Raw genomic sequence first — 121,896 nt, 5'->3', positions numbered from 1 at the left:
GTTTACTGGAAAAGAAAAAATTCCCTAGAAATGCTTATTTAACCTTGCCAGTTCTGATGAAGATATAGTATAGCGAATCATGGGAATTTCTTTTATGATTTCATGTTCTACATAAAAACGGCTCTGCCTTAGTACTGATCCAGTTCCTATGGGGCCTCAGCCTAAACCCGTCTGCTTTCAAAAAAGTAGAAGCCCGACCTACCAAATGATTTCCTCTGGATTGAAATATATTAAGATAGAATAAACCTTCGCATCCAAACTCATCATGTTTTCCCTCAGATACCAAAGTACAAAAAGGCCAGGCTGAATTTCTTTTAAATTATTTTATTTTTGTGTAAGCTAAAAGGAAATTTACACACTGAAATCTCAAAAGACCTTGGGCATGCACATTAACCCTGTCAGAGGTTCTTCTACATGTCTTTCTTTTTTCCATAGGAATTTCCCCAAACATTTAAAACCCATAGTTTTTACTGTATATACAGCCTAAACCATAGCAATCTATGATTATGTCATTTTACACTGTGCAAAATCCTCAAAAAATAGTGGTACGATAAAACAAAAAATCATTAACAAGTAAATTTCATTGTAAGACATGTAATTTGGTCCTTCTCCAAATCAGACTGATTGAAAACAGACACAACCTCTTTAAACCCCTCCAATCAAGTTCTGACAATGATCCACACCCTGTGACAAAACAGCAATCGATAAAGTACCTTGCAAAAGGTCAAGCAGCAATATGCCAGATTGGAAAGATTAAAAAAAGAGCGCAAAAATGTTAACAAAAGCCGGATCTGAAACAAACCCACCACACATGAAATTGAAAAAAAAACAAACAAAAAAATGGGGACTTTGGAGCTTATTTATGATTGCAAAAGTAATTCAACATATGATATGAAAAATTAATATAACATTCAATGCAATCTGGAAAGACTGAAGGGGATTTCAGACAGTGGAGATTTGAATTTTTAATTTTCTTTTTTTTATTTCAAAAGTTTTGTAAGAAGGACACCACCAGTGTATTTCACAAAGACATAAATGTATACACCCCAGCAACACAAAAAGAATAAATCTTCAAAAATGTTCACCCCCAATTATTTACATTTTTTTCTAATATAAATTTAGGACTTCAGTATGTAAATAAATATACATTACTATGTATACCTTTCTAGTGCGGCTTACCAACAAATCAGCTGAACTTTTTTTTTTTTTTTTAATTAGAGCAGGTATGCTTTTGATGGGAGGGAGGGATGGGCGGGAGGGAAGGAAAAGCAATTGAAATTGTCCAATTCACATCAGTTATCAGTCTGCTTTCTCTTGGGACCTTGTGGAAGGTGTTAACGTGGCTGGGAACATCAACACCTTGGCATGCATGAATGTTAAGTCCGGAAGGCTCGCGATCACCTTGATGGCTTCTTCACTCAGGTGCTCTTCTCTTTTTGGTTTCCTATTGACAAATGAAAAAAACGTGTTAATGTGGCTTTGCTGTAGGACAAATGGGAGAAAATCCTTTCTCAGGGTAGACAGCGATCTGTGGGGCTTCTCTCTCAGGTCCTGAACCTTATAACGTGTGTGTGTGCATGCGCACGTGCATGTGCTTCCAGTGCCAGAGGCCGAATCCCTTACAGAGCTGCATGCCCATTTTATGTGTGCTTGTTATAGCTGGGCACGGACATACAGACATTCCCATGTACCCGGGCCCACTTTTAAAATGTTCTAAGCAGAAATAGAGTGCTTGAGGCCTAATAAAACTTCACCCGACCAGATTTCCCTCTGGCCCCTGTGAAATTACTTCAACATAAAGTATATAAACATATATATATATATGTTTATATATATATATAATATACATAATTATATATTATATATAATATATATTATGTTTATATATAAACATAAACATAAACAAGACCCTGTAAGTCATTTTAACCTCAGGCTCTCTCAATCTCCTATGGGGAATTCCAGGAGAAAGCCCTTGGCTCAGAAACACCCAGGCTTGACCCTGCTGGGACACAGACAGCAGGTCCAACAGGAGCAGCGCGGGAGCTGGTTGCAGATGCTAAGAATGGACATGGGCAGGAAGTGCTTGGGGAGAGGGGAAATCTTGAAATCCTAGAGGTTCTAGAGACAAAGTACATTTCACTCACTGTCCCTGGTATTAAAAGTGAGCATGTTAGTGCCTACCACAGATAGGAAGAACTCCTTTTCATCCAGGGCTTCCCAGATGGTGAGCTGCAGAAATGTCAAGAGAGCCTCAAATGTGGCTCAAATTGAGCATATGACTGTAAGCCAACCTTGATTTTTTCCAGAATGTTAAAAATATTCAAAGAATAGTTGCGGTCATACAGATACTAATTTTAGACTAAAGTTCATTTAAAACTGTTCATTCTAAAAAGCTCAATTCTCTTCTATGGTAAAATAGCTGGTAATGTATTAGGTGTGGTACAAGTTATTTCTTCCACCTAATTATTTTCTTTGTTGTTGGGATGGGGAACGGGACATCATGAGATGAGGCAAGAAGGGAAAGATAGATACGGGTCTTTACTTCATACCTAGACTTTGCTGTTAATCACTTTCTAATTCAGGCTGAAATGAAATGATTTATTAGAATGAAGGAAAAATCAGACATCAGAATTTTAGGACCAGAGTTCTTCAAAAAGGGGTGGGCTTTAAGCACACCAAAACCATCAGATCAACCAATACTCTGGTCTGCGGTTTCTCAGAAAAATGGAATAGCAATCCAGTATTTTCTACTTAAAATCTACAATTTTCATTGCATTTAAATGGTGGCAAAATTACTAGGTGGATGTTTGATCTAGAAAAACCAGAGAGTAAAGTGAAAGACTGGAAGTGTCTGCATAATGAAAAAGGCCAGTCTCTCACCAGTGGTCCATCTTAGCATCACTAACAATGGAGTCAATCAGGTTATTATGCAACTTCTGACACAGTACAACACCTGTGCTGTCGTCCAGCCACAATGTTTCACCCAAGCTCATTAAACTTGTGGATATAATTTCTAGCTTACAGGAAGTAAGGGGAAATGAGAAACATTAACTACTACTTGAGGAAGCCAACAGATAAATCCTGAGGTTGGGACATTCTGCAGGACATCTGGGCTGATCTTTTTAATATGCTACTGCTAAAACTGAAAACAAACACAAGGGTTAGGGGTGGATAAGCTAGGTTAAAGGAGGTTGAAGAGCCGTAACAGCCAGGTACAACAGTTCTCTGTTGAAACCAATATTGAGTTGAGGGGACATCTGAATATAGCTTTGGTATTTAGATGGACTAAAAATGCACTGAAGGTGATAGATGGGAGATCACAGGCTGCAGAGGTTGAATTTCGTATGAACTATAAAATCTCATTTTTGGTTAAAACAACACACATACGTATGTATTTGCATGGAAAATGATCTGAAAGGAGTTATACTGATCTGAGAGGTAAGAATGTGAAACTAAGTTTTAATTTTTGTATTTTCTAACTTTCTCTATATATATCTTACTCCTTCTGTAACAACAGAAAGTTAATTAAAAACAGTAACAAGGAGACAGACTCCTGACTCCAGGAAACACACTGAGGGCTGTGGAAGGGGCGGCGGGTAGGGGGATGGGGTAACTGGGTGATGGGCATTAAGGAGGGAATGTGATGTGATAAGCACTGGATATTATACGCAACTAATGAATCATCGAACATTGTATCAAAAACTAATGTACTGTACGTTGGTTATTGAATTAAAAGAAACAAAAACACAGTAACAAATAGGGGCACCTGTGTGGCTCAGTTAAGCATCTGTCTTTGGCTCAGGTCATGATCCTGGGGTCTTGGGATGGAGCCCTGTGTCAGGCTCCCTGCTCGGCGGAGAGTCTGTTTGTCCCTCCCCACCGATTTGTACTCTCTCTAATAAATCTTTAAAAAAAAAACAAAAAACAGTAAAAAATAAAAACTGCACCTAAAGGAACTTTCTCATTTGTGAAATGCAGTTGGAATATGGGGAAGGAGAGCAAGGTAGAAACTTTTAGCCAAGAAATGGTTGGTAAAGAGAACTCTAGACTTTCTACTTAATGGTCTTGTTTCAGAGGCACTACTTAGAGGCAATAGTAAATTGAAATAATAGTTTACAGAGCCGATAGTCTGTGTATTTATCTATAGTCACTGTGCATTCTAGAGGAGGATTTGAAAATAAAAAGTTGTATCATGAACTTTTCTCAAATCCAGAAGCAGTGATCTAATGCTGATTTATATTCTCATTAGCCAAGATTTATCCTTTTTGTCAGTGGAATACAACTGACAGTCCAGAAACAAACCCATATATTAATGGAAAGTTGATTTTCAGTAAGGGTGCCATGACCACTGATGGGGAAAAAAGTCTTTTCAAATAGTGTGGGATATCGACATGTAAAAGAATGAAGCTGGACCCCTATCTCAAAACACATTCAAATATTAAATCAATGGATCAAAGACCTAAATGTAAGAGTTGAGGCTATAGAACTATCGAGAAAAAAACCTAGGTGCAAATCTTCCTAACCATGAAGTAGGCAATGGTTTCTGGGATGGCTGTAACCAAAAAGTCAGACAAAAACAAGCCTCAGTGAGAATATGGAGAAACAAGAATCCTTGACATATGTAAGAATATATAATGAGTATGTATGAATGTAAAATGGTGTAATGTAAATAATGTAAAGAATGTAAAATGGTGGCACTACTTTAAAAAATAGTTCAGCAGTTGTTCAAAAAGTTCAACATTGTTACCATATGACCTGGTAGTGTCACTACCAAGAAAATGGAAAGCATTTGTCCACACAAGAACCTGTACATGATGCTCATAGCAGCATTAGTCATAATAGTCAAAAAGTGAATACAACCCAAGTATCCATCAACTGATTAATGGATAAGTAAAACGTGGTATAATCACACAAAGGAATACTATATAGTTGTAAAAAGGAATGAAGAATACGGATACACACAATAACATGGCCAAACTTGAAAACACACTAAGAGAAAGAGGCCAGAGACAAAAGGTCACATATATGATTCCATTTACAGGAAATAGCCAGAACAGACAAATTCCTAGAGACAGAAGGCAGATTAGTAGATGTCAGGATGCCTGGGAAAACTGACAGAAAAGGGAGTAACTGCTAATTAATGGAGTTTCCACTGAGGGTGATAAAAATGTTCTGGAATTAGTGGTAATGGTTGTGCAATGCTATGAATGTACTAAAAATCACTGAAATGTACACTTGAGAAGGGTGGATTTTACGTTATGTGGACTATATATGTTAGCCAATTAAAAGGTCAAAGGTCAAAATTAAAAGGTTAAAAAAAAGACAAAAAAACATATGTATCTCTTTTGGCAACTAGTCCTTAGGCTTGTATAAACCTGAGTTCGAGAGCTACCACTACTAACTAGGTGGTCACCCACTGATTAAGGAAGTTATTTTTCTCTATACTAGAAAAGGTAAAGCAAGAAGAAGGAACGATTTTAAAACTAAGAACGTGCATTTCTTTAAAAAGTGAGAAGTTACTTTTAACAGGCTGTGTATGGAAAGAGATGAGCTCATGCATGTCTTCCTACATATGCAGCAAAGGCACTTGGAAAAGAGTATGCTATTACCCATCAACTTCCTCTACTTACACCTTGGTTTCTTAACCTTGCAGTACCCTACATCACTCTACCTTCTGTGTGTTGTCAGTAGTCAAGAAGATTTTGATGAGCTTTACTTTCTGTAGTTTATTCCATTCAAAACCAAAAACAGAACGATGTAAAAAAAAAAACAAAAACAAAGACACTGACATTTTCTGAAACGATGCCTGCCATCTGCCTTTCTCTTACCTGTGCAACTGAGAATCATTCATGGGTACATTTTACAGTAATTGTAAAGGCTTGTGAAAATTTGCATTTCTTACCATTTTCAAATAATTGAAATGAGTTGGCAACTCATTTCCGCCCCCCCCATTTGTTATGTTTTAAACACGAAGCTGGACAGATACTAGAGAGCAATTTGGTGCAGTTATAACACTCACCTTAGGATACACACAATGGTTCTAGTTCATTCTGTAGTAGTATAGAATAAGGGAAACAATGAAAATAATTTCTTAAAGTGACAGGAGTTGTTCAAGTTCCCTGGTGTACATGGGATGTTTCAAGGATGAGTTACAGCTGGGAGAGCAAGCAAGCTAACAGTGCGGTATAGAGCTCCTCCTAATGGCACAAAGACTGAATTCTCATCATGGGACTTTGGAAACTCTAGCATAGTTCATTCAGTGACCCTGCAGAAGGACAAGGGTAATGAAACAGTAGTACTGTCCTTAGAGAAGGCTGCCTTAAAAATGACAGGGGAAAAAAGCCCAAACAATAAAAGCATCAGTATTTTTTTTTTTAAGTCAAATGTGCAGTAGCTTTTGGCTAACATATATAGAAAAATATATGGACGAGAACTTTGACAACTTCAATCTGAGAAAAAATTTGAGAGAAAAAATTATAAAGTGAGCAAAAAGAATCCACAGAGGATTCATTTACAAATAGGTTCACTTAAGAGGAGGCTTTACCCCAAAGACATGGGAACAATGAGAATAAGAGAATCTGTGGTGTGTGCACTCTGTAAATTATTCTAGGGAGAAGTTAAGAGTATCCACAATTGTAAAATACATAATTATAAATCTTTTATAATTATAAATATTACTAATAATACATATATGTTGAATGAATGGATATTTAAGCACACAAGCACACAACACAGTTTGAAAGGCAATGGATAATTCAAACTACAGTTTGAAGCCTGGTAAGCATTTATTATTTATAAGGAAAAAAGTTTTTTTTTTTTTTTAAATGGTTGTTTTTCTACAGAAGAACTGCTTCAAAAGATAATTATGAATCTGACATGGAAACAGTTTATTTGTTGAGGAGTAAGGGCTATAATACTTCTGCCAAAGTGGGCCACTAGCAGGTAAATATTTCCACTTGAAAATGCTGATGAACAGTGCATTTGGAACAGCGAAGCTGGTGCTCCTATCAACCAGTATTTTCTCCAACAATAGTGGTCTCCGGGTTCCCAATGACTTCTTCTGAGGAACTGGCCTATTCTTATAGCTAACATGTCTAAGCAATGGCTTACTGCTCGGTGCTAAATTACGTAAAACTAAAGGCTTCCTGAATCCTGAGCACAGGGCCCAAGTGACATTCCTTCTGTTTGGTTCCAATACTGCTTTTCTAAAGGCCATGCCCCTGAGGGGCCTCCCAGAAAGCTTGGCTAAGCAAAGGCTTCACATCCCAGAGGTGCTGCACATCAGCAAAAATGCAGAAAATAAGAGTGGCCATTGCCTCACCTACTCCAGCTTAGCTCAGGGGTATAAAGTCTAGCCTAAGTGACTGGGAGTGTGAAAGTGATCATCATCTCAGTGGTTAGGAAGGGAAAGAGGGACAGTTTCTAAAATGGCTTATGATCTCAATACTTCATCAGAATTCTTCTCAACAAAGTTTGGCCAAGGGAGGGGAGGGTAAAAAGAAAAAACCACATCTGCAGCCCTTTCCAGCTTCTTACGAAATAGCTCTGCTCTAATAAAGTCCATAATTAAACATAATTTGGTAACTGTTTTTTGGAATTAGGGATCATCTACTGATAAATAGAAAGTGAGTGCATTTTAATACAATATATTAAAATACCGTCAACTTAACTTGCTTTCCTAAATTCAAAATTTAGGGTATAATGAATACTAGCTATTTACCTGGTAGATGTGCTTGTCTTCTCTACTGTGGACATGAGTCTTGCAAATGCATCAGTCACTTTGAGGCTTGAGGTGGAGATTTCCAGCTTAGAAGTTGTTAACTCATACAACTCTGGATCCACACCTTATAGTATAAAACGACAGTCAGTGAGGGCAAGCTGCACTGCATTACTCATCAGCCACCATCCAAGATGCAAAAGGCACTCATTCTGTAAACATCTGAGTCTTTTATGAGCACGACATGTCTTTAGACTAATGTTGCATTTATTTTTTAAATTATAGATTCCAACTTTCAGAATTTTTAAAAAGTAGGAAAATACTTTAAAAATCTCACTTAGGTATTAAATACAGCCTTAATTCATCTAACATTTATGTAGTAGATATGCAAATACTTCTACAATTTCTACCTGCTGTAGAAAACTCAATTTTGGATTGTTAGTGATATGAAAGTTATCAATGTTTTATAGAAAGCGCACATGATTTGTTACAGGTACCTCAAGGTTTAAATGGACCGATTAACTTCATTTTTGGAATTTTCTCCCCTTCTATACCTCTTTAACAATTTTATCTCCATTATACTTTTTTCCATACTGAAAGATTTAGGAGCTAGTCTGAAGTCTCAAATACAGTAAATGACTTGGTTAAATATATTCTGACCACCGGAGGACATAAACTATTACTCAAAGTGTCAAAATTATTACTAAAGATAAATTATGTACCACATTGTTCTTTCTTCAGGTCAGAAATAGGGAGGGTAACATATTCCCAGAAAAACTAATAAAAAGCACTACTTTTAGACAAAATGGAAACTGTCTCAAGGGTTTATTTCTTTGGTTTCATATTTGACCTGGTTTTAAGGAATTCAAAATGAAGCTGAGTCTCTTAGATCTGACTTCACTAAAATATACATTTTTATATTTCCAAAGAATATAGATTTATATTAAATAACTGACTACAAAAACAGTCAAAAGAACAATAAATATTTTCAACTCAAGCTCAACTTTGGAATAGAGACTCAGATAAAAAAAAAAATCCCTTACTCTCTATGGTACCAGCAAATTACCTGAGGTAAAAAGTTTAGTAGTTTCAGATTATAGCAGAAATGCAGATTTTAAGAGGAGAATGTCTTATTAGTTTAATCAATTTTTACTTATTATTTCTAAAAAAGTTCTGAAAATAGGCAGAGAAAATTATAAATGTAAATACTAGTGTTATTAATTTTCATCCTTTTAAGATATTTTAAGGTTAAGAAAAAAAATCACGAACTGCCTTCTATTAACCAGCTTTGCAGATGAGTGGCAGATGTAAACACAGATCTCAGATGTTTACAGAAATCAAACAAGCAAAAGCAGCTTCCACAGTTATCATGTCCAACAAGGGGAGGAAGGCTATAGAAAATGTTTGTTGACTCTCCCAAGTTCTTAATATTTCATTAAGGTACAGTTTCAAAAAATACTTAATGAGGCCCTTTCTTTGTATCTCTGTAAGGATGTAAGTTTCAATTAAAACCTAAAAAAATTGTAGATACCTGTAGGGGACCAAATGAACCCAAAGTACCTCCTTCCTCCACTGCGAAAGGTTAGATTCCAAGTAACCACAAAATTGAAGCTGATGTCTAATACATAGTGCAGAATAAACAACTGTATTCTGACTGCCAACAGAAAAGTGGTAGTAAAAATTTGTTCGGGTTTGTAAAATACTGGCCACTTGGCTGTCAAAGAATAAAGTGGGAGATTTAAAAAAAAAAAAAGGAGAAAAAAGACAACAAAAAACCCAATCCCCCCTTGCCCAAAACAAAACCACCACCATCACAAAAAAACCAAGTCAAACCAAACCAAAACAAAAAACCCAGGAAAGTGCCATGACTATATTTTTCAAAAAGGGATAACTACTTAGTCTACACTAATAATTGGAGAGTAATTTTTTTTTTAATGGAAGAGTCTGCTTGTTTTTGTTTTTTACAGAACCTTAATGAGGTATAGTTTAGTTACATAACTAAAGCTAGCCAACCAAGTTCTATGCCAACCTCCTAAGTCTCACACACAAAATAATTAAATAACCGCAAGCTAAGACAAAATGACTTTCCCAGAAACAAGTCGGAAAAAGTGCAAGCAAGTGGTAAAATGGAATACTGAGAAAGGTGTTGATACCTGTAGGTTGATGGTAAGTTTTAACAAAACCCAATAGCAATAAAAAGAAGCCAAAGCAAATTTATAGTAATCAAGTTTATACAGCAGCTAGAGCGTATTAATGAAAATATGGAACAAAAATACTTAAAGGTTTCAAAGTAATGAGGACTGCATTTCAGCATGCTAATTTCACTTCCATTACAGCTCTAAGTTTCTGAAACCACTTGCTCTTCTTGAAGCTGTGTATACTAAGCCTAGTTATCATGTAATTTCTGTATTTCTTTATGTTCTTAACTGAGTTTGAAATGTAATCAAGAATTAAATTTAAACCAGGTTTTAGGTGTCCAAAAGCAGTGAACTCATGTAAATTATAATACAGTTCATGACAAAACAAATCTGAGAGCAAATTAAAAATGGAGTTTGGTAATTCATTCTTGGGAATAAGGTAATAAAGAAACTGATACATTAACTTTTGTTGTCTTTTCCCCCCACTTTAGAATTAAAAGCAGCTAATTAGTCTCACCCTGGTCATTCCATAGCTCAAATGTATTTAAAGGTAATTTGAATAAATAGTAAAATATCATTTTGAAGTCAAAACCAGACATAAGATTGTTCTTTTTTTTCATATGCTTGCAAAATCCTGGAAGTAATGAAAATTATTCAGAGGCTTAGATTTGAGAAAGCCAGTCATTCTACCTAAAGGCCTTGGAACTTCCTTAGAGTTGGAACAGATTTCCATGACCAGATTTTAGAGAAGGATGTTCTGGGTTCCAGGCTCACCCTTATCTGACTCTCTTGGTCTCCCCCATTTCCCACCATGGCTCCTGAACTGCTGGAAGTGAGTGGGAGGATATCAAACGGAATAGACAAAACCAGCAAATTCTCAGGAACAAGGCTGGCTGTGTAATTGGCTGCTAGTGGGGCTAAACAGATCCTTGCTACGCATTCTGGGTATGAGTATCTATACAGCACCCCAATAGCTGTCTGGTGATCAATGGGCATGATTACCAGATCACAAGGAGGGATGACAGGGATTCATTAAAATCATATCAAATAAAATGTAAACATAAAAATGCCATTATATTTTAATCTTTTATTCAGTTAAAAAAATGACAAAGTACATTAGTCCTTTGGTCAATAAACTGAATTTCGCAGGGCTGAACATTAACAGGCACGCCAGTAAGTTTTAATTTCTAGCTTTTAATGTCTCATAGCAATTATTTTTTATTAACTTCTGTAACATTTCTTTTTTCTCCATGGAAAACTAACAGTACTTTCTACTTAAAAGCTACATAAAAACTACAGAAGTTCTATGTGGGATCTATATAGAACTAAGTGCTAGACTCTTAACATTTTGGAACCTAATTATACACTTAGCATTAATAAACAACTAACTGAATGCTAGAATTTTAGAGGTTCTGTTACCACAGGCACTACAATGTAAAGTCATCTTTATATACTAAAATATTCTTGTATCTCTAAACCTGTATTTTTTTCAAATGGCTTTATATAATATGCTTTCAAAAATAAGCATATAAAATACACATTTTCCATTTACAGGAACCCCGTGCCCCCAAAGAAAACCCTGCCTTTAACTGTCTAAGGACATTAGGGCTACTTTATTCCTAGAAACTCCTTTCAGCTCTGACTGGTACACTGAGAAAGCTTTCCTTAAAACACATTTCACAGAAGTCATTTGTTATAGTCAGATACTAGAAAATAACAATAGATAGATAAAGGAAAAGTATTAGAAAGATACAGAGAATACAACTACTTGTTTCCTTGTTTATAGGAAAGTCAAGTGATGTGGTCATGCTTTTAGTAATTAAACCAGAATTGTGGTTTTAACACTCTGCTGACCTGGGATTGTGGTGCTGCTGCTAGAGCTACTGTCATCCACGGGCCCAAAGAAATCAAGGTTCAGAAGAGTGGAACCTCCACTAGCTTGAAATTCAGTGACCGTGTTGGTAGGCAGCCACACAGAAGGTAAGCCAAGGGAGGAGGGGTTATGTGTAAAAAGGGGTAAGACACACACTTGAACATGCAGGTTATAATTAGTAGTCATTACATATTTTAAAATCAACATTAAAACAATGTGTACAGTATTAGTTTTTCATTACTAAGGACATTTCTAAAGTAACAATTTAATAATTCAATGTACATTTTCTCATGTACAAAGTAAAAAATTTAACACTTAGTAAGGTTTTAGTTAGGAGTTCAGTTCTTTCAATCAAAACTCAAAGCCATACCAGAAAGACCAAGGGGAAAGTGTACCCGTTAAAGGGAAACAATACTTGAATCTCAGCCCAACAGTAAATTACTGTACATGCCCAAATCAGTCTTCCATGTTAGTAATGTTGGTTTTGAATTAATGATTTTTAAAAAGTGACAAAGTTGTCAGTTTCAGGACACACACCAATACATTAACTTCGTTTAAAGTAACATTCGTAAGGACTGTCATAACTGCCCTACCCTGATGTGCAACCTCAAGCTGTACTGTTCCCCTTTAACTCTGAAACAGTAATCAGAAATAGTATACAGTTTTAAAGAAGTTGTTTGTTAATAAAAAGCATGATGATTTGACTGAATATTCAAGACACCAGACAACAGCAAAAGGTGCATCCAGGCTTTCCTTCAGCACTGTTATTCAATTGGATGCTTTTCAGAAGTCCTAGGACCCCTCATCTAAGGCAAAGCTGATAGAATGACAGGTGTTTTAGACAATGGCTCAAATAACTTATGAAGTATAAGGAGTAAGAATAATTGTATTTTAGGGTCCAATTAAAATTTGTGGTGTCAACGCACTGGAAAAGTACTATTTTGTGTCATTTATTTTAAAGACCCACATTACTAGGATGTTATTCCTTTTTCAGGATTTTCTCTTAAAGCCATGAGAGAAACCAATTATTTCTGGAACTACCTACTAGTATTTTGAGATAAGTTTTAGAAAAGAATCATGAAAATCATTCATTTTCCATTTGCATAATAAGTGCACTATAAAATATTATTAAATCTGAAAACTACTTTTAGTCAGTAAATATGGATCTATTTGCACATTGTTTTTGGTTATATAATTGTGCTTTGTGCTTTTTTTAAAGCAGCCTCTAGACAGAAGACTTTGCATCCAAGAAAATTCCATAAATTAAAACTACAGAAACAAATTTCAAGTAAACTGGTCCTACCTAAAATATCATTTCACCTACTTAGATACTTGTAAAAAATAAAGATGCTTTTTTTTGACTTAAGATAAATTAAAATTTTACCTAGCTACTGCTACCTACTTATGGACATTACTGTTAATAATAGTAACAGCTGTTTTTTTGAGCAATTACTATTCAGAAAGAAAGCCTGAATTTCCAAAGATAAGAATAAGAAGTTATGTTCAAACAAAAAAGGAAATCAGCAGAGAGAAGTTTGTCTGAACTTTGTAGCTTTCTTAACTCTAGCTCTGGTGCTAGAGGCTCTACGGAGAGACGTACCATCTAAAGGGTTAGTAAGGCCACTGCTACTCCAGTCAAACTGGACGGGTGGTAGAGACTCCTAGAGTTGGAAACCAAAAAATCAAAATTAATCAGTACAGGCTGTAGCAACATAAAGAATTCTTAAAAAAACAAAAAAAACAAAAAACCCCCCAAAACTATTATAGCAAGATCATTAGGCAATAAAGTACCTAAAGACAAAAGAGGGATAATTTACAATTTCAGAAGGTTACCTAAAAATATGAACACAAACTGAAACTGAAAAACTGACAAACAATATCGCTTATTTTTTTTAAAAAATATTTATTTATTTATTTATTTGACAGACAGAGATCACAGGCAGGCAGAGAGAGAGAGAGAGAGGAGGAAGCAGGCTCCCTGCTGAGCAGAGAGCCCGACATGGGACTCGATCCCGGGACTCCGAGATCATGACCTGAGCCGAAGGCAGAGGCTTAAGCCACTGAGCCACCCAGGCGCCCCACAATATAGCTTATTGATATCAAAAAACTATCTTTGAGAAATGGAATTCACTTTACATTTTCAGATTTTTATGGACTGATTCTATATCAAGATTTCAAACTATTCTCAAGTTATGATTTAAACTATTGGCTAGATTATAATTCAAATATTTTTTAAAAATCAGACTTTTATCACTAAAGAGTGATCTACTCTATATTAAATGACTAGCCACTTAAAATTTCTCCGTGGACAGTCTAATGGAATAGATAAGGTACCACACTGAAAATAAGATTTGAGTTATTCAAGGCCAAGTAATAAGATTTGAGTTATTCAAGGCCAAGTAATTGCTAAATAACTAGTTGCATGACCATGTGTAGCTTAACTTAGTTGGTCTCTTTGTAAATAAAACAAGAAGGTTTAAAAGACCAAGGTCTCTGGTTCTTCACAACTTCCCAAATTACAAAGAAAATTATGGGCCAGTAAATAGGAACTAAATTTAAAATTAAAAAAAAAATTTAAATCAACTTCTTTAGCAATTACAATGTACTTAAAAAGTATACTCAGAGCTCATTTGAATATTCTAGGTTTTTAAATTTTGTTGACTGCCGGACACATAAGGATAAATTGAGCAAACGATACATGTAAGATGGAAAATACAAAACATTTGAAAAATGACCATTGCTTTAAGAACAATCTTAATAAGAAAAATTTGGAATTCCTGATTTTCTTTCTTCTTTCATTTTAGGGTGGTGCTGACAACACCGAACTAGCCTGTGTTCTGACAGACTCTCAATACCAACATGTTGCTGCTGTCTTTTTTTTCTGGTATCGCTTACCACTATGCTTTATTTTAAGGTAGGTACTATTAAAACTTTACATTCATTTTTTTGGTGTGTAGATAAAGACTTGTTCCCTGTAGGAAAGGAGCATGAATTGGTTATTTTTTGAAGTCTATCGATCCCATGACATTATAATACAGTTGTCTTGATAACTGGGATACCATGACAGGCATGTTACTATTATGCATTCGGTCTTTCCTAAATCAGGTCAGGCCTGGAGGTTGAAGAGGGAGGTATAAACAAAGCAAAATCATCACATTAGTGGTTGCCAGGGCATTAGGGATAGTTGGGGATGGAGACAGCTGTTAAGACAGTTCTTTATGGTGGTGAAGAGTCATGTATCTTGCTTGTGGTGGTGGTTACACAAATCTATCCACATGATAAAATGACACAGAGCTATACACACATTGTAATCAAGTCATATCCCTTGTTTTGATATTATGCTATAATTAATTAAAGATGTAATTAAGGGGAGAAACTAGTGAAGACTACAAAGCATCTCCTCTGTACTATCTTTGCAAGTTCCTGTGACTCTATAATTATTTCAAATAAAATCAGAAATAATGCTGGTGAAAATCTAGTTTATAACCTACCTACAAGACTAATAAACATTTAGAAAAGATCTTCTTTAGCTGATCTCAAAAACAAAAACCTCTTAAGTATTCCCACAGATTCAACTCCTATTATTCTCCTTAGAGATTAGTGAAACCTTCAGTCCTACTGACTGGATGGATAACACCCAGGTTTATGCAATAGCAAAATTTCTGGCTAAATGGAGCAAATCTCTTTCATTAACATGTTTTATCTAAAAGATGTCAAGTAGCTGGTTGCTTAGAAACATTTCATGATTTGCTGAAATTTTAGATTCTTATACAGGTGTATGGCATTTTGAAGACATAGCCAATATTATAATAATGAGGTGCTAAAACACGAATCAACATTTAATGGAAATAAGACAGAAGTAAAACAGAAGACCTGACCAATTATAAGCTAACAAATGGCATTGGTGAGGAAGGCTACTTAAAGAGAAAGCACTGAATGAAGCATTTTAAAACAACTTCAGGGCGCCTGGGTGGCTCAGTTAGTTAAGTGACTGCCTTCGGGCTCAAGTCATGATCCCGGAGTCCTGGGATCGGACCCAGGCCCACATCAGGCTCCCAGCTCCATGGGGAGTCTGCTTCTCCCTCTGACCTCCCCTCTCATGCTCTCTCTCTCTGTCTCTCTCTCTCAAATAAATAAATAAAATCTTTAAAACAACTTCAAACAGTGTGGTATGAATGATTACTGCAGCAACTGAAAGCACTAAAGGAAGAAAAGGTCTTAATAAAAAAGAACAAAAACACTTTATGTTAACTAACTGGAGTTTAAATAAACTTGAAATAAAAAAGAATGAAATGAGAAAAATTAAGTACATTTAGATTTATTCCTAAGTATTTCATGGTTTTGTTGCTTTGGTAAATAATGTGCTTTTTATTTCAATTTTCAATCCTGGTTTTTAATATATATAGAAATAGAGATTCATTTTTTAATATTGATCTGAGACCCTGAAATTTCGCTAAATTCACTAACTGGCATTACTGTTGTTTTTTCTTGTAAATTCATTGGAATTTTCTGTGTAGATGATCATATCATTTGTGAATAAAGACAAAGAATGGTTATTAAAAAAAAAAAAAAGGCGAGCCCCACCCCCTCCCATGGGGACTAGAGATCACAGACTTGGATTCTAGTCCTAGTCCTAGTTGTACTACTGATTAATGATTTTAGGTGTACTATTTAGCCTTTCCAAATATGTTCTCTTGATGTAAAAAAGAGCACAATGCCACATAATCATTTTTTTCTTTCTTCTAACTTTAAAATTCTGATTCACAAATGAAAGAGTCACATCAAGAGGAAATTTGCCAAGCAGTGACTAGCTGGGTAACTGCTAGCCAGAGAGCTGACTACTCAGCAGTGGCTGGAGTGTGGCTAGCACACTGATCTTACCAGGGAGGTCAGTAATGGCACTATGAGTGATGTGACCCTGAAATTCAGCAAATAAAGCTTTCTGAAACACAAAACAATAGAAGTATCACTACTGCTTTTTGCCCAAAAGCTCTCTTTTCAGGTGAAAGTATCCTGGAAAAAATACCAGGAGCAGTGGTTAGTAAGTCATCCAGCTCCTAAACACGAGATGTACTGGTTATTAGAGTAATGAGTATAAACTAATTTGGAAGAAATAATAAAAATCCAGTGGGTACCAAAACTGAGATAGAACAGACAGATTAGAAAACAGGCAGTCATAATGAGAATTAAACAATGATGTTAAGTTTGAAAGTCACTGTTAGTGGTGCCAATATAAAAAACATAAAAGCAAGGTTTGGTGTATGGTTGACAAAACAACAAAAGAAACTAGATCTTATCCTGATACATTTTGCTGAACTTCAGCACTAAAGTCTATGGCCGTTTCCTCGAGATATTATGACTAGTGGAAAGACTTAAGAGTATTACTGCATGGCCAAAATGTAAAGTAAAAATAATATACACACTGACTGCCAAAGAATAGTGGTGAAATACTGCTTTATATAAAGAGAATCTTACAATTCATTTGAGATGTTTTAAAAATAATTTAACTTGACTCAGGGGTAAGGAGCCAAGCAAAGATCATATAATTTAGTGAAGAAGGTGAGGCATCTCAGCACAAAATTCTGACATAAATACTGAAATGTTCAGTTTAACTGTATGTTAGAATGAAGACTGAGAGAAGCTCAAGGTGATTCAGAACTAAGTTTGAACAACAACTTCCACGGGGAAATATTATTTTCATTGGCTCCCAAAAAAGCCTAAAAGTGAAAGCTAATGAGGATCATGAACTACCACAAAAAAGTACAGAATAAACTTTTTAAAAATTACACCTAGGGGCGCCTGGGTGGCTCAGTGGGTTAAGCCGCTGCCTTCGGCTCAGGTCATGATCTCAGGGTCCTGGGATTGAGTCCTGCATCGGGCTCTCTGCTCAGCAGGGGGCCTGCTTCCCTCTCTCTCTGCCTGCCTCTCTGGCTACTTGTGATCTCTGTCAAATAAATAAATAAATAAAATCTTTAAAAAAAAAAAATTACACCTAAGTGTATTAACAAGAGAGATGTGTTCACTAAACGGAATAAAAGGATGTGATTAAGAGGGTTTTTTTTTTTATATAATTAGCAAGAGACCAAAGTTCCATGTTCCAGCAAAAAAGTAAGATATACTTAAATGCTGCTGAAAACTTCTATACTTGCCTATGACTAGGGGGACAGTAGTCCTTTGACTACAAATGTAGAGGTGGGTGTGTACATGTAAAAAGATAGCAGCAGCTAAACACCTACCATGGAGCTATGTCTGACCTCCATTAAATTAATACACATTAATTTCCATTAAATGTTCCATTAAATTAACACACTTTTTAAATCATCTAGACTTCTAGTCATTTATAATTAAATTCTGTAAGAAAGGTAATAAATATGAGGTGTGACTAGAATGAAATATGAGATTGAATAAGCCAGCTAGGGACAAAAATGACAGGTGAGAGCTAACTCTGATAAAAAGCAAGTTTATAGGGCTGTAACAGAGAAGTGCTTGGATGGGGGAGAAAAGGAAGAGTAGGTGGCGTCAGCAAGCAAAACTACCAACAAGTGGCTTCATTTTCAGTAAACAGAGCAGGCAGTTTGAACCAGGTAGTTAAAATTATTATCCTAACAACCCAGCACTGCTGGAAAAAACCTTGCTTAAGGCCGAAGTGAGAAGGTGCTGTGGGAGAAGTAATTTTGGAATCTGCTTATGCAGGGCACGCCTGGGAGGGAAGCTGATAGCCAGAGAACAATATACGGGCAATTAAAGAAAGATAACTAAGGGCAGAGTCTACCTGCTGAGACATATGTGCCCAAACCTCCTTGCCTGTTGCCCAACCATCAACAAGGCCAGGCATTTTATGCCTCAGGCCTCCTTGCCCACTGTTTCAGGGCTAGTAATAAATCGACTTCAAAGGGATGTTTAAGCTATGCTCAAGTATAAACCACAGTGGCACACAGTAATATTAGATGTTCCCTGAAACACATGTGAAAGGGTAGGACTTTGCTTTGTATTATTATTTTCTAAAGCATATTCTTTAAAATACTAGTTCTATGGGTGTCATGACTCTTTTCCTCTGGTCCCTGCAGAGACGGGTCCTGTGGCCAAGTAAATTTAAGAAATAATTAAAATTAAATAAGGTTATTCACTGCAGGATTCTCCAGAGTCCTTAACTGTGTGCTGAGAATCTCCAAGGGTGGTTAAAGAATATGATATGAAAAATTTTCCAAACTTACTTCCCCTTGGAACCCTCCTTTAGTGGAGCATCTCTGGGGATTAATGTTCAATGGAACACACATTTTGGGAAAGGCTGTCCAAATACACATTTTTGTGTTAGGTAAAACTGAAGATGATATTGAAGGTAAGGAGTGACAAACATGGCAATGTTCACGTATTAATATTTTAACTTTTATTATTAATCAATAAATATTAATACAAATATTAGTGGTTAATATTAATATAAGTATTAATATAAAATATTAATCTTCTAAAAAACTGAGTCTTCTTATTTGATGTGGGAAGAGTAAGCAAATTTTTTCCCAGATAAAAAAGTGAGGGGGGGTGGCTTTGATAATAAACATATTAGACTGGAAAAAAAAATTGTGCTTAATGGTGCCAAGGTGATAAAAGATAAGAAAGGTAAGACAGATTTTTTTCTTAATTCAAATAATGTTTTGTAAAGGCCACATCATTTTTACCTTAAGTAATATTTTTATTCAAACTCTCAAAACAACAGTTTTTGATGTAATAAACACATCTAATTTTATTACTTAACAAAATTTCCAGGCTTCCAGAAAAACACACATTAGCAGATTTGAAGAGCTGGTGTAAATGCAGTGTTTCCCAATTATTTTGAAAATCAGTACTTAACCAGATTGGTGTGTCAGTAATTATGATCATACAGTGTTCAGGCTGTAAGGGATTTTTATAGACGCCTGCTTCAAACTCTTCATTTTACAGGTAAGGAAATTAGGGCCTAGAAAGGTTTAAAGAACTTACCCAAAACCAGCTAGTTCTCAAATTGTGCCTATTTTGAAAATTAAAGATAGCTTGTTTATTGTATTGCAAGGAATGTTAATAAGTAATCAAAATCATGTCCATCTCTAAATCAATTTTTAAAATATTTTAAACTAAAAGTTATATATTATGGGAAACACTGTGTCTTTCTGGACGTATGTGTGTGTATACATGCATAAATGTTCAATACACGTACAGATATTTTTACCTGGAATTGGTCAGATGTACATGTGTTCATTTCTGGTGACACGGTGTTTGTCTGACCAATGGAAGCAATTTTTTCTGCAGCAGAGAGTGGTTTCAGTGGTTCCTTGGTGGGCTCTAACATACCCTGAAAAAGGCATATTAGCCATTAGAGGAAGACGGAGAGAAATCAACTCAAACTTTATGAGAAAGTCAGTCTAGCAGAAAGTAAAAAACCAAGTCATTTGGAAAGTACTAAAGACAAAGAGGAACTATACTTAAATTTTGTTTAGAGATGATCTTCTAGTACTGTAATGGAAAATGTTTTACAATAGAACTTTTGGAATCCAAACTGTATTTGTTTGGATTTGTATAGTTATCTCTGCTACACAAAAGCATAAGCAATTTGGGATGGCGGGGGAAGGGGGAGGGCAAGCACCAGAGATTATATCAAGGCTCTAAGACTCCAACAATATTATGATGTTTCAGTCACTGAAACTGCATAAGAGGACACCCTTTGTACCCTTTATACCATGATGGTGCTTGGAGAAGCGAGAATTCTAAAACATGCCATCTAATGTGATGATGTCTACGTGCTTCAAAGTAAATTTAGTATTTGATCCTATCTACACTAAAGGATGGGAGTCTTAATACTTAGTTTCTGGGATTAGCAAAGCAGAGACACAACCATTTCAGAGGGGAAAACATGTTACATGTTCCTCTAGATGTGTTATAAATCTAACACAAGGCATTGTGTTAGGGAAGGCATTCAGGAAGGTGGAGGTAGAAATAAAGAAGGAAAAAAAACCCACCCCAACATTCTGTATCAATACTTTGCCAAACTAATAATACTAATAATAATGCGTAATCATCAGTTTAATGGCCTGAAAAAAAGCTAAGCTTTAATACATTTGAAAATAATACTCAAGGAGCGTTTGGGTGGCGCAGTTGGTTAAGCATCTGCCTTTGGCTCAGGTCATGATCCCAGGGTCCTGAGATCAAGCCCCACATCAGGCGCTCTGCTCAGCAGGGAGCCTGCTTCTCCCTCTGCCTGCCACTCTGCCTACTTGTAGTCTCTCTCTGTCAAATAAATAAAATCTTAAAAAAATAATACTCGATAAACTCTTGAATATTTATCAGCCAAACTAAACAAAAGTCTTCCTTTACTGGGGGAAAAATATCAAAGGAGTTACGACAGTAAGGTCAGAATCTGTAAATTTCTAAGGACAAGTTTTCAGAACAATCCCCCTTCTTCTCAAAAAATAGGGCAAATGCTAACTAAAGCAAATTACAGATTCAATTCTTAACAATGGCATTTGTGAAAGGCTTTACTCCAGCAGCTTGAACAAAAATAAATTACTAACTTAAAAGCTTATACATCATACAGGCTTTCTATCAAGTGCATCCCTATATAAAGACGATGCAATTCCCAGCCTTAGCCGACTTTTCTAACATGAACTACCCCTTCTATCAGTGGTTCTCAAAGTGGTCCCCAATCAGTAGTTTTTGTATCACCTGGGAACTTGTCAGTTGTGCAGCCTCACCCCTACTGAATAAGAAACTTGGGCGGGGTGGTGCCCAGCATTCAGTTTTAACATGTCTTCCAAGCAGTTATGATGCATATTAAGGTCTGAGAATGAGTGACTTAAGCCATCATTTCAGGTCTTAGTCCTCCAGATGAGAACAAAAGACACTGAACACTTCATCTGTGTGAAGCATCATGGAAAAAATTCTGTTACAATTAAAATTTGAAACCAGATATGAAAAAGAATGAGTTTCTAAGTGTAAGTTTTCATAAAGATGGAGTAGGAGAGGTGTATTTACTAAAACTTTGGTATTAAAAGCTTATAAAAATGGTAAAATTATTACTAATAAAGATTGTGATTAAAGTAGGAAAATAAAGCAAAAATATTAGTCTCTAACTCCTCACAAAATTCAAAGGACTGGCTAATGTGCTGAGCCTACACATAAGGATTAAGTAGGTTACTGCTCCCAATGTGCTGAATGAAAACTCATACAAACTGAATTCATAGTTTCTACTCAGAAGTGACAGTAACACCAACAATCTCTAGAATGCTGCTACTTGAGGAAAAAAGAGATACAAATAACCAAAAAGTTGAAGAATGTTCTCCATTATATTTACCACAACAGAAGTAAGTGTAAGGATAATTATGGTGTTTTGAAAATATCAGATAAGTTACATTTATATTTTATAAAGGAGTGGAAACTGATTAAAAGGCTGAAGCACAGAAAAGTTTTTGTCTTGGGCACCGGGGCAGCTCTTTGGCTCAGGTCATGATCCCGGAGTCCTGAGATGAAGCCCCATATCAGGCTCTCTGCTCGGTGGAGAGCCTGTTTTCCCTCTCCCTCTGCCTACCGTTGCCTACTTGTGGTCTCTATCTCTCTGTCAAATAAATAAGATCTTAAAAAAAAAAAAAAAAAAAGTTTTTGTCTAATTCTTTAAAAGAAAACTACAAAAATAGATACGAAGTAAAACATTCCAATTCATTATCAATAATCGGAACTTATTCAGGGGAAAAGTCTATACATTAAAGAAGGTCAAGTTTCACAGCAAATTCATTTTTACATGCACATAAAGGGTTGTATAATTTAAATCCCATACCAAATTAGTTATTTTTTCTTAAACACTGTATTTTTACCTTATTTTCAAGTTATTGGTAAAAAAATATAAAAATATCTTGTCTTAATAGACAGAACATTTTTTTCACCAATAACTCAAAGACATGCCAAAAACATGAACACATCTAAAGTGTGAGTCTTGATAAGGTACGGAAAGAAAATTCCTCAGTTATCCTGGACTACCTGGCCTCCCTGAAAAAACAAAACTGAACACATTTAAAAAATTAAGGGCAAAACTAAGAACCAATTATGGGTCCTGGCTCATTTTCAATTACTATCATATGGTATTCCCAAACTTTCATATACATCCATAGCTTCACTAATGCATCATTTAAAATTTATCACAACTGGACTCAAACACATGATATCTAAGCCCTCAGGTATTTCAGCTTCCACTTTTTAAAAGCAAATTTAGAAAGAAAAAAAAAAAAAAAGGAAGAAAGAGCAAGACCTCCAAAGGTACATTTATAGTTATGAGCACCATTACTACTAGGATAAAAATAATCTTCAAACTAAAACAAAACAGAATCTTTAATTAATAAATATGGAAAAATGTCCTTAAACCAAGACTTGAAGGGATTTATGACATCAAAAAGGCAATTAATAGTTAATCATTTAATGTTCTCACACCAAGTGCCCCATAAAATACACTTCCCATGTTATGCCAGGTAAGATAATTTTACAGAATGTAGCAATGATAAATTTGCAGAGACATTTTTTGTACTTACCAATCCTGCTGCATACATGGGCACTATAACAGGCTGCTTCTTATTACCCGTGAAGAGCTACATACAGGTGGTAGAGAAAAAGAACACATAGTTAGAGAATGCTATGGCATACAATGAGACAGTTAAAATATGCTTGGAATGCTTTATTATATATACTGTGAAAAATAAATACAATAAATTATTAAATTCCCATATGGGATTATATTTTTGATCTCTTAGTCCAATCCCTTCATTTTATAAATAACAGAAAAACACTAAAGCTACCTTTTCTGAAAATATAAAATACTGACTGGAGAAAAATTTAGACTTATGTTTAGAGGTTGGCATAGTCAAAATACCTGAGCATTTAAGACAACTAATAATTAATTTTTCTGAACAACTAGCTTATCGCAACTTGATCAGAAGTTGTAACAATTCAAAAACACTCACAGGCCCACTAAAGGATTTCCCAAGGTATTAACAAAACTCACAATGTTTCGAGTATCTATTCCTAAGGAGCACAAAAGCTTCTTGTTGCTATGGGAGCCGCCCCACTGATATCTCAAGCCATGTGCATCATGGATATCCTGGAGCTCGGTCCACACATCCAGCAGTTCCCTGCAAAGGTCATGACAAAACCACCATGAATTCATCATGGATTCTAGTTTTAATGTGATGGTGAAATGTTACACATTCCAATTAATCTTGGATTTAACATGAGTATACAACTACTATTTGAATAAAATCAACAACTACCACTTAGTCATTAGAGTAGCTAAGTTAAACTCATTTGTAACAATATGCCAGTAAACAACCAAGATTTAGCCTTTTTTTTTTAAACTGTAAAACAAAAACATTTAAAAGAAGAAATCACTCAACCTTCCACCAAATTACTAGAGCCATTTAATATTGGTGCTTTTTTTCTCTTTGAATCCTGACCCACAAACACAGCTGCAATTATAATATATAGAGAATTTTATAATCTTTCTCAGATTTTAAGCATTTCTTCATCTACATGTATAGCTTTTTCAATAGTGGTGTAGTGTTCTACTAGACAGAATGTATCATTATTTATTTGGCCACAACCATATAGTTTAAGTAAGTTGTTTTTACTGTTCAGCTCCTATTGTTAGTTTAGGCAAATATCTTCCTGTATTTTATGGTGTGTTTTATTGTAGAGTTGTGTTATATCCCAAAAATCAATCTCCTGGAGAGATTCCTGTTGTTTTTACTGTTCAGCTCCTATTGTTAGTTTAGGCAAATATCTTCCTGTATTTTATGGTGTGTTTTATTGTAGAGTTGTGTTATATCCCAAAAATGAATCTCCTGGAGAGATTCCTGGGTCTATTTGGACAACTAGTGTATTTTAAACGGTTTTAAGATGGTAAAGCATAAACCTTTTTGTCTCCTTTTCTTCTCAGAAATCACCCTCCAAAACACCAAGAAGCAAATCATAATCTTCATCTTTAAAGAAATTAAGAGGTACTTAAAACCCTGAACCACAAGCACTGAGGTTACAAAAAGAGATGAAGGAGAGACTTGCACAGAGGGAGAGAATGCGTCCAGAGGTGGAGAGTAATGAAATGCAAGAGAAGAGTACAGGAATAAGAATAATTCTGAAATTAAAATTAGAAAATCAATCTAGACCCTCTAACATCTAATAATTAATAGGAGTTCCAGAAAGAAAACAATGGAGGGAAGGTTACTGTCAATACAAGAGAATTGCCCAATACTAAAGAACAGCAGTCTCCACACTGAAAGATTATACACCTGTGCTCAGTCCAATGAATGAAGTCTCATCAAGGAATTTTCAGAACACCAATAACAAAAAATCCTAAATTATAAATTTAATGTGAGGGCAGAATAAAGTAAGTATTTACCACCCCTGTACTTCATTTCTCAGGAGGCTACTAGAGGATGGGCTGTAAGTGAAGGGAAGTCCCAAGACAACATGTGTTTAAGAAGCCTAGATTGAATCCATTCCAGATTGGAATAGGAGGATGGAGGACTCAGGAAAAAAATGGAATGGCTAGCCTGACAGGTTTGATCACAAGTATTAACAGGCTGCTGGAGGGTAGGAAAAGACTTAGTAAATGAGAAAGAGAGGTGATTATATATCCAGGAAGAAGCTCTAATAGTGGACAATGAACACTATTTACATGATTATAATAATGAAAATACCAAACACCAGCTGAATGAAAAACTATGATATAAATATAATGACATACTATGTGTTGGTAACTGAATTAAAAAAAAATATATAGGGACCATGAAGGGAGCAGATGTAAAGTCTAAATTCTCATCTATCATACCAGAAGTCAAAAGAGAATATATAAAATTGATGAGAATATTGATCTAGAAATATTTTAAAAAGCATTCAAAAATGGAGCAGGGAGTTTTTTGAATTTTAATAGCACAATCTGACTTTTAAAAATTCACAATGTTACAAGAATATTTCAGAACCTTGATGCTTTAAGATAAGCTTCTAAGTTAAAAAAACAGTTGAAACTAACAAATAGACATACTGTCTAAAAACTGTCTACTACTTACCCACTTTCAGCTAAGGCCTCTCTTGATTTTATTGGGAAGGTGCTTGTTTCCAGCAAGTGCTTCAGGGAAGTAACTTCCTCTTCAGTACCAGGGATAAATATTGAAGGAAAACATGCTTCAAAAATTCGCTCCAGGCGGTTTAGTAAAGCTGTCTGCATCAAAACACCCCAAAAAGTTTATTTTCATTTCTCTAATTTCAATGATGTCAGTTTTATCATCAACACACACATATACCTCTAACCCCACACCCTCTCCACTACTATGAGAGGTTAACTACCATTCAGGTACAGGAAACACTAAGTGAAAGGAGCAAAACTTACTCACAGAACAACTGTTCTAAATGATTACATTAAGTAACCATGATGATATAGTGGTGACTAACGTAGTTAAATGCCAAGCAACATATCTGGTACTTTATAAACATTACCTTATTTAATCTATTACAGAATTCACAAAGAAGAAATTATTACTCAATTGTACAGTGAGAAAGCAACCTCAAAGTGTGCATAATCTACCCAACGCAAAAATAAAAACAAAGAGACACATTCAGAAAAACACACAAGCAGCATTCATATTCCTTCTATCACTAGATGTTCCAACTACCACTCATGTACATTAGATTTAAGAATGATTAACATGAATGTTTATGAAAAGCATTATGCTATTATAGTTGAACAGAACTTTTTTCTTGAATATAAACATCTGAATTCTAAAAGCCTTTTAGAAATATCTCTGCTGCTAATAGAAACCAAAGTAGGAAAGAATGCCTCAATCTTTACTAAGAAATTCAATAGCTCATTTAGCATTTTGATGATCTATGTTATCTTTTAAAAATTCTCTACTCTTCTATGGTGTGTTTTAATGTATTTTTGAATAGAATGCTGCCTTTCCTCCAAGCAAAGATGGAATATTCCTTAAAGTATTTTCACTAAAAACACTGGCATTTTGGAGTATGTTCATTAATTAAAACTTAATAAATTGAGATTAACTTACATTTTTGAGGGTACTACTAGGTTGTTCTACACGTGTAGCCTATGAAAACATTTATTCCCACTTTCCCAACTGTATGTCAGATACATGTAAAATATTTCCAACTTAGCTCAATTTACTGCTTAAATATCAAACAGGAATACAAACTATTAAGTTAAAGATTGTTGTTAGTGTACTCCTGAAATGATACTGAGTGTACAAGAAAACGCCACATCATGGTGGTATTTCCTGCCAAGTAACAAAAATAAGTTAACGCTTGATTTCCATTGTTTAGCACAGTCAGCAAACAGGAAAAAGAAAAACAAAAGGAAAAATCTTCACAAACATGTTTTCCAAACCAAAATCTCTCTTCTGGAAGCAGTATCAGAGCAAAAAACTTAACACTGAATAATTAGTCTCAGGGTACTCTTCTGCTATCTCTACAAAAGTTACTCGAACACCTTCATTATATTCCTGTGTGTGATATGGGAAAAGCTTCTCAGTATCAATTATGAAACCTACAGTAAAGAGTAGACTCAAGATCCCCAGGCTTGTGAAACCTGAGTGTGTCAAGGGGACCTGCACTTACTTGCTTCAACAGAGGGAATGGACAGACACTACTTTTAAAGGGATCAGATAACCATCTAATTGGAAACATGATGAGCCCTGGCTCCTTCTGGGCAGGGAAGGTAAACAAAAACTCACATTTGACTAAATTTTACTTCTCTGTAAATTAGAACTGAATCTCTCTCATATCCTCTTTGTTATCCATTTAATGGGAAAGAAAAAATATTTATCAAAGGAAGGAAGAAATAACCCCAAAACACCTCAGTTAATTGGGCAATATTATACCTAACTATCAGTCTTATGTACACCAGTGAGCAAATTGTCAAATCAGTGGAATGTACATGAACAAACATCATCACATTCACCTCACCTTTTCTCATACAGAATGTAAATTACATGAAAAACTTAAAAGAAAGTTCCATTTATCTTTGCGGTTAGATATTACACCCAATTGCTTCAAATATTTTGTTGAATGAAGTAGAGCAGGGGTCAGCAATTCTTTCTTTTCTTTTAGCTATTCTTTTTAATATAGGGCCAGATAGTAAGTATTTTCAGCTTTGTGCCATCTATAAACAAGTAAGTGAGGTGTGTTCCGATGAAACTTTATTTACTAAAACAGGGAGCAGGATAGATTTGTCTCATAGGCCACAGTTTGCTGACCCCTGAGGTAGAGCAATAAATAACAAAGATTCAAATATCAGAATCCACCACCCACACCACAAGGAGGAACTCTGAACAATTCAAGAAGAAAGCAGCTAACAGAATTAACAAAGATTGTGATGAAAATTAAATTTCCTGACATTTTCCTTTAAAAATAAAATTCCCAGCTATGCACAAGACTAGTCTGATGGTAAAAAGGAATCCTCTAAAAAGAGTTTCTTACTAATATGTTGTTCATGATAATACATGCCAAATTTCATTTGCTACTAGTTAATTCCAGGAAGTTAAATGGCTGATTAACTATAATACTTCAATCGAGGGCTGTGGACCTAGAGATGAGACTCAGCTTCTGGACTTACCAACTGGAAATAGCAGGAGCACTCTCACAGGGTAGGTGATGAATTACAGGATTAAATGTCTGGCACCAGTGTGTGCCTAAGAAGTAACTTTTATCACTACTATTGTTGTTATACAGATGGTACACAAAACACAGTACCCTACCAAGGAATAAAATAAATGTCAAAACTAGGTTCAAATCTCACTAGGGATGTTTCTCTACCACTATTTAGCATTCTAAATCATTATGAAAATACCTGTTTCGATCTATCAATTTCTACCATAAGAAGAAATTAAATAATCCAAATTTCTGCACCCTCCTTAAGATCCTCTTACTGAATTGGAAAATAAGTCACAATTTAAAAATGTCTATCATTAAGAGTCACTTATATAAATAAAACCTCTTACTGTTACTCCTTGTAGATTTTATTTTTTATGAAAAAAAAATTTGGGGTGGGGGAACGCCTGGGTGGCTCAGTGGGTTAAGCCTCTGCCTTTGGCTCAGATCATGATCTGGGATCGAGCCCCGCATCAGTCTCTCTGCTCGGCAGGGAACCTGCTTCCCTCTCTCTCTCTGCCTGCCTCTTTGCCTACTGGTGATCTCTCTCTCTCTCTGTCAAATAAAGAAATAAAATCGTAAAAAAATTATTATTTTTTTTTTGAGAGAGAGAAAAGAGGGGGGTGCAGAGCAGAGAGATGGAGAATCTTAAGCAGTGCCCAGTTTAATATCTACAATAGCCTTAAACCAAATGAGTAATAAAATTAATATTATATCAACACTAGGGTCAACAAAGTGAAGTATTATTTAAACTTGGACTTACTCTACTGTGTATAAGTGAAAAGGAACTTAATATTACCCTGCTTATAAGAATTCTTATTTCTGTATAGAGTATATCTAGCCATAAGAGGCAATCAACTCCTGGTTTTGATTAAATGGGGACACTACATACTTTTAAACTCCTTGTAGCTGATTAACTCAGAAAAAGATGTGAATTAAATAGTAATATTTATTAATATGTTACAATACATGTGGGCTTGTATTAGATATAAAATTCTAAAGGACTGTATTTTATTATTTGGAATTAGAGGTAAAGTCAGACTGTGTAAATGAGTTTCCCTAGGCAGACAATGCAGTATGCATAAATCAAACAATATCAGTATAACCCTAAACAGTTCAAGAAAGTGAGCACCTAAATTCAGTAAAATATCAAAAGATGTTCTCTGAAACATAGTTAGAAACTGCAACAGTCTGATATAGCTCATTGTGTTTTTTATTTAATGCTTACACAGTGCTCACCACATGCCAGGCATTATTCTAAATGCTTTACAAATATTAACTCACAGAAGAACACAGAGGAACCACAGGAGGAAGGTGACAGTCATATTATTATCCCCATTTTCTAGAGGAGAAAAATGGAGCACTAAGAGGTTAACTCGCCCACAGTCAGATGAGTATTACACTCTGAATCCTAATCTAGGGAGTATAGTTTCAGAATCTGTTCTTACATGCTGTATTAAAGCTGTCATCAAAGCAGTTTTTTTTTTTAAGATTTTTTTAAAGATTTTACTTATTTATTTGACAGACAGAGATCATAAATAGGCAGAGAAGCAGGCAGAGAGAGAGGAGGAAACAGGGTCCCTGCTGAGCCAAGAGCCCGATGTGGGGCTCAATCCCAGGACCCTGGGATCATGACCTGAGCTGAAGGCAGAGGCTTTAACCCACTGAGCCATCCAGGCGCCCCCATCAAAGCAGTTTTAAACTCAATCTCTAAGAATTATAGGAGCTTTGAGGGCAGGGAATGTGTCTCATTTTGAATGTCCAGTACTTAGGTTTCTGTACCAGCCGATACAGAAATGTTAGCGAGATCAGTGTGCACTAGATTTAAAATACAAAACAAAATACACTTCATTTTTATTTAAGACTGCAGGGGGCATATTTGTTCTACTTATGAAAGTATATCTTTTTATAAGCCACCTAAACCATTTTTGTACATAGGTTGGATATATTTATATAATTTAACAAGTGTAAATAATAACTGAATCCCTTACATACTAGGTACTACTGCTTGATACTTACATATATTACTTTATGTATCTTTTTAAAAAAAAACCCCAAAAGCTAAGTATCATTGTTTCCAATATTAGAGATGAAATGAAAGCTCAGGGAGTAAATTTTTGGTTTGTTACCAGAAGTCAGCATTCAGGATTTGGGGGAGACTTGTAACCTGTTTGTGACTGGGGCCTACCAACTGGGAAACTCTTCATTCAGTATTATGACTTGTTTGCATCAGTGGGTGAAATGAAATGGCTGCTTATATACCTCCTACCCTAAACATGGAGATATGACAGAACTCAGAATGAGTATAAATGAAAGCTATACAGGGACAAACGTGCTCCCTCTTCTGATGGTTAATTTTTTTTTTTTTTAAAGATTTTATTTATTTGACAGAGATCACAAGTAGGCAGAGAGAGGGGAAGGAAGCAGGCTCCCTGCTGAGCAGAGAGCCCGATGGGGGGAGCTCGATCCCAGGACCCTGGGATCATGACCTGAGCCAAAGGCAGAGGCTTAACCCACTGAGCCACCCAGGTGCCCCAATAAATAAAATCAACAAACAACAACAAAAAAGAAAATCTCATTCAGTTTTCCAAAGGGGTGTATAAGACCAGCACCTAGGATCCTAGACTCTGGTTCTTATGCTGCTCAAATGCGTGTCTTCTTTAAAGTATCTTGTATTTTTAAGGTAGTTCCCAAGGTTCCTTCAACTATTTCTAGTTTTCCTTCTTTCTTCTGAACAAAAGTTGATTAACATTAATAGTTTTAACATTGATAGCAATAGATCTTACTCTTAAGTGGAAATTTAGAAGAAATATAAAATCCACTGGGTAATTTTATCTTCCATTTAAGAGGTTACCTTATGCCTTGCCACCATTAAATATTAAGTAAGATATCAAGTACGATCTACAGTCGTACACTTTACCGATTCCCAATTTCAAGCTATAACGTAAGAAAAGTGACCAACTGTAATATTCACCATGCTCTAAAAAGATGGTTTGGCCCTTCTGCACGGTTTGTGGATAAATCTTGTAAGATATTTCTACCTATTTTTGGAATTAAGGACGAGAATTTTCCGAGGGAAAAATAACAAAAGAAATTGCTATCCAGATACTTCAAGTAAGCAAAGAGCTATAAGGCCAAAATCTCAATTTCTTAAAAAAAAAAAAAAAAAAACGGAACTGAGATATAATTGACATACATTATATTAGTTTCAGGAGTACAGCATAATGATTTGTATGTATATATTGCAGAATGATCACAGAAAGTCAGTCTAGTTAACAGCAATCACCACACATAGTTACAAATTTTTTATTTCTTGTGATGAGAGCTTTTAAGATCTATTTTCTTAAGAGATTTTCAAATATACAACAGTATTATTAACTAAAGTCACTGTGCTATACATCTCCAGGACTTATTTATTTTATAACTGGAAGTCTGTATCTTTTGACCACTTAATTTATTTGGTTGCTTATGTTTTCAGTAATAAGTTCAGGTGTTCATCCACAGAAAGGAAAACATGCACAAATCTTATGCAGATGATTAAATAAACAAACTAACCCCACATTTTTGTGGTGTGGGTTAGAGTCAGTTTGAGAATGCTGACTTTCTGGTAAAAAACGCAAAATTTACTTTCAAAGTAAAACAGGCCAAATTATTCATAATTTTCTTCCTTTTTCTTTTTGTGATACTCTTAATTTTTAAGACTCTCTAAACAAATCTTCATCTAGTAACACTTTCCCAGGAACATTATCAAGTAGATGGCTAATAAGAAAAAATTGCTCATAGCTTCCTTTTCTATAGTCAATTAATATAAAGAGATTATTTACCAATTACCTAAATTTTCAAGTAACATCCACAGCAATATTTTAAAAATTTTATAAAAGTTCAGAGTTAAATGCAGTACTTACAATGTTAACCTCCTTTACCATAAATCTAAGAAAAAGTAATCTTGGTTATGTCAATCAAATTTCCTTTCTGGAATATTAATAGGTTAAAGAAAGAAAGAAAGGGAGGCAGAAAGTAAGGGAGAAAGGAAGAAAGAAAGAAAGAAATCTGGAAAAAAGGACTGCTTTGAAAGTAAGGAGGATTTTTTTTTGGTTATCATCATTTTGCTTTGAATCTTAGCCCAAAAACCAAAGAACAGTTTAAACCTCTTTTCCAATTTGTACAACAGAGATACCACTACTTGTTTTCTACAATTTATAAGAATGTTAACAAGAAAATGAAATATATTGAGCTCTGGGTTCTCAGAAAAAAAATATTCAGTGAGAGGGAAGAATATTTCTCAATAAATGGTCATGTATGGCTTTTACATCAAGGCTTGAACCTCTAAGGCTCACCAGACCCACATTTATGAATTAATTTGACTAAAACCATTTTATAAGTTTCAAAGATGTCTTCTTGGTTGACTTTTCCCTAAGTAATAAATTATTACAATAAAGCTGCAATAACTGACAGTCTCTTGACCCAAGGAAGATATATTAAAATATTAAGATATCTATGGGTAGCCTGAAAAAAGGAAATTACTAAAAAATAGGGACCCAGAAGATGTCACAGTGAAAAGTAAAAATTTGAAAGGACAACTACACAATTTGTCTCATTTCTTTTTTTTTTTTTTTAAAAGATTTTATTTATTTATTTGACAGAGAGAGATCACAAGTAGGCCGAGAGGCAGGCAGAGAGATAAAGAGGAGGAAGCAGGCTCCCTCCTGAGCCGAGAGCCCGATGCGGAACTCGATCCCAGGACCCTGAGATCATGACCTGAGCCAAAGGCAGCAGCTTAACCCACTGAGCAACCCAGGCGCCCAATTTGTCTCATTTCTTAAAACAAAGACTTGTTACCCATATTTGTTTAACTGAATTAACTGAGCTATGAATTCTAAAAGACAACATTCTGTCAAAGCAGAATTTGGACAAAATTACTTGAAGGCATTCTACTCTGTCCAGGACAGAATTACTGCATCCAGGTAAGATTCAAGAGGAATAAGTCATTCTAAATTTTACCATTAAAATCCTAATGTTTACTGTCATTTGAGGCTCCTGGGTAGCTCAGTCAGTTAAGTGCCCAACTCTTGATTTCAGCCCAGGTCACGATCTTAAAGTCCTGAGATCAAGTGCCACGTCAGGCTCTACATTCAGTGGGGAGTCTGCTTTTCTCTCTCTGTCTCTCTGCCCCTTTCCCTCTGCTCCTCCCCACACTTGTGCATGCTCTCTAAAATAAATCTTTAAAAAAAAAAAAAAAAGGAAAAAAAAAAGACCTGACATTCACTGTCATTAATAAGTGAGGATTCCTGTGCTGTCCCCAACACTGTAGCAGGTAGGAGAAACATTTTAGGAAAAATACCAGTAAATCTAATCCTCTCCTAAGGGACTTACTCACATTAATGTACTTTTCCAGCATATTCTGGGAGAGGAAGAAACTGCAGACCACAAGCTGCCTTCACAAAAGCAGGGTAAGAATGAAAATCACTTCCAATTCAGTCATTTACTCAGCAGGGCTTACCCAATTCCCTACCTCAACTTCCTTCTAAACTTATCTTCCAGTCCCTTCCACCAAATTTCTCCTTTCCAAAATCCATCTCTAAATTCTATTCATTTTCCAAACCTATCAGCAAAAATAAAAGTCTGATGAGTGAGCCAAACAAATCTCAGGAAGTTTTTTTTTTTTTAAAGATTTATTTATTTATTTATTTGACAGAGAGAGATCACAAGTAGGCAGCCAGGCAGGCAGAGAGAGAGAGAGGAGGAAGCAGGCTCCCTGCTGAGCAGAGAGCCTGATGTGGGACTCGATCCCAGGACCCTGAGATCATGACCTGAGCCGAAGGCAGCGGCTTAACCCACTGAGCCACCCAGGCGCCCCCAAATCTCAGGAAGTCTTAAAGGTATCTTGCCACATCTACACAGTTTTTGCTGTATCTTTACAAAACAGAATCATACTACAAAATTTTTAATTTTTCAGTGGATTTTTTTTTTATTCACTTCAAAATTTACTGTCATTTTATCTTCACAAAAATCCTCTGAAGTGGATTATCTGTCTCTCTTTTTTTTAACAAGCAACTGATCTCAGAAGTAACTTGTCCAAAATCAGAAAGCTTGTAAGAGGCTGAGTCAAGACTCAAACTCAGATTTGTAAATTATATAAAGCTTATATACTTTATTATCTCTTATATCTAGTTATCAAGTTATAAACAACTTTAATCAACTAGTGTAATGCAAAAAATTCCTTCTGAAGTGGTCATAGTTTAAAAAATTCATTATCTCATGATGTTGTAAGTTCTAGGGCTATAAAGATCATTTAATACCAGTGTCACCTTATACTAAGATGAAACTAAATAGGAAAGGATTAGGTCAAAGTCAACAGTCTTGGCTTTGTATAATTAGTTTACTCGTTGTTTAAAATGGAAACTTTCTACTTCAATAATAAATTCATCAACAGGAATAATACACACGAGCCAAATCATATAATAACTGAATTAGGGAATTAAGCTCTTCAGACTCTCAAAGTCAAATGAAAAGTGATTAGCTATTTCCACCACCTGGTAATACCATAATAATATCTTCATGTATCAAAGCAATGATGTATAACCATTTCAATTAACACTCAGACTTAGGAAATACTTCTAACTGAAAATGGTTTGCTTAGCGTAAGATAAATGGAAGAATTGGCAGATTCTGATCTTGTTCTTTGTGTCTTTAAAAGAAGCTCGTTGAGATGAGTGTTATTTTTATCAATTGCCACTACAAAGCAGTGATTTTCTAGGGAGTGCTCTTTTTGATACCTCTGGGGTTGAGGAAAGTTAGGCTTAGCACAGGGTATAACTCAGGATTGGGGAACAGCCTGGATATTAAACTGTGTCTTTAGGAGATAACTTTTAAGTCAAAATAAATCGTAGTGCTCTTCTCTGAAAGAGTCTGGAACAGAGAAGGATAAAGTACAGGTGCTGGGGGGCTAAAAATATTCTCCCTGACACACCTACTCCCCAGAAAGTGTAAACATAAATGGACATTTGCAGGAAATTATAAGTAAATAAATACAGCCACAGTAAATCAACCTATGACTGTTCCTTGTTCTAGGTCTACCCTTAATTCTTCTCATCCCTCATCCCAGGTCTTTAGTCGCTGTCAAATTATGAAGTCCAAATCCGCTTTGTTCAAATTCTTTCTAGCCTTCAATTCCCCACAGCCTTCAGCAGAGGCTGAGGTTTCAAATTCTGTTTGCTCTCTCCTGAACTCAAAACAACTTCGGGGGCACCTGGATAGTTCAACTGGTTAAGTGGCTGGCTCTTGATTTCAGGCCAGTTGTGATCTCAGGGACCTGGGATCAAGCCCCTCCTCCATCGGGCTCTGCGGGGAGTGTGCTTGAGGGTTCTTTCTCGCTCCCTCTTCCTCTGCCCCTACCCCAGCTCATGCACATGCTCTGGTTCTCTCTCAAATCAATCAATCAATCAATCAATCTTAAAACAAACTGTACTCCAACTTCCTAGGTCTTTTGGTGGGCAAAATTAAGAGACATTATTTCTGAAACTTAAAAAAAAAAACTGTATTTCAGTTTAACCTTCTTCTGAATAATCACCATAAAGGTAAAAGTGAAAGGATTCACTGGATAGTTAATTAGCTAAACAATGAATTTTTATTTAGGTGCTATTTATGTTAATCAAAAAGCCAAGCTGATGAATTTCTGTAAATATTAAACTCACTGAGATAAAGAAAAAGCTTTCCAAGCACTACTTACTATAGGACTGTCTATTTAAAGTTTACCAAAGGATTGTGAAAAATGTAACTGACATACAAAACAAGCAAGCATTATGTATCATGAGAGATTCCTTCAGCAGGTACCCAATCTAGAAATACTTTCTGAAAAGCCTCCACAGCAATTAATTTATCATACAAAATAGAGAAAATCAGTAGATACCTGAACTGAAGTGGCTGTTTCCTGCAAATGGCCACCAGCAACTGCTCCTTTGGAAGTTGCTGAAGGGACACTGTGCATTTTGGGGGTTCCTGGAGTAGAAATCTTTTCATCTGTCCTATGTGACTGCCAGGTTTCCTTTCGATGGTGAGATTCAGTAGCCTGCTGGTCTCCAAAAGCAGCCCAAGAGCAACTATCTTTCTGTCCACCTTCAAAAGCATTCCAATCTACAACTTGGCTAGGCCCAGCTGAACTGAAGTCCGCAAAATCATCAGAGTCTTGAAAAGCACTGCAGTCATCTTGTATATTTGGCACAGAATCGAAATCTCCAAATTCACCTTCTTGCCCAATTTCCAGTTTTGAAACAGGATCAGTGCCTGTCTCAGTAGACTTTCCTCCCAACTTACATTCCTCTGATAAGCTATCAGAAGTCTGTTTTGGGTCGGACTCTGTAAATATAATTTCATCTTGGCAAGAAACAGCATTCGTATCCCCAAACTCTCCGAAGTCATCACCTGGTTCACTAAAATGTGGAAAGTGCTCTGAGGACTCTTCAAAAGTGATATCGCTCATTGAATCTTGAGTACCAGTAACAAAGGGTGGAGTTGTGCCACTGGCTGTGCCGAAGTCACCAAACTCATCCTCATTAGTATCATTGCAAGTCACAAAGTCATTACTACTATCACCATTTTTTACACTTATAGAATCATCCAGAACATTTTCTTCTGTAGGATCAATGCTGGGGCTTTGGGAATAAGTAAACTTTCTATTTTCTTCTTTGGAAGAACCAACTTCATTATTAGCATCAGAAGCTTTAATAGAATCCATACATAGGTCAGCACACTCAGGAGTAAACAAATCAAGTTTTTCCTCAGTTTTATACTCTTCTCTCATACTGGATTTTGAATTATCAGCTGAGTCTGCCAAATTCCAAGGCTTTGACTGAACACTTGATTTTAAAAATTTGTCCTGTTGCAATGCTGGAAGGCCTTGTTTTTCAGTACTGAAAACTCTGGTACTCATTATGCTTATTTCTGAAACACAAACCTGATCCTCTCCATCCATGTCTCCTTTATCATCAAAACTTCTACCCAAAGACACTGCTTTTACAGAATTCAGTTCACTGACTCTGTTAATTTTATTGTTTTCCTGAATGGTTAATGCTTCTCTATCATTTAAAACTTCATATCCTATTTCTTCTAGTTGTATCCTTTCCTTTTTGGAAAATGTGGCAAAATCTGCAAATTCCTCAGCAGGACTAGGTGCACAGTCTAAGTTATACTCAGTACTATGAGTGCTAAGAGGCTTTCTTCCTTTTGAATTGGCTACAGTGTCCAGATCTTCTGTTCCCTGAGGATTTACAGTTTCCAGTACTGCAAACCCATTTGTCAGAATCTCCAGACAAGGAGGCTTTTCACCATTGCAGCTCTCTAACTGCTTGTTTTGATGAACAACATTCATATCAGTTCTAAAATCTCCTGGAGAGAAACCTTCAGGTGTTCTAACATTCTGTCTCTGCTTCACTACAGTATTTAAATCTTCCAGACTTTCTACACCATCAATGGAAGTATCTAACGTTTTAGATGAAATTATTTCTTTGCTGGTGGTAGAAAGTAAAACATCAGACTGTCCTTTTACAGAAGAAGAAAGTTCAGCTGTGATGTCTTTATCGTTACCATTTTTAATGGACTTAAAGCTAGTAAGGCTATCTACATTTTCTGAGAAATCATGAATTGGCATAAAATGGTTTGAAGGTACAAACTCTTCCTTGGGACGAGTATAATCTGGTGCATCAAAATCAACAAACCCTACACCAGAAGGGCTAACTTCTGAAAACCCACCAAATTCCCCAAATTCATCATCATCATCATCCTCGGCTCCATTGTCTAGTGGTGGTGGGGATGAAGAGTACATTCGAATGATGTCTGGCTCCATGCTCAACTGCTTTCAAATAATTAATTTACACCTGAAAAAAAAAGAACAGGGTTGGTTTTTTTTTTTTTTTTGGAGGGGACAGGTTACATATATTAAGGTCTTTCAAAATTCTCTCAAAGCTATTTCAAAACAATGCAAATTTATAGTGCTCTGTTTTGTTTTTTCTCTTAGTTGCGATTACTTTACACAGCTATAATAGAAAAAAAAAAATCTCTCTTCTAGTGTATGTTTCCAAGAACACTGGTATTACATTACTGAACTTGAGGTCTCCAAAAAAGTTGGAATAAACGCAAAAGAATATTTACAAAATACTCTCTCAGGGAACTTGCTTGTTTGCTTAAGTTCTCTTTCCAGTCTGTTGGGGATTCAGAGCCTGCCTTACGGATTTGTATGACTTCTTTATAAATAAGACATGAAAATTTTATCTCTACTAATTGCTACAATATATTCCTCACTTTGCTTTTCAATGTTTATTTCTGACCCAAGTTAATTTTCTTTTTAAATAGACTAAAAGAGCAGTTTTTAAAAGAGCAGTTTTAGGTTCACTGCAACACTGAGCAGAAGGTACAGTAAATTTCTATATATTCCACACCCCTACTCATGCATAGCCTCCTCTACTATGAACATCCTATACCAGAGTGGTGTATTTGTTACAACTGATGAACCTACACTGACATATACCACAACACTATCTCCCAAGGTCCATAGTTTATATTAGGGTTTGCTCTTGGTGCTGTACACTCTTGGTTAGGACAAATGCATAAATATGAATCCACCATTAAAGTATCACACAGAGTAATTTCGATGCCCTAAAAATCCTCTGTTCCACCCATTCATCCTTCCTTTTCCCCTGCCCCTGGCAACCACTGATCTTTTTACTGTCTCCATAGTCTTGTATTTTCTGGGATATCATATAGTTGGAATCATACAGTATGTCACATCATATGTAGCCTGTACATACTACATGACTGGTTCTTTCACTTACTAAGATGCATCTAAGCCTCCTCCATGTCTTTTCATGGTTGATAGCTCATTTCTTTTTAGTGTTGAATAACATTCCATTGCCTAGATGTAGCCCAGTTTATTTAAGTCATTTAAAAAGAAAAACTTTCAATACTGAAATTGTTTCTGACTTAAAGGAAGTTGCAAAAACAATCAAGTTCTCACATATATCCCACCCAATTTCCCACAGAGATAGCAGGGTAAATGATGATAGTACATGACCAAACCAGAAAACTGACATCAGTACAACACTATCAACTCAGCTACAGACCTTATTTAGATTTCACCAGTTTTGTATATGTGAGTCTGTGAAATTTTATCACATGTGCAGATTACATTCAAATAACCATCACAGTAACTAGATTAAGAACTGCTGTGGGGCGCCTGGGTGGCTCAGTGGGTTAAGCCGCTGCCTTCGGCTTGGGTCATGATCTCAGGGTCCTGGGATTGAGTCCCGCATCGGGCTCGGCAGGGAGCCTGCTTCCTCCTCTCTCTCTCTGCCTGCCTCTCTGCCTACTTGTAATCTCTCTCTGTCAAATAAATAAATAAAATCTTTAAAAAAAAAAAAAAGAACTGCTGCAAAATAGTGCAATAATATTCATCAATATAAAGTAACTCCCCTTGAGTTACCTCTCAATACTCACACCCTTCCCGAAGCCCTAACTCGTGCCAGCTGCTGATCTATCCTCCATCATTATAATTTTGCTACTTCACAAGTATTACGTACATGGAATTAAAGAAGATGTAATTCTTTGAAGTTTTTCTTTTTTTTCATTTGGCTTAATGCCCCTGAGATCCATGTTGTTGCATGTCAAGAGTTCATTCTTTTTTATGCCAAGTAGTCCTCCATTGTATAGCTGCACCACAGTCTGTTTCTCCATTCACTCAGTGTAGGACATTTGGATTATTTCTAATCACAAATAATTACAAATACAGCTGCTATGAATATTTATGTACAGACTGTTATGTGAGCACAAGTTTTTAATTTTCTAAGATAAATTCTCAAGAGTGCAAATGCTTGGTTACAGTAAGTATAAGTTTAACTTTATGAGAAACTGCCAAACTGTTTTCCAAAGTTTAATTTTTCAGGGGACAAACTGATCAACTTTTCATTAGTAATTTTCATTATTTTGCTTTCATATAAGCTTGAGATTTAATATTCCTTTTTTTTTTTACTTTTAGTTGGTTTTCTTAAAATTTAAACTCAATTAGCCAACATATAGGTGCATCATTAGTTTCTGATGTAGCGTTCAGTGATTCATCTGTTGCCGCAGTTAGTTTTTTTTTTTTTAAAGATTTTATTTATTTATTTGACACAGAGAGAGGGATCACAAGTAGACAGAGAGGCAGGCAGATAGACAGGGGAAAGCAGGCTCCCTGCTGAGCAGAGAGCCTGATGAAGGGCTCGATCCCAGGACCCTGAGATCATGACCTGGGCCATGACCTGGGCTGAAAGCAGAGGCTTAACCCACTGAGGCACCCAGGTGTCCCTGCAGTTAGTTTTTAATACATCTAGAATTTATTTTGGTATGTGATCTAAGGCAAAGGTCTAAGTAACTTTTTTTCTAAATAGCCAAGCAATTATCATAATCCCATTTACTGAATAATCCTTCCTATACTCATTAGTTCATACCTTTTTTCTATAGACATTTAACTCCCAAATGGAATCTCTATCTGGATTATCTTGTTCCTTTGTAATAAAAAGTCAATAGGGCCACAAGACAGATTTACATTAAAAGCAAAGGCAGAATTAACAACAAAAGTCCTAGAATAAAACCAGCCCATAAATTGATACTTCCAATGAACTGAAGCCCAAGGAATATTCCTGCAATTCACAGTTGCAAAATTAGATACATGAAGAAAGTATTTTACTCTAACAGTCAACCAGTTTTGTAAACTCAAAAAACAAAACCACCACTTTCTTCCAACTCTCAGAATAAAATTTCATAAGATTTTCTAGCTATAGGAAGAAGGTACCTTAGAAGCCATTTAATTTAATTAGATATGAAGAAAATGAGGCCTACTGGTAAGCAACTTTCCCAAAGTCACACAATTGGTTAGTAGAGAATGGCTTCAGAATTTTGAGAAGGATCTTTGAGGTCAATGACTGGTCTGTCACTGAGAGTTATTTGAAAGAAATTGAACAAATCATAAGAAAAAGATTTCATGGTAATATATCTATTTTAAACTGCCCTCCTTATAAAATCAGCATCATAAAGAAGAAAATGATGGCTTTACTTCTGAAATACCTTCTTTTCTGCTGATTTAAAGAGAAAAGGAAAATAACAGTAAAAGATACATGTAAGCCCTACTTTCCTCCTTTGTCCAGAGTCCTGATAACCCCTTCCAATATTTAGGTATACAGGGTAATTTGACCTCTAACAGTTTCCTTATGATTATGAAGTTCCTATTTTTAAAAATTCTCTGATTGTTAATGAATGTGTGGAGAAAAGGCCATTTGCACACACATATTGCTGGTGGGTGTGTAAATTGTTAGAAGGCTTCCAGAAGGCAATCTGGCTATACTATACAAACTGCTTTTTTTTTTCCCCCTTAAAAGTAAAACAAAATGCTCCAAGGGATTGTTTAAGCAATCATGCTTTGTCCTTCCAGTAGGATACTATGTAGCCATTAATATCATGATTCTTCTTCTTCTTCTTCTTCTTTTTTTTTAGTTTAAAAGCATCCATAATGATGGCAACATGTCAAAAGGATACAAAAGCCAGCTTAAAGGAATTCTCAGTGGTAAAATCAGTGACAACTTGAGCATCAAAATAAAGATAATATTGGATTATAATCTACTGAATAAAAGAAACTACTCTCAGTTCCCAGATATAAATATAAGATAACTGAAGCTTCAAAATACCTTCCCAAAACATACTCAATTACAAAGGAAAAAAGTGTAACTTTACAGTGGTGGAGGGTGACACTTCATCAAATGATCAAAGTGAATATCATTAGTAATGGAAATACTGAAATCATGTATTTATCATCTGACAAGATGCAACAAGAACACCAGACCACTCCTGGAATAATTGCTGCCCCAAACACACACCCTCAATCTATTCATGAGGAAACTTCAGACAAATTCATATTGAAAGACAGTCTACAAACAACTGGCCTGTGATCTTCAAAAGTATCAATGTCATGAAAATTAAGGAAAATCTTAAGAACTCTTCCAAATTGAAGATGACTAAAGAGACATGACAAGTAAATTCAACACCTGATTTTCAACTGGCTTCCCTTTCTATACAGGTCATTATTGGGACAACTGTGAAACCTGAACAGAAGCCAAGAGCAAGGTGTTGATGCTAATTTCTTGATTTTAAGGGTAGTATTGTGGTTATGCAGGAAAATGTCTTTGGTTGTCAGAAATGCACACTAACATACTTGGGAGAGGTGAAAATAGTAGGCACACCCTTTGTCTAGCTCCCCTAATGGTGAATCGTATATAGTTCTGGTACAATAGCAAACCTGGAAATTGACCATGTTGGCACAGTACTATTAACTAGACTACAGACCTTATTCAGTCTTCACCTTTATAAAACAAAACAAAAACTTGCATCCACTTGTGTCTGTGTGTAGTTCTGTTCAATTTTATCCTATGTACCGATTGGTGTAACTATCACAACTACCAAGATACAGAACTGCTCCCTCTCCTGCACCCCATCCCTGCGCAACCACTGATTTGTCTTCCACCTCCATAGTTTTGTCATTTCAAAAGTGTTATGTAAATGAAATTATATAGTATGTAACCTCTTGAAGGTGACTTTTTTCACTAAGTATAATGCCCTTAAGGTCCATCCTGGTTATTGCATGTATCAGTAGGTCAATTATTTTTATTGCTAAGTAGTATTCTATGGTACAGATATACCAGTTTGTTCAACTACTCATCAACTAAATGACGTATGGGTTATTTCCGATATTATAAATAGTACATAAACTACATTAATAATATATGTATCAGTAGCATATTTAAACAGTACACATATTAAAGACGATGACAACATTTATGTACAGGTTTTTGTGTTAACCTAAGTTCTTATTTTCTGGACAAGTACCAAAAAGTGTGATTACTGGGCTCTATGGTAAGTGCATGTTTAGTTTTGTAAATGCCTATTTTTCAGAGTGCTGTACCATTTTACCTTCCATAATACTCATAATACTTTACCTTTTTTTTTAAGACTTTATGTATTTGTCAGAGAGCGTGAGCACACAAGCAGGGAGAGCAGCGGGCTCCCCACTGAGCAAGGAGCCTGATGGGGGATGTGGGACTTGATTCCAGGACATGAGCTGAAGGCAGACCCTTAACTGAGCCACCCAGGTGCCCCCATAATATTTTACTTTTTAAAGAACCACCTTAACCAACTGAGCCACCCAGGCATCCCATGTGATGTTTCTTATCAGTACAATCTGTTCATGGTTAACCTACTACTTTTCTTAAAACTTTTCATTATTTGAAAAATTAAATATTTTACTTAGCTTAAGCTTTTTTCAAATTCAGATGTTAAGGAAATACCAAGATCTGAATCAGAAACTTTGTAATCAAACCAACAACACAGAAAATACTACTTCTTGTCACATCTTGAAAAAGTACTCTCTTTCTCTTTCTAGATGCAACAGACTCTGTCAGCCTCCCATGGGAAGAACTTGGGCTACACATTCCCCTTCAGCAGGTCTTGGCTTTGGTCCAATTTACCCTTCAAAAATCTAAGAGAATGCTATTCTCAAGTTTCAGTTAAGAATGCCAACCAGCCAGGGGACGCCTGGGTGGCTCAGTTGGTTAAACAGCTGCCTTCGGCTCAGGTCATGGTCCCAGCGTCCTGGGATCGAGTCCCGCATCGGGCTCCTTGCTCAGCAGGGAGCCTGCTTCTCCCTCTGCCTGCCATTCTGTGTGCCTGTGCTCGCTCTCTCCCCTCTCTCTCTCTGATAAATAAATAAAATCTTAAAACAACAACAACAAAAAAGAATGCCAACCAGCCAGAGGGGAGGAGGCTTGAAACTTTCCAACGCAGTAAAATTTGTTAGTTGAAGCATTATGTGTTAATTGAAGTAGCTGTATGATTAATTAGCATATTAAGTCTGACTTAAGACAAATTCTTCTTTTTTAAACACAGAAAATATGGACTTTAAATGGCTATTCCTTAACAGGAAAAAGAGCTAGATGAGCTACTTTAATACTGTGCCTGGCACACAACAACCTTAATAAATATTTCTTCATCCCTCTTAATGGACTACTTACTTCACACCACAAGAAATTCTCTAATTTTATAATCTTAACAAACACATGCACGTGAGTATGTGTGTGTAGGAAGCTGTGTTCAACTTCCCATTTTTATGCCTGCTTATTCCAAGACCTCTTAAACAAGTAATTGTTTAAACAAGTAATGGGGGTATCTAGGAAAGATTCAAGCTATAGGATACACAAAAAGTAGACACGGGGCTTTCATGCTTGGGTAATAAATGGGGTATCCTCAAGTTAGAGCATGCAGATAGAGAATCTGGCAGACCTTCTACACTTTGGAGATCTGTCCATCAGAAATCACATCCTTAATACAGACCTAGGGGACAACATAAGTGAAAAACAGTAAATAAAAATGCAAATCAAAGATGATCTTCAGGGTTACAAACCATGAAAACCAAAGGATCTTTGGTTTGGTAATTCTTATAGGAGTCCAATACAGAGGGGCCAGGGGAATAATCCACAATCCTATTAGCAATCAGCAGTGGAACCCTGAGTCCTGTGCCAGATTAACAGCCTGGGTAACAAGGCATACAATGGGTGAAAGTGATTCAATATTAATCTCTCATAAGAAAAAAAGTTGCACCTGCTCAAGGAGTTCTAGCCTCAGGTCTGAAATGGTCATGGAAAAGAAGAGGTGGTAGGTCTGTAGGTTGAAAACCCTGGGGTCAAGTGGAAAGCTTGGTAACACAGAGGAATGAAAGGAGGAATGGGGCTAACTATCTTCTAAAACTACCAGGCAATTTAAAAATAGTTTCCCAAAAGGAACAAAGTTGGAGCACTTAAGTTACCAGATATCAAGACCTGGTTTAAAGCTACGTGTCATGTGATAACAAAAATGCCACTGCAGTGTGGAGGCGGAAAGGACAAGCCTTTTTTTTTTTAACAAATTGTGCTGGATCAAGTGAAAACCTACACAGGGGAAACAAATCTTTGATTCTACATAGTAACTCACAGAAAAATCAGCTCCAGACAAGACTGTAGGCCTAAATGTGAAAGATGTGAAAACAATCAATGTTCTAGAAGAGAAGTTGAGATTATTTTCATGACCTTAGAGAAGGCAGGCTATTTTAAATAGGGCATAGAAAGCAATAATCACAAAAGATAAAAATGATACACTGGACTTCATTAAGATTTAAAACTTCTGTTCACCTAAAAACAACATTAAGAGGGGCACCTGGGTAGCTCAGTGGATTAAGCCTCTGCCTTCAGCTCAGGTCATGATCTCAGGGTCCTGGGATTGCCCCCAGCATTGGGCTCTCTGCTCAGCAGGGAGCTGGCTTCCCCATCTCTCTCTGCCTACTTGTGATCTCCCTCTCTGTCAAAAAAATAAAATTTAAAAAAAAAAAAAAAAGAACATTAAGAGAGTGAAAAGGCAAGCCACTGCCTGGGAGAAGGTATCTATGGTATACATAACTGTCAAAGAACTCATAGTCAGAATATATACAGAATTCCTACAAATCAATGTGAGACAACCCAACAGAAAAATTGCCAAATACTAAAACAGGTAAGTCACAAAAGAGATTATCCAAACAGCCAGTAAGCATATGAAAAGTCATCAGGGAAATGTACTCTAAAATCACAGTAAGACACTACTATACACCCACAAGAACAGCTAAAATTAAAACAATTTTAATCATAGCTACCAATGGCAATAATATGAACTGGTATTCTCATATTTTAATGGCTGGAGTGTAAACTGGTATACCCATTTGGAAAACTGGCAGTATTTACTAACACTGTATCAGGTATGTACTTTACAAAAGTGAGTACATATAGGCACTGAAGGCATATACAAGACTGTTCATGACTTTATTCTTAGCTAAAAATAACTCAAGTGTCCATCAGCAGAATGGTTAAAATGAATCATGGCACATATATATGTGCCACATATATATTATACATATATTATATGTATACACACATATATTATATATATAATATATATTATATATATAATACACACATATATTATATATATTATATACACACACACACACACACACACACAATGGCTTACATTATGGATTATTATTACATTTAAAAACATGGATGGGGACGACTGGGTGGCTCAGCTGGTTGGGCCGCTGCCTTCAGCTCAGGTCATGAGCCCAGAGGTCCTTGGATCAAGTTCCGCATCGGGCTCCTTGTTCAGCGGGGAGCCTGCTTCTTCTCTCTCTGCCTCTGCCTGCCGCTATGCCTGCTTGTGTTCTCCCTCCCTCCCTCTCTCTCTCTCTCTCTCTCTCTCTGACAAATAAATAAATAAATTCTTTAAAAAAAAAAAAAATAAAGACATGGATGACTGCGGCGCCTGGGTGGCGCTGTGGGTTAAGACTTTGCCTTCGGCTCAGTTCATGGTCTCAGGGTCCTGGGATTGAGCCCCACATTGGGCTTTTTGTTCAGCAGGGAGCCTGCTTCTCTCTCTCTCTCTCTCTCTCTCTCTCTCTGCCTACTTGTGATCGCTGTCAAGTGAATAAATAATCTTTTTAAAAAAATCGATGACTATTACAGACATGATGTATCAAAGAAACCAGATATATACACACACAAAATATATATTGTGTGATTCCATTTCTGGGCATGGCAAAACTAAACTATGGTGATAATTCAGAATAGGGGTACCTATAGCAAGTACAATATTGACTGGAAGGGGGTATAAAAGAACCTGGTGGGAGCTAATAATGTTATCTCTTGATCCTAGTACTAGTTACAGGCACATATATTTGTAAAAATTCATCCCATTATACATTTAAGACTCATACACTTTGCTGTATGTATGCTACAATAAAAAACAAAAAGTGTTTCTCAGAAAATCAATATACTTAGATTAACAACAATTATATTACAAGTGAATGCACATGGGACCATAATAATAAGCATACTATGCTACTAAAAAAAAGTTTTGCTTATTTATACTTTGCCTACCTCTGAGATTTAAGGTGATATATGTATGTCTCAAAAGGTAGCATGGTGGGGTGCCTGGGTGGCTCAGTGGGTTAAAGCCTCTGCCTTCGGCTCAGGTCATGATCCCAGGGTCCCGGGATTGAGCCCCACATTGGGCTCTCTGCTCAGCGGGGAGCCTGCTCCCCCCCCCCCCGCCTGCCTGTGGCCTCTGCCTGTCAAATAAATAAATAAAATCTTAAAAAAAAAAAAAGGTAGCATGGTATAGGAGAAAGATCTTGGACTTGGAGACAGATAGATACTAGGTTCAGATTCTAGTTTCCTCATTTACTAATTGTGTGAGTTTGTCTTCCTTGAGCTTTAGTTTCCTATCTATGAAGAAGGGCTAGCAGCTTCTCCCTTCAAATGCTGTTGTGAGGATTACAGATAACAGACCTTCAGTACCTGGCACATTCTGTACCTCAGCAAATTATCAACTATCATTACATTTTAACTTACACCAAGTTTGTGGTTCAAACCATAATCTACCCTTAACAAAAATCTAAGCCAATGTTTGCTTAGTTGCCAAAAACATTCACATGACTCTGCATATACTTTAAAAGGTCAATGAAAGAATAAGTCACTTAAGAAAAATATTACTAACCACACTAAAGATACAGGACATTGCCTATATTGCCAATTTCTAGAACCCATCCCTGGAAAATATGAAACAATGCTCAAGGTTGAAGGACTGAAACCATAGCCTCTGAACCACTGGTAGTTCAGAGGCTAGTAGCAGTCTATTAAAGGAATCAAGGTTTTGTGAGGAACAAGAGAATACGACCCCGAAGTCCTCACTAGTAACTGAAGTAAACTGGCTGTAGCTACTACTATCCATTTAGAGAAAAGACCACAAGAATAAAGGCTTCTAAGAAGGTACCTCGTTGGGATATATATGCCTCTGAGATAGAGTTCATCCTTGGCCACCCCTTTATCATCCATCATTCACATAGAGTATTAACGATCTTAAGGGTCTTTGGACTCACATTTGGTGGCAGAGGTAAGGTCTGAGAGCCCCTTTAGGAATTTCCCAGATTCAAACACTGGGAGAACCTTCCAGACAAGCTAAAAACTCACCAGGAAAGAAATTCCCATGTTTTACAGGGCACCAGCCAAGCTGCATCAATATGTACATCAACTTTCAAGGCCAGATAAGCATACCCAGATTATACCATCCCCAGCTTTATTGAGGACCTTACATTCCAAACTTAGTTTTACTGGACTGGAATGCGGGTGGGGGTAATGGAGAACACATATAAGCAGAAGGATGGTGGTAAGAAAAAAGAAAAGACAGACAACCATGTCTGAAGTTGTGCTACAAGCTTTAAGTAGTACAAACTACACCACCAAGGTTCAGTTAACAGATCACACACACAAAAAAACTGTTAGCTTCTTACCATGATGTCTCAAGTTTTCAATGAGTCACTTGTCAATTCATTTGGGTGAGTGATGGGGAAAAAAAATGTGTATTTTCTTTAGAAAAATGAATGAAAATGTTACATAAGCAATTAACAACATTGATTTGCATTACAATTGTTGCCTGCTATTCCAGTAGTCCAAATTATTCAAATCGTTACTATAATATCCTCACAGGAGTTTTAAGATAACTATCAAAATATACTGTCAATGAACCTGCCCAGCCTACATTCTGCTTAAGAGTCATCTCATTACCTTGTCTCAGAAACAGCCCTTCTTTTAGTATATGTGCTGCCGAAGCGAGCACAGAAACAGCCCTTCTTTTGAGTGATACAAAGATATGAATTTTAGTTACCTTTCTGGCTTTTGATATATCTAGAGATGACTGGACCATGCGTGATATCACAGAAGTTTTCATGCTTCTAAAACTGAAAATCTACAAGAATAATCATTTTCATTCTTCCTTTTTGAGTGATTTGTCCTCAGCATATTATATTAGCTCTATGGTCGTTAACAAAACAAGGAAAGCCCCTAAAAAGAGATGCTTTTTAGCTAAGAACTGAGAAAAGTTTTGTTGTTGTTGTTTTGTAGGACTCCATTTAACATAAGCTGCAAACTTAAGGCTATTTAATCAAATTTCCACTAATTCTGAAGCTGAGTATTTTTAAGAGATCTTGTAATTCCTAATAAACTTGCCAATTTAAAAACAAAAATCCAAGACATCATAGACATCAACTGCCAACATGCAGTGTTGTTTAAAATATTTGTTGAGGGGCGTCTGGGTGACTCAGTTGGTTAAGCGTTGCCTTCAGCTCAAGTCAGGATCCCAGGGTCCTGGGATTGAGACGCTTGTGGGGCGGACTACCTGCTTAGCCAGGAGTCTGATTCTCCCTCACCCTCTGCTTCTCCACCTTGCTTGTGCTTTCTCTCTCTCTCTCTCTCCCTCAAAAAAATAAATAAAATCTAAATAAATAAATAAAGCATTCATTCAACAAACAGTATATTCCAAGTGCTTTCATTTTCTGCTTACACCAGTATCAAGTTAACATTTATTCAACGCTATGTGTTGAAACTATGTGAAAAGCATTTATCAATTATTTCACTTAGTCCTCATACTATGCGATGAGATAGGGATTATTATCTTCATTTTACAAATAAAAGCTTAAAACGCTAAATAATCCCTCATGGTAGTGTAATTACTAAGCGGTGAATCAGTCACAAGCTAATAAATAATTGAAAAATGTTAAAATAATTGAGAAATAATTGAGAGCAAATACTGGAATTACAAGAATCATCCCTTAAAGGTTTCTGAGTTGTTCAGAAAAATGTTTCTGAAACTTCCACAATAATTTGGAAGGAGAAAAAAGATGCTTACAATCCAATAACCAACAAAAATGCCAGGAGGTGAGTGTTTTCTTTTAGTATTAATGTACACAGTAGTAAAAATGTGGTGAAGAATGAAACAAGCAGCAAAATATCTTTATAACTAAGCTGATTACCCTCAAAAGGCCAGACTGCCAAAAATGACAACCAAATTTTGTCTTCCTGATTTTGATGTCAATAAGGATGATTCACGAAAGTACAAATATCATATGTACAATGTAAATGAGGACATAAGCAGCAACTCACACTCACTCTTCAATGAATGTTGCTAAAAAGCAGTAAGAGTTACTATTTTACAAAAGGCAGTTCTCAAAAATTCCTAAGAAAGAGCTTTCCTTTTACTGTATATTTAACTTTTTACATAAATCCATAAGGCTTTTTATTTGTGTTTGTATGGTCCCAGAGTAAAAATTAAACAAGATAAATAAAAACATCTGAAACTGTTTCACCTTTAATTCATTATATCAACTGACCATATTTGAGAGATTACTATTATTCCCCAAAAGGTACTTCAACTTGAAAATGAATAAATGATATTGGATAACTGCTGGCAACAAAGATAACGAAACAGAAGCAGCAGTGATAGATGCATTAGCCCTGGTAAACACTTTTTTCCCCAGTACTCTCTGCTCTTACTACAGTTACAGAATAAACTAGCCACTCTAATTTTCCCTCTAATAACCCCGAATCTTTTCAACAATGAAAACAGAATCTAAAAGCAGGAACTACTTCAGTTTCATGTCCTTTCACTAAAATCTTGCTTACATCTACAATATTGTCTACAGATAACCCCTGGACCTTCTGTTCTCTGAACTGCTTGCTCAAAGGACCCTTTGAATTTCTCCATTACTACTGATGCTTTCTCATCAAGCTTGTGAAGGTTCAAGAGTCTTCCAATCTCAAAACAAATCAGAGCAAAACAAAACAAACTCCTCCCTTCTGCGTCCTTCTACCTCCCCTCCTCCTCACCATATCAAGCTTCTTTTTGCTATCTCTACTTCCTAACCTCCCACTCACTCCCTCAATCCAGCACAATCTGGCTTCTGTCCTACCACTCCACTGAAAACTGCTCTTGCAAGAGGTACTTTACTTGAGCTCAAAAGACTGGAAATGTTGTGCAGGAATAGGCAGGCCTCTGTTGTCAGCCACTGCATCCTCAGGGCCTGGTGCACGGGAGGAACTGAAAACATGATTATTGTTCTTGCTGGGACATTTACTCCAATGACCACTTGTGAACTGTCTCCTCCTCCACCTCGCACTAGGTTTCTAAACCCTAGCTCTGGTGCTCCACCAAGTTAGGAAACACCAAAGTTCAGTTAAGGTAGTAAGTGTGATCTGAGAGAGACTGGTCTGAAATGTAACACATGTAAAAGAGAGCAAACCCAATCATTTGTGCTGCACCTGTTTGAAAAAAGAGAAATGTTGAGAGGGGTAGTACTTATATGCAAGCTAGGAGAAAAAAAAATCAGCTGAAGGACAAATTTTTGTTCATGAGTTTTGAATAGACCAACTAGTATGACTCTCTGATTTGAGGCAGTTTCACACCCTAAGTGGAGGTGTCAGCTGGTGTCTCCAGAGCGTGATGAGACTCTGGATGGCCCAACTAATTTCCCCTGCTCTTGTTCTCTGCTCCCAGCAACTTTAATGCTCCATGTAAAATTTCCCACAGATTTGCAATCAGCTGGCATGAATAGCTGACATGTTTTGAAAGAAATTTCTTGCTGTAAAGCTTTAGATTTAAATTCTGGCCAAGACTGATGAGTTTAAACCTCAAGATCCCATGGTATTCTGAAAAAAATAAAACCCCAAAACACAAAACCTACTTTGTGGACTTTCAATACAGAAAACCCCCCCTCTAGTCTGGAACTAAAATACATACATGTTGGCAGGTCTCTGGCAGCTGCCCTTCCTGATAGTGCTACTCTCTACTAAATGCCTATTATGAGAGCAGCTCACCTTTTAGAAAAAAAACCACCTAGTATAGTTCTAAGATTGCAACCAAATGCAGTTAAAATTCAATTATCTGAGCTAATGAGAAAGGGTGCTATGTCCTACATAACCTATAACTCACAAATTTGGCTTTAAAATATGACCTATGTAATAGCAGATTTACCTCACAAATTGTCTTTGCTAAGTGCTACTTGTTACTTTAATTTGTTCCCTGACCACCCATCAATTGAGAAAAAGATAACCTAGAAACATGTGAGAAGGAAACCAGATGATGAACCAGACTTAAAAAGAGCCATAAGTCATTCACAAATAGCAACAAATAATGACATTCTTGGGGTGAGTTATTATAAAACAGAAGTTTCGTATATGTGAAAAATCAAATATAAACACACTCCAAAACAGTGCTCAGGAGTGTATGTGTGTGTGATATACACAGGCAATGCCACAAGTAGGGTCCCCTATACTGATAACCTTCATGGAAACTATGGAAGGAATTCTCTTAGCAAACAAATTCTAGGTGGTTGACCTTTCAATAGTGTTGTTTCTTGGTTTAAAGTTTTACTTTCTCCTGAGAGGTAGAAAGGCTAAAGGGTAAAAAGAATTTCACCAAACAGTACTTACCCTTATTCTCTGGGTACTCTTGATAGTTCTATACCATTTTTTCTTAAAAGCTGGTCAGGATCACCTAAACTGATTTTATAAACTTAAATTTATAAACCAGGAATAGGTCATAACGCAAAGTAAAAAAAAAAAAAAAGACAAAAAGGACACTGAAGAATTAAAAAAAAAAAAACTCACAATTTCCTCTAACTACTACTAGTACCACTAAGGTTAGGGTCCCTCTATATAGATGTTATGAACAATGTCAAGTAATCAATTAAAAAAAAAACAACCTGGAAATTTGTCCATATTTTTTACCTTTAAATTATTTAAGCAGCAGGATTTAAGCTGACTTAAAACTTCTGCAGTATTTCTATTATATTTTCTAAAACATCTATTCTCTTACGATCAGTTTTATAGGAAGCTCATTTTATAGTCTTGCAGGCATTGCTTAAAGTTTGCTACAAGAAAAAAACCCTCAAAATTATCTCTGTGCAAAATCTTAGCACAGAATTTGTGTTAATAATGTATGTCTATCATAACAAGAACTGTTTGCACGCACCAATTTTGTTCAAGATTTAATCCCCCTCACGATAATACCATCATTCTCTTTCCTTCTGATCCACTTCCTCTAAATCCAATTACTGCTTCCAGCATGTAAGAGGAGGGAACAGAGCTTCTTTCAAAACAAAGAACTCCTCCTTCATCTGGTGCTTACAATGACAAAAGGCATTCTTAATTACATTATTTGAACGAACTAAGTAATTTGATAAAATGAAAGTATTCATTTTCTCTTCACAGAATTTTACCCATAGTAATAAAAAATACTATTTGTTTTTAAAATTCATACTACCCCCAAACTAGGAAGCAAGCCACTTTAAGAATAAAATTAAAGACACTATTGGTGGGAGTAAATGTTGGTTCATACTCCAGGCAATTCTGCAATATACCAAAAATTTCAATGCATATTTTTTGGACTAAACAATTTCATCCACAAAAATGTATCCTATAGAAGCATTCGCAGAAGTATATAAAGATCATTCCTCCAAAATGTTAACTCCTACATATTTTAAAAAGCAACTGAAAATAACAAATATTTACCAATAAGGAAAAGGGTAAATAAAAAAATAGACTATATTACTAATTGGGAAATGTTTCTATAACATATTTTTAAGTGAGCAAAATATTTCTGAAAGGCATTCTCTCTTGATTCTCCTCTTACTTACCACAGCCTTCTCCTCCTTCAATGGATCTGCTTCTTTTGCTTGCCTCTCAAATTTCAGTGTCTCCCAGGCCTCGGCCTCCCCATATTCTCATCCTGGACAGATCTCATCCACCTTTTGTTTTTATAGGTTCATAATACCGAAAGCCCTCTCTCTCTACAGGCCTTCCAACCTCCAGATGTGTCTACCCAAATGCCTTTCTGAGTATCTCTACCTGGATGTCCCAAAGATAGTTCAGATTCTCCAACTCCAAAACTGAAGTCAACCTCTACTCAAAGAACAGAAACCACTTCTTCCTACACAACATTCTGAATTCTAAGTCCAGAAATCTGACTGTTATTCCTGACCACTCCCTCTTTGCCATCCCCATCCCATGAATTTAATCGACCACAAATTAAATCTTCTATATTGCTTACTATATTTGTTTTAATATCCCCTGACCAATAGCTCCTTTAAGGGCCTTATTATTTTTGGCCAGGATTATTACAGTCTACTTGAAACTCTTATCTTATCCAACATGGCTAAGATACTCTCTCTTTGCTTCAGTCAGACAAAAATACCCCCTGGTTCCTCCACTGGTACTGTTACCTCTAGGTTGTTACATGTCATTTTTTCTAACTTCCTGTCCTTACCTGTTTGGAGAACCCATTTACTATACCTTCAAACCTTATTCAGTCATGAAGTTTTCTGTGAAATGAGATCACCAATACTTATCAAGGTGTTATGTCATAGGTACTATGCTTGGTGCTAATCATACACTATCCAATTTAATCTCAACCACCCATTGTTATAGAGGAATAAAACAGACTCAGAGAGGTCAAATAATCTGCTCAAGGTCCCATAAAGACTAAGTATGGAAAGTAGGGCTCTAACATTACAGCCGGTATTCTTTTCACTATGTCAGGTTGCCTTTCTGAATTAATTAATCCTTCTTTATATCTACATCTTTTATTACATCTGACAAAGTAAATCAAATTTGTTTCTTTGTTTTTCTCTTCCAATAGCCTATAAACCCACACTACTCAATCTTAGCTCTGTATTGTTTTCCTTTTTTAATAGAACAGGTGGACCTAAAGATCGGTATTTTTCAAAAAGTTTGAAAGATGGTGCTGATTGTCAGCAAAAATTGAGAGCCACTGAGTTATATTTCCAGACAATAAGACTATCACCAGGGGTACCTGGCTGGCTCAGTGGGTTAAAGCCTCTACCTTCAGCTCAGGTCATGATCTCAGGGTCCTGGGATCGAGCCCCACATTGGGCTCCCTGCTCACTGGGGAGCCTGCTTTCCTTCCTCTCTCTTTGCCTGCTTTTCTGCCTACTTGTGATCTCGGTCAAATAAATAAATAAAATCTTAAAAAAAAAAAAAAAGAGACTATCACCAGACTTTTTACCTTGGGGATGACATAAATGTCTATAAACTTCACTGCTGAACTGATACAGGTAAATCAATGATTTAATCAATGACTGTAATTTTTCTTATAAAAAGTTTTCCTCTACTTAAAATGATTTAAATGTATAAATGTTTCTTAAAGTTCTGTCATACACATTTATCTGAGACCATTACAAAGAAATTTCACACTCAAGAATTAAGAGTTCACAAAATTTTTGATATTTTTCTTAAATGAAACTTGGGAAATTTCCTTAAAGGATCAAATTTAAATTACTGTAATAATCCTTGAAACAGATGCAATTATGTATATAATTTAAATGTTATAGAACCCTTGGAAAAAATAATGTTTAAAAAAATTAATCTGTTTCACTTGCAGCTGAATATTAAGAAATGAATGTGAAGAGCAACAAAAGAAACTTTTCTCTACTTCCAGAAACCAAGATCACTGGTAATCTGATTAAAATCTATACTTTTTATTTAGGTGCAACACCTGCACAGTTTCAGGAAAACTTCTGAAACCTAATGTGATAGAAAGCTGTCATCTGCTGGCTCATTATGATATAGTGGAATGCATCTGCAATATGAAAGGAGTAAGAAAAAATAATGACTTGACTATAGGTAAAAAGTAATGAATATTCCTTTTTTTTAAAAAGTAATGAATATTCAAACATTCCAGTTTGGGCTTCAGGAAAGAGAAAATTTGGATGTGATACCTGAAACTCTTGATATTTCTTCTTTTTTTAAGGAACAAAGATGCTATTAAAACTATCCAGTACAAAGAGTTAATTTATCTCTTAATGTAAGGTCATCACTTTTTATAAATTGCTACTAAAAACAAAAGCCATAAGAAAAGAAATTAATGCCTCAGATTTTGAGTGTCACTGTAGCAGAAATATTTTAACTGAAAATACTCCAGGTCAACATTTCTACATCCAAATAATAAACAATTAAGATGAGAGATGATTAACCACAGCAAAATAGAAAATACTACAAAACATAAGCAATGACTAAAAAGAAAACAAAAACACCCACCTTGGAGGGTATGTGAAGCAGAAACATTATTCACTTTATCTCTTTAAGTAATGGTGGTCTCATTAAGATATATGCAAATATCAAAGATCCTATTCCGAGAAGTCTCGCTTTGGAAAGTATCATTTAAAGTTAACATTTAGGGGCATGTGAGTGGCTCAGTAAGTTGAGCATCTACCTCTGACTCAGGTTGTAATTGGGATAAGTCCCATGTTGGGCTCTCTGCTCCGCGGGGAGCCTGCATCACCCAATCCCTCTGCCTATTGCTCTGCCTACTTGTGCTCTCTCTGTCAAAAAAAAAAGGAAAAGAAAAAGAAAAGCCAAAACAAAACAGCCCAAAAACTTAAAGTTAACATTTAAAGACTACTAAGATGTGAATTAAGAATCATATCCTCTAAATAAATAAATTGGAAAAAAAAAATCATATCCTCTATTACCTAAACAAAGAATTGTTAAATTTAACATAAAAATTCAATGTTAGCAATGCAGAATTTTTACATTTGTTGTTAAATGTTAGTTTTTTTTTTAAATTTTATTTATTTATTTGACAGAGATCACAAGTAGGCAGAGGCAGGTGGGGGGGGAGAGGGGGGAAGCAGGCTCCCTGCTGAGCAGAGAGCCTGATGGGGCTTGTTCCCAGAACCCTGAGATCATGACCTGAGCCGAAGGCACAGGCCTTAACCCACTGAGCCACCCAGCCGCCCCTCTGTTAGGTATTTTATCTTTTTTTTTTTTTTTGCTGCTCATGTAAAATGGGGTCTCCACTTCCATCTTATTTTCTAACTGCTGAGTACTATTTATAAAATTGAAAAGAAATTAATGCCTCAGATTTTGAGTGTCACTGTAGCAGAAATATTTTAACTGAAAATACTCCAGGTCAACATTACTTGTAAATGTTACTTGTAACATTTACCAGCACAACGTAAGCAAACTGGAATAGTCTGACCATTTCCTTTCCAATTCTTATGCTTCTCTTTTTCTTTATTGTGTTGGCTAATGCCTCCAATACCCAATCTAATGGTAGTGGTGATAGCAGGCATTAGTATTCCCCCTAAATTAAGATACTGATTTTTTGATTTGAGGCATATACATTTAAAAAAATTAAAAATGAGTTTCAAAATTTATGGAGTTAATAGTATTTATGGAATTACATAATTTTTCCTTAGGTCTATCTGTTAAAGTAACCAAAAACCCAATACTTCTTAATTGTTTTCAATGTGTTCATAAGGGAAGTCCAGTTTGTTTTCCACTGCAGGAAAAAGGTATGTTTCCAAATAATCAGATAAGCTTGTGTTAGATTATTTGCTCGGTTACACACATGTCAAACAAAAATATTTAAGTTACTCGATCCAATTTACTCCTTACTTTCACTTTTACAAACAGGTCTCAATACAAACTTAGATTTTTTTAAGTATGAACATATTCAAATTAGTAGGGTAACTTCTTCCAGGTTTCATCCAGGCTCTTTTCTTACTCAACTTCCCCCACAAACAATCTCATCCATCTAGGCTTTAATTATCACATTCTAGAACTCGCAGATTGATCACTACAGCCCAACTCTCAAACCTGAGCTTCAGACCTCCCAGGGCTACTCTCTACTAGTTCTCTCCAATTGAATTCCTCAACTCCTACTGAACTAAACAGTAACAGAACTTAAGCTTTTCTTCCTCAAATCTGGTCCTCTTCCAGGGCTCTCTAGCTCAGGGAATGGCCCCTCTACCCAGTAGTTACTAAGTCAGAAACATGAGAGCCACCCCTGCCAAAGCTCCTCACCTTCACTTATCTTCTAAAGAATTATTTTTATCTCATAAATCTTTCAATTCTAGAATATCTGTGCCTTCTTTCACCTCCTATGACTTGTTCTGGTCTAAGATGCTATTATCATTTTAACAGCCTCTTCCTGACTGGTATTCAATCAGGTAATCTGATTGAGTAATCTTCTAAAAAGCCAATCTGATCACACTGATTCCCTGCTTGTGATAAAGATTTAAAAAAATCTTTATATGTATAAAAAAAAATCTTTAATAAAATCTATATAAGCCATTCCTATCTCACCAGTCACCTCCTCTTCCCTTCCCCTGTTTTTTCCAATGCTCTAAACTAGGCCCTCTTTCATTTATTGAAAGGCAAACATTGTTTTGTGCCCCAGGGCCTTTGCACCTATAGTCCCACTGCCTAAAACACTCCCCCACATCCTTCAATTCTTAGATGAGGGAACAAATTTTCACGTAAATTTTCTAACACCCTCTCCCAAGTCCTATATTTCATTCAGAACATAAGAACTGCAGTAAGTTATAGTCTGTAATCAAACACTTATAATTTGAAAGTTTACTGTGCAAATTGTGTATCCTATGAAACACATACTGACAACCTGAAATACAAAAGTGATTTTCAAAAAACTTTACTGCTTTCCAGAGTAGTGAATTAATCTCGTATTTCTATTCCATATATAAAAATAAGTCAGTGTTATGCTACAGAGCAGCACTGTCCAACTGAAATACGACACGACCCATGTATACAATTTTAACTCTTCCAACAGTCAATTAAAAAAGCAGATAAAATTATATTTTGCTTAATCCAAAGCATATGAAATATTATTTTAATGTATAATCAACCTAAAAAAGATATCTTAACATTAGTTTTTGAAACCCGGTGTGTTTTTTAACTTAGAGCACATCTACTTTGGACTGGCTTTATTAAAAAGTGTGACATGTGGCTAGTGGTTATTATACTGCACAGCATAGCTCCAGAAGATAATATTGTATTTCTTGTACTTAAATAGCTTACTAACATAATCAGAGTTATTTTAAAAAGAACATGGCATTAAGCAATTTTAAATTCATATCAAATAAGGACACATCTCCTGTTTAAACCATTCAGAAATGTTTAAATTATGCAAATACTCCAAACTCCTGAAAACACTAAATCCAAAATAAAAATTCAGGTAAACAGTTTAAAAAGTGCATTTTTACTGATAACCTGAGGAAATTAAAGGAAGATGGGTACTCTCAAACACTGCTTGTAGGTAAATTATTTTATTACAATCTCTTGGAAAGCAACTGGTTTCCCCTTTGATTTAGTAACTCCACTTCTAAGACTTAGTCCTATGGAAATAACCAAAAACAAAGTCAAAGACCACAAACTTTTTCACCAAGATACAGTATTATTCATGTATACACGTGTATATGACACTCATACCCACAGGGGGAAAAACTGAATGCAATCCAAAATGTTAGGTTATCTCTTTGTAGTGTGATTACTAATATTCCTTTTAACATGTATTATTCCTTTCAATAAATATTTATTGAGTGTTACTCTGTGCCAGGCATTAAAACAGATGAGTCCCTGTCATTAAGGGCATACCTATGTTCTTTAAATACTTTTCCAAATTTTTCAAATGTCTATAGTAAACATATTATCCTTTTGTAACTTTAATATCCAGAAAAATATAATATGGAGTGGATGCTGATTTGGGAAAATCAACTGTAAAGGGACATCCACCTGGGGAAAAACTTGAATATAGCCTTGAGTATTAGTTTAGATGAAAGTTTTCTGAAATGGTAAGGGAAATTTAGTTGATTAACACAAAACAACCTACAAAACAGTCTGTACGGAAAGACTGCAGTTTGTTAAAAGGGCAATACACACACACAGACGCGCGTGCGCGCACATACACACACACACACACAAATAATGTGGGGAAAGATACATGCTAAACTGTTAACAAGGCCATTTTTTGAATAGCAGGAATGTGATTTTTTCTTCGTTTTTTTTTGCTTGCAAATTTTCTACAATGCCTTTGTAATTAAAGACTTTCAAAAATTAAAATATGTATTAGTGCTGTGAAGTGTGTAAACCTGGCGATTCACAGACCTGTACCCCTGGGGCTAAAAATACGTTATATGTTTATTAAAAAAATTTTTTTTAAATTAAAAAATATATACACCCACTATTTCTGAGCATCTACTACATACAAAACTGCTAGGTTCCATAAGACGTAGAAATGAATAAAAGAAGTCACAATCTTAAAGAAAACTGCAACTATATTTCTGAGCATCTACTACATACAAAACTGCTAGGTTCCATAAGAGGTAGAAATGAATAAAAGGAGTCAGAATCTTAAAGAAAACTGCCAACTAGTTAGAAGAAACAACATAAGAGAAAAATAAAAGTAATTAACACAAGCCAGAATTTAAACATCAAATGAAGGAAAATATAGTTACAAAGATTCTAAGAAAAAGATCTTACTTGATTGGGAAGAGGAGGAATGGTGAAAATGAGAGAAAGTTTTGTGGAGACAGAATTTGAAATTAAAAGGATTTTAACTGATAAGAGATAATGGCAGGCACTAAAAATAAAGTATGGGGCAAGTGTCAAAGAACAGTAAGTCACATAATAGTTTAGTCAGAATGTAAGATATATGAAGGAAGTAGGCAGTATGCTGGAAAAGCTGACTGTGAAGGCCTTGAATTTTCAGAAGAGAGTATCTCTAAATTTTTTGAATTTAGCAATGAGGAAATTACCAGAGGTTCCAATTCAAGAAACTGTCCATATCACTGTAACCACCTCCTAATAGAATCCTCCTGCTTCCACTCCTGCACTCCCATAGTCTATTTTTTGTACAGCAGCCAGACAGATCCTTTTTTCCCCCCAGCCAGATCCTTTTATAACATAGATTATGTCACAACTCTACTCAAAAGCCCTGCAATGGCCTCCCATTTCACACAGTAAAAAGCCAAATTCATTACAATTTCTACAAAGCCCTGCAACACTGCCCTCTTACCCTAACTCTGTGATCACATATACTACTTGCCCCCTTGCAATTCTTCCAATATTCCAGGCATACTTCTGCTTCTACCACTCTTCCCCCGTATTCTCCTCACCAACTTCAGGTCTTAGGCTTCCTCTGAGCCCATCATACATAAAACAGCAAGCCCCAACAACCACCACCTCCCACTCCTGTCTCTAAGACAAAAAGTTTGTAATCCCATACCCCTTCAAATGGACTGCTTTTCTCTGTGATACTTAATATCATCTGCCAGCTCTGTATTTTATTTTTTTTAATCCCCATACACATACACACACACACACACGCACACACACAAATGCAAGAAAATGAAGCTCAGTAAGGGCAATTTTTTCCTTATTTGTTCATTTCAGTACTCCCAGCATCTACAACAGGGCCTCATATATCGCAGCAAGAATGAAAGGAAGAGAATACCATGGTGTTAGATATTTAGTTGAAATGGTTTATGGCATTTTAAAAGTATTTACATAAATAGAACCTACAGTGAATATATTCTAATTTACTACTTTATTTTCCTCCGGGAACTATTCACCAAAACAGTGCTTATAAATTAAGCTTTGAGCATACAGACAACCTTTAATTTACTAGCAATTTATCTCTGCAAGGTTTTCTTTAGTTATTAGAAATAGGGATGGTGGTGACTGAAGAAGGAGAGAGCATTAAACCTATTTTCCTTTCTCCCAAACTAATGAGCATGATTCCCTACCTCTCTGCTTCCTCCCCAGTGTATAGTTTCTCACTTTTTCCTTTTCCCAGGGAATAGGTCTAACCCAGACCTATGTGTCCCAACCCCAGGGTAAGGCCAGAAATAGAAACCAGGAGTGTGATACAGGGCTATGGATGGTTGACAGAAATAAGAGGAGAGCCCAAGGCAAGGGAGATTCCTGCAGAGGAACCTTGGAAGGGGAACAATTCTTTAAATATTTTCAAGTTAGAACTTCCTTATATTTTAAAGGGAAGTCAATACAAAGTAACACTTAACTACTTCTCTATCCTCTACTTAAATACACAATACTAAAAGACAAAGTAATGCTTTACTTTAAAATGAAAAAAACTGACCTTTTATTATGATTTCAAGCACACAATTTTAGAAAAAAATATAATGAATGATCGAGTACCCACCACCTAGCTGTGTTAAATCTTAATCTTTTATCAAATTGCTTCAAATGTACACTAAAGAGAAAAGCTATGGTTGAAAAACACAGGTCCTTCCTAGATCCTTTATCCCTCTTCAGTTTTTCAGAAGTAATTTTTATTCTCAGTTTGTATTTATCTTTCCCATGAATGCTTTTGTACTTTTGCTACATATTCCATGATTCCCAGGAAATATATTGTATAGATCTGCATGTTTTAAAAACTATATTAAAACTACTTAAATATGATAAATAAAACTTTCATATTATATCCTGGTCTGTTACCAGCTGTTTGACCTTAGGCAAGTTGCTTAACATCTGTGCCTTAGTTTCTTTTCTGAAAAATGGGATACCACATATGAGTTTATAGGGTTGTTATGAGGATTAAATGAGTTAACATACTCTATATAAATAATCACTTAAATAAGTATCTCACTCATAGTAAGTCTGTATATCAATGTTACCAATTATCATAAAGTTGTAAAAGCACCTGTGACTGTATTATATACACACTCTGAGAAAAGACTAATTATCGAATTGATAGATACATATAACCCATATAATGACAGACATTTTTCCAAGTGTAAAAAAACCATGAATACTTATGAAGTTCAGGCTGGAAAGATTCACTAGCCTAATTAAAGAGGAACTGAAACTGCTAAGAGAGAACAAAGTCCTTATTTTTTAACTTACAAATTTTAGGTAACATTAAATTACAATATAAACATTTATTTAAATAATTTATGACAGTTTAAAAATATTTAAATACTTAATGGCCTCCTTTTATGAGTTTTGGGAGATAGGGTTAGGAAAGAAGGAGTACTTCCTCAATGAGAAGCTATTCAAAGACTTTAAACTGTTAAGGGAAGCACTTTACGTCTCACACAAAAATAAAACATTTGGTACTCAAATTTCACTTGTTTTCTGAAGTTTTAACTGCAAGTAAAACAAAGTAAAATTTTCTAAACGATGTTTTATAATGGGATTCACCTAGATTACAAAATTTTCATAAAGACAACTGGATTCTGCAAAATTTATTAATGCAATTATGGACTCAGTATCTAATTATGGACACATTTGATACAGGATTATTTTTATAATAGTCTCTAGGTCAAAAATCAGAAAACAGAAACACAAATGCCCTATATATTATGCAAATTCTAATGAATTTCTCACAAGAGCTTTTTAAAGGTTTTAAAATATATCTATACTTTGAAGCTCAATTAATAGATCTAATTGTTACACAAAGGAAATCAGTCTGATGAGCATATACTAGGTGTCATTTACAGAGCTAAATATTTTATACAAGATCTTTAAATCCATGTGCGGTATCTTCATGGACAAAATTTACAAGGCTACCACAGGTACTCTTGTATAGAAACACACTCCCGCAAAGAGTTAAAAATGACTTAATGACTTAATACCAAAGCCAACATTTAAGCCAGCAAAGCATATAAAAATGTAAATAAACTGCAAATTATATCAATGGAGTAATGCTGAAACATTTGTTTCCCTAGAGTTTGGCATATTTTCCAATGTCTAAAAGGTTAACTGAGAGTAACAATTAAACGTAACATCAAGGCTCTAACAGTCTACCCCTCCCACCCTCAAAAGAATAAACACACAAAAACCAAAAACCCCCAATTCGGAGTATGAGAATGTACTCCGTGGAAGCCAGTGAAGAGGGAAGATTAAAGTTCAAAAGTAAAGTGTTACTTTTCTTCCCCTAAAGTGAGAACTCTGATATGGAACCACTGCTTTTGTTTAATTTGCCCCCTTCCCACTACAATATTTACAAGTATGAGTTAGTCTTTTCCTCGGCCCACAAAGAGAAGATTCAATGGGAAACCAAGCTAAAACTTGCATTAATCACGAAGAGAAAAAACCTAGCCACTCTCAGTACTTTCCTAATGGAGAAAAGACCCCTACCACTGTTCACCCTATACTCTTGTCCTTTGCTCAAGCAAGACACACTGCACCTGACAAACTGGAAGAGTAAAGAATAATGGTCCAACTTTGCGAACGCAATCTGGGGAGGAGGCAGATTATTTCTTGAGGAGTGCAAGAAAGAAGCAAAAAAGATCCTTTCAGGAAGGGATGCATGAGCTCTGGGGCTCTCCTCTGTCTGTTGGAGGACTCAAAATCAGCTTGCTTCAGAGACCCTTGGAAGCAGCTACACTCCGGTCGCAGCCGGCCTCAGGCCTGGGAAAAGCAGAATGTTTACACCTGTCACGAGGATGGGGGAGGGAAAAAGAGGAAGCCGGAGCAAAGCCCCAAACTTCTCTACAGCTCCCGAGAGGGAGCGGCGGGCCGGAGCTTTGGCAGGTGGAAGCGGAGAGGCAGGGGGAGCCAACGGCGGCCCCGGGGATGTGGGAACGGCTTACACTTCTCCGGCCGGTGCCCGGGAAGGCAGAGAGGGATCTGTGCGCTTTGGGCGCTGCCGACGGCGTCCCCGCACCCGCCGCGGAAGAGGGCAGAGCCCAAGTCCGGAGCCCGCAGGCCCGCAGAGCCGGCACCGTTCCCGTCTCCGCAGTCCCAGGCTCCGCGGCAGGCAGGTGCTCCCGACCCGGACAAGGGTCCGGCCAGTGGGCCGGGCCGGGTCCCAGCACCCTGTTACCCCGCGCGGCTGGGGAAGCGGAGCGGTGGCGCTTACCTGGCTCGTTCGGGGCGGCCGCGATGGGCATGGCTCAGGGGCCCGGGGAGTAACTGGCTCCCCGGGGAAGGACCGGCTAGTCCGACGCGGAGCTGGTGAGAGCGGAAGGCAGGCTGCTCACAGCCCTGTCAGCGAAGCAGCGCCATGGACGCCCACCCGGAGTTTCAGCGCTGTCGCGGGACCCCCATCCCATTACCCTCCGCCCTCTTCCGCCGCCGCCGCCTCCACCTCCTCCTCCGCCGAGACCCCCCGCCCACTCCACACACTCTCCCATCATGCAGCGGGGGAACCGCTGCCGCTGACACGTCACTTCCGGGCGCAGGTGGCTAGGTCGGGGCCGGGCGCCGGTGGGTGCAGGGGGGGGTGGGGGGAGGACACTCCAGGGGAATTAGTGTCACAGAACGCTTACCCCTGCGCAGGCGCGGTGGTGTAGCGTGCCGGCCGCCATTTTGGGTGTGGGCAAGATTGCCCTTTTCCTTTACTTCCTTGCGAGTCATCGAGCTGTTGCGGGGAAAGACGTCTTTCCGCATTCCGCCTCCGGTTGAAGCTGCGCTCCCGGCCAGGGGCAGGTGCTTTTCAGCCAATTAACGATATCGTTCAGTTAGGACCTAGTTAAGTCTCTTGCTCTCCGAATAAAATTGCCAGGATTTTGAAATACAGGACCGTATCTTCTCCACCAAAAACCTACCGGAGAGCCTTATCACCTTGCCCTTTTCGCCCCGAAAGACGACTTTTCCTTCAGTCCGAGTCCCTTCCTCTTTGTAATTAAAACTGACAGAAGAGGAAGCTGGTGGTTGATACATAACAGAGAAATTGTTATAAATCAACCCTAAGAGGGAAAGCACCCGCCGAAGACTGACAAATCGGCTTTGAGACCAACAGGAAAAAAAAAAAAAATTGGGAATTTTGCTAACAGATGGAGACGGTGGCAATTTTTCATAGATGCTGCGGGAGAATACCCAATGAAGCTAAAGATACCAAATCAACATGCATTTCTCTAGCAGGGGTCATAAAGGATTCTTTTTCTATGATCAGTCTTGAGCAGTTAATCATTTGGGTTTTTATAACCTTTCCCTCTTTTTTTATTTTTAAAATCAAATATGTGTTAGAACACCGACCACTGTAAAAATCAGTCTACAAAGGTTTCAGAGATTATTGTTGTCGTACGGGGTGATGAGCCCTGCTGAGCGCTCATTCTGCTCACTTTTGCCAAACCTGCACCAATAATTTGAATAATTTAAAATAGTTCCAAGACAGCAAAGCTCAACAGCTACGCAAAGAAACGAGGACGGAAAACACCCACTCAGCCACAGAGAAGTGTCCACCCCCTTGAGTGGAGAAATTATACAAATCAGGGGAACGATAAGGACAAAAGCAGTTCATCACGGTTTATCCCGCCTCTGCAATGTTCTAGACAAATTAACTTGGAGCGCTAAAATAGACCCGCATTTGTCTTTTTACAACTCAATCGCTGCAAGAAATACGGAGACTGCATCAGTTTAAGTTGGAGTACCAATTGCTTTGTGGTGGTACTGGATTTTTTGTTATTGCTCAGTCACTAAAGAAAAATCTATATGGCTTGTCAAATTCCTATTGTATTTCGCCCCCTGCTGGTGTAGCTTGCGTGCAAGAGTGAGACAAAGTATGTGTGTACGTCACTATAAATGTTTATTGACCAAGGAAAAAAATATATGTGTAGAGAACTGGAAATGAATTGACTTTAGGTGAACACATGCTTCTTTTAATTTGATAGCTCTACTAAACAGAAATATTGGAGTAAGAAGAACATATGATAAAATCCTAAAGCAGATCCTACACCAAGAAAATGTTTAAATTGAAATAATGAATTTAAACATCAAAACGTTAAAAAGAAAACCCTGCTTTAGGAAAAATACCTCCCTGATCTATACATAACATGATTTATAATGTGATTATTTTTGTCAGATAAATGTAGAAGCCAATTCTATTTACTTAAGGACAAAAATTTAAGAATCAGTGTCCAACTTTGAATATGGAAATTGAGTAGCTATTTGGTCAGATGATGTGTGAGTGCAATCAACCAACTTGTAATTGGTAATCTTACACAGGATTCTGAAGACTGCATTCCAAAGCCTACAAAAATGTAGTACAAAATGACAGTTTTTGCTTATGTTTTTAAGATGATGAACCTGTAGGAAACAATTACCAAAAGTCATTGCATCTGAAAATATTGCATTTGGATCTAGTGATGGTATTATTTTTGTTTATTTTTAAAAATCATGACCATAACTTCATTATCTAAGAATTTGCATCAAGAGAAGAAAAAGTAAATGATTATTTATCATTGTCGTATTTACTTCTAGTTTTTCCTCCTGTGCAGATTATTTTTACAAAGTTGTAATCATAACTTAATAAAGTTATGTAAACATAACTTTTACTTAATATTATGCTCTAAGGGTTTCCTTCTTTTTTAATTTTTTAATTTTTTTATAATTTTTTTTTTAAATTTGACAGAGAGAGATCACAAGTAGGCAGAGAGGCAGGCAAAGAGAGAGAGAGGAGGAAGCAGGCGCTCTGCTGAGCAGAGAGCCCGATGTGGGACTCGATTCCAGGACCCTGAGATCATGACCTGAGCTGAAGGCAGAGGCTTAACCCACTGAGCCACCCAGGCGCCCTAAGGGTTTCCTTGTATTGCTTAACATTTTATAAAATCTTAACTTTAATTGTCTACATGGTATTCAATGGAGTGGACATACTGTGATTTATCCATTATCCTATTAGTAGATATTTTCCATTATTACAAATAATACTCTAATGAACATTGTGTGCATGCGGCTTTGTCCAATTGTAGGATTTTTTTTCTCAATATAAAAATGATTGAGCCAAAAAGCTATTAAGGTTTTATTGGCACTTTTTCATATTATTTTCCAAAGGAATATACCAATTTACAGTACCACCAGTAATGTAGGAATGTACCAATTTTACCACCTCCTTACCAGTAGTGGATAATAATTAAAACAAAAAAAGATGGAATTATACTTTATAGACTAAAAGTTGAAAAGAACTTAACTCATATTGTATAAGAAATCAACAAGCACAAAACCCCAGCACTGTGATATTCTGGAAAAGCAATAATATAGACTTGGATTTACAAATAGGTCTATCATCACTATGATTCTGTATAAATTACTTAACCTCTCTGGACTTCAGTCTTCTTATATGTCAAATGAGAGGGTGAAACTACATCACAGGCTCTCTACACCTTTAGGACAAGTAAATGGCACATGTATGTCTTTGAGGATATGGTCAAAGCTTCAGTCCTCTCTGCAGAAAATGCTCATCCCACAGAGATTCAGATTTCTTAGACCTCTTAAGCTCATTCACAAAAGAGGGTCTTTGAACCTCAGCTTCAGAAACCCTGCATCAGGTGCCTTCCAAGGTCCTTTGCATCTGCACATTTTCCTAGGATTTCATTTTATGATCCAGTAAACACTTTCTGGCTAAGTAATACTTTTTAGTGGACAAATAAATGGTAATACATTCATAGATGGATTACTTTTCATCACTTAAATAAACTAGGGCTATAGGTATCAATATGGTTGGATTATAAAAACAAGAGTGAATGAAGCTTCAGAATGGGTAAAATGTGATATGAATTTTATAGTGTCTGTGAGTTTTAAAAATGAACGAATGCTTTATGGATATAAATTTTATATAATAAAGTATAAAAATATGGACTGGAATGATATACACAAAACTCACTAGGAGCAAGTATGGAATGGGTCAGAGAACACTAAAGGAGACTTTATCTGTAATTGCAATGTTTTATATCTTTACGAAAATCTGAAGCAAATGTGACAAGCCATTTACAGTTTTTTTTTCTAGCTTTAACTGACAAATAAAAATTGTATTTACTTAAGATGTATAATTGATGTTGTGAAAAAGTCATATACATTTAATTCTAGGTGGAGGGTACATGGATGGGTGTTATATAATGCTCTGACATGCTCTGTATTCATTTTTACATGAATAGCTTTTCTAGAGCTAGTTAGTTTAAAACCATAAATTGTGTATAGCATTCTAGAGAGTTCCTGATGTTTTGTGCTAATGCTAGTATCTGAGATTTGTACAACTTTTCAAAGCTTTTCACTGTACTATCTCTCCTGATTCTCACACAGTCCCTGTAGAGCCTCTAGGGTCCCTCCCGCAAGCGTCTGCTATGCTCCCCCAAACTTAAAAAATCATTCCAGGAGCCAAACTGCCACACTGGTTTTCTGGAGAGCTTCCTACTGGCATTTTGGGCCTCTACTGGTATATTAGAACTGACAGAGACAGTAATTCTGACCTCTGGTTTCATATTAAGTATGCCATACCCTAAATTCTTACAGCACTGTGGACCCCTGAGGTAAATGTTGGTGTAGTACTTTCCTAACAGGAAATCAGGCCAGAATCTCCCAGAACAAGGCAAGAGGCACTTGAGCAGGGGCTATGCTGGGAACTTAACTCTTCTCTAGGGTAGAGGAGGACTTGTTCTCAGACTGCAGGCAGGATCTTTGCCTCCCGTCATTAATACCATCCAGATGAGTGTCTCTCCTCTCAGGTCATCAAGTCAGTCTGAGGCTCAGAAGCAGAGAGCAACCCCATGGGGCTGGCTGTCACTTCTCTCCACACCTTTAGTCCTGCTGTAATCCTGTCTTAGACTATTTTGTCTCACCCAGCCTGTGTGCATTATTTCTGTTTGTCCCTCCCCCAACTGAAAGACAAAGGCAATCGGACACAACGAGCCCCCAATGTGATGCAGATCATAGCTAAAATACACGGATCACAGAAAGTATGGAGATGGCAGAAGTACATAGTATTCTCGCCAAATACATTTAATCTGAATCTCATTAAGCCTTTAAAACGACTTTCCAGTTTATAGGAAATACTGGAGGAACGAGTTAAGCAGGACTGCTGAGAAACAACTGTACCAGTCCAGTACATGGATTATTCTACAAACAAATAACTCATTCTCTTCAAAAGGGATAGTCTAAGTTAAAAGAGACTTAAGAGAAATTACAACCTAATGCACTTTGTGGTTCTTCATAGAATCGTTATTTGAATAAACCAGTTATAAAAGACATTTTGGGTAGAGAGGAAATCTGAGTATGTACCGGCATTAAGTGGTCTGAGTAATTATTAATTTTTAAGACAGATTAATGGAATTATGGATATGCATGAGAGTATCCTTACTTTTTGGAGATGCCTGACATATAATGATATATATAATATATATCTCATATATAATGTATTTTAAAATGGTTCAGGAAGGGATGTCTGGGTGACTCAGTTTGTGAAGCGTCTGACTCTTGATTTTGGCTCAGGTCATGATCTCAGGGTCCTGGGATTAGCCCCATTGTTGAGCTCCCTGCTCAGATCAGGGAGGGAGACAGTCTTCTTGTCTCCCTCTCCCTTTGCCCCTCCCCCTGCTTGCTCTCTCTGTCTCTCTCAAATAAATAAATAAATCTTTATAAATAAAGAGATAAAAATAAGATGGTTCAGGTCTTTACATAGAGATAAAACAAATATGGCAAAATGCTAGAAATGATTAAATTGAATCTAGGTGGTAGATGTCCTAGTGTTTATTATGCTGTTCTTTTTACTTTTCTGCTATTTTGAATATTTCATGATAAGAAGTAAAAGAAAAGGCTATTAAACAATACCAGGTATACCGATGAGGTCTGGGTTTCCCTTACATTTATTTCCAAATGACTGCATTCCCTAGGCAATCAGTATCACATACACATTTCTGGTTCTGGAGCAGACCTTGTAAACTGTGGTCTTGTAAGGGGTTTTAAAGATGTAGAAAGGAGAAAACAAGCAAGGACTGCAACTTCCAAATCAATTGTAATTAGTTTAAATCCTCTAATACACACAAATACAGTAGAATTACAGCTCTGCTCAACAAGGAGCTGTTCTAATGCAGTGTTAGCAGGGCACAGCAGGAATTATCAAGAGTAGAGCACTATTTAAGTGGCAGTCTCTGCCGAGTCCTCTCTGACTTTCCAAGACTATTCCTTCTGCTTGAAATGCCTTTCTTCCTGATTCTTACAGTGGATGATTATCTCTTTCTTTTTTCTTTCTCTTTTTGAAGAGCTCAACATCTGAACCCCTTTCCTATGTTTGGGAAAATTACCAATATATGAGTCTAGGTGGGAGGCAATGCCTTCCTCCCAGTTTAACAGCTGAAAGGGCCAATGTGGGGAATTAAGGACCCCTGCAGATTTTTGCCACTCTGCAATTCTGTGATGGAGTTTATCAGTCTTCTTGAGTGTGTGGTATATAGCCTGTGGCTTAATTTGACCCACAGAATGAATGGATGGGGTGCTGCGTAAGTTCTCAGGCTGAGCATTAAGAGAGCTGAAGCTTCTCACTTTGCTGCTTGGCATGACCATCCTGGAGGAGAGACATCACATAAAACGTACAAGTCCCCTGACTGCAGCATGCTGTGGGAAGCCCAGTCTCCATAAGGATGGGAAAAGTGACCTATGCTAAACTCCCCAGCCAACAGCCAGCTATGTAAGTGAGCCGTCTGGGACCTTCCAGGCAGAGGAGCGTTCAGATGATTTTTAGACCCAGCAGGTACAGCTTAGAGCCGAAGAGCAAACAGCTAAGTCCAGTCATTCCATAGACTCTTGAGATATAATGGTCATTGCTGTTTTAATCCACTAAGTTCTGTGGTGGTTTGTTACTCAGCAACTGGCAATGAAAACAGGAAGAAACTTCCTTTCTCAGCTTCCTTTGCTGCTGCAAAGGTGGAGCATGTGACCCAGGCTTTGCTGAACAGATGCCCCTCCCCAGACCTGGAATTAGAAGCTAATTAACAATAGAAGCAAGAACCACAGAGAACTTTCTCTGATGGTGATGGCCGCTCTCTTGGTGACACTGAGCTTCTGAGGCAGCAGCGTCTGGGGACTGCCTCATATCCAGGGTCAGTGGTGTGGTCAAGACCAGTTTCTGCAGTCTCCTCACTGGACCAGATCTATGGCATGATTTGGGGGCGATGTTTCTGGCTGTTTTGACTCTGAGCCTGGTTCTGGAATCATATAGGAAATTCTGTGAGCTACCTAATATTTTAAACAGTTAATGTCCATTTATGTTGCTGGAGACTAAGAACTCTGACAGATACTCCTTTAACCTCTGTGGCTTCTGTTTGTTCCTTAAGATAAAATTCAAACCACAAGAATTACTCCTCCTGGAAACCTTCACTGACCTCTTCCCTGTACTCCCTGCCCCCCTCAAATTTGTTTCTTCTCTTCTAAGCCCTTGTCGTGCTTTGTGTGTATCTATAATATTGTTCTTATCACATCCATTGTAATTTCTAATTTCCTGAACTGTCTCTCTCACTAAACGCATAACTTTAAAGGAAAGAACTGTTTTCTTCATCTCTGTATCTCTAGTGCCTAGTATGATGTTTATCTAATATTTGTTAGGTGAATGAGTAATTGAGTGCATGAAATTGATGGTATGAAATTTAGTATGTTTATAACAGCTCTGGACATAAATTGTTACCATTTCTAAGGGTTTTTTTTGTTTTTTTTTTTACAATTTACATTCTTGTCATAATAGAAAATCGATAAGGTTCTCTTGACAAGAAAAATAGAGCAAATTTTGGAGTATTGCTTTTATAAAATACCACTGTAAATTCTTTGAGTACTACCGATCCCATAATATTAATGGATCCCTTCTTAATCTAGTAACTATTTCCCTTTTGTGCACTGCCAGAGACATTTTCATTGTTATTCCAATGATTACTTTTATTCTTTTTTTGATGTAAAAATGTTGAAAGTGTGGGTTTAAGAAACCCTTTTAGTGATATCCCCTAGAGTACTTTAATTTAGGCACTTGAGATAAAGAGTTGTGTAAAAAAGTAATTTTATTTTTATTTATTTTTTTGTTAAAGACTTTATTTATTTATTTGACAGAGAGAGATCACAAGTAGGCAGAGAGAGAGAGGAGGAAGCAGGGAAGCAGGCTCCCCACGGAGCAGAGAGCCAGATGCGGGGCTCTATCCCAGGACCATGGGATCATGACCTGAGCCGAAGGCAGAGGTTTTAACCCACTGAGGCACCCAGGTGCCCTTAAAAAAGTAATTTTAGAAGTAAAGCGATGACAGATACACATTATGAAGCTTTTAGCCATGTGATTTAGTGGAGTCATAGCAAACTGTTCTCATTTGAGAACAGCATCAGGTTAAAGGTTAATGAAAATATTTATATGGCCAAAAATCCAGCTACTGAATCAAAAGTCTCCCACTGTTTCAGGATCCCCAGGCTTGGAGCATAGTCAGCTGTGTCTTTCAAAGTTCCACAGATGATGGGGCACCTGGGTGGCTCAGTCATTCAAGCGTCTGCCTTCAGCTCAGGTCATGATCCCAGGGTCCTGGGATCAAGCCCTGCACTGGGCTCCCTGCTCAGCAGGGAGTCTGCTTCTCCCTCTCCCACTCCCCCTGCTTGTGTTCCCTCTCTCACTGTCTCTTTGTCAAATAAATAAATTAAAAAAAAATCTTCAAATTTCCATAGATGATAATGATGTGCCAAAAAGTTGATAACAAGACAAGGGACTATTTTTTTAAAAGTTTTTATTTATTTATATGTCCCAGAGAGAGAGATCACAAGTAGGCAGAGAGGCAGGCAGAGAGAGGAGGAAGGAGGCTTCCCGCTCGGCAGGGAACCTGATATAGGACTCGATCCCAGGACCGGAGATCATGACCTGAGCTAAAGGCAGAGGCTTTAATTCACTGAGCCATCCAGGCGCCCCCAAGACAAGGGACTATTTATCCACTTTTGGCCATGATCTTATTATTTAACCATGTAACAACATTAACCACTGTGTTAAGGCACTGTCTCAGGTGCTGTGAAGACAAATATGAACAAGATAGTTCTTTTTTAAAAAATTTTTATTTATTTGACAGAGAGAGATCATAAGTAGGCAGAGGCAGGCAGAGAGAGAGAGAGAGAAGAAGCAGGCTCCCTGCCAAGCAGAGAGCCCAAGGCGGGACTCGATCCCAGGACCCCGAGATCATGACCTGAGCCGAAGGCAGAGGCTTAACCCACTGAGCCACCCAGGGGCCCCAAGATACTTCTTAGCCCTCAGCAATCTGCAGCCTGGTATCAGGTACATGCAAAAATTTTACATGTTTTGTGCACTTTTCTGTATGTTTCATACTTCAGTAAAAGAGTTGTTAACAGTTTCTACCTAATGGACCTATCCGAGGTTTAGATGAGACGCTGTAAATATGGCACGGAACATGGGACTTGGAACATACTAAGTACCAGCAAATATTAGCTATCACTGATGTGGTTATTCCATGAGTGTTGTATTCCTACCGACTGGGAGATAGAACTGATCTCTTCCTACTGTATCAGGTGCCTGGAGTGTGGATAGACCCCTGAGGACTCCTGAGCATGGGTTCAAGTGGATCAGTGTTTCAGGATCAGTGTTCCAAGACCATTCCTTCCATGATGTTCTCAAAACAGTTTCTGGACTGGGAAAAAGCAAGGCAGAATCTTGGGTTGAACTAAGGGATAAAAGAGAACATGAAAAGAAACATGCACTAAAGGAATGGTTGGTGGTTCCTAGCCCCTGGGAGCTTTTATGAGCTTATGAGGTGCTTTTATCCTTCCATCAGTATTATGCACATATGATACTCAAAAGTTTATTGAATGAATGAGCACAAATGTTGAAAATGCATCAGTGTTAAGTCTGTGTTACCTTCTTTAAAAATGTGTCCACCCTGAATCCTAGAGCATTGATCTGCTCCTGCCGAGAGAATCCAAGTTACCCATCTTTTGTAATACCCAGCCTGGAGGAATGTTATTGAAGTTCACTCTTGCCAGCTTCATCACAGATTAGCAATCTAGATCTGCAAATACGGAAATTCTAAATCTTTTGGCCATGTATGGCAACCACTTTCTGGTGGGGTATTTCTCAAGACTCCTGTTGCTATGGACAACATGCTTGTTTACATTGAAAACTCTTAAAATCTATGAAAAAAAAAATCCTAAAACTGAAAAGTCGATTTAAGAACATAGCGTATTACAAGGCTGGTATACAAAAATCAACTCTGGGGGCACCCAGGTAGCTCGGTGGTTTAAGCCTCTGCCTTTGGCTCAGGTCATGATCTCAGGGTCCTGGGATTGAGTCCCACATTGGGTTCCCTGCTGAGCGGGGAGCCTGCTTCCCCCTCTCCTTCTGCTGCTCCCCCTGCTTTTGCTGTCTCTCCTTCTCTCACTCTCTGTCAAATCAATAAATTCTTAAAAAAAAATCAACTCTGTATGTATGCTATCAATAATCAAAAAAATGATCTTTAAAAATACCACTTATAATAGCATTCAAAAACAAAATATTTGGAAGTGAACTTGATAAAAATCTGCAAGACATTTATTCTGCTAATAATAAAGCATTGTGAGAAACTTTAGCAAAGACTTCAGTGAATGGAAATATATAATGTTCATGCAGCAGAAAACTTGACTTTGTTAAGGTGGGACTTGCTCCCAATGTAACCTATAGATTCAACACAATCCTAATCAAAATCCCAAGCAGCGATTTTTTCTCCAGAATTTCTTTTTAATTGAGATATGATTGACACAATATAACATGATACTAGTAGTTTCAGGTATACAAGGTAAATGATTTATTTGTATATAGTGAGAAATGATCACTACAATAAGTCTAGTTAACATCCATGACTGTATTTAAATTTGAAACAAAAAACCAGAAGTATAGTTTTCCTTAAGAAGAGAATCAGTTTTGGGGTGCCTGGGTGGCTCAGTCCAGCTCTTGATTTTGGCTCAGGTCATGATCTCAGGGTAGTGAGATTAAACCCCATGTGGGGCTCCAAGTTCAACTCAGCCGGGTGAGGCTGTGTGAGGTTCCCTCTCCCTCTGCCCCTCCCCCTGCTCATGCACATGCATGCTCGCTCTCTCTAAAATAAAGAAATTTAAAGAAAAAGGAGAAGAGAATAAGTTTTTATTCAATGGACTCTATGAAAAAAATCACTTGGATCTAAAATATTTCATTTATTCAGTGTTGTGTTGAAAATTCAGCTGATGAAGAAGCTGAAATCGGGACCTAATAAACTAAACAAAAAGCCTTTGTTAGTTGGCGCCTGGGATAGTGATGAAGGTCGCAGATTAGTGTAAATTTGTCTGTGTGCTGATATCCTTCAAAGTACAGTTTTCTCTGTTGTCCTTGATTATAGGAGGATAAAATCACCATTATTGTCAAATGGTTTTTCTACAGAGCCTTGTCCATGTCAAATATAAACCTAGGACATCTAAATGGACAGGAAGGCTTGTGATAAAGGATCACACAGTCGTAGAAGGTAGTAAAACAATGATAGGAAATGATGACGGTTCACAAATTACCTTAGTGTTAATCACAGAGAGATACATATATGAAATCCCATTAAACTCAAAGCATTTATTTTTCCTTCTCCTTTCTCACTTGTCTTTCACTTTTCTTCTTTAAGACCAGACAGTGTGGTTTCTGGTGTTTGAGGCAGCAATAACCAGCTCCATTATCTTCCTTTTGCAGTGGTTTAAAAATAAATAAATAAAAGTTCTTCTGACAGTTTATAAACCTAAAACTCAATGAGGAGTTTTGTTTCTTCTGCAGCATGCTTTAAAAAAAAATTCTGAGCTGGGCAATTTGTTCTGGCTGTGGCCATCACACCACAACCCCATGTGACTTGCAGAGTAGCTGGCAGGACACTCTCTAGGATCTCTCTCGCCCTTTCTTTTCACCTGTCCACCCTTCTCCCAAAGCTGCCTCCTCCCAGCTTCCCTGTACGAGAACTGGCTCTCGTTCTCCACCGTCACCTCTAGATGTGCTTGGTATTTGTACCTTCAATCCAACCTGACAAGGCAAGCATATTTGGCCTTAACCAAGTAGATCACCAGTTGTTCCTCAATCCTACCCTGGGGATCTCAAGGTATCGATGTAGTTTTGTTTGGTTTCATTTATTTTCCAAAGATGGAATCATCTGACTGTAGATACAGTTTTGGGCTAATTACTTAAAAAAAAAAAACCACTCAGTTGTATATTATGGACATTTCCCCCATCAGTTCATATAGTACTTTTCTCTCCTTTTAATGGCTGCATAGTACTCCACAATGTGGCCAACTATGCATTAAAAAACAAACAAACGAATGAATGAATTCCACATTCTCTATTATGTTTTACTGTGACAGATAATGCCATGATTTCTTCATCAGGGGAGTAGGCAGAAAGTGGAAGTAAGTTTGGAACATGTCAAAGGACGGGCTGCAAATTTGGTTTTGGATATGATGATGGCTACAGCAAGTCTGAAGTCACCTCTAGAATGCACCTGGATGCCTTGGAAATGAGGTGAGAGTGAAGGAAGGGGGAATTGGAGAGGGAGGCAAGGAGCTGGGACAATGCCTGGATCAGTGAGCAGGTCTTGTTCTTCCTAGTATCCCAGTCTTTTTTAGGCAAACAGTGAGTTCATTCAATTACCAACATGGTGTTAGCCCAGCGTTAATGCATCTCTTCTCAACGTAATGTTCTAATGACTGGCTCTTCTATATCTTAGTTTGGGATGATGGGCTGAGACCAATTTAGGGAGGGTTTTAAATTCTGCGCCAAGGAGTTACCACCGTAGGGAAGATGGTAATGGATTGTGCTTGAGTTGAGACCTCAGTTCTCAACTCAGAAGTTTGCTTTGCAACCACTCAAGCGTTCTTAGGAGATAAACAGCATAATTAAAGAACAGCCAACTGTGGGAAAGAACACAATATATCACCTGTCTGGTTGTGTTTCAACTCAATTGTTTACTTTTATCTCCAGGGGTAACCATTCTACTCCTTTAACTTCATATTATTTGTACTCTCTTACTGTATAGAACCTATGTTCCCATGGTGTCCCTCATCCACAAAGCCCTGTTGGTTTCTTCTCTTTTTGACTACTCATTGGTTCATAATGCACACTTGCAGCATTTTCTAGCATAACTTCTAAAGGTAAATACACTCACCCACCCCCCCTGCCCAAGCCTGACTTTTCTAAAGCATTTGACTTTACAGTTAATTTCCCTTGCAACAGAATCACTTTTTCAGTCATCATTTATTTGGGGAGATGGTAATTTCTTAGAAGGCATATTTTTCAAAGAGCAAAGTAACTCCAATAAATATAGTGATATATAAAATGATATCATCTGCATATGCTAAACTATATATTATATGATCTATATGCTAAACTACTCAACTAACCACAATCTAACACAAGCCCTCAAGTAACAAAATGTCGTAAATTCTCAATTTTGTAGAGTATATTTGAGTCTCTTGATGCTATTTTTTATTATTATTATTATTTTAACTCTTAATTCCATTTTCTCTGCAGGCATAACTTCACAGGAGACTTATTCTCTTTCCTTCTGTCATTAATCACCTTTGGTTGAAGCTTGGCTCTGCTTCCCAAAACTCCTCCTATGTCCACTCCATTCTTGGGTTCTGCTTTGGGCAACATGCCATGGGGCTTCTGTTTTATCTGGGGTTTCCTAGGTGGCATTACTCACTCTTTTTTTGCTCAGGACCAAGTGAGTACAACTCTTCTCACCGCTTCCTGCAAGCTGCCTTTTTCTGAAAGCTGGAGCCCACAAAGAGCCCCTTTAGGGCTTGGAAGAAATTGCTGTCAACATTCAATACCTTGTTTCAGTTTCTTCCATCTTTCTCCCTGCCAACCTTTCCCCATCCCTTTCTGGAGAGCTGTCTCCTTTCCGCCAGGGCTCTCAGCCTTCATTTCCCTAGGAAATGATTTTCTTAGTCTCTCCACAAAAGCTCAGGAGGAAAGTAACTGGCCTTTCATTCATAATTGGCCACTGTATGGTATGGGATGCAGTGGGAGTAGGAGTAAATGTTCTCCAGAGTTGACATAAATGCATCTTCTAACCAAAACCAGCTGCTGGTTGTCACTGGAGTGGGTAGAAAGCTTACTGTGTTTGGAATGATCAATGAGGAGATTACCAGAAAGTCAATGTGTCAAGGAGTGACTTAGAGTATTTTATTGGATGAGGAAATGAAGATCGATTTATTTTATTCGTGGTGTATATGAATGGGTACTCGTGTGTGTGTGTGCACATGCATGTGCACGCGTGTTTATGTGGGATTTCCTTCCTTTGTAAAGGAGCTGAGCTAGCTTCTGAAATTGAGAGGGCCAGCCTCCAAGAGGATAATTAGGATTTTAAGAGCTTACAGTGAGTGGAAAATTTCATTTCTCTAAGTATTGAGAAGTACATGCTAATAGTTATTCCAGCCACTGGTTAGTCTGCCAGGGATTCCTATCAGACTTAGACATTCAGATATATGATCCCATAAACACTACAATCAGCAGAGACCTGTAAAGACTTTTCTGGAGAAAGTCAATCTGTATCCAATGCTTATCCAGGTATATTTGTTTTTCAGATTCATGAGTCATTTTGTTGTCAGAACAGCTTTTAGTCCTCTTAGCTTTCTATTGTCTTCGAGGCAGCTATTCCATATTCTTCTCATTCTCCTTAAAAAAAATTCTGACCTCCCTCTACTGCCACAGATGAACTCTACCCCTAATTTACTGAGAAGGTCAAGGCCTCAGCTCTTCTCTCTACTCTCTCATCCATCCTTTGTCTCACCCCTTTCATTCTTTCTATTTCCAGAGAAGCCACATCCTGTTTTTCACCCCAAAGCTAGCCTTTCCTGGGGGTCTTTTACCAGTGATTCTCCACTTAATCCCCAATGTTCATTATCACCCTCTTGCTGGCATCTTCAAGTTCTTGTTCTCCTCTAGCTTCTCAAAGCAGGTCCTGTTGTCTTGACTGCAAAACCTATACCACAGTTATGCTTTCCTGTCTGATTGCTAGCTAACCTGTCTTTCTGGAAAGTGTAGGCTATAGCTGATTTATCTGGAATGACTGCAATTTTTATTAAAACTGGCCTCTCAAAGGTCATCAATGCACTACTTAAACACCACACCCTATGACCTCATGCTGCTGATTTCTGTAACCCTTGATACTCCTGACTGTGGGTCATATGTAGGAAAGGGAGGCAGTGGAGGTTGGAGAGGGAGAAGAAGGTAAATGAGATTGCAGAGGGGAGGTGCAGTTTTTGCAAGCTGCCATTACTGAGGTAAAGCTGAGTTAGACATACCAGGACCTTGGGCTTGGTTCCTTTTCATGGAGGCTGGAGGGAACCGAGTTGCCTCCCAGACCCTGTTGTCAGAGCCCTAATGGCAGGCCTGGTACATTCTGGTGGACTTGGGCACGGGGTTGTTTGGACAGAGGACTGGCCGTATGACTTTTGTTTTAGGGAAAGGAGTTGGACAGACACCCCAGGGCTCACATCAAATATCTATATCTATATACAATATGTAATAAATAATATATAATAAATATATAATATACAATATATAATAATATAGAATGCATAATAAATATCAAATGTTAAATCTTTCAATCTTTCTTACTTTATGAAGTCAGGCATATTGACGATGTTCAACCTGAGTGTTTCTAATCAAAAGCACCCACGTCACTCCAAATCCAACACTATACTCAAGAGTGGAAGATAACCTTGGATACTTTCTCTTTCTTCGGATTCTTACCATGGTTTCCACAACACCATGCTATTCCTCCCTCTCTGGTCTTCCTCTCTTACTGGTTCACCTGCTGCATGACCTGTAATAGTCAAAACACCCTGAGTTCCCCTTAATACTGATTCTCTCAGTACATCCACCCTTGATTTCTCTTTCATTCCCATGCTCTCCGAAAGCCTGGTGAAGCACCCTCCTCCTCTGATGTGACCAAGAGGATACTAGGTCCTAAAAGGCACAGTTTATCGTGGATAATCTGAAAGATGTGCAAACAAGCACCAGGCTACCCCACCCTAATTCACCAGTTTTGGAAGGCTGTGGGTGTGATGGTGGCCACAGTCATTCATGCTGGAGATTACAAGTTCCTATAGAAACATCAGTGCACATTCCACAGTTCCCTGGATATTGCCACATCCTTTCATTGTTCACGATCTTTAATTTAATGGCTCATTTTGTAGTCTTATACCAGAGGGCCCAGTTCTTTGAGAGGCTTGAGACGCACTGATGTATAATGATAACTCATGAGGAATGTAGAAGGAAAGCCAGCATTAGAAAATTACTATTTGCCCACCATCACAGAGGTAACTGCTTCAGGCAAGATTCATCAAGGACAGCTAAAAAAACTTGTTTTAAGTTTATTTATTTAGTTTAGTAATCTCTGCTCCCAACGTGGGGCTCAAACTCACAACCCTGAGATCAAGAGTCAAATGCTCTTTCCCAGCGGGCCAGCCAGGTGCCCCAAGAAAAGCTAAGAATTAATGGGCAAAAGTAGGATGAGAAACAAGATATGAATACAGTCTCAAAGTATCCCCCCATAAAATACTTACTACAAAGCTAAAATTAGTCATTTTACAATGAAGAAACCTGGCAGATACCACTTTAACCAAGGGATCAAAGGAAACGCCATCATGAATGGGACAAAAAGGCAGCATGTGCCTCTTGACATGAGGCTCTGAGAAGAGCCTCATGGCATCTGGAATATTCCTGACACAAACGCATAACCTCAGATCTAATCATGAAGAAACATTAGACAAACCCAAACTGAGGCATATTCTGCAAAAGAACTAGCCTGTATTCTTAAAACATGTCAAGGTCATGAAAGAACAGTCTCAGAAGTGATTAAAGAAACATGACAATTAAACACGACCTATGGTTGGGAGTCTAATCCTGGACCAGAGAAAGGACTTTAGTGGGTCAACTGGCAAAATCTGAATAAGGCTCAAAGATTACATATTATTGTTTCAATGCCAGTTTTTTGATTTTGGCAATTACACCATGGTTATATATGAAAATTCCTTGTTTTTTTTTTTTTTTTAGAACATATACAATGAGATATTTAGAGATCTTTGGGTATCCTGTTTGTGATTTCCTCTCATATATTTCAGAAAGAACTGCATGTGTGTAGAGAGAGGCTGAAAATAATAAAGTGTGATAATATATTAACACTTGGGGAATTTGAGAAAAGTATATGGAAATTCTTTGTACTACTTTTGTAACTTATCAGTCTCGAATACTTCACAACATAAAATTTAAAAATATCTCAAAAAATCTCATAATAATAATACAACTTTTATTGAAGACTTGATGAATACTTACTAAATACTCTTCAAAGCACTTTGTATGTGTAATACCTTTTAATCTTTACATTAACCCTATGTGGCAGGTTCTCTGACCATCTGCAAGTTAAAGATGAGGAAACAGGTGTAGCGAGATTAAAAGACACACTGTTGGAAATATTTGAGCCATAATTTTGAGAGGCTCTCTGATTCCGGAGCTCATGCACTTCACCTCTGTGTCATGTATAATTTACCAAAGATTGCTTAGATTAATCAGCCATCTGGCTGGCTAGCTCAGCTCTCCAGAAAATTCTCAGTGACATCACACCGTGTAGATATAACCAGGTGGTTTTGACTGGGACTATATTCAGTTTTAAAACACAGTGTGTTTTCTTTTCTTCTTCTTCTTCTTTTTAAAAGATTTATCTATTTCTTTTAGAGAGAAAGAGAGCATGTGTGTGTATGAGTGGGGGGAAGGGCAGAGGAAGAGAATCTCAAGCAGACTCTCTGACCAATGGGGAGCCTGATGTAGGGTGGGATCCCATGACCCCGAGGCCACAACCTGAGCTGAAACCAAGAGTCAGACGCTTAACCAACTGAGCCACCCAGGCACCCCTTTAGAGAGTTTTAAACAATGGTAGGGAAGAGACTGATACTTCTTACCTCTATCCAGTTCTTTCTCCTTCCCTGGACACTGAAGGCTACACTTCTCAGCTTCCCTGAACCTAGGCAAGGCCATGTGACTAGTTCTAGCCAATAAAGTGGGAGCAGCAGTGATGTGTCTCATTTCCAGTGGGAAGTATTTAAGGGCAAGTGTGTCCCCTCCATGCTTTCTCTTTCCTGTCCGTGGTGACTGGGAAACTGATACGTTGAAATGGTAGAGACACAAAATGGAGATGATCTGGATCCTGGAGTCAGTACATGGAGGTCAGAAGCCTAGAAGAATAACCCCACCCTGCTGTGTCTGAACAAACAAACAAACAAACAAGCAAATCTGTGAAATTAAGCCACCAAGCAGTGAGGGTTTATTTATGATCACAGCCTAGCCTAACCTAATATGCAGACTACAGGGGTTTAAATCCTTGCAAGGGGCCTGACTAGCACACAATTAATATGAATAAAGTAGCTGTCCGTGACCTGGGAGTGGGAGAGGAACTGTGTTGAACTGGAGGTGCTTGTGCCATTATAGAAGAGCAGGGCTCAGATCTAGCTCATTCTCTTGTGAAATATTTTGGAGCCACCATTGCTAGGTCTTAACTGAATTTTTCTTCTTTTGAGAGAAGTTGGAAATCTGGATGTTAATGTGAACTCCCTCAAAATTTAAATGTTGGCAGCTCATATGGATTCAAAACAAAATGAAGTCAAAACCAAAAACAGACACCCTTGACATTTCCTAAACGTCATAGATATGCCTCTGCCTCAAGTTCTCTGTAATGGCTGGTCCTTCTGGAATGATCTTCCTCTTAGACATCTGCAAGACCTGGTCCCTCTTCTCTTCAGGTCTTTGTCCAAATGTCATCATCTTATCAAAGCCTTTCCTGACTACCCTTCTTAAAATTGCAACACCCTCTTCCTCCCACTTGTGCTCTCTCCCCTTTTCCTGTTTTTTTTTCTCCCTCTTTCTCCATACTATTTATCACCTTCTAAATAAATAATAATTTTAAAAAATTACTGATTGTTCTGCCCATTTCCTACCACCATACTCAAGGAATATGAGGGCAATAATCGTTTATCTTAATTTGCTGGCTTTTGTACACCAAGTGCCTAGAACAATACCTGGCAAATAGTGGTCAAAGTTATGTGTTAAGTAAATGTTTTTTAAAAAACACCCTAACTACGTGAATCAGACGAAGCACACCTGGAGATTTGATTCGTTTCAAGGGCCACAAATTCACAACTTCCCTTTTAGACTCTTACAGAGTAGACCTTGGAGAAAAGTGCCATTTAGGGTTGCAAGCAATCCTCTGCCTCCCACAGAGTAGATGTTTGATTTATTTTGTTCTGGGAAATAGACCACAATGCGTTTTAAGAAAAGTCTTGTATATTTCAGTGAGCCTCATGGATGCCTTTGTCTTCTCTGAATACTAGGACAGCAGTCTGCTTTTCATCTTGTCTCTATTATAAATCCTGGATTTCGTTCCTAAATCTCTGTCTAGATCCTGGTGTGTGGACCAGTCCTGGTCTTTCCAGTTATAAGAGTCAGTGTCTTCTTCCCTTTTGGTTTGAGCTGTGTTTGAGTTGGGTTTCTGTCACTGTGAATGAGTCCTGACAAGTTGAATGTAACTTTGGGTAAGTTGTTTCATGATTCCGAGTCTCAGTTCCTCTGCTTATAAAAAGGAGTGGGTCAGGGGGCAGCTGGATGGCTCAGGGGGTTGAAGTCTCTGCCTTTGGCTTGGGTCATAATCCCAGGGTCCTGGGATCAAGCCCTACATCAGGTTCTCTGCTCAGCAGGGAGCCTGCTTCCCCCTTTCTCTCTGTCTGCCTCTCTGCCTACTTGTGATCTCTGTCTGTCAAATAAATAAATAAAATCTTAAAAAAAAAAAAAAAGGAGTGGGTCAGGCTAGAAAAGCACTAAAGCCTTTTCCAGGATTTCAACACTTTATAGAATTCTAACACAATTAAGGCCCCCAGTCTATGGAGCCCAAATATTTTTGACTGTAGGTGAACTTGTTTCCCCAGAGTCACATGCTGCTCTGCCTTGTCACTGATGTAGGAAATGTTGGGATTCGGAGCCCCAGAAAGAATTCTTGAGACATCTTCATTGCAAAAACGTTGTTTTATTAATGCACAGGGACAGGACCCTTGGGCAGAAAGGACTGCCCCTGGATTGTGAAGAGCAACCGATTATATACTGTTGAGTTCAGGGAAGTAAGAATAAGGGCCATTTCCAAAAGAGCTTGCATATGGTTAAGACTCACAGGATCCTGGAGACCTGGCTATTGCCAAGCTAAGTTTACCCCCTAGCAAACCATTGACATTAAGACAGATAGGAGTTTCCTGGAGGAATAGCCTACTTTGCTTGCCTCCAGTATTTGTCCATGGGCTGCAGGTTATAAGGAAATTTAATTGTGTCTTTTGCCTTTGTTCCTTACCTCCACACCACCGACCCCTCTGACTAAGGCTACCCCCCCCCGCCCCTGCTGGCAGAGCCCCTCCTACCTGTGCAACTTCTAGTATCTCCAGACACTAGATACAGCAGGATCCTTGCTGGCACATTTTGTTCTTTTGGACCCGGCCGTTGCCTGCCCCAGTTCAGGGCATGCTGGTAACTGTGGAGATGCTCCTTTTCTGCACCCACATGGTACCCTGGTGTCGGGGAGCTGCTGGGCCACACTTGGGCATCAAAATAATAATAACAACAGCTCGTGTTTATGGAATGTTACTCAAGTGCCAGGGACTCAGTAGTGCTTCACATGAATAATTTCATATGCAGCTACTCTTCAGTCTAGAACATTCTTTTCCCAGATGACTCACGGTTCTCTCTTGTCTATTCCAAGTCTTTGCTCAATTGTTGCCTTCCCTGCAAGGCCTAGTCTGACTGCCTGCCTCTGGGCTTCACCCCCAACAGCCACCCGTCTTGTTCCTTTGTGGTACTTTTGTTCCCAGAGCACTTTCTTCTAATATACTATGCTTTATGATGTTTATATTAATAGTGTTTCCTGTCTGCCTGCCCTACTGAAGGTAAGCTCCACAAGGATGGGTTCAACATTTGCAAATCAATCAGTGTGACAGAACAAATCAATAAGAGAAGACAGAAGAACCACATGGTCCTCTCAATTGATGCAGAAAAAGCATCTGACAAGATACAGCATCCGTTCCTGATTAAAACGCTTCAAAATCTAGGGATAGAAGGAATATTCCTGAACTTCATAAAATCTATCTATGAAAAACCCACAGCAAATATCATCCTCAATGAGGAAAAGCTGACAGCCTTCCCTTTGAGATCAGGAGCACCACAAGCATTCCAACTCTCATCACTCTTGTTCAACATAGTACTAGAAATCCTAGCAACAGCAATCAGACAACAAAAAGAAATAAAAGATATTCAAATTGGCAATGAAGAAGTCAAACTCTCTCTCTTCCTAGATGACATGGTACTTTACATGGAAAACCCAAACAACTCCACCCCCAAACTACTAGAACTCGTACAGCAATTCAGTAATGTGGCAGGATACAAAATCGATGAGCAGAAATCAGTTGCTTTCTTATACACTAACAATTAAAATATAGAAAGGGAAATTAGAGAATCGATTCCATTTACTATAGCACCAAAACCCATACGATACCTGGGAATAAACCTAACCAAAGAGGTAAAGGATCTGTACTCAAGAAACTACAGAACACTCATGAAAGAAATTGAAGAAGACACAAACAGATGGAAAAGTAGTCCATGCTCATGGATTGGAAGAATAAACATTGTTAAAATGTCTATACTGCCTAGAGCAATCTATACTTTCAATGCAATCCTGATCAAAACTCTACCAGCATTTTTCAAAATGCTGGAACAAACAATCCTAAAATTTGTATGGAACCAGAAGAGACCCCAAATTGCTAAGGAAATGTTGAAAAAGAAAAACAAAGCTGGGGGCATCACATTGCCTGATTTCAAGCCTTACTACAAAGCTGTGATCACCAAGACAGCATGGTACTGGCATAAAGCAGACACGTAGACCAGTGGAACAGAATGGAGACTCCAGAAATGGACCCGTAACTCTATGGTCAACTAATCTTTGACAAAGCAGGAAAAAATGTACAGTGGAAAAAAGACAATCTCTTCAATAAATGGTGCTGGGGAAATTGGACAGCTATGTATAGAAGAATGAAACTTGACCATTCTCTTTCACCATACACAAGGATCTTTATTTTGTTTACTCCTGTCTTGCAAGCCCCTAGGACAGTAGCTGGCATATAGCTCAATAAATGCTTTTTACAGGTGAGAAAACTGAGACACACAAAGAGAAGTAGCTATCCCACATCTTATGTCCAGCAAGTGGCAGAGCCTAGGTTCAAATCCAGGCCATCTTATTTCTGTTAACCAAGACACTCTCTTTGTGTGGACTGGGTAGTCCCCAGACCTAGCTCTAGCCTCCCTGGATGGCTCATTCCTCCTAGAGGCCCTGCCGTATCCCTGGGGCACAAATAGGGCACAGAGAGTTGGTTCCAATCCACGAATGAACCTATGAATATTCCTCCTCCTTCAGCTCAACCCATGTCCCTTCCCCAGACACTGCCCACTTCCAGAATATCCACAATGAGATTAAACTTTCATTTAAGCCTGGGAAAGAGTTCATCTTTTAGAAACATCAGCTTTCCACCTAGCAAGTGCTCCTCAGGTTAAGAAATAAGATGGGCGACTATCTTGGAATGAAGTAGGATATCCAGAAAACAAAACAGAATAGCTGTAGGTGTGTAAGTTTGTGTGTGTGTATGTGTGTGTGTGTGATTCACAAGACTTTTGTTCCCTGAGCTCCCCTTACCATATAGCTACAAATCCTCTTAATTCTAGTCCCAAAGTCCAGCTAGACTACGAATACCTTCCGAAACCCCTCTGAACAGAACAGGGTTTTCTGTAAAGCCCACCTACCAAGAGGGCTGGAGGGAGAGGGCTCCCACTGCAAGTGTGAGAAAGGGTTGTCCTATTAACTGGATGATTTCCCCAGCGCTTCCTCAATCCTGCAATGTCCAATTAGAGCACCCTGTGAGAATGACTTCTCCACACTTGGTGAGAAACAATAACTTTTCCTTTGTATACAGTTCTTCCCATTCCCTGCCCAGCCCACTGGTCAAGCGATGGAAGTGTGTATGTGGTGTTGTTTTGAAACAAAGGAACACGGGACCTGTTGCAGAGGCCGTAACAGGTGGGGAGGAACAGGAAGACTGTCTAGGGCTGAGTGCAGCCCCACACAGACAGTGCTCAGAAAAGGACGGGCGCCTGGATGGCTCAGTGGGTTAAAGCCTCTGCTTTCAGCTCAGGTCATGATCCCAGGGTCCTGAGATCAAGCCCCACATTGGCTCTCTGCTCAGCAGGGAGCCTGCTTCCCCCTTTCTCTCTGTCTGCCTCTCTGCCTACTTGTGATCTCTGTCTGTCAAATAAATAAATCAAATCTTTAAAAAAGGGGGGGGGGAGGAATGATCATCTTTCTGTTCCTGGAGAGAAAGTTGCATCTTAAAAGCACAACCTCCCCTTCGTGACCTTATGCTTCTGACAATACCAACAAAGATACTAACATTAACAAAGATGCATTCTTCTCTCCCCCCCACCAACTTCCTTTCTAGAAAAATCAACATCTGTGACTATTGTGGGGTGAGGAGGGCAGAGCATTCTGCCCATGCCAGTCTGCCCAAAGGACCCTGGCACTTATCTGAAAAGACATCTGTGCTATATGAACAGGCTAAGGGGGATGCGTTTCCATCCTCAAACATTTCCTGTCTTTCTAGTGACTTCCCATCTCTCTATGATTGGCACGGAGTTTTAGCTGCTGGGGATTGATAAAAACAAAACCAAATCCTGTTGTGATCTTCTCACAGCTGGGCCCTTTGTGTTCATCTCTGAGTGAGTGGCAGGCAGGACCAGTGTGATCAAAGAGGAAAAAGCTGACTGCAATGTCACCCCAGAGGAGAGAAGAGGGGGACCAGGTGGGGTGCCACGTAGCCTGTGCCTGGGCCCAGGGCTCCTGGGTACCCGGCTAGGCCTGGGAGAGGAAGACCACCATGAGCAGCTGGGTCTGAGGGACGCCAGATGGTCATTTTTGCTGGCCTCCCTTTTCCTCTCTGGTAATTTGGGAAGCCTGGGGGAAGATTCCCTGACAAGATGGCCTCTGGCAAACCACACATCCGCCTGCCTCACTGTTCTCATTTGTGAGGGAAAGGGTATGCAGCAGGGACCTCTGAAGTGTGGTTCTGAGGCTGATAGGAGGCAGGAGGGGGCCGTATCTCATGAAGCCAAGAGAGCAGGCAGCGCTGCCAGATGTGACCGTGTCAACCTTGAGAGTCTCAAACTTGAGGGTTCAACGGAATCTCCCGGATGGGACTGCGGGTCCCATTCTGCCAGCTGCCTTTCAGTAGGACTGGGGTGGGACCCGAGAATTTACATTTCTAACAAGTTCCCAGGTGATGCTGCTGCCCCTAGTGTGGGAATCACAGGTTGAGGACCACTGCTCTAGCCCTCCCCTTCACCCAAGCAGGGAAGCCCTCAAAGAAGAAGTTCCCACTGGGTGAAGCGGAGCAACCCCCCCCCCATAACCTCGAAGTTAACTGCTGATAAAATACTCCTATTTCCTGGACATCCTAGACAGATGTTATCTATCTGGGCCCTTGGGTGGGGAGCCCCTTCCATCTGAGTGTTCCCAACGTGGGGTGCCTGGGGCTTTAGTATGGAAAGAGGACAGTTCTGTTATTGGGGGACTCCTAAAGGCACGGAGGGAGTGGGTTGCATTCACCTTAGTGTCCCGCTGCTAGCAAAGGGCTGGCTCAGACTCAGGACCCGATATATGTTCCACAAAGGAACTATAAGACCCTGAATTGAGTATTTGTGCAAGAGCCAGTGAAAAGAGAAGGGCAGAAAGGGATGGAAAGAGTTTTTTAAATTTTTATTTTTATGTATTTGAGAGAGAGTGAGGGAGCACGAGAGAGTGCACAAATGGGAGGAGGGGCAGAGGAAGAGGGGCAAGCAGGGATCCCCATCATAGGGCCCCATCCCAGGACCCCCGGAGACCACAACTCCAGCCAAAGACCGACATCCAACCAACTAAGCCACCCATGTGCCCCGGGATGGAAAGATTTTTAAACACAGTCAGTCCACTAGGGACACCAAGCCTTGTTTGTGAAGACAAGGGTGTCCTCTGAAGCTGGGTGATTCCTTCTCCCCTTTGAGGAGACACAGGACTTCTCCAAGGCTAGAGGACACAGGGCTGCAGGAGCAAAACCAGCCAGCAGGGGGAGCCTCTACATTTGCTCTGTAGGTTCTCTAGGCCAAGCGAAACATCCCCCAGTCCTTCTGTACTTATTTGGGGGGGGGAAAAAGTTATACTGCAAAAAGCCTCAAAGGTGTATTTAAAAACAAGATGAGAATAAGCAATACACAAAATAAGCAATACACAAAAAATTCCCAACCTGAACAACAGTATTCTTTTTGTACTACAAACAGCCAGCCTACCAAATCCAGAGGTATTACTGCTCTAAGAGATACCAATCCTTCTGCTCAGGAAGCTGGCCAGCCTATAGATTTGTCCATCGTGGAAAGGGAAGGCATTCTGGGGACATGCAAGGAGCAGCAGAGGCTCTGAGATGGGAAGAAGGCGTTTTGGGCAAAAGAGAGATAACTAGGCTAATTTGAAAGGACTTCTCTCTCCTGTCCATCCTTCAGTCTAGGAGGTCAGATTTGGGTAGAGACTCAAGAAGGCACTACAAGAAAAATCACAACAGTCACATTATCTATCCTCCTGTACTCACTTTTGTGCTGATTTCTGTCCAGTCTCCAGATATTTCTATGTGAAAGTGGTACCCCATGTGGCTCACTCTCAGTAAGAGAGGCCTTCTGGTTGGCTCTTTGAAGGTGGATTCTAGGCTTGAAGTACTGTTCTAGTCCTTCACTCTCTCAAAGTTTCTCTAGTGCCCATAGTGACCATGCCGGTGGAACATGTAAGACAAGCTGTGGGTGGAGGACAGAGCAATACTAAATGATCAACGGACTGCCGGAGTCATGACTGGCCCTCAGGAACAATGTTATCTGTCCCGTACACTGGTAATGGACACATCATTTGGTGGTACTTGGCACTAGGGCAGTTCCTTGAGCTATCTCCCTGTCTCCAAAGCTGGCCCCCTCCTGTATTGTCAATCTGCTTTTTTACTGTCGGCGTTCACAAAGTCATCTAAACAAGAAACTTTCTATTTTCTACTCTCTCTGCCATCTATATTGGGCCAACAAAGGTTCCTGATGATTCTATCTCTTAAATAATCTCTGTCCTCTCCCCTCCACAGCTACCAGTGAGGACTCACGTGGATGGCTCTTAGCCTCTGTCTCCTCAAATTCCATTCTCAATGCTGATTCCAGATGATCTAAAAGTCATATGTGATTATGGAGTTCCCCTGTTTAAAAGCCACTGATAGCTCCTCAGTCCTTATTGAGGGTGAGGCTGCCTTGCTTTCAGGAACCAGGCAGGGTATGAAAAGATAAATGAGGGAATGAACAGAAACAAACAGATGGGGAAGAGGAGTTGGGAATAAGAGTTTTACTGTACTCCTGTCCTGTGATAGGAGACCCACGCCACCCCCTTCCCCCGCAGTCCTGTAAGCCCTCAAACTGAATTCCAGTCAACACAGGGGAATATAAATTGTATTTAAAATGATTTATTCCATTATTTATGCCACCCCAGCCAGGCAGGTTTCTCATTTCCTCCCCTACTTCCCTTACAGTTCCAAAAGTACTTTGGACTGCTTCCCTGGGATTTGTGCTAATGAGAAATCAGGTGCCACACAGTCAGGCTCATGTAGCATAGCAGACTGTTCTCTAGAGGGCCTTTCTGTGCTCGGGTGGGTGGGTGCTCCCAACAAAATGCCCCTTCTAGTCCCCCCAGCCTCTAGGTGGACAAAAGAATATGGTGTCGAAAGTAGAGCAATCCTTCTCCCTTCAACACAGACCCTTGTCTTCTACTCTCAGAAAAATCTCTTTTTCTGGGGTGCCTGTGTGGCTCAGTTGCTAAGTGTCTGCCTTCAGCTCTGGTCATGATCCCAGGGTCTTGGCATCAAGCCCCGCATTGGGCTCCCTGTTTGGTAGGAAGCCTACTTCTCCCTCTCCCACTCCCCCACTTGTGTTCCCTCTCTCACTGTGTCTCTGTCAGATAAATAAATAAAATCTTAATTAAAAAAAAAAGAAAAATCTCTTTTTCTGAACGCTCCCAAACACACACACGATAAAAATACTGTTACTCTGGTTTTGTCCTTAATATCTGCATCTTAGGCATAGCTGGCCCTTGCTGCTGCACTTGACAGGAGCTGACAAGTAACCACTTGTGGGTGTCACCTATGCGGTGGCTGGAGTGTCTCTGGGATGAGGCGCTGAGACACTGGTTTTTTGCTTATGCACCCAGGCAACCGTCGTGTTTACTCACTGTCTCTTTGGTGAGCTTCCAAACCAGCAGCACCGCACCCGTTAACACTGGGCTCCACACCAGGGACTGATGGGCTGGCCTCTTAGTTGTAAGGAATTGTTACTTTTAACTTGAGCAATTGGTGGTTTCATTTGAGAAGCGCTTTTACAAACACACATCAGAGTTTCGCTTGACAAAAACCCTTCATGCCCAATGAGGCGGTGAAACCAAAAGGTGTGGTCATATACTAATCAGCCTGTCTGTTCCTCTTCTTGAGAGACTCAATCCTGGATTGAGTGGATGTCTATCAACCCACTTGGATTTGTTGAGTTCCCACTATATGCTTGACATTGATCTAGCCTTCAGGAACCCAAAGATAACTAAGGTATGGTCGGCCAGGAGTGATCAGTGTGTGAGCAGGGAAATGTGATGTGGTGTTTAGGGCTAGAAAGACAGGGAGTGGTGAAGTGCTGTGGGAATACTGAGGAGGTGGAGGGCAGTTGGGGAAGGTTTGTGGAAGAGTTGATATTTGAGCTAGATGTAAAAGGCAAGGCAGAAGTATTTTAAGAACAGCCATGCCAAATACTGTGCTTGGTGCTTTACTGGCATTGATGGATATGGAATGCTCACAACATCCCTGTGAGAAAGAAATTGTTTAAATTTCTTTTTTGTTTAAATTATGCCCATTTTACAGATGAGGAAAGAGAGTCTAGAAAGTTAAGTCACTTGCCTAAGGTTACAAACCTAGTAAGTCAAGGAGCTGGGATGTGAGACATTACATAGTAAGCACTCTGTAAATTAGTTAATAAAGCCCATGCCCCTTACACCATGTTATCATGGCTCCAGAAGCATGTGAAAGAGGCATATGTCTGGGTCTCACTCTGGATCACTAGAGGCATGAATCCTTTTCGGTGGCATTCTTAAAGCTCTGAGTTAAAACTTGGAGCCTTGCCCACATTATGAAGAAGGCAGACTTGGTCTGTGGCTCCCATTGGTCACAGGAGTGCCCTTGGTCCCCTCTTATGTGCTCTTCTTCCTTCAGGCTACTCCTCCTGCTCCTTTTCCACTTTTAAACAATCTATTTCTTAGTAAAGGATCAGGTCATTTAACTTTGAATCTTAGAACTGAAAATACAGGAGAAAAAACGGGGAGATCATTTAGTTCAGCTTCTTGATTTACAGATGCAAAAACTGAGGTTGAGTAAACCAAGATTCTTTTTGCTTCAAGAAACACAATTTAAGCTATCTCAAGTAAAAAAGAGAAATATATTAGCTTTCAGGTGTGGGGCTAGCTTCAGGGAATTTTTTTTTTTTTTTTAATGTCACTGGTTGATTTGAGCTCTCTTTTTAACCTCAAATCTTTTGTCTCTACTTCAAGATGTCCTGGCTTCAGTTGTTCTTATTATAGTTAGAAATCCTTTATATGGCTAGTAGAAGATATGGCCACAGGAAACCCCAGACTATATCATTTCATGCTAGTGATTTTAGATAAAAGAGAACTTCTGTCTCCTTGTTTTAGTGTACATCAATCCCAGAGAAAGACTGACTGGCCAAACTTGGGTCACATGGATACTTCTTGGCCCAGCACTGGCCATCTGGATGTGTTAGGATGACTGACCAGACCTGGGTCTCATGCTATCCCCATGTGGGTGTGGGGAGGGGACGGCAGGTATTATGGAGAGCAGCCCCACCAGAATCATCTGTGGTTTTATAGAGGAAGGAGGGTTGCTCTTATCAGAAGAGCAGTGAGGTAATAAGCCATCTAAGACAGTCCTAAATGATCCTTACCACCTCCTGTATCCAGACCTATAATCCCCTTTCCTTCCCTGGACTGTGAGCTTGACCTAGAATGAACAGAATATGGTAAAAGTGATGGGCTATCCCTTCTGATATTGCATAACCAAAGTCTGGGACTCCTGCCCCCTCCTTTTTTCTTACTCACTCTGGGGTAGCCAGCTCCCATGAAGTAAGTTGCCCTGCAGAAAGACTCATGTGGCAAGGAACGGAGGGTTCCCTCTGGCAAAGAGCCTACAAAGGACTGAGTCCTGCTGGCAATCACCAAGTGGACTCGGGAGTGGATGCTTTCCCACCCGAGACTCGAGTAGAGGGAAGCCCAGGCCGACTGCTTGATTGTGGTTGTGAGAGATTCTGAGCTGCATGGTCTAGCGAAGCCACACTCACATTCCCCACCCATAGACACTGAGAGATAATGAATATGCATTGCTTTAGGCTGCTGGGTTTGGAGGTAATTTGTTACACAGCAATAGAAAACCAACACAAGAAGGAATGACCCTGAGCAGATAGGAAAAACAGATAGCTATCCACCCTAGAACGTATTAGGACACAAAATACCACCACTGTTTTCGTTTCTGAACGTCCTAAACTTTCCTTTTGAGACTTTTCCTTCCAGTTCCGTGTTCCTTCCTGCCTGGATTATCCTTTTTTTCTTCATGCTTTTTCTTTATTTATTTTCCCATTCTCCATGCTTTTCTAAGAGCGAGCAGGAAAGGGAAAGGAGAAATAGTTTCGGAAACTCACAAGAATGGGGAGCCTCTATGTGTCAAACACTTTGCAGAGCACTTTCCATGACTGATCTAATTTAGTTGTTCCCCCACACACTACTTTTGTGTTTATTAGTTCTCTTCTACAGGTAAGAAAACTGAAGCCTGGAGAGTTGATGTGACTTGCTCAAGATCACTTATCAGGGAAGGGACAAGGCTGGGACACAAGAAAACCCTGGCCATTCCCCAGCAGCCTGCTGCCTCCTGGCATGCAGGTAATTGTTTTTATCCAATAATAGGCCTACTTGTTCCTGCTCATGGGGCATGGACTCCAGCATCAGGCCCTCACTCAGAGAGGACTGCCCAGTTTGACTGTATGGCTTCCACAGAATTCCTCTCTCCTTTTCTTTCTGTGCCAGCCTGTAAATTTCTAACCAGACCTGCTGCCAGGTGAACAAATCCCCTGGGAAGGAATCCCTTCTTCACTTTCCAAGTCAAATTGTTTCTGTGTTCAATCAAAGACTGAACGTGCCAGGGAGGACGCAGGGCCACCTGCTCCCACAGGTGCCAGCGACAGCCCTTGTTTATTGAGGACAGCTGCCCATTCCAGCAGAAAAGGGAGCCAGAAATTTCAGGGCCCAGAGAGGATGTCCCAGGCTTCCACAGCACCAAGTGGGAAACCTCTGCCTTAGCTTCTCCTGCCACACCACATGCAGACAGAGTGGAGAGGTTCTGTGCACAGACGTAACTCCGATTCCATCACCAAGATGGCTGCGTGAAGTTCCATCAGCCCAGCAAGAGAAACCTACAACAGCGACTAGACCATAAGCCTGGTTTCAGAGACAGAGAGAAAATAATTGCCCTGAAATGCTATTCTATGCCAGATGAGTCATGGCCGAACTGCCCAGGGAAGCATTTTTAGAACATCACCGAGGGGACAGTCATAGATCTAAACCTTCAAAAGAAGCAGGAGAGAAGCAGGCTCCTTGCTCAGCCAGGAGCCCCATGAAGGGCTTGATCCTAGGACCCTCGGATCATGACCTGAGCCTAAGGTAGCCGCTTAACTGACTGAGACACCTGGGTGCCCCTGAAGGGGCTACATTTTTTAAAGGTCAATTGCTTTCTCCCTGGGAGGATGCTTCTAATAGGGACTACAGAGATGGATAATTAATCACCGTGATGCTGGGAGAGTAGCCTGGAACAGGAAAAACATCACTGGGAAGCCGCTCTGCATCTGATTCGTGCCTCCCCTTCCCTGCTCTCATTGAGGATGAGCGAAACTCAGGTCTGCTTTCCAGAGCAAAGCCCTCACGGGCCTTACTGACTTGCAGTTGCTTTGTGGTATTAGTTCATTTATAGAGCCAACAATCACATGTCCAGCAGACACTGCTCCCACAGAAACGTGTCACATCTTCTTTTCCCCCCATTTATATTTTCAAGGGCCTATGTTTATTGCCGCAATCATTTCTTCATGACAGATCTGTGCTATATTTGTACACACGCCAATATTCAGCACATACCTGGTGTGGGCCCGTAGCCCAATTTAAAAAATGGGGAAGGAATCGGATGTCTGAGGTTTGAAGGCCGAACTGACTTCTTCCCATTTCTGGGACAAGTCATTCATTTCCAGTTTCCATCCTCTCATCAGGATTTCCCTGTACCTCGTCTTTAATCCCCACTGCCCTGCCCCCCCCCATTCCAAGCTTTTCTTCCCAGATCCTTGGGCTGTTCTGCTCCCTCCTCTCAGATTCTCCAAGGCTCCCTCTCTCCCGGACTCTTACCTGCTGCGGCCACGTCTCCCCCAGGCTGTGGCTGGCCGTGGAATGGACTGACTACTTTTTACCTACTTCCTGCAGCCAGGGGCTGTTGTTGGAAGGCTCGCCCTTCTCTGAGGATTGTTAATAATGAACACCCTTGCTGAGCGCTTAGTTTAAGCAAGACCCGTGCTGAGCTCTTCACGTGTGTTGTTCCCCTTAATCCTCACAAGAAGCTTGTTCTCCTCATCATCCTGCTTTACAAATGAGGACACGGACGAACAGAAAGGCTAAGCGACGCTCACGGGCGTCACCGGGCTGGTGTTGGTCTCAGAGCTTGAACTCGGTCAGCCTGGCTCAGAGCTGGTGTTCATCAGGCTGCTCTTACTGGCTGGAGCCGGATCTTGGCTGGTTTCCTGCAGGGTCCTTGAGGCCTTTGTTGTTGGTGGACCAGGTGCAGCTCTATCATGAGACAAGACAGGTGTTCATGAAATTCTATTCAAGAATCATGTGTTGAATATCTGTTGGCTGCAAAGGCCTAACTTGTAAACCCAGGGTGTAGGTTTTGGTGCAGAGATGAACCATGCTAATCTTTCACTGAATGATTGGAAAGAGAATCCTTCTGCTTGGAAGAAGAGTGGACCTGTCTTGAGGCAAAACCGACAGGTTTCTGTGTCCCATCGTGGGGCACTTCTTGAAGCCTGTCCTGGTTTTTGTTTTTGTAAGATTTTATTTATTTATTTGACAGAGAGAGATCAAAGTAGGTAGAGAGGCAGGCAGAGAGAGAGGGGAAAGCAGGCTCCCTGCTGAGCAGAGAGCCCCACGCAGGGCTCAATCCCAGGACCCTGAGATCATGACCTGAGCTGAAGGCAGAGGCTTAACCCACTGAGCCACCCAGGCACCACACATCTGGGCATCTGTAATGCAAGTTTTGCCATCTGCTTATCCAGGAGGGCCCTCCAACATTTATTCACTTGCCTGGCTCTGGAGAGGCCACAGTGGGTCATGGTATCCCCAACCTCATTGAAGTTATACTTTGGTAGATGAAGGCAGACATGAGCCCCTCTAAAGTGTAAAATGAAAAAAAGAACCCTCAAGGGGAGGATGTAAAGTGAGGTAGGGCCCTACATTGATTACTAAAGGACATTATTTCTTTTATGGGGTGATGGAAATATTATAAATATTGGTTGGAGTTTTGGTTGCACAAGGAATATATTTTTCAAACCTCTTGTGCATGGAAAACCTGACATTTCTCTGTGTGTAAACTTTACCTAAGTAAAAGTTCTTTGGTGTAAGAAATAAAAATGGCCTGGTTCTACAGGAACACTAGTAAGTAGACACAGAGTCATTCCCAAGTATCATACAGGTAAATCATGTGAGAACCATTCATTCAACAAATATTTACTGAGCACCTAACATGTACTGGGCTGTTCCATGATCCATTAGGGAAGAGACAAAGAGTGCTGTGTTCACAGAGCTTACATTCCAGTAGGACCCTCCAGGGAGTGAAGGAACAGGAGATTTCAGCAGGAGGGGGGCAGATGTCAGGCCATTGAGATGGCCTCGGTGACCCAAAAAAAGGGGGGAATTAGTTAAAAAGGCCCAGGAGGCAGAAAGCCAAAGTTCCATAGATGATTTGTAGGCAACAACAGCCCTTTGGGAGTGGGGCCCAGAGAGAGCCTTCAAATCTTCCAGTCCCAACCCCACCCAGAGTCTCCCTGCAGCTTGGGAGGGCAGCACCCACACCCCCTCCCCACCAGTGACTCTGTGGGATGAGAGGACAGGGCCTCCGCCAGAGGGCCCAGGCTCCCTTCTGCAAACAGGGGAATAGGGTGTGGGCTCTAGCCAAAGCCAGCAAACCAGGAGGCTGGAAACTTATTTTCTGAGCGCTGGGAGAGGCAGGGAGGTGTCGGTGCTTTTTGAAATCAAACCTATGTCCTTAGAAACACCGCAGAAGGGCTTGGCAGAGCCCCTGGGAGTGGGAGGGCGCTGCTGTGAATCACAGGAGATCCGGGCAAGAAGAGGCCATCTGAGCAAGAGGCAGCTTCTTTTGAAGTACCAGAATCTTTATTAAATAAAGGATCCAGGAAGCCTTGATCATACAGCACAGTTTAATGACTTAGTCTATGATAAAGGACAACGAGGCAATATATATGGTCCTGCTTAACTAAAATGATGGAAGTGCCATATAATTTCTGAATTTACAAAGAGAGCACAACTTACACCATACAGCATATTCTGCACTTGGTCTTCTTCAGAAACAGCAAGAAGAAGATACTAGAAGAGTAGAGTTGGCGTAACAGTCTGTGATACTTGTAACATCCCTCATCTCTTCCCAATTTTTATTTCTTCTAGAACCCATTTTTTTTTTTTTTTGTCCTCTAGTTGATCATACTCAGATGGTTTACTTTCTGTTCCATTAGTTGAAAATACATACAAAACTTCCAGGTGATATGGGAACTTTCTTTTAGAGGGTGCATAAGAGAAAGAAATTAAGTTCAGGAAGAATTTTCTTAAGCCTCAACAACATAAAAAAAAATTTCATTTATGTTACAAAATGACCAAAATGCCTCCAATGAAGCCTGAAAGCAAACAAGCACCACGTTCTTCTCCAACACATCGGAACTCTTCTCTAGATGTCGTCTCTTCATGTGGTTTTCCCAGTGCACCATGCTGACCCACAAGGGGGAAAGAAACAGAAGAAAAGACACAGTCAAGAGAGGTCAACACTCCCTTGGAGTTTGGAAAGCTGCTGTATTTTTATACGAGTTGTCAAAATTTTTTCTGTAAAAGTCCAGGTAGCAAATAGTTTAGGTTTTGGGGGTTATGTGGTCTGTGTCAAAACTATTTAATTCTTTCATGATAGCATGACGGTATCTGTACCAGTATCTGTACTGATAGCATGATCATAGCTGTAGACAGTAAGTAAACAAATCGGTATGGCTGTGTTCCAATAAAACTTTATTTACAAAAACAGTCATGGGTTGGATATGGGCCACAGGCCATTCATTTTCAGCCAGTCCTTGTATAATTGGTTAAATAATAACAGACTGGAGATAGGTACAAATAGAAGGGGGAGAAAATGGGGCTAGAAAATGGAGTCAAGGATGGCTATGTGTTCACCAAACCCCATTTTTGTATAGACGTATGAGTTTGTGTTTTTCCAGCTCCCCTCAGAGTTAGGTGGGATCATGTGGCTGAGTCTGAAGAGCAAAATACAGGAAGAAATAAGGCATTCCTCTTTCAGGCCTGACCTTTGTGTTCTTGGTTGGCCTTTCTTTATCTTCTGGCTGGTACAGCAGGAGCCCAGGGAGAAATCTGAGGCCCCAGAAATTGCAGTCACGTGGTTGAAGGAACTTACATTCCCAGATAGTAGGGTTTGGCAAGCTTCCCAGCCGACACTGTCATACTTAGACAGGAAGTATCCATTGACTTTTTTTTTTTTTTTTTTTTTTTTTTGCTATTGACTTTTCATTTTGCACATTGGCTGAGAATTGGGGGTTGGTTTGTTATAGCAACCAAGGTTACTTCTTTGAACCAGTGCAGAACCCAAGAATCATGTTACTTTGTGCCACAGACACCCAGAAAGTCCAGGAATTGGGGGCAATATGTACTTTTTTTTTTTTTAAAGATTTTATTTATTTATTTCAGAGAGAGAGTACGCAAGACAGTGGGAGAGGGGTGGAGGGGCAGCAGGAGAGGGAGAGAATCTCAAGCAGACTCCGTGATAAATGTGGAAACAATGTACCAATGGGGGGTTCAGTGTCATGACCCCAAGATCATGACCTGAGCCCAAACCAAGAATCGGACACTTGACTGACTGAGCCACTCAGGTGCCCAGCAACAGATACTTTTGAATGTGGGGCAAGGGTGGGATTAGAATTAGAATTGTTTGCATTTTCAGATTAAAAAACACCCAGACCCTGAGATCCCACCTTAACTCTGCAAAGTCAGTAGACAGCCTTTTCAGAGGAGTTTTCAAATCCTTCACCTAAAATGAGTCTGTTTGAGTCTAACAGAGGCTTTGTTAGAACCCATTAGTACAAGAATCAGAGACCATTTAAGCTAGCTGAAGCAAAATTGGGGAATTTATGATAAACCTATTGGGGCATTTCCACAGATTTAAGGATTGGCATAAAGGCCAGCCTGAGGTCAGGTCAGGGTTCCAGAACTGGAAATCCATCAGGACTGTCAGTCAGCTGCTGGTTCTTCTGTAACCCGGCTTCCTCTATCAAGGGTGGCCAAGCTCAGAAACGGAGGTTTTTATTTCTCCCTCTCAAAAAACACCAACCCAGATGGAACTTGAGTCTCAGTTCTGATACCCACTCTGAGATAGCAGGACAGCAAGTCTGGTTGGCAGTGCATGAGGTCAGTCAGTGGTGGCCATGGGCCACCGGCTGCTGAGGCCCAGCCTGGGGTGAGGTTGGCTCTGTAGAGGGTCAGTGGGAACTGAACCAACCTCCCCATGCAGGTAGGTAGGGCTGGTGTTTTTTCCCCCATTTCGTACAGATGGCAACACAGGCAGAACAGACGTCACTGTTCTCATTTTTCCCACAAGGGAAAGTGTGGCCCACAGAGGTTCATGAGTTTCTGCAGGCCACCTAGATGCTTCAGCAGGGCTGTTCCCACAGCCAGCCTGGCTCTTCCTCCAGCCGCTCATCTCTTACCACAGGTGTCCCTCTGTGTCCCACATAATCAGTAATTGCTCAAGTAGCATCAGACCAAGAAGTTCTGGTGGATTGAAATCTTATCACTCAGTACCCGCCTAGCACTGCCCTTGATACCTGGTAGGCACTCAATACATATTTGTTGAAAGACTGATCACCCTTGTTGCCTGCAAAGAAGATGGGACATACTGAGCAGTCTAAGGAAGAAATAAGATTCACACAGAATTCCACCACTACCTCTTGAAATGTGACCTTCATACATTTTTATAAAAACGGGATTTTAGGGGTGCCTGGGTGGCTCAGTGGGTTAAGCCACTGCCTTCAGCTCAGGTCATGATCTCATGGTTCTAGGATCGAGCCCCACATCGGGCTCCCTGCTTGGCGGGAAGCCTGTTTTCTCCTTCTCTCACTCCCCGTGCTTGTATTCCCTCTCTCGCTGTGTCTCTCTCTGTCAAATAAATAAATAAAATCTTTTTTAAAAATGGGATTTTACTCTACATACTATTCTATCTTCTTCTTCCCTCCCTCTCTTCCTCTCATCCTTTCTTTTTTCTTCTTTTCACTTTACAGTATTTTGCGACCTCATTTGTAGTGACTCTAGGATTTCATCCCATGATCCCATTTATTTGTTGAAGATGTTCTCCCTTTTAGGTTGTGTCCAGATTTTCCCTACACACAGCAGGCTGTAATGGATCCCCTGGCATCTCAATCTCCAGGTCTATCTTAGACTGTTTCTTAGGTATGTTCCTAGAAGTGGAATTCCTAGCTCGAATGGTGGACGCATTTGGGATGCTTTTTGCTGACTGGTCGTCCAACAGATTGCTCCAATGTATGCTTCTACCTGTGTTTTGAGAGTGTCTATTTTCAAAGGTCTGATTTTTAAAAAGCCTCCTTTGGTTTTGGCAAATGTGTTTAGAAGGGCTGTTGGTTCTTCCTGTCCAGGTGAGACTCCTGAGAGACAGGAAACATTGGGCCTGGGACTTCTAGTACTCCAGGAGGTGGCATGCTGGCTGCATGGGGGTGGGGGTAGATCTGGAGCAGCCTCTTGGCCCATAAGCTGCCCTTAGCAGTTCAAATGAGGAGCAGAAAAAAGAAAGTTTGACACACTCTGCAGTCCATTAAATGTTGTATGACAAGCAAAGAGACTTCTTTCTATGATGGATTCCACAGAAACAGAGCCCTTTCAAGACCAAGGGCCACAGGATAAGAAAGCTGTGGGGACGTGACGTCTACTAAGAGGAGTGTGAGTCTGAGGACCACACAAGGCTGCTGCCTGGCTCTTTCCCATGCGGGAATGGAGATGGGCCAGAGCCCTAGATGGCTAGGCTCATTATCAATGCCCTGAGAACCAAGATGTATTACGCATGATGATAAAACCTACATCGTAAAGCATATTCACATGAAGATTATTTCCTTATCACAATGACCAACATCGAGGCCACAGAAATTGTTCATAACATACATGAATTGCTCTAGGTCCCACAGCTAGTAACTGGCAGTTTGAAATTTGAGAATCCGTTTCCCAAGTCTTCATGGTTTGGCCTTTCCACTCTCCTGTGATGAATATTCTCACCCTTCCATTCTGGGTTACACTGTCTTCCACAGAACTGCCCACCAGGGAGCCCAATGCATGCCCTGTTCCTCACCCACACGGACTACTCAGGACTCTGTTTCCGGATATGAGTGGGGGCCTCAGTACACTTAGGGAACTTAAGGTCTAGCCATCCTTCTTATTGTTCCCACGTCATGTCCTCTCGGCACTCATACTCCTATTTCCAGTTTGGAGGGCTTCTCAGGAATCCTCGCCCTCCCCATTTTATAGGGATGAACAGGTCTCCACAAGGCGGAGAGTCCCAGGAGCCATGAGTGAGCCATCCTAGTGAACTAATGCCTGTTCGGAGTGTGGGCAATGGGCATGTCTGGCAAAGGTGGCCCTTGGCACCTGTCTTTAGATAACAATGTTATTCTTGGGTACCACAGATGATAAATTTATCTCTGTTCTCTTTCAACAGACTTTCTGCTGGAAGCATCTCTGTAGATCTGAACCATCTACAATGCTTCCAGTGGACTATGGTGTTTGCAGACAACTTTCCAAGGTCGCCTGACAGTGCTTCATCTCAGCCCTTCTCTTCTGTAGGGCATCTGAGTAAGCGGATGAGGCCCTTCTCTCTTTCTGTATCTGTTTTCCTTAACCTTGTAGCAAAGCTCAATTTCTTGGAGGGCCACCCTCATTACTTTCTAAGCTGGGATAATCCTGGAAAAACATGTGATGTATTTGGGGTATCCAACTCCTTGCCTTCCAGGGCCTCTCTAGTGGTCTAGAACTCCATTTCACCTCTACTTTTCACACCCCCTCCTCCTGCCCCTGCCTTTGCCCCGCAAAGACTCTGGGTCTAGGAAGAAGAAGATCTGCATTCCTTCTCCACATCTACCTCTGACACACTGCGATTTTAAGCCATTGACGTCATCTCCCTGGACCTCAGTTTTCTCATCTGTAAAATGGCAATATTAGATCACCTCAAAAATGATTTCTATGCCTTCTGTCAGTTGCCTCGCTTTATTGAGACCCAGCTTTCCAAGTCCCAGTGCTCCAAGTCCCAAGTCCCATATCTGTCTTTCCAGATCTTTTCTTTGAATTCTTCCCCGGGTGACTTCTAGAGGCAGGCCTCATCTCCAGGGCTTGACGCTGCTGATGGGAATGCCACAGCCTGCATCAGGTATGTGAGTGGAATTCCGGAGCCCGATTTTGTGGTGTCTACCACTCATTGCAGTCAGCCACCCAGAACTTGTCTTTTCTCCGTGCCCAGACAATTCACTTGTAGCAAACTTCACACGTAAGTAGGAGTTTTCTCTCTCTCGTAGGCCATGGGTGGGCTAGGGGGTTCCTTTTAATTTACTGTCGTGTGAGAACACGGATTGATTTCCCATTTAACTTTCATGGTGATGCTTCATATATACAGAGTTTTTCATAAAAGCCTGTGCAGGGCATGACCTCTCATCCTCCTGACCTAAAAAGGTTGGGTGCATTTTTCTTCGCTTAACAGGGGAGTTACTTTTTGTGGAAAAGAGAAAAGCTGATCCTTTTCTGCTCTAGAGCCCTGGATAGGTTGCGGTGGTTTTCTAGAATGGATTAAAAGAAGAAGTGTGTGGTCTTTGGAATGAAGAGGGAAGCCATTCAGGTGACTTGGAGACCCAGACAAATACAAACACAGTCTCATAAGCTCACATTTGCAAGTGACTTAAAATTTGCCAGGAAAGTGTGGATGACTAATCAAAGCAGAAATCTTCCCAGTGAGGGAACTTAAAAACAAAACAAAACAAAACAAAACAAAAGCCCCCAAACACCATAACAAAGAAAAAGCAAAACAAGACCCCAAAATACCAAACAACACCAACAACAAGAAGGGATAATTAGTAAGGCTCTTAGGACTCCCCAGAATTATAGTTGAGCAAGCTCGTTAAGGCCTAAGTGGTTGTTTTCCATCTGGTTCTAGCTGCCGGATGCACTCAGGTGGCTTATTGGAATAAGGCTGCCCTGTCTCTGCTGTTTTACCAGCCACTAAATAATCCCCTCAGACTGTCGCTGGGAGCTGGGTCAGGGACATAAGCCTCCCCTGAAGAATCAACCAAGATAGTAACCAGTGTCCCACTCACCCCAGAATGACCCCAAGGAGCCCAGGCAGGACAGTGCTGTCTCAGGCCACTCATCACCCTTCCTCAGCTGGTTCTCACTGTGTCTCCACAGAAAGCCCTGCCCAGGACCCCTCCTCCCAAGTGACCATGGACAAGTCACTTGAGTTCTTTGGACTTGGTTTTTCTTACCTGCCATTTGAGAACCTAGCAAGTTCTGCTATTTAGGTAGCTTCAGAAATGCTGAGCTGAGGTCCAGAATATTAAGTATCAAGTGAGGGAGTCATCCTTCTTGTGTATTCTAACAGCCGCCATTTGCTGAGCTCTCCTTACATGCCAGGCACCATGCTAACTGCCCTAGGGACATTCTTTTCCTTAATCCTTACAAGAATTGTGTGAAGATTTTTGCAGCTCCATATTACAGAAGAGAAAAATGAGGCTCAGATTGGTCAAAATTTACACAGGGAGATCACGGAGCTGCAAGCAGCAAGATGTGAACCTCAATCTTTCTGTCCTAAGGCTCTTCCTTTGCACAGTATTTCTTTCTTTCTTTTTTTTAATTAACTTGAAAAAAAATTCCAGTGTAGTTAACACACAGTGTTATATTGGTATCAGATGTCAAATATGGCGATTCAACAATTCTATACGTTACTCAGTGCTCATCAAGACAAGGGTACATTTCATCTCCTTCACCCATTTCACCCCAACCCCACCCCCACATACCCCCTGGTAATGATCAGTTTGTTCCCTAGAGTGAAGACTGTGTTGCTTGGTTTGTCTCTTTTTCTCTGTTTTATCCTTTGCCTATTTGTTTTGTTTCTTAAATTCTGCATATGAACGAAATCATATGGCATTTGTCTTTCTCTGATAGGCTCACTTCACATAGCATTGTACCCTCTAGATCCATCCATGTTGTTGCAAATGGCAGGATTTCATTCTTTTTTTATGGCTGATTAATATCCCATTGTGTGTGTGTGTGTGTGTGTGTATTGACAGACACTTAGGCCGTTTCCATAATTTGGCTTATTGTAAATAATGCAACAATAGACATGAGGTGCATGTATCCCTTCGAATTAGTGTTTTTGTATTTTGGGGCTAAATACCCAGCGGTGTGATTACTGGATTGTAGGGTAGCTCCATTTTTAACTTTTGAAGAAACTCTGCCATTTTCCACAGCAGCTGCACCAGTTTGCATTCCCATTAACAGTGCATGAGGGTTCCTAGAACTCCACATCCTCACCAACACTTATTTCTTGTGTGGTTGATCTTAGCCATTCTGACAGGTGTGAGGTGACATCTCATTGTAGTTTTTATTTGCATTTCCCTGATGATGAGGGATGCTGAGCATCTTTTCATGTGTCCATCTGTATTTCTTCTTTGGAGAAATGTCTGCTCATATCTTCTTCCCATTCTATAATTGGAGTCTTTGTTTTTTCTGTGTTGAGTTATACAAGTTCTTTATATATTTTAGATACTAATCCTTTATTGAGGATGTCATTTGCAAGTATCTTCCCCTATTCAGTAGGTTGTGTTTTAGTTTTGTTGATGGTTTCCTTCCCTGTGCAGAAGCTTTTTACTTTTATGTAGTCCCGATAGTTTATTTTTGCTTCTGTTTCCCTTGCCTCAGGAGACATATTTAGAAAAATGTTGCTATGGTCAATGTCAGAGATATTACTGCCTGTGATCTCTTCTAGGACTTTTATAGTTTCGGGTCTCACATTTAGGTCTTTAATCCATTTTGAGTTTATTTTTGTGGATGGTGTAAGAAAGTGGTCCAGTTTCATTGTTTTTCATGTAGCTCTCCAGTTTTCCCAACACCATTTGTTGAAAAGACTGTTTTTTTTTTCCTATTGTATGTTCTTTCCTCCTTTGTCAAAGATTAATAGGCCATGTAAATATGCATTTATTTCTAGGATTTCTATACTATTCCATTGATCTATGTGCTTTACACAGTATTTCTAAGTGGAGAGAAAGTGATTCCTCTCTAAGATTTTGTCAAATACAAAAAAGGCACCCCAATTACAGAGTCCTAGGCAAGCCTTCAGATGACTGTAGCCCTAGTTGACCCCTTAATGATAATATCATGAGAGACTCTGAGTCAGAACTACCCAGTTAAGCTGTTCCAAATTCCTGAACAATAAAAACTGTGTGAGATAATAAATGTTTACTGTCTGTTTTAAGCCTCTGAATTTTGGGATAATTTGTTGCAAAGCAATAGATAACATACATCATCTTGGCTACCATGGATTCACCCAATAAACATTTATTTACTATTAATTGTGACCGGCAACCTGCTAAATGATTGAAATGAAGTAGTGAACAAGACTAATATGATATCTGTCCTGATGGAAATGATCATCTCTTGGGAGGGAAGGGTATTAAACAAGCAAGCAAATAAGAGAACACCAAGAAGGAAATACCATCTTTAAAATTAACTTACTGGGGAAGTTGAAGGGGAAATATTAAACCTGAGTCTTGAGGATAGAAAGAACCAGGAGGTTCTGGCATTTTCCTCCCCATCTGTCTTGATGTCCTCACTCTTTGCTGCCTTGAGTTGTTTTGGAAAGGAGGCAAGGTATTAAAGATACTAGCAAATGAAATAATAGAGAATTCTTGGTTTTCTTTGGGCCTGAATCTTCTTCATAGAGAAAATGGCTTTTTAAAAGCCCCCTCGGAGAGCTGGTACAGGCCAGATAGCTCTGCATAATAAAGGGAATTGGGGAGAGGCAGAAGCTGCCTAGGAGAGGGTTGGGGAGGGCTAGAAGTTCAAGAGGTACTTGGGAAGAAAGAAATGTCTAGTAGGGATTTTTATTCCTCTGTTCATTAGGTATATGTGATAAAATGCTCTTCTTCCCACAAAATGGCCAATAAAATCTCTTGCTGCCTAACACTTTCTGGAGTAGTCTGGCTTTTTGAGGCTATGAAAAAGCACTGCATCCTCCTCCAAGACTGGCTTCAAGTGAACCCAAGACTGTTCACAGGAGACCAGCCATGCATGGGTTAGACAAACACATAAATACAATCGTGTTCGTCCTACAAATAAATGAAGGCTTCTGATCATCACTGCCATGCAGATGGACAGCTGTGCTCCCGACTTGAGTCGGTGGCATCAGTGGTACTGCGGGCAGCTGTGCAGAGGTTGCTGAGTTTTGGGGTAGCATGGAGGTGCCAAGGGCGTTCAGGCACTTGGAAGCTCAGCTGAAGTCTTCTGGACCCAGACACTGTCCTGGGTCTCCCCTGCAAGCTCTGCCCTCTGGAACATGCAATGTTCTGCCCACTCAGTCTGGCCCTATTTACTGACATTCATCTTTATGTATATTTTATATGTACATGACCTGTCTTTCCAGTTAGATCATCAATTCTTCAAGGGTAGGTGACATTTTTCTTTTATCTCTTTCTGTAACCCACAGTACCTAATAGGGTGTCTTTGTATAAAAGTGCTCCATTAATATCTGGCTTCACTTCATTAGCATCAGTTTTGAGTGATTATCTGACTGAAGAGAGGAGCCGTGGACCTGAAGAGCTATGCAGACAAGCTTTAAGAGCACACATTGTATAAACGTATTTGCCTTTTCCACTTGGCAAGCTGAAATTCTAAAAATCATTTACGTAATTTCAAAGTTATTGAGGACTACAAGGGGAATCCCAAGTCAGGAATTTACACTGCTTACAAAAGCAGAGATCATGTTAGTTGCCTTAAAAAAAAAAAGGAAAAAAAAAAAAAAACAACCAAAAAAACCAAACTGTGAGGTAACCCCAATATTCAACTTTAATCAGAGTCTTTTTTAAGCAGGTCTTTTCCAACCTCCTCAAATAAAGAGATTGGTCTTATGTTCTAGAATATGAGGTTTTTGTTTGTTTTGTTTTTAATTTGAGGATTTAAAAAATGTAGGGTAAATGAATGGTGAATTAGAATCTTAGAGTAACAGACCACATGTACCCCATGAAGATTCTCATTAAAAGAGAATGTTTTCAGTAGTTCCTTATCATTTTGTGCATATATCTTTCTTGTTCATTTTTTAATGTAATGTGAAAAATCATTTTATGTTGAACTGAAGATTACTTTTACTGCATTAGAAGAAACCCATGCTTCTAATTTTGGAACAGCTATAATAATTTAGAGCAGAAAAATATCCCTAATTATATTTTACGAACATCATTCTAAATATTGCCTAATACACTGCTAATTTTGGCTAGATTTTAAATAAAATAGACTTCAGTGAAACAATATTAAAAGTATATTCCAAGGGATTAGATCTAGTCTCAAAGACTAGCACTTTTAATACTGTTTTACAACATTGTGGAGGATTGTTATAGAAATTGTTATCATGATTCTTCTTCATATTATTTTTTTTGGGGGGGGGGTGCAGGCCAGAGGAGATGAAGAAAGAATCCCAAGCAGTCTCCACACCCGGCGTGGGGCCCAATGCAGGGTTCAGTCTCACGACCCTGAGATCATGACCTGAGCCAAAATCAAGTCTATTGCTTAACTGACTGAGCCACCCAGGTGCCGCAGCATTATAATTATTTTAACTCTGGCTTTTTTCAGTTGTGATGAATGTTTAACTCCCACAAAAACTATTGTTAACTCTAGTTGTACAAACTTGGTGACACAGGTGTCCTTATTTCCATTTCTCATGGGAGGCAAAGTAAAGCTGGAAGTTTTAAGTGCCCACCTAAACTTGTGATTGATGGTTATGGGGTTCTTTTTAAAAATTAATTAATTAACTTGAGAGAGAGAGAGAGGAAGAGAGAGAGAGTGTGTGTGCACACGGGGAGGAAGGGTAGAGGGAGAGAGAGTCTCAAGCAGACTCCGTGCTGAGGGAGGGCTCAATCTCACAACTCTAAGATCTGACCTAAGCCAAACAGGAGTTGGGCATGAGGCACCCCTGGAAAGTTCTTAATTTGGTGATGACCGTGTGTAACTTAGTATTGCAATGTTGATTATTCAATTTACCAATGTATTTCAACAACCAAAATATTTTTATCCTTTAACAAGAATGCCCACCTGGGTTTACAGAAGGAATCCCCGAGGAGGCCAGGGTGCCCTAGTCCCATGTCTCACCATGACCTTACCGCTTCTCTTCCTCCTGTTCCCAGACCAGCTGTTTAAGCAAGTTTGATTATTTGCATCTATCATTTTAGAATTAATGACAGAATACTGCCAGAAAGGGAGGTGCTGGGGTCATTAGAAAATGTTTGTTATCATTCTTACTCATGAAAGCTTGGAAGGCCCCCAAAACCTGACATCATCCCCAAGGCCTGTGGCCGGCCTGTTGCTTCCCAGGGCCTATTATTTAGGGACTGTCTATGTTGCCTTATGAAACAATGATGTCTCCTAACTTTAGAAGTGTTTGCTCACCTAGTCAGTCAATCTTCCCTGGGAGATGGAAGGGTGTATCAAAGCAAGAGAAAGAGTCAGTGCCTCTTTTCTCCCCTTCCCTCTTGGTTGAGTGTTCTTTTGGCATCTTGTATACACCCATATTAATTAATTATTAAGTATATGTCTTGCAAGGCAGTTCTTTGCCTTGTGCAGACCTTTTTTTTTTAGGGGAAAATCATTGTGAAATGAACACGGTGATTAGTAAGCAAGGCAAGCATGCAGGGTCATGTACCAACTCACCAGCATTTTCTTGTGAAAGGAAGACTCTAAATTCATTTTCAAAATGCCATGAACAGCTCATTGGGGCCATTACCGCTTGCCCTCTGCCCTCTTTCCAAGTTATAAGCCACTTTGTGTATTTGCCTCAGAGAACAATTAGGCCCCACCCTGGCGTTTCTCCAATGAATAACTAATTGAAATGCTTACCAGCAAGGAAGGCAGGCTTCCTCCAGAACCTGGATCTTTCTCAGAGCATGCACTGTTTAAAAGAGGTGTCAGGGCGTTCCTGAGGTCCTAAGACAACCCAAATGAGGGAGATTTTCGTAAAACTTGGTTGAAAGTCACTTTCTTTTACTACAGGGTCTTATATTGGAGGTGGGGGCAGAATGAAGAGAGGAGGAGGTTAAATCAGGGATAATGACCCACAGCTGTAGGGCTATAATGACAGTCACATGATTTTGGGCGGCAGGACCCCCTCGTGTTGAAATGCAGTTTTCACAGGAAGAGGTCCACAGATCAGAATATCACAACCCCATACAATCCAACAGTTTGATTCGGTGAATGGAATTCACTAAGGCAGAGCTGCTTAATTTAGGATCCAGGACGACTGATGACATCCAGGAGGTTTTTGCTTTCTTTTCTTTCTTTCTTTCTTTCTTTTTAATTTAAATTCAATTAGCCAACATACAGCACCTCATTAGCTTCAGATGTGGAGCTCAGCTATTCATCAGCTGTATATAACACCCAGTGCTTGTTACATCACGTGCCCCCCTTAATGCCCAGCATCCAGCTCCCCTGTCCCCCCACCCACCTCTCCTCCAGCAGCCCCCAGTTTATTTCCTACAGCTAAGAGTCTCTCATGGCTTGTCTTCCTCTCTGATTTCTTCCCTTTCAGTTTTCCCTCCCTTTCTCTATGATCCTCCACACTATTTCTTATGTTCCCCATATGAGTGAAACCAGATGACAATTGTCTTTCTCTGATTGACTTGTTTTGCTCGGGATAATACCCTCCAGTTCCTTCCACATCGATGTAAATGGTAAGATTTCACTCTTTTTGATGGCTGAGTAATATCAGGATGTTTTTTAAAAATACAAAGTCCTGGGACCGACTCCAGACCTATCAAAACAATCTTCCAGGAGAGACAGAGTGCACGAGCCAGATGGGGGTTTGGGGGAAGAGGGAGAGGGAGGGTCAATCCTAAGTAGGTTCCATGCCAGTGCAGAGCCCAACACCACTTGATCTCACAACCCTGAGATCATGACCTGAGCCAAAATCAAGAGCTGGACACTTAAGCCATTTCTGGGTGATTCTTAGGCACACTAAAGTTTAAAGCCGCCAGAGACCTCTGTCAGTTTTACTCACTGATGTAGCTTGGTGCCTAGAACAGCAATTAACACAGCTCCATAAACACCTGTTGAATGAATGAGGCCCTCAAGCGTTTGAGGCACTTGGAGGCTCCAATTATGGTTATCTTCCACACCACCTAATCCACACTGCTGTCGCACAGCAAGTGTAATGTCCTATTCCACAAGGGATCCTCCTAGAGAGGCTGTGGGGCAGGGGAGACTCTCCCATCTCTGTCCAACAGCTCAGCAAATTGTCCCTATTTTAACGGGTGCCTACATAGATGCCATTCTGCCTGTACTTAACTGCAAAAACCGTGACAGAGACCAGCCTCATAGTTTTGCATCCTTAAAAAATAAAAAAGGGGAAAAAAAGGGATAATAAAAACAAGACATAAGTAGGACACCAGACCCAGCCTGTGAGTAAATACCTCTCTACTCATCTCCCATAAGTGAAGCTGGGGCAAACTTCTGTAAGCCATGGTTTTATTTGCAGGCAGAAGAGCCAAGGAATCAAGTTTCCTTCCTAATCATTCAAACCACAGGAAAGAGAAGATGGGGGAAATGCAATCTTGCTTTTGTAGATACAAAGTGCTAAGACTATATTTAATGATTTATTAAGAAACCACTGCATCCTTAGCAGGTAGATGGATAAAGAAATTTGTACATCTATGCAATAGAACACTACTCAGCAATAAAAAAACTATTGATACATACACCACATGAATCAAATGCATTATGCAAATGTTAAAACACTAACCTCAACAGACTAGATACTGTATGATATTCTTTATGGGACACTCAGGAAAAGGCAAAACTTTAGGGAGGTGGCAGGGAACAGTGGTTGCCTGATTAGGGTGAGGAAGGGGGATAAGTTTAACTACAAAAGGAGAGCACAAGGGCATTTTTTGGGGGTGATGGAACAATTCTGTATCCTGCTTGAGGTGGTAATTACAGGAATCAGTGCATGTGTTAAAACCCATGGAACTGTACACCAAATAAAGTTAATTTACTGTATATAAACTATATTTTAAAAACCCCATTGCACACACAACATAAACTCATTAGGTCTCTGAGACCCTCTCCTCTTGATCAGTTTATCAAGGAGGGAAACATGAACAGCTGGTTCTTGGGAATATGTATGAAAGGGAGAGAACACTGCTGTAACACATGGTTTAGGCTCAGTATATCATACCTGGTGCCAAATTTAGCATTTTATAAACTGGAACCATTTTGTAGAAAATTCCTTTATTATAGTGCAAATAACTTTCAGCAGTGACATAATAATGTAAGAACACATTTAGCAACATTTTACACCACGCAGTAAATAAGAAAGTGTTTCTTTGAAAATATGTCATCATAAGAACATTATTCCTACGTTAATGCCGGAAAATGCCAAGGCTCTTTCTCTCAAGGCAACAGGGCTCCCTCCCTCTTTTTGGATATTTTCTTCTTAATAGAAATGAAAGGATTTGCCATTTTAACAAGTTGCCATCATTTCCCAGAGTGATTTCTTAGGGGGTTTTGAACTGAGGTTGGCAAGATTTGAAATGGGGTTTCAGATTTTAAAAAAATAGTAATTTTAAGACAATTCTGGGACAGCCCAGAAAATAAAGTCACTTCTATTAATTTTTAAGTAGATATATACATTCACTCCAATTATGATGCAGAAGTGGACAGATTGTCTAAAGCCTGCCTTTTATTCTCCCAGAGCCTGATTGTTATTTATATTCCTTGGTTTTGGTCATGTTGCAAAATTAGGGCTCTGGTCAGAAATAACTCCTTACATACCCAAATGCTTTCCTGTGAAGCTTTAAATTGCACTTTCCACCCTGAATTCTCACCTTAGACCTCACATGCCAATAAGAGGCAAGAACACTGTTTCCAGTTGACAGCTAATGAGTAACATAGCACCCGCCCCCTGCTAATTGAGCTCCACCTGAATCCATCCATCACATCATTTAGATTAATTCCAGCAGGCTCATCCAAGAGGTTCCCACTGGGCCTCTCAGAGAAAGGGTTAACAGTGTTTCTTTAAACTGAACTGCCTAAGGGCTTGGCAGCTAAGCGGTTAGCTGATCAGCAGAGAGAACAGTGTCCCTTCCAACTAGCCACAAGCCCAGCTCCTCTGGTTTCTGCTGAATTATGCAGTGCGTGGGGATGGACGGCCACTCAGAGGAAACCTCCTGTGGGGGTCTTCCTCCAAAACCCCTACAAATATAGTTTAGGGTGTCCTCAAAGTGTCTGCACGAACACACCTCAAAATCTAGTGGCTTCACAAGCCACAAGAAGTGAATCACAGGCTTGCAAGTACCTGCGCCGAAGAGCCCTCTTGGCTGAATATGGCTGATAAGTCAGCTGGTACATAAAGCTTTTCAACACTCAGCCAGTCTTGTTGGATAAAGTTATCTTCTTATATAACGCGACGAAACTGTGCTAAACAGTTTCAAAGTTGAGAAGAACCCAAATATATCACCTATAAAAAAGTCACAATTTTAGTTTGCTTTTTCTTAGACTTTGGTACTGAAACACTGTCTACATTCTCGACACGTGGAAGTGACTGGCGTGGGCACTTCCGTGCCTCTGCATGTCGTGTAAAAAAACGCAAAAGCGGAGCAGGACAAGGACGTGCCCTAACATGATGCAGTACGCTGTACAAACAAAACCTAAATTATATATAAATACATCCCCACCCCAGCACCCCTTTGTCCTCCCCCCACCCCCACTACCTGACCAAAGCAATGCCAAGGGTCCTTCTCTCTAGCGCCAATGCACCCAGACTCCAGCCATCCCTTGCCAGGTGGTGATATTCACACCACGGCCACCTCCTCCTGGAGATGCTCTGCGGTCAGATCCGCTCCACAAACGCAGGGAAACTCTTACCGCTTAATTTGAAACATTCACACTATTGGCTGGACTCCAGGGATCTGGAGTCCTGGGAGTTAACTTTCCAGATAAACTAATTGGATCATTTCCTAATCTGGATCCTCCCCCTGCCCCCCACCCCCATCCTAGTGTCTCAGCACTGCTAACAGCAGTAGGAAGCAGCCTCTCCTCTGAAGTTCCAAAGACATTGCTTAGGGATATTGGTGAGGGTCACATAAGAAAAGTTAACACAATGACCTAACAGCTTAAGTTGATATAAATTATTTCCAAGTAAGTTATCTGGGGCCATTTGCTTCTGCTTTACACTGCATTCCAGAATCGTTTTCATAGTATACTTTGAAAAGTTTATATAATAGTTATTTTAAAAATGGTCTCATATATTTTCACCTAGTTTAATAACAACTTAACGAGCTGTTATAAAGACCTAGGGAAATGTAGTTAATTAGTCTTAAGGAAGCCAATACTGTGCTAATTCACAGTAAGGAGAAAACATGATATAAATAGAATTTATGTAATTGTCGATTACTTGAAAAGCAATTTATCGAAATGTTGCAAACTTTTCCCAAAAGCACTTAGAGCAATTTATATCAAGAGATCCTAAGTTTAGGGGTATGGAAGATAACAATTCTTTCATGATTGTAATATGTAATTTCCCCTTTGGACCTAAGATATCTGTACATTCAAAAGTTCATAACTTGCTGTTTTTGAGACATTAATCATTCTCTAATACATACATTGAGTATAAATAAATAACTACGAGAAAGCTTTAAAAATCTGAATTAACATTATGCTGTGCAAAAACCAAAAAACAAGGAAAAAAAAAACAAAAACCAAAACCAACCAAACCTTGAACAACCTACATTCTATGTAAATACCCTGACTAAAATGTCGGTTGTGCTACACACTTCACTTCAGTGCATAAATGAGTTGATTTCGATGTACCGTCTTTGTTGGCGGTGGTGTTGTTTTAAGTCTTTAGCACTTTTGTTTCTAAGTATCACCTTGCTTTGAAAAGATGAAAAACTTGCTACCAGATCACAAATTATCACAAATCCATGTCAATATAGTCTGAATAAAATCCAGCATAAATGTATTACTTTGTTCTGGAAATAATGGCTCGGTGTCTTTGTTCTGACAGCTTCCTAAGGGCAAACCACAGTTTGGAGTTGTCATTTTGGGTTTAAACTGCACAGAAAGAAGAGACAGTAAAGCCTGCTTTTTGTTTTTGTTTTCTTTTTAAGTCTCCAGGTCTTGCTAGCACACTTCTTCCAGACCCACAGTCAGGCAGTTGCGGCACCTGATCCTACGTGAAACAGAGGAGGTTTAAACAGCATCAGCCAAGCTTAGTGATCTGCAGGTCCCCGTTTATCTTTATGGTGTCAATTGCAGATAACGTTTGAATGCGGTGGTAAAAATCAAAAAGTTGGTGTCCATCCACAAACACTCTGAAACGTGGGTGCTCACAGAGAATTTCCACCTAGAAGAAACATAATCAGAATTTCAATGAATCTGCTGGGGAAAACACACACACAATACTTTATTTTAGAGAAAGGCAACATCTTCAGCAGTTCTCAAACTCTGGAATCACACAGAAGTGTAACAGAGACCACTGGACTCCCCCCACCCCCCCGCAAATTTTCAATTCAGCAGGTCTAGGGTAAGATCTGAGAATCTGCATTTCCGTCCAGTTCTAGCATGATGCTACTACCGCTGGAATGAGGAACACACTTTGAGAACCACTCTTCTTCACTCTTCAATATCCTTTAAAGGTTTTAATTGTTCATGCTTGAACACTTCTCCGTTCTCCAAAGCGACATAAAGCAGAACAGATTTATTTATATGGCACTTAATGCCTCCATGGTCATCCCCTGAACCTATCCCACCCCCAGAAGAGACCCTCACAGAGATCCACTGCCTCCATTTAGTAGCATGTAAGAACAGTCCAGGCACCCAAGCATGGTAAACATTAAAGCAAACAGAAGGTTACACAGTAATTACCACTGGACCAGGGATGTGTAATTAACAAGGCTTTGTTAAGCCAAACAGAAATGCTGATTCCATATGGTAAAAGCCTTTTCTTCCTCTTTTCCTTAAGTAATTCGCTATAGATTTTAATCATTGGTTCTGCGCTGTGTATTCATTAAAAGCATCAGTGGCTACCATGTAAGAAGAGACTTCATATGTGATATTAGTCACATTTAATTCATATTATTACTAAAATTTTATCACCAAGAAGGGCTGATTTCAGTTCAATTTGGTTGCAGGGGAGCATTATATTCCTCTTGGCAGACAGAGGCTCTGGTTACTCATTCATGAGCTACGTATGCATTACGATTCATCATTAAGAAACTGTCACAGTCAAAAAAAAAAATGAGATAAACTGTCACAGTCAAGAGGAAGCTAAGGGGCCATTACCATTCTAGAGAAGGGGAGGGCACAGGATACGTATGGGTACCTTCCCCAGACTATGATTAGAAGGCAACAATCTCAATTCCATCACAGACATAAAAGTCATGGATTCTTATTCCCTCCACCAGATGGTAAGGTGAGAAGAAAAATTATTACTTCTTCATAAGGCCCTTGTGAATGTCTAGACAAAGAGCAACAGGTTAAGGGCAGTTGAGCTTTATTAGGCGTTTACGCAACATGGAACTTTTAACTGAGCTGTTATTATTGTGATGTGTGTTAACAAGGTGTAATATGGACAACTTCATCACCAGGCCCGGTGGTTCAGTAAATCCTGTCCTAACGCATTACCCACATTACTTGCACCTCTTACTCGGCACTGTCCTTCACAGAGGAAGGTTCTACTAACATTGCTTGGTTGGATGGGAAGTTTGGGTTGTGCTTCCTGCCCACTAGATGGTGGAGAGCCAAGTTATACCCATCCAGGTCCAAGGGAAGGAACTTGTCAGACACAGAGCCTGTGACAATAAAGCAGACTGAGGCTTGTCAACCCAGAAGGAGAAACAAGGACCAGACTTCATTAGCAAAAGTAACAAGAGAAAATGAAAAGATTACTGCTATTGTTCTTTTAAAAAAAGTCACAACTAACAAGGTTTAGTGCTCCTTATAGGTTGGAAAAAAAATGAGGAAATTTCTAGCACTTATTATTTATTAATCAATCAGGATATTTTGGGACAGGTATAGATTACATGCCTAGTACCAGGTTGAGTACTACACAGAAAAGTATTTATTCTTAACAATCTGGACATGGGTTTATTTACTAAATAAATGTACTGGGTAAACAGAGCCAAGAGCTACTATGGTGAGTATTAGTTTGTATTAGCAAATAGAGCTCTTTTCATCATTTTTCTTTCTCTCACCATCAGGTGACAAATTTCCTAGACATGCAAAAATTTGGCAGCTTAAAGCATTCTTGGCATCTGCTGGAGGAGCAGAGCACCATCACTCTGCCAGCGGCTGGACTGGAAGCGCTCGAGGTACTCACCCTGAATGGCTGGTCTGGGATGAATGGAAAGTAAGGGATTGCGGACTGTTCTTCACCTCTTTCCCCAGATATACAAGAATTTCTAAGTAGCTGCCGGTCTGTGAACACAGCTTTGAGTTCAATGGCCACATCGGCGGGAGGGTCTTCAGAGTCACCACAGGTCAAGCTGATGGCAAAGCTGAAAAGAACACCCTCTCATTTATTCTGGGTTTGGCTATCAATGACCCAGGCTCCCCTAGTTCCTCCTTCTCCTTGGGGTTGGTCTGCTTTGAATGGGCCACTACTGTTTGCACAGGAGATTACACCGTGTATGCAGGAGGAGGATTAAAATGAAGCCAGACATCTTAATATTGAAAGGAGGCGCTGGGAAAAACTTTGGTGGAGGGGCGTCTGGGTGGCTCAGTCATTAAGCGTCTGCCTTTGGCTCAGGTCATGATCCCAGGGTCATGAGATCGAGCCCGGGGCATCAGGCTCCCTGCTCAGTGAGGAGCCTGCTTCCTCCTCTCCCACTCCCCCTGCTTGTGATCACTCTCTCCCTCTCTTTCTGTCAAATAAATACATCTAAAAACAACAACAAACTTTGGTGGAGTTGAACATGACTAACATTAGGACTTTCAGATATCCCAAACCACCCACACATCTGTGTCTATATCCACCTCAGATTCTCAAAAACAGCCCCAGAAATTGACCAGGGGAAATAGTATCCTATAATGTCGCTTGTCATTTATATTGATAGATCTTGCTCCAAGCACCATGTTTAAAAAAACCTTTAAAGAAAAAAAAATACTTTGGCCTCCTTAAGGGTCAGAGAGAAAATGATGTGGGCCTATATTTATAATCTTTGATATAAATAGCTGTCTGGAGAAATGATGGCTGGGATTCATACACATTCTTTTCATGGGAACATGGTACTTTCTTGGCACTTCCAACTAGCAACACTGGCCATGGGGAGAGGAGGAGGAGCAAACAACCACAACAAGAGTGGGCAGGGCCTTTTAACTGCCTGATAAGCCTTGGGGTGAAAGAACTCTCTGTCTTACCTCTCTGGGTTGAGGTCAACAATGCCCATCACCAACACCTTCTTGCCTGGTCTCATGCCACCTTTAATGTGCCCACAGAATGGAACTATCTGCAAAGGATGACAGGAGAACAGGAAGTTTACTGCCTGTCTGAGAAGAGCCAAGCCCTCAGATCCTGAGTACCTGACCCATTAGAAAATGCAATTAGAAAGGATAAGGGTACAGGCAGAGACACAGAGCACAGAACTAAACCACTTACCAGTCGTGGGAAGTACACGTCGGCTTGAACTGGAGAGCCCAAGGAGTTGTTTAAATGCCCATCATCTAGTTTCTAAAAATAGCAGCACACAGATTGGCTTTCCAGAGGCTCTAGTTTTGGGAGGTGGGGGCTGGGAGGAGAAGGGGAGGGAGTGGGGAAGCACCTATCCGAGTCTGGCTGAATCCAGCAGCCTTCACAGGACACGGGCAGCATCTGCAGATGCTGCCACCTCACAGCCCATTGAACAACCACATAAAGCCCGGGAACAAAACCCGTCCTTTCCACCCCGTAGCTAAGCTGCCGAAGATCCCCAGACCTTCAGATCTAGATCAAAATCCAGGTCGAGGCACGCCGGGGAGCCAGAGCCCCGCGTCGGAGGAGGGGAGGCCCGTCTTCAACCGCAAACGCCCCTGGACTCGCAGTCGCCCAGGCCTGTCCTGAGGGACGCGGCCGCGGTGCAGGGCCGAGCTCAACTTCTCTCCCGGGCCCCCTCCCGCCGTCCCGGCCAGACCCATTTCCAAAGGGGAATCCCCGGGACGTCGGAGGCGGCCGCGGGGCGCGCGCCCCAAACACACTCACACAAGCGCACGCTCACACGTGCAGCGTGCACACACCTGGCCGCCGGCTGCATGGCACGGCGGGGGCTGTCTGTCACCCCCACGCCGCCGTCCGCCCCCATGCACCCTCTCCGGTGCACCCGGGACATCAAGCCTGCCCCCCGCACCCCCTCCAGGCCGGCAGCTCACAGCCGGCGCTGGCTAACAGGTACCGGGCGCCTTCCCACGCGGGGGGCGCCCGGCTGGGCCTCAGCCTCCTCTGCGCCGCAGCCAAGCTGAGCGGGCGGCGGCGTGCGGGGCCGCGGGAAGGGGACGCCTCGCGTGCACCCCTCCGCACTCACCACCGCGGCATCGCTGTCGGCCACCGATCCCGCCATCTTCTTGCACGGCGCGCCGGGGTGCACGGCTGGCGGCCCGGCGGCGGCGGCGGCGGCGGCGGCGGTGGGGGGACGTGGGACGCGGCGCGCGGGCGGGGATCCCGGGGCGGTCCTGCGCCGGGCGGGGGCGCGGGTCCGAGGCTGGTCGGGCGTGCGCACACACACGCGGGCGCGCGCGCGCGCGCACGCCTGGGGCCAGGAGCCGACCGGGCAGGCTGGGCCGGGGTGGAGGGGGAGGGGAGCGGGAGGCGGCGCGGGCCGGGAGGTCGGAGGTGGCCGCAGCTGCCCGGACCGGCGCTGCCGAGTGGCGGCTGCTTTCTTCCTCGGGGTGCTGCTGTTGCCTCCCGAGGCAGAAAGGTGACGAGGGCCGCGTCGCGCTGGCCCTGGGCGGCATTTAAAGGCCGCCGGGGCCCGGCTCGGGAACTGGGAACAGGGCGGGGACCCGGCTGGGCTGCCGCGGCTTGCTCAGCTTGCCCTGCCCCTCGGCCATTGGAAGGTGGCGGGAGGCTGAAAGGGGGAGGGACGGGCCAGTCGCAGTCGGGCGTGCGGGAGGGCGGGGACCCTGGGGGCTAGGGAAGTGGGGACCGGGGCCTGACAGGTGACAGGTGCTTGTGACACCTTCGCCCCTCCCTTCCAGCCAACCTCCTTCCTACTGTCACGTCCTGGGGCAGGTGGAACGGTGGAGGCCGAGGTCAAGGGAAGACTGGAGGGTGGGGACGGTATTCCAGAGCTCCAGATTTCTGTCAGAAAATTCCAACAAAGTGGAGCATTAGATTCCTTCGGCCCTCTAGGGTAGAAAGATAACGAGAGGACTCTACATTTACGTAAATAAATATTTGACCCGAAAGCAAAAGGCAGAGAGGACTCAGGGCAAGGACATTTTTTAATCCCAGGAGGCTAGGTGCAGAATAAGCCTCTCTCTCCCTTGTGGACTGATAGGCAGGTCTGGGAGACCCTGGAGGCTCTCCAGGGCAGGGGTCTGGCTACCACCTCTTACCAAGCAGAACTGCTCCCAATGAATCCTCAGCCCCCACTGGGCCCTGTTTTTCACAAGTCACCTGCTCAGTGTGCGCCAATAAGTTTCTCACAGGAAAACTCCTTATATCCTTTGTGGAGTAATTCCCAGGGGTACACCCGTCTTTTATTCCAAGGCACAAATTCTTTTTTGGCATTTCCACATTAGGATGATTATGTAACTTCTTAGATAAAGCTGTATCAACATACCCTCTATTAGGTGACATCTTGGCTTAAACATTCCATTGTATGAATCACCAGGGTGTTTTACGCTAATAAGCAGGGAGCATGTGTGACCTACTGCAGTCCCAGAGGGGCCCTCACAGGCTCACTTCCAGCCAGTGCTGCTGGCTCTGTGGCCTGGAACATCACTGCAGCTTTTGTGCCTTAGCTTTCCCTTTATGGACCAGAGCTAATCGTGGTAATCTCAGTCCAGTAGGGAGAATTACCTGCACAGGTCTGTAATGCCACAGTCCTATCCACTGTGTGCTCTGAATTAATGCAACACAGTTGCATTATGCATTAATGAACAAATGCAACACAGTTGTGGTTCACGTTTTTTATCTTGTTTGCAAATCTTAGCTCAAAATCAC

At 39.6% G+C, this 121,896-nt stretch overlaps 2 protein-coding genes and 1 long non-coding RNA gene across 5 annotated transcripts; 1 reads left to right on the top strand and 2 right to left on the bottom strand.

Moving 5' to 3' along the window:
- Window positions 1-308: 308 nt before the first annotated feature.
- Window positions 309-65,786, bottom strand: AFTPH (aftiphilin). Of its 3 annotated transcripts, none has more exons than XM_044264092.1 (10): window positions 65,412-65,786; window positions 36,303-38,265; window positions 25,804-25,955; window positions 23,745-23,871; window positions 23,275-23,331; window positions 19,932-20,054; window positions 13,329-13,389; window positions 11,710-11,793; window positions 7,721-7,844; window positions 309-1,444 (listed from the first exon to the last, which is right to left on the bottom strand). In XM_044264092.1, the coding sequence occupies exons 2-10, from the start codon at window positions 38,232-38,234 to the stop codon at window positions 1,300-1,302; spliced, it is 2,805 nt and encodes a 934-aa protein (XP_044120027.1). In that variant the 5' UTR covers window positions 38,235-38,265; window positions 65,412-65,786; the 3' UTR covers window positions 309-1,299. The 3 variants fall into 3 exon arrangements, with proteins under 3 accessions (XP_044120027.1, XP_044120026.1, XP_044120028.1); XM_044264091.1 differs by lacking the exon at window positions 65,412-65,786 and adding an exon at window positions 65,003-65,253; XM_044264093.1 differs by lacking the exons at window positions 11,710-11,793; window positions 65,412-65,786 and adding an exon at window positions 65,003-65,253.
- A 6,067-nt stretch (window positions 65,787-71,853) lies between these two features.
- Window positions 71,854-85,908, top strand: LOC122915714. Its single transcript, XR_006386083.1, has 3 exons — window positions 71,854-71,951; window positions 77,239-77,371; window positions 85,809-85,908. It is a non-coding gene; the product is annotated as an uncharacterized LOC122915714 (long non-coding RNA).
- A 27,063-nt stretch (window positions 85,909-112,971) lies between these two features.
- LGALSL (galectin like) lies at window positions 112,972-120,337 on the bottom strand. Its single transcript, XM_044264090.1, has 5 exons — window positions 120,254-120,337; window positions 119,356-119,427; window positions 119,118-119,206; window positions 118,078-118,255; window positions 112,972-116,103 (listed from the first exon to the last, which is right to left on the bottom strand). Exons 1-5 carry the CDS (start codon window positions 120,287-120,289, stop codon window positions 115,960-115,962), a joined length of 519 nt encoding a protein of 172 aa, XP_044120025.1. The 5' UTR covers window positions 120,290-120,337; the 3' UTR covers window positions 112,972-115,959.
- Between the last annotated feature and the right edge of the window lie 1,559 nt (window positions 120,338-121,896).

Source organism: Neovison vison, chromosome 8, assembly GCF_020171115.1.
Source record: "Neovison vison isolate M4711 chromosome 8, ASM_NN_V1, whole genome shotgun sequence".
In the NCBI taxonomy this organism is placed as follows: Eukaryota; Metazoa; Chordata; class Mammalia; order Carnivora; family Mustelidae; genus Neogale; species Neogale vison.
The sequence above is the reverse complement of the archived record's forward strand: the minus strand, read 5'-3'. Positions and strand labels throughout refer to the sequence as shown.

Excerpts from the sequence above, each read along its gene's own strand:
- LGALSL (XM_044264090.1), bottom strand. The coding sequence starts at position 120,289 with ATGGCGGGATCGGTGGCCGACAGCGATGCCGCGGTG. Across the intron at positions 119,207-119,355 it reads ACGTGTACTTCCCACGACTG|ATAGTTCCATTCTGTGGGCA; the intron begins GTAAGTGGTTTA and ends CATCCTTTGCAG. Across the intron at positions 116,104-118,077 it reads TCCCAGACCAGCCATTCAGG|GTGGAAATTCTCTGTGAGCA; the intron begins GTGAGTACCTCG and ends TGTTTCTTCTAG.
- AFTPH (XM_044264092.1), bottom strand. The coding sequence starts at position 38,234 with ATGGAGCCAGACATCATTCGAATGTACTCTTCATCCCCACCACCACTA. Across the intron at positions 23,332-23,744 it reads GAATAGATACTCGAAACATT|CTCTTCACGGGTAATAAGAA; the intron begins GTGAGTTTTGTT and ends ACCTGTATGTAG. Across the intron at positions 20,055-23,274 it reads CCATGTATGCAGCAGGATTG|GGTATGTTAGAGCCCACCAA; the intron begins GTAAGTACAAAA and ends TGCCTTTTTCAG.